This window comes from Dermacentor variabilis, chromosome 10 (genome assembly GCF_050947875.1).
Source record: "Dermacentor variabilis isolate Ectoservices chromosome 10, ASM5094787v1, whole genome shotgun sequence".
Classification (NCBI taxonomy): Eukaryota; Metazoa; Arthropoda; class Arachnida; order Ixodida; family Ixodidae; genus Dermacentor; species Dermacentor variabilis.
The window spans coordinates 88,073,866-88,208,970 of NC_134577.1; the positions used below are offsets into that span (position 1 = coordinate 88,073,866).

At 47.1% G+C, this 135,105-nt stretch overlaps 5 protein-coding genes and 1 pseudogene across 22 annotated transcripts; 5 read left to right on the forward strand and 1 right to left on the reverse strand.

Annotated features, from left to right (window-relative positions):
• The first annotated feature begins 4,568 nt into the window (after window positions 1–4,568).
• Window positions 4,569–7,547, forward strand: LOC142559645 (putative ATP-dependent RNA helicase DDX5 pseudogene; annotated as a pseudogene).
• A 6,810-nt stretch (window positions 7,548–14,357) lies between these two features.
• On the reverse strand, window positions 14,358–33,660 carry eIF2D (eukaryotic translation initiation factor 2D). Its single transcript, XM_075673102.1, has 10 exons — window positions 33,322–33,660; window positions 32,164–32,438; window positions 29,317–29,612; window positions 28,460–28,612; window positions 25,699–25,887; window positions 22,758–22,960; window positions 21,288–21,377; window positions 19,727–19,991; window positions 19,028–19,108; window positions 14,358–17,084 (listed from the first exon to the last, which is right to left on the reverse strand). The coding sequence occupies exons 1-10, from the start codon at window positions 33,375–33,377 to the stop codon at window positions 16,974–16,976; spliced, it is 1,719 nt and encodes a 572-aa protein (XP_075529217.1). The 5' UTR covers window positions 33,378–33,660; the 3' UTR covers window positions 14,358–16,973.
• A 144-nt stretch (window positions 33,661–33,804) lies between these two features.
• Window positions 33,805–58,118, forward strand: Bdp1 (transcription factor TFIIIB component B'' homolog Bdp1). The gene is made up of 6 exons (XM_075673103.1): window positions 33,805–34,664; window positions 36,052–36,154; window positions 38,010–38,116; window positions 43,185–43,584; window positions 49,500–49,554; window positions 54,645–58,118. The coding sequence occupies exons 1-6, from the start codon at window positions 34,225–34,227 to the stop codon at window positions 55,115–55,117; spliced, it is 1,578 nt and encodes a 525-aa protein (XP_075529218.1). The 5' UTR covers window positions 33,805–34,224; the 3' UTR covers window positions 55,118–58,118.
• A 1,640-nt stretch (window positions 58,119–59,758) lies between these two features.
• On the forward strand, window positions 59,759–67,915 carry jumu (Forkhead box protein N4 jumeau). 2 transcript variants are annotated; one of them, XM_075673109.1, is made up of 4 exons: window positions 59,759–62,096; window positions 63,524–63,829; window positions 64,844–65,096; window positions 65,782–67,915. In XM_075673109.1, the coding sequence occupies exons 2-4, from the start codon at window positions 63,532–63,534 to the stop codon at window positions 66,095–66,097; spliced, it is 867 nt and encodes a 288-aa protein (XP_075529224.1). In that variant the 5' UTR covers window positions 59,759–62,096; window positions 63,524–63,531; the 3' UTR covers window positions 66,098–67,915. The 2 variants fall into 2 exon arrangements, with proteins under 2 accessions (XP_075529224.1, XP_075529223.1); XM_075673108.1 differs by having other exon boundaries at window positions 59,760–60,592.
• A 4,985-nt stretch (window positions 67,916–72,900) lies between these two features.
• Window positions 72,901–82,688, forward strand: LOC142560780 (E3 ubiquitin-protein ligase MARCHF9-like). The gene is made up of 2 exons (XM_075673110.1): window positions 72,901–73,264; window positions 75,624–82,688. Exons 1-2 carry the CDS (start codon window positions 73,037–73,039, stop codon window positions 76,065–76,067), a joined length of 672 nt encoding a protein of 223 aa, XP_075529225.1. The 5' UTR covers window positions 72,901–73,036; the 3' UTR covers window positions 76,068–82,688.
• Window positions 82,689–98,684: 15,996 nt separating this feature from the next.
• Window positions 98,685–134,826, forward strand: LOC142560785 (uncharacterized). Of its 17 annotated transcripts, XM_075673121.1 has the most exons (18): window positions 98,687–98,992; window positions 99,399–99,586; window positions 100,183–100,251; window positions 102,411–102,479; window positions 102,938–103,006; window positions 105,849–105,917; window positions 108,925–108,993; window positions 116,594–116,662; window positions 117,110–117,178; window positions 119,286–119,354; window positions 121,093–121,161; window positions 121,604–121,672; window positions 122,124–122,201; window positions 128,433–128,502; window positions 130,661–130,729; window positions 131,191–131,260; window positions 131,686–131,706; window positions 134,573–134,826. In XM_075673121.1, the coding sequence occupies exons 1-15, from the start codon at window positions 98,883–98,885 to the stop codon at window positions 130,662–130,664; spliced, it is 1,140 nt and encodes a 379-aa protein (XP_075529236.1). In that variant the 5' UTR covers window positions 98,687–98,882; the 3' UTR covers window positions 130,665–130,729; window positions 131,191–131,260; window positions 131,686–131,706; window positions 134,573–134,826. The 17 variants fall into 17 exon arrangements, with proteins under 17 accessions (XP_075529242.1, XP_075529243.1, XP_075529234.1 ...); XM_075673120.1 differs by lacking the exon at window positions 131,686–131,706; XM_075673130.1 differs by lacking the exons at window positions 122,124–122,201; window positions 131,686–131,706.
• The last annotated feature ends 279 nt before the right edge of the window (window positions 134,827–135,105 follow it).

Here is a 135,105-nt window from a genome sequence, read left to right on the forward strand (position 1 = left end):
TCCGCATACAGGTATCTGTATCTGAACCACATGTGCCAGCTTAATACATGTGTAGTGAAATTATGATAACCACTGCGTCTTATCAAACGTATTGGTTTTGCAAATGCGCATTACAGCTGACGGAACGACATACTGTAAGTGAAGCACAAGGGAACAAGGACAAAAGGAGGATGCAACACTTGAAGAAGAAGTGAAGAATTAGTAGGCGTACAGCAAACAAGCGATGACGGAGAACACACAATGATGCATCGGGTGTTCTGTGACATCGGTTTGCGTACTTACGGTGTTATGGAGATCAACGGCATAAAAACGTACCTTCAAGCGTATTCCGTCAACCTCCGCCGCATTCATTATGATAATCAACGCCTAAACAAAATGAGGCACTATTTTTTGCCAAGAGTAGACCTCTTTACAGCAAGTCTGTGTAATGACTCGCAGACGAAACCAGCATGCTTTCGAAAATGTTTTACCGCCGTAGTATTCGAACGCCAACGGCCAGGAAACACATCGATACCAATAGGCTGTCGGCTGTCGGTGCTTAATCAAGTACAAAAACCTTGACGCTATGACTAAAAAGCAGCTTCAACAATCAAATGTTAAAAAAAATCAACTGTCTATTTGCCTGAGGTAAAAAAACATCCTTAGACACCTCGATTGTTCATGTCAATGGTTTGTGTAAATTAAAAAAATCAGCATGTTCAGCGCCCCTAGCAGCGAAAGCACCAAATAAAGTATTCGACCAAATTACAGTAGCTCCACTTGCGCGCTTACGCTGAAACGCGCCTCGATTGATTTTTCGCCCTCTGTGGCCATTTGTTGAACTTGAGAGTGTGCGGGGCCTGGTACGCCCATGAGTACGCCGCTCGCGGCAGCCGCCGCAACGGCCGCAACCAATGTTTTTAAATCTAATGGTATCTTCGACTGGTCGCCTGTATGCCCCGAAGCAGGGTCGGGTATATCGGTCGTTTCCCGAGCTCAAAGGTGCACTCTAAGAACAGTTTACACCCTTTGGCTTGCCCCTTCTGATAACGCGCGTGCCATTCGTTACTGGAAAGTTCTGGGCTCGCAGCGATAAAGAAAGGAAACGCATCAAGGCAGATGACGATTATTTTTGTGTGGCAGAAGGGGCAAGCCAAAGGGTGTAAACTGTTCTTAGAGTGTATACGGGACAAGCGCGCAAGCCGAACGTGCGACTCGCTCTCGGAGGAGGAAATTGCTGATGCGAAACCACGTGACTACTGCCAACGTCCGATGTTTCGCCGATCCAAAGCTCCCGGCGCTGCCGGAAAAACCGGCGGACGTGCCGGCGGGACGAACGTTCGTCGAGACGCCAGCATGCAGTGGCCTAGGTTGCCAAGGTTACGGTGGGCCGTCGCCAACCGCAGCGACGCGGCGCTGCGATGACGTTTCAATCTCGATGACTGCTCCGACGACAGGGCTCAGAGCGCCCCAGAGCGCTCCAAGATAGAAGAGAGTTTAGAGGAGAGTAGAGGAGAGCAATCGAGAAGAACCAGCCGAACGCAGGGGCGCACCCTCTTTCAACCAGCCGAAGACAACGCCGCTCGCGAGAGCGCTCCAGAGCATCTCCAGAGTGCTCAGAAGCGACCAGCCGAAGATAGCATAAGAACGTTGGCCGTAACCAGAGAGTACGTGCGCTGACGCCATGTTAAGGGGTACCGCCAGCTGCCGCTGCTGTCACCAGTATAGTAACTCTATGGCTCTCCCGGCTTACTGTGTCGACTATAAGCAAAGCTGGTTGGTTCTTTATTCTATGGCAAAGCGTCGCGTCGTTCACGGCTCTTAGTACATGTTTACTGATTGCGCTAGCAAGTCTGCGTTAACAATATTTATTAGGCAATGGTCGCCTTCTGCTGTGTTCCTGAATGTCACCAGCAGGGATACCGATGCAAAGGCGACGAGAAGGTACGTATTACGGGTGTTCGCGGGCATTGACCCCGCGTAAACGAGCTTGGAGCGAACTTTTCCCGCTGCCGCATTCAGCTTTTTAGCGAAACATAAAACGTACGTGCACTGTCTGCCTATAGCTGCCTAGTTTCCTCATAAGCATATGCCGAGTACTTTAGTCAAAACCCCGATTAGAAAAAAAAAAATATTTTTTTTTCGCCTGCGCCTTGTCATTTATTTCAAAAACCCAACGATAATTTTTTTATGAACCACAGATTAAAATCGTGCCACGAAGTTTTGCGAGTGAGCAACATGCAATGCTGAAAACACAATGTCTGGAGCCATCCTGAAATTCCTTTTAGTCAGCTGCATTGGCGCCCATGGCAACGCAAAAACATGAGAGCTAGTGACCCAGCTCTTTTAGTGAAATACCTGCATTTAGGACAAGATTATAGTGACTTACCTTTTGCAAGTCTCATTTCACAAGTTCCCGCGGGACAAGATGTTCAAAAAGTGGATAATCGCCACAATTAAGAAGGGACCCAGGGCCAAACCTCGTTATCGGCCAGTTTACGACGGTCTGCTCCTAAAAATTTCAAGCCCAATGACTATATCCCAAGCGAGGCTAGTGGGCGACGCTTTCTGAAGGAGAATGTTGTACCGACGCAGTTTATCTTTGTCAAGCCTGTGAAACGCGTTGGAAGCACTTGCCGACCACACCTACGCAGATGATAAAGGCCTATTGATTAATTCGACCTGCGACGTGCGACTTTATTCTTATTCCCCGTGACCCCCGTTGTTGCTCAAAGTATGGCTCATACTCTTTCCAACATAGACGATGCAATTTTAGAAGAACCTGTGGTATTGGCTGTCAGTAATTATAATTTCATTGTGGCCATAAACCTTCTTATTCAGTTTTTTTAAAGAATTATATCTGCTTTATACCGGCGGCTGTTGTTTGTACACAGACATTTCAGGAATTGGGTGAGGTAGAGTGCCATCGATGTCCTCCATACAAATGCAGGTTCAACGCCGTGGAAAATGCGCAAGAAGTCCGGTTGCCGAAATGCATTGCTCCGCGTCCTAGCAGCTGCATGAGTGCATGGTTTGTTTGTTTCTAAGGGTAAATTCTTTTTTTTTTTCATTCAGAACTGAGCTTACATAAAGGAAATTTTCACAGAAACACCGAACTAAGAAACACCGAACTAAGCGCGAACGCATTCACTGCAAATAGTATCTGTAGCCTCCACAGCGTTGCACCTAATCTATGAAACGGAGTATAGGCGAAAAATATCGAAAGCGGTGTGCAGTCTTCATGCAGTCTTGGGGGGGGGGGGGCACTTGCCCCCTCCCAACGCCGAAGAGCTGGGGCAAACTTAGCAATTTGCCTCGCCCCCCACCACTTTCGAAAGCGCCCCACTGTCGGCTGCACACTGGAAAATGCAACAAAGCAGCCGAGGCCAAGTTGTCCTTCAACACACCGGCCCCGTAAGTGTTCTTTTGAAGCGAAGCTTCCTTTGCCTCTTCTCCCGACTTTCCGCGCACTGCTGCTGCTGTTGTGGTCTTGCTCACACGCGCTGCTGGGTTTCTTGCAACACCCCGAGATGGCGCTCGCCTCCGCTCATCCAGGCCGGCGCCGCCGAGGCGGCATTGCACAGTTTTTTTTTTTCCGTACGGCACGTACCGTGCTTGCTTTCCTATGCGACAGAAATGCTTGCGCTGCAGGCTGCGGAGGTCCCGTGCTGGGTTGTGATAGCGCGAACATTACGATCGTCCGTAGCACGTTGGTCACGTGTGCAGAAGGAGCGCGTAATTACGCGCCGGCAAACTGGCTCCAGAGCGCAGTGGCGTAGCAACAGGGGGGGCTGGGGGGCCGTGGGCCAGTAGGGGGGGGGGGGTGTCATATACGTCTGAAAACACCCGAAAAGTGTCGATATCCTCGCCTTCCTCGACTACACCCGGGGGGGGGGGGGGGGGTGACAGAAGAGCTAAGGGCCCCGGGTGCCAGACGACCTAGCTACGCCACTGCCAGAGCGTCCACTCGGCGTGGAGAACACCTGCAGGCCCGAAAAGAAGCGTCGCGCGGAACGGGAGTGTCTTCGCTACGCGGCGAAACGCGGTGCGCAGGCCGCGAACGTATGCTGGCTCGAAGACGTGACGCAAAGCAACGACGCTTGGCGGCCATGAAAGACGAGGAGCGTTGGGAGCACTACTGCCATAAGCGAGGAGCGCAAGAGGTGGTTGTGGCCAAGTACTGCACCAGGGTGGCCAATCCTCGTCTGGTGAGGGAGTGCGTTACCGGTTCTGGTCACCGGGATCAGGCCACACTCCAGGCCTGTTTGTGCAATTTTATCAACACGCGGATTTTTTTTTTTTTTTTAATCCGGTGGAAAAGTGCCGGCACCGGGATTCGAACCACGGACCCCTTGCACGCGAGGCGGGTGTTCTACCTCTACGCCACCGCTGTGCGCGCAACGCAGCGCAGAAGCGGGAGGCAGAGGAAAATAAAAGAGGGCGGGGGGGCGATGAGGGAATCGTAGGAACAATGAGAACTTTCAAGGCAGAAATTTCGGATGTTTTTCTACATGGTATATTTAATACGGAATAAAGGGTATTGAAGAATAACGTGTTTTTAAGCAGTCAGTCTACTATAGGGGAAAAAAAAGTGTACGGAGCACCGTTGCTGCAGAAGACGATGAAATGCCTCCACTCGCTTCACAGTGCTGGAGTGAATATAACGATTCCTGATATTCTATTTTTGGGAGCCTCTTCTCTGGTGCGTTGTCACAGGCACGTTGGTGCAGTTGTTGTGCCGTGTATAATTGAATCAGGACGATTTCCTCGTTAAATTCTTAAAATTTATCTGACTTCATTCCTTTAGCCATTCAAATTTTCTCAATGGCGATACCTTTCAGATTCTTGCCCAATCCCCCATACTGGGTGCGAGCCACGCTCGTAGGTAAGCAGGCTAGAAGGGTCAGAGGCGACAACAACACAACAGCCATCACAGCCTTATTGCAATTTACAACTTCGTTAGAGACACAAGACGTCTGCCCTGTTGCATTTCCAAAATTATTTACAGCTCATTTTTGCTTACATTTTTTTCCTTTGAAATTGTTATATGTTAAAATTATTGTAGCTGTCTTCTGATTTTTGCATTTCTCTCTCTCACGTGAATTGTACTTTTCTTTTGAGAAGTACTATTATTATGAATGCAGATGCGAAACCGCTCGCTTCTTTGTGGTGGATAAAATAATACATTGTTGGAAAACAAAGCAAGAACAACTCGTGGCGGCGGACGAGAGAGATTGGAGAAGTTGAAGAAGAGATGAGCTCCGTGGGGAGGGGTTGCATCGCGCAAATGTAAATTGTTCCTGCTGGTCCGAACAGGCGGCCGAAAAGTTTGGGTAGTCGGACGCGTAGAGCGCAAGCGCGGATGCTCTGAACTCGCTGCGAAACGCTTCCCAACGGCGACTCGTAATGGCACAGAACGGGCTTCCAGCGTTCGGTGGGTTCGCCGTACCGGCGGCAATGCCGAACGAAGGAGTTCCGGCAGGGAACATCGGTTTCGTCCAACCCCAGTTCGGCTTCGGACTAGGCCCCTTCGGCATGGGGCACGGCATCTTGCAGGCGGACACTGGGGACAACATGTGGGCGATGTTCGCGTTGGGCAGAGGTCAATCGGTCCCAACCAGCGGCCGGAACAGCCAGGTGGGACACAACTTACGCCCGCCGGATTGGAGTAAGGCTGACCTGCCGACGTGCCACAAGGATCTATACACCGAACACTTCAGGACGGCCCTTCGATCGACCGGAGAAGTGGAGGCCTACCGGAAAGCAAACGAGATCACTGTCGCGGGACGCGGGGTGCCCAAGCCGATCCTCCACGTCGACGAAGCTGGCTTCCCCGACGTCATTAAGAAAGTCGTCGAGGCTCGCAACTCTGGCTCGTCGCCGACCGCGTTGCAAGCTCAGTGCTGGCCCGCAGCCCTCAGCGGCCGAGACCTCGAGGTCGTCGTTAGCGCCGCGGCGTCGGAAGGGACGCCGCTGGCCTACCTCGCCCCGGCCATCGTTCACGTACAGCACCAGCCCGCCCTGCTGCGCGGCGGTGCACCCGTAGTGCTGGTGCTGACAGCGACGCGGGGGCTGGCCCGTGAGGTTCTCACCACTGCCCAAGAGCTTGGCGGGAGTTCGGGAATTCGGACGGCCTGTCTGGTGTCCGGCAGTCCGAAGCAACCGCAGCTGAGGCAGCTGGAGGCAGGCGCCGAGATCTGCATCGCGACGCCGGGCCGCCTCGTATCCTTCATGGAAGAGGTCAAGGTGAACTTGCGCCACTGCACGTACCTGGTGCTGGACGACGCGGACCGCATGGTGACGATGGGCTTCGGCAAGCAGCTTCGGACCATCGCGAAGAACACCCGACCGGACCGCCAGACGATCGTGTGCCTCGGGTGCCGCACATTCGAGACGCGTCAACTCGTCGAGGAGTTGGCGAAGGACTACGTCACCGTCGGCGTCGGGACCCACGAGCACAATAACCGGCGAGTAAAGCACACGGTCCATATTTGCGAGGAGGCCGAGAAGGAGGAAGAGCTCGTCGCCCTCCTGAAGGACATGCTCGAGGAAGAGAGCGACAAGGCCGTAGTCTTCGTCGAAAGGAAGGACACGGTGGAAGACCTCAGTTTGAGCTTGCGCCTCCGAGGTTGGCCCGTCGTCGGCATCCACGGCAGCAAGACCGACCGAGAAAAGGCGGTGGCCCTGAACACCCTGCGGTTCGGGAAGGCGCTCGTCTTGGTGGCGACAGACGTGGCGACGAGGAACGTGCGAGTGGACAACGTGCGCCTCGTGGTCAGCTACGACTACCCGAGCAACCCGGGCGAGTATCCGCGCCGCTTCGAGCGTGCGGCTCGGCCCGACGGTGCGGGTGTGAAGTACACGTTCCTGGAACCCAACGACAGCGCACACGCCAGGGAGCTGATGTGGTTTCTCCGAGAGGCCAAGCAGCCGATACCGGCGCAGCTGCGTAAGGTGGCGAATCGACGCGAAAGTAGGCTGCGCACTGTGTAGCAGCCTTCGAAGTGCTCGTATACAGCTGCAGGAAATCTTGTGGAGATCGCCGCTGAAATCGCGCGGCTCGCCACCGGTAACGCCTGGCCGACCGTAATGACCGTGAAACAGTGGTCCGCACGTTGGCAACTGACGTGCACTGATTATATAGCTCGAGCCATGCGTAGGATCATGCAGGCAATAAAACCAAATTCCACTCGCAGCACAGAAGCTTTCTTCGTTTATTTAAAAAACAACCGCACGATAAATTTCAAGCATGCATATTTCATGTGCGACCTGTCGGCCACTTGGATAAAACAGTGCTCCTAAAGAAATCTGCTCTTATCTGCTTTCTGGGTATTCTTGAACCCTCATCACCTCCTGACGTGTCCAGCACCATTACGGAATCTCCTTGGGAGCATGTTTTCGCTATTTTCCGGCATATGATAACCATAAGGTTTCTCCAGCTGCGACATTTCATTAGAACTAAAATTCTGTGATATTGCCGGCCAAACATGTTGGTCTGAATATGAGGCACGCCATATAGTTGAGGGGGCTCCAGATTGTTTTCGACCAGCCGGGGCTTTTTAACTTGCACGTATAATGCACGGTGCGCGAGCTTTTTTGAATTCCGGCAGCATCGCAATGCAGCAGCCGTGGCGGCAGTCGAAACCGCGACCTATAGCTGGACAGCGCAGCGTCGTAGCCGCTGCGCTATATACAGCGGCGGGTTCGCTCTTTCATCGACGCGATGATTCGCTTGAGTAAAGTTTGGGATAAGTATAGCGTGATTGTTGTTCGCATTTTTTATGACATCAAGGCTTCCTATAGATCGGCTTGCTTTGAAAGGGAATCTAATAATGAGTGATGGGCGGCTATTGTCGCTGTAAACGTTGCTCTGCTGGTGCTTGTTCATTTTCGGTTGCGGTGCGTATACCTGTAAACGACAATGTCCAACATACGCATTCGGGAACGCATACAGAATCATTATGCTCGTGATTCGGCACTTCTTAATATTTCGGTGTTCTGCTTTGACTTACTGCCTGACGGACCTCCATGCCGCCGCTTGATCTAATGCAAGCTGCGAGTTTGCTGCGCTAGTGGCTGGTGCAGTCATGAATTGTCACTCGTAATAATCCGCTATGTGTGTTGCTCTGTACCAAGCGATGTTTGCACCTGCGCTACCGAAAGGCAAACACAAACCAATAAGTGCACGCAATATTGAATACGACAGTTTACCTACCGCGTTGTGTGGCTGTTGACCGCGCGCACACACACGCACACGTAACCTGAGCTAGAACCACGGAGCAAGAAACATTTAGGAGTGGAAACTCCGCTGTTTGCGGCGACCAGAAAAGGTCACAAGCCCGCGGAGCCGTTATCGTGCTGGCGGCGCATGGCGGCCTGGAAAAAAATTTCCGCCGTTGAGAGCACGCCGGAGCCGCCTGCCCGGGCGCTGCATTTTTTTTTTTCGCTGCGGCTTCTACGACGCGCCGCAGGGCGCCGCCACTGTATACGGCCCCGTCGGCGCGTACGACAATTGTGACCTAATCTGGTCGCCCGCGCTCGCTCGCGCTGACGGGAGTTTCACCTACTGCTAGAACCTCGTAGACAGCACAAAATAAGGCCTGTGCAGCTACAAATTCTTTTGCTTACCTTTACCGGAGACCAGCCACACTTCCCGGCTCCACTTTATGAGGTTAACTTTCGATTAACTTCGTTGCCGCCTGGATTAGATACTCACATGGTCAGAACAGTTCGACATTCGCTCAGGGAAAGCGTCATTTTGATAGCAGAATTATTTCTTAAAGGGACGCTAAAGTGAAACAATAAATCAGTTAGGCTAATGAAGCATTGTTTGAGAACCTTGCAGGTAGTCATTTCAAAATAATTGTTTGATTATTAGATGAGAAAATGAAGGTCCAAGTGTCAGTATTTGAATTTCGCGCCGAAACCCCACCGCCGCTACGTCAGCGTGACGTCAGGCATTCCAAAGTATGTTTTCGCATTTGGGCCACGCTGGCTGAGTAAAGGTTCCCGAAATTTGCAATGTTTAATATTTGGTTCCTTTAGAACAGAATGTGGTCAATCTGTACTGCTATATAATTAAGTAGGCCCAAAACGTTGGTAGGCCTTAGAAGACGCCATCAAAATCCATGACATCACAGCGACCAGACGCTGGAACTTCAAGGAGGCGTCGCCACCCGTATTTCGTTCTTCCGCTTTTTCTGACTTACCAAGCGTCTTATCGTTGTAAGAGTGGTGTTTTTGGCGTTGTAGGAAGGTAATTTACTGATGCAGACGAAATCGTTGTTCTGTTTAGTGTCCCTTTAAGTATATATACAGAGTGTTTCAGCGAACACTTTAAAAAATCTGTAAAAGTTGCCTGCGGCCGATGCCACAATTCTAGTTTAAGAGCCGGTCTACTCGAAGCAGCGGTCAATACTTGCACAAAAAATTGAGATCCAAAATCGACTAATTAACAAGAATTCACTAATTAACTTTCTTAGCTAACTATCTGATGACCCATATATTGCAATTTACAAATTCTAGCAGTGGACAAGGCGGATCCACTTGGAACGAATTCTCAGGACGACACCAGTTTCGAGATATAAATTCCCGAACTTTGCGGAGAAATGCATTGGCGTTCCAGTTAATTTGTTCACAAAACGTCGTTTCGCGCACTGAAGCACACGAGTGCTTCAGCTGCAAGCACACAAGTGCGAGCTAGAATTTGTAAATTGCAATATGGGTCATCAGGTAATTAGCTAAATGTTAATTAGTGAATTATTGCTAATTAGCCGACATTGCATTTCAATTTTATTGTGCAAATAGCGTCCGCCACTTCGAATAGACCGGCTCATAAGTTAGGATTGAGCTGTCTGCCACAGGCAACCTTTAAAAAATTTTGAAAGTGTTCGCTGCAACACCCTGCATGTACTTTTCTCGTGGCAGATCGCGCTTCGAGGTGCCTGTCTTACAACTTGTGCAATCAAGCTCTGTGGGGTCTCAAGAGCTCTACGGAACAATGCGCATAATGCACATTAGTGCAGACAAACAAAGGGCATATATATTACACCTTCTATACTGACACGTGTACTTGTTTATCTTTGTCTGGTGACCGCTTTTTCACCGGCTAACAAAGGTTAAACGTTATCGACCAGCGCAGGACGCGCCTGCATGTATCGGAAGTTTTTCGAATGTTATCGATGGTTCACCGAAGCTTCTGTAATCTGATTAAATGCACGACGCGAATTTTGTAGTATTTTCTGGAAGACACGCGGGCACCAGCGATTATTCTGGAACCTTCGATGACTCGCGTATAAAAGTCGACACGCTTGCCCCACAGATAAGATTTTCGAAGATCGCCGACTGTGTTCGCCGCTATCGTTGTGTTTTGAGCGTATAGCCTCTTTCTCTGGGCACAGCTATATAGGTTCGCCCAATAAAGAGTTTCGCCATTCACAGTTTTGCTACTGCGTTCCTCACCGTCACTACCGCGTGACAATACGAAAAAGCCGGCAGATCTCACGCCATGTGGTAATCGATGTTATGCGAAGCACTGTGCGGAGACCAAGTTAAAGTGTACCAAGTTAACGAAACGACCATCACAGCACCAAGACGTAGGCGGCTGTTTCATGACCTACATGGCGCGCATGCCATGAAATTTATGTCATAACCTATCATTTATATTCGTCATACACTCTTGTGACAGACAGACAGACAGACAGACAGACAGACAGACAGACAGACAGACAGACAGACAGACAGACAGACAGACAGACAGATAGATAGATAGATAGATAGATAGATAGATAGATAGATAGATAGATAGATAGATAGATAGATAGATAGATAGATAGATAGATAGATACTGTCAAAGTGGCAAATGGTCGGCGGCAAATGGTCGGCAAGAAATGCTTCGAATTTAAAAGCCAGCTAGCCGAATTACTCAACGAATGGAACCTGCCGATCGATCGAAGCTATAATGAACCTATTAAGTTCGAACGGCTAAACGCGGAACGACATCGGGCGAAGTCGTTCGCGCGGGTGCAGTCTCACGAACGGAGGCGCATCTGAGCGATCATATTCGTCCATGGATGTGCCCCAGTCCGAAGCCTTTCGCAGGATTCTCGCGCCAAAAGATAATATGCCGACCAGCAGTCGCCGATCGACCAAGTTGGAAGGGCGGCTAAGGCCAGTGGGACTCTCGACTAGGCTTCCCCCTTGAGAAAAAAAACTGGCAGTGGCATAGCTCGGCTATGCCAGGATATACGTAGCGAAAGCTAAGGCATAGCATGGTTAGCCTTGGTTAATCTTGATTGCAAGTCCAGGTTAGTCTGGTTGTCTAGCTATGTTGCGGCGTTTAGCCAGTCGTTCGGCACGCTGTTCGCCTGTTTCCTGGGCGATTCGTTTTCTCTTCATCTCGTTTCGATGTCGATTACAGGCATCCTCCTGCTTATCAGAATTGTCGCCGTCCATACTGCCGCCTCAACTGTGGTTGTGGAGCACGCGAGCTCTCCTTTTCAATCTTCCGACATGTTACCAGGCATGCGACGCAGCTGGCGAAGCGAGCGGAGGCGAGCGCAACGACGAGGAACGCGGTGTGACGTCATGTGCCTCTTCGGAGCACTGCCACGGCGAAATCGCAAGTTCCCGGCCAGTAAAGCTTTCGCTTTAATAATCTATCTATTTTGATAACTGAATAAAGTTTCTTCTCTATATATATATGTTCGTTTCTATTTCTTAACCCGCCGTGGTTGCTCAGTGGCTATGGTGTTGGGCTGCTGAGCACGAGGTCGCGGGATCGAATCCCGGCCACGGCGGCCGCATTTCGATGGGGGCGAAATGCGAAAACACCCGTGTGCTTAGATTTAGGTGCACGTTAAAGAACCCCAGGTGGTCAAAATTTCCGGAGTCCTCCACTACGGCGTGCCTCATAATCAGAAAGTGGTTTTGGCACGTAAAACCCCAAATATTATTATTATTATTATTTCTATTTCTTAGTGCCCCTTTAAATTTGTCTTCCCCACAAAAAGACATTTAGATGGGAGAAGACCGCTTCTGTCAAAGTAGCATAGGATGAGGAAAATACTTTCAAAAAATTAAATTCCTGGACAGTTTGAGGGCCAAAAATAAGACACGGTCTAAAAACAGACACAAACAAGCGCCACAAGCAAGCCATGTACCAACAAGTACGACCGCAAACGGATACCAAAGTGTGGTGTATTACGTGCCGAGACACGCCGTAGTGGGAGACTCCGGATTAATTTCGAGAACCTGGAGTTGTTTAACGTACACCTAAATCCGAGTGCACGAGCGTTTTCTGCATTTCGCCCGCATCGAAATGCGGCCGCCGCTGGCGGGCCGAACCCGCCACCTCAGCAGCGCAACGCCTTAATTAACCGCTGGGCTACCGCATCGGAAGAAGGAAAATGTTCGCTGCAAGCGCGTTGATAATAAACCTTGCGAGACTTCTCGGAAATCGCCCCGCTCCTGCCGCGCCTCCCCTTTCATCGGTATTGGAAAAGCTCCGGCGATTTATATAATTGTCAACGGATGTCAATGGAATTCTCTGGGACGTTCCTCTGCACACTTTCGTTGTCATGTTCTCAACAACAAAAAAAGTACGTTTGAGAGTTCTTTCTTTTTTTTTACAAATGAATTTAATTGCCTCCAACACCCTATCTTATCTTTTCCTCAGTTACACGTCGCATTGTGTATGAAGTGAGGAGGGGTAGACACAGAGTATGCTGGGATCATGCCGCTGAACGCCAACGATGAGAGCAAGTTGCCGTTTTTTTTTTTTAAGTTTATTCTATGACGAGTGCGTGGAGGAGTCGACAATCGTGAACTAGTGTTTGACGTGAGAGGTAGCAGTCGCTAGAAGTTGCGTTCCGTGTGGACGGGCAAATTATCGGTGGGGGGCTCAAACAAGACGCAGCATTATAAAAAAAAACATCGCTATCACAAGTTTCCTCGTGACAATGCTCTTCGCGAGCAATGGATTCGTGCTATTCGGTTAAGCTTATCACAGTCGCCGAGCTCGTGCATTCACTGCTGGCGGACCTGAGCGACTCTAACGAAGCCATTGGGACAGGCGCTGGATCTCGTGGTGGCGGGTCGAATGCGAACGGCGATTCGCGGCTACTGGATTCGTCACAATCAGAGCCGTCACTGTCTCACAGATCCGACGAGCTGTACGTTGCAGCTGGCATTGCCAGCCGAAGTTAGCGGACACCTCCTCGTCTAGTCTGGCCACCGCTGTGCATGTAACAGCTAGCGCGCCCCATCTTTGAAGTAAACTGCGGTGGCTATACGAAGCTTAGGGCTGATGGCTTCGCATGCGTTGTGTTCTCGCGCGCCCAGCTCGCGTTGAAGCGAGCGCGGAGGGGGATTCGCTCGCCGCTGCTGCCGCTCTTCGTGACGCCAACGTTGCGACAGCGAGTGTCCGCGCTCATCGAATGAGCTGTGTTCGGGTTTTCCCGCATGGCGCGTGGCACCATGCTTGTTATTTTAAGAGTGTTTACTCAATTTACGCGGCCCGACAAAACTGCGAACCTCGCTTCGCGTGTTGTCAAATACTTTGCTATCGTATCGTTACTTCGCCTTTCGGGCTAAACTGCAACTTTTTTGTTTTATATAGTTTTTATTAACAGGACATCACTGTTAGTAATTGCTGATGCTTCTCCCTCCCACCGCTTTTCAAATAACTAAAGAACTAAGAATAACTAAATCAGGTTAGACTGATATCCTTTCAAAACTCTATTTTCATTAATTTTAAACTAACAGATTGAACATTATGAGAGAAAGCGAAGGTCCAAGTCAAATTTTTTTTGTCTAGTGCCAAAACCCCAGAACCAGTATAAATGCACATTGTCATGGATTTCAAAGCACCATTTCATACTTTGGCACTTTAGGTTCACTCCTTGACTCCTTTAAAGTAAAATGCATCTCACAGATATTTTTTTTTATTTACAAGAATAACTTAGGAATATGTCTCAAAATATTTTTCTCTTCACTGTACCTTTAAATATATGAACTTTGAGGCTCTGAAGTACTCCATACTATATCGTGCTAAGCTGAGTGAACATGTTTTTCACAGTCTGTTATTACCATACTTAACTAAATGTATTGTTTTGTATACTATCAGATGATTTCTAGGCTGCAAATACGTCTCTTACATGAGAAAGCATGTGGTGCTGAGCAGGCCACCATAGCACGGTGCGTTGTAATGACAACAATATGTAACCGATAATGAGAAGAGGCTGCAGGCTCGACACAACTGAACTCCTCGCTGTTTTCGGTAGTGATCACTTGAAGAAACCCACGTACTGTGCAGTGAAGAGTCGTTTGGTGGAAGCACACTTGCTCCCTGTTCCACACAAATGATGACTAGGCAAAGGTAACAACCACACGACCTCATTTATTGTGATGTTAAAAACTGGCTTCTCTCAATTTCAACAGCACATGGTTGCCCATTGAACAACGTATTAGCATTCACACCTTCAGTGCTTCCATGGTCACAGGCACGATCGCTGTCACATCCATCACAATGTGGTCATTTACATTTGGCCGCTTCACCTTCACTGACTGTCTCGTAAAGCCTGTCCACATTAGTCAGCTCATGCATCAAATGTTACCGATACAAACAGCTTTCCTGAGGTCATTCCCTGGCCTCAAACATGTTTGACAAGCACCAGATCTCTGTTCTTTTTGGAGGCCACCAGACTCCTGGATTCATGGTACTCATCATAGTTTCCCATGCTCACCAATCTGTGAACATACAAACCTGCAAAAACACAATGCCAGAAGTGTGTGTGTGGGGAGAGGGGTCAGAAGGGGAGGCAATAATGAAATTGAGAGTCTGATAAAATCTCGTCTGGTCGAGAAGTAATGGCATAATAGGAAGACTACAGAACGCGGACCAAAATGGGGTTGTGAAAAAGCCCCATTTTAGTCGGCATTCTGTACTTTTCTATTAGAGAGGCAATAATATGCAACATCTTTAAAAAATTTGCCCTGAGCATGCGTCTTTCAAGGGATACAAACGCATTTTAGTAAAGGTGATTTATCCTTACACGCAAGCAGCAGCGAACTTAAAACAGCACAAACCGACAAGCAATACACTGTTTTTAGATCACAGCGACTTCTTCAGTGAATTTGCTTTTGTCTATTATTCCTGCTTCAGAAACTTGTCTGAATAAAACTTGCTCAAAGCAGGTACACACCCTTTTGTGTCATTCTACGATCGGAAGACTTTCATGGGTATGGGCAGAGACTGGCAAGTGAAACTTAACTGCGAAAAAAAAATATTTTTTCATAAAACCCGATAAAATGTGAATTGTAGAATGAGCCCAAATTCGTAAACATTACAGAAAATTCGGGGAGCTGAGGCTTTGCTGACGCTATGTTGCCGAAAATCGCCTACATTGGTTCAGATAGCCATTTGTGCTACTGAGAACAAAAAAAAGAAGTGAGAGTGGTAAGTCAGAGCTGCTGAGTATTACAAAGCCATCCGTTAAGGTAAGCCGAACCTCAATATGGCGAACCCAGATATAACGAAGCAAATCTTAAACAATTGTCACCCATATCAGCTGTAACACATATGCACTCATAACGAATATAGAGTGCAACAAAGGGTTTTTTCGTGTCCGATACAACCTCCTTACAACGAGGTTTATTTTTGCTAAAAGTAACAAGGCACTTGCACGAGCACTGCAGCACATATTGTTCCTGTTCTGCAGCACAGAACAGGAACAGCTTGCCACAGAAGGGCAGGTGCTTAGGGTGTGACGCACTGACTTGTGGAATTCCAATCGATAGTTCACTCTTCAATCTGAGAATTCTGAGAATACGTTTATGCGGTTTCCTTATTATCTAACATGTATGTTTCTTGCTACAAGCTTATCACATATGGCTAGCAGACCCTTTGGCATCATCATACTAATGTTTACTGTAGTATATATTTTAGTATAAGGTTGTAATTGTTGCTGTGCTACGCTGCTGTTCTTGCAAGTCTTTTCTTCATCCCTTTTTATAGCATTCGCTAAAGCTGGTGTGTTTGCTCTAGATGCTTTTCTATAAATTTATAGTTTTTCAGACAACTGTGACGTGGCTCATAACATCCATATTCTGCTACATATCTTTATGACCCTATTATTGTACAGCCCTGTAAAAACATCACAGTACTTTAATCAATAATTAAAGACCCGAACAAACTGCTTCACGTATTTGCTCAGTCATTGACTGCACAATATTTTTATCTTTAGCACCTTTTTATCTTTACAAGCAAAACACATTGTGTTTTGTGGCTTTGCTGAGCCAAGTGAGAAATTTGGCTGCACCTCTTTGCTCTACCATTCAGTACAGCCCAATGCTGTGTGTGGTCGAACACTCCTAGAGTGAATGTTGCATGACTGTCACTTCGAAATCTGTATTCTCAAAATCACTCTTGGTGGTATAGTTTCAGTCGTAGTATGATGCCTGACGTAATGCAAGGCATAATAGCTGTTCAGGGTGGTGGGCATTTGCTAATGCAGCCATCAATTCTGCAACACGAAAGTAATTTTGCCGAATAGAGGTGTCCGATTTCTTTTGTCACATTGACATTCATTGGCCAAGCCAACTAATACACACTGAAAGTAATATTTTTATAAGCTATTGATTGAGAATAAGGCTCCTGCATCTGGAGCGTCAGAGAAATCATTGATCCAACAATTTTCGTCATTTGGGTGTCATTTGTGGAGACCCCGGGTGCACTTGCTGGTCTTGATGAGGGCAAAGCAACTTGTCCAAGTTCAGCGTGAGTCAGGGCCATGCCACTTCGGAACAGGCCTTCATGGAAAGTGGACCTTTTAGCTCTTGTTCCCTCTCTTCTCATTTGGCAGGACATGTCACTCAAGTCCAGTGATTGCGGATGCCTGGCCAAAGACGGGAAAGCCATGATTGGTGAGGAGGCAGCCTGCCGAGAAAGAGACGGCACCACTGTCTCTGCTCATGAGTGAAATCAGCACTCGAGTTCATTTCCGGGAGCCTCCTTTCTTCTTTCCTGGCGCTTGTTCCAAGCCTTTGAGGTACTTGCGTGGCACACCGTACGATGGACCAGTCAGCAGCCTCTCCAAGAAGACAATCTGTAACAGCCACACCGAGGGAACCTCCTGTTAACTGATGGGTGCAGCATAGCTCCAGCCATGGTGCAAAGTGCCCTGTACAGTCACAATCAAAAGTTTGTGGGCCAATTTACCAGAACAGGTACATTTTGCTGCGACATATGTGCATGGTCTGTATTAAAAGCGAACTGCAACAAAATTTTGTACGACATAAAATGCCAAGTTTTAGATAGCACAGATACTGATTAGCCTCAGTGCAAAGGACTACACTTGAAATACAAGAGGACGTGTCATGAAAATTATGTTTTTGATGCCAAAACTGGAAAAAATGCTACCATCAGTGCTCGCTGGAAATGACGTAAAACCGAGAACACTGAGAGCAACTGAGAGGAGAGCACAGCTCTGAAATTGGGAGGCACATGGCGTGGAGCTCAAAATCTCTGAGGCCATGGTCTGGAACTTGTGTCATATCCGTTAACCACCAGGCGCATGCATCATCTGCTTAGGTGCCATTTAGAGGCTGTAAATAAGAATACTACGTAAGTACCAGCCCTCCAACTTTGCCAAGATTGCTTTACTGATGCTTTAACTTTGCTTAAATATTGCTTTAACTTCGCATTTAGCCAGGGTCCCTCACCAGGTTCGGGCATTAGCGAACGGGCACGCGTGGCATGTAGATCATGCAGTGTTGTGTCGGCCAAGTATCACATGGCTGCAGGGCACAAAAACAGTTTAAATTTCAAACAGAAGCCTGCACGCCCTCTCTCGAGAGAGAGCCCCGCTTCAAGCCAGCTTAAAGGTCACATGCGCAAATGCCTCCACACGTGATGCACTGCCTCCAATGTCACCAATTATGGTACATGACCTCGGTAGATCGTCCATTTCCAGCTACGGTGTGGGAAAAGGCAGGGAAGGAAGGTTGCTTGCGGATGCTAGTCAAGACAGGAGGAGGGAGTGCATATGCTGGCATTGAATCTCGCTCCATGGCAGCGCGGCAAAACAACATTTCAATTTCTTCTAGTACTTCGTTTAGTGACTAACGAACATTGAAAAATTAGTGCGGTGAGACAGTGCCCTTCAACTTCTGGTGCATAACCTAAATTTTCAGTGAGGCCTGGTGAAGGGTTCTTTAAGGACATGCAGTGTTCACATACACAAGTGTGGTGAGAAAAGGTTCAGTTTTTGCTACCACGTGACCTATGAAAGCTTGACCATAGCTGTGCCCGCTCAAGCAAAGTGAAGGGGAACACTGAGAATGCTTTCAAGAGATCATAGTGGCTAAACATACATGCCCCTTGTAAGGGTGTTTAAATGATATGTTCAACAGTAATGCTACTTGTAACATATTAACATGGCAGATTCGAATCTACACATCATGAGTGATCGCTGCTTAAAAACAAATTTGGTGTTCCCTCTGATATCACTCACAACTAGGAACGTGCGAATATTCGAAAAGTTCGAATTATTATCAAATATTACATGTTTAATATTTGTATTTGATTACAAAAGTAGGTATTCGGAAATTTTTACGAATATTCGAAACAAATCGAATATATTACGGGCTGTGCGGGAGGAAACACGGTTCGAAGCGTTCGCTTTTATCTAGTCCAAGAACATGTGTCTGATATAGCGCTTAATTTTGCGATAATTCCGTGCTGCTGACAAAGTTTTGCTTGTAAAGCCCGCTTAGCCACTGCACGTCTCAGCTATGCGGGAAAGCCAGCTTCTCGGTAGCAAGGGGCCCGGTTTTGTGGACAGCAATGGTGTCCTATTCTGCAGCGCGATCCCCAATCTTGAAGTTATTGCTTGACAGCAAATGCGAGTGGTGACAGCAGGCACAGGGTCAAATGCCTCTGAGCTTACGGACATTTTATGCTGCATAACATAGCAACACTACCTCTGTTTCTCAGCTCCACGCACAAAAGACATTGGGTATGGGCTTAAGCACGGGCACTTTGTATTACCTGGTTGCCCTGGACCAGAAGCTGCTGCTTGCCGTTGGCCAGAGGAGTCAGGGACACGCTGGCCGCCACGCCCACTTGAACCTGTGCGACACACAATCGAAGATGCTAGTAGACTCCCAAGCATGCCCAGCATCGTGTTTTGTTGCACAAGATTTGTAAGCATTAAACTCTGTGATAAGTTTTTGGATATTTGGTTCAATATTTGACTTCTTTACCTTTTGTTTGATTCGAAATCTACTATGTGGAATGAACACATTCCTACGAAAGCTTACTGAATATCAAATATGAACAGAAGGATATCAAATAAAGAAAGACCACAGGGGCCAGTCTGAAAAATTTCGCCAAGACAGCCTACTAAGTCCCGAATTCCACTTCCCATTATAAACTGGTTCTAGCAAGTAAGTGGCAGGGCCTTGGGCAAATCCAAATTATCAAGGAAATTCGAAAAATCAATCAGCAGCTGTATTTCCATAGCTGCAACCTTCGCAGAAGCAGCAGGCGTGCTGCTGGGGAAAGCTCGGTTCGGGGCATGGTCTGTTCGAACAAACCGGCGCTAACATGCGCGAGTTTGAATGACCGAGTGCTTTTCGCACATTGAGATGCATGCAGTGTCATTGAGACGGGACCACAGCGTCAGTTCAAATTACGCAAGGCTGAACTAATGAGATTCCGATGCAGTTGCACACCAGTGGGATTCACCTCGTGGGCCAGGTGCGCAACGTCGATGCCGTATGTCTCGAGACCCTCGACGAGGGTAACCTTCTTGTTGCCCGTCCGCTGGGCCACCGTGAACGAAATGAAGGGCAGGGCACCGCGGTGGACCACGGGCGCACCGCCACCTGCGGGCGTCACCTCGTGTGCAGGCTGCATCCGCGACAACACCCTGCTGAACAGCTCCTCCCAACTGAGCTTTTCCGATGAGCAGGCCGCTGCGTCACTCAGCCGAGGGTCCATCTGCACCAGGCTGCGACATGTCATAGCAAATGACTTGTTTATTTTCGTTCTGTGCACCGTACACCATAAGGTTTCCTACAAAAATTACTAGAGGTAAATGTGCCACTGCGATCTTGCATGGAATGCTAATCGCAGTGGAATGATGGGGGAGGGGTGGTAGATGGATTTGTCAAATACATGAGTTAACAGCTGCAGACGTTCTTGTGGCGTTATTCATTGAACCTTAAGAAGAACCCGTCGCTTGGCTAGTTGGTGCATGAAAGCAAACAAGCGGATTCTAGTACCATCAGACAACCATTGACGGATCACAGACGTACACACGACAGCATCTGTCCTGTCTATGTGCGTATTCTTTTGGTGGTCATCTGTTCTGTGCAAGAGTCCCCTTGTTTACTGTTTATTACACCTTATCTTTCTAAGTTTCCATGTATAATAATATTTTTCTAAATGCATCAAGGCAATAAGTCTCTGCTCACATCGGATAAGGAATTTTCATCTTAGATGGGACTTCGTTACAACAAGGTTAAAATAAAAAAAATTTTCATAAACTTATCATCATTAGTATTAACAATTTAAACCTCCCTGTACTGGGTCAATGCAAGTTCCGAACGGCGTGACGTTAGCAGCGCTTGTCTCAGTTCTTAACGAGGGACATGAATACATTAAACATGAACAGTGCACAACAAATTAACGAAACAGCGACACTCCAAATTTCATTTACATATGCCACACCTAAGGAGATAAGTCCATGTACCTTTTCTTGGAATACCAGCTACATACAGTTGAAGCCCATTACAGTATAACAAACTTGCATCCACTCAAAAATATCTCACTGTTTTGTTATATATAATATTCGTGATATTCATTACGTGCAGGTATCAGTGAGAAAAATTTTTTAATTTACCTCGTTACACTATTCCATAATATGTTATATCCATGCTGTTTACATTGAGGTTTGACTGCACTTTGTTATTTGCAACAGCAACGCAAAATATTTTTCACCGAATAATGCAGTAGAGGTGTATTGCTTTCGGAATGTCACGTCAATTAAATTCTGGCTTTTACTTGCCAAAACCACCACTATCTGATTATGAGGCACGCTGTAGTGCGACTCTCTGGATTAATTTTGACCACATGGGGACTAGTATTTAAGAGGCACCTAAATCCAAGTGCATAGCGTCTTTTTTTTGCATTTGGCCCCCGCCCCCCTCGAAATGCAGCCACCATGTCTGAGATTGAATCCATGACTGTGAGCTCAGCAGCGTCACGCCTTAGTCACTAAGCTGCTGCGGCAGGTTGTCCTAACCTTTTGTCGTCTGGATCTTGCAGTTCGTTTTCCTTTACGTAGCTCCGGATGGTGGCTTTCACTTCGTCCAGCCCGAGTGCGTGTCCTTTGCTGCCAAAAGAGAGAGAGCAGGACATTTCATTTGGGGGGCATGCACATTATGCGCTGAATACATCAAACAATGCACAAACACCAGCCAATAGGTTGGAATGATGGCCCGCTGTATAGGGGTGATTGACTATAAAATATGCAGGCACAGAATGGAGCAGGATGATGCAAGACAGAGATGACTGGGAGCAAAGGGAAGAGGCCTTGATCCTGCAGTGGTTCAAGGAGCAGTTGTGTCTTAGACGAAAAACGTTTAAAAATGTTCGAGTTATGGCATTGAAAACCTGCATAAATATGTAACTTCATGATCATATTTCGGATATGAGGCCCAGTTTTGTTTGTCTAATCTGGTTCCAATTTTATGCAAGGCCTAGCTTGGTATTCCAGCTTGGTACCCTAGCTTGGTATTCTGTTAAAATTAAAAAAAGCCACTTCCTTAGATTTTACAAAACACCTTGGGAAAGTGAAAACTGAGTATTTATGGCGACATCAATAAAGCACTTGTTATCCATCTCTGTTCCTTTGCCTGCCGCACCGCACATCGGGTTTGATGGTACTATATTAGCAGAGAAAAAAGTTGGAAAGCAAGAGCTTAGAAGCACAGAATTTTTCACAGAAAACCACAATATATCTTATTGTTCATCGCTCTATGTTCTGCTGGCACAGTATTTTGTAAATTAGCCTTTGGGCTTTTCATCATAGATGCCGCCCTCTCAGAAATTAATTTGCTCAAGAAGTACTGGATAACAAACACACATGCTCCAAGTGCACAGCCCGACGTCAGCATTGGGTGGACTGCGTCGGAGAACTGATTTTTCATCCGTGATCGCTGCGCACATGTGTTTGTAGACATTTAGCTATTTCAGGGCATCTGAACTGTGAATGAGGATTCCCATGTGCCTTTTACATTCTTTAAATAGAGCATGATGCAACAAGTCAGGAAGAAGCCACATGTGAGTGCACACGTGATGCCGCCTCATTGCTTTTCTCCTGGTACTTCGAAGTCGAGATTTTTCGATATCCGAAGTCCGGTGCAAAAAGTTTTCGAGATAAGGGGTGGAAAACAGACGGGTGGACACCTCAGCGAGAAAAAAATTTCAACTTTATCAATATTTTGAGCTGTCAGAGTTTCAGTTAATGAGGGTTTACTGTAAAGCAATTTGGAATTTTATTGTATTGCAAAGCAGTGGGCGATGATAGAAGCACTAGTGGAAGGTTGTAAATAAATATGGTGGCCTGGGTTTCTTAACGTGCACTTAAAGCATAGTGCATTAGCATTCCTGTATTACATTTTCATTGGCACACATCTGCAGCAGCTGGGATTTGCACCTGCAATCTTGTGTTCAGCAGCCAGAACGCTGGTAGACAAGTCACAATACTCACTTGCGGCGTGGGAACAGGGGTAGCACAGCCGCTGTGATGGAGCGCAGCTCCCTGATGGTGGGAAAACGGTAGCCATCCCCCTTGGGCGGCTCAGTTGGTGGCAGCTGCATCTGGGAGAAGCCCCGAAGCCGGGGATGTTCCCTGCAAACTGACACAATGCTCTGGACACCCGGACTGGTCTCCTTCAGCGCCAGCAGACCTTCCTGGGAGCAAACCCCGCAGAACCACCCACTTAGAACGACCGTCTTCCACCAGTGACCGGAAACTAGCCAGTTGACTATTAGTCCAAGATTTATGAACACACTTTTTGATAATGAAGAAAAAAATTAACCGATGATTATGGTACTCCCCAATGCGAAATCTGAGCGCAGCTGTATACCTGTTTTCATTTCGTGATATGTTGGCTGGCGCGCGAAATCTGTCTCGTGCAACACGTTGCAAACAGAGCAACATGTGACGCGACTGCCCTGCTAATCGGGAGATCGCGAGAGGTGGCACGTGGGTGACATGTGGGCATGATCTGACAGACCTCTCTGACACGATCTGACAGACCAAGACAGACCTCCACTCATGCAGTGCTTTGTTTCCATACAGACGATGCGCGCTATTCTGGCACTATCTCACAGCCACCTTCGCCGCAAATACTACTGTCTTGCGTGGCACTACGCTTTTCTTCTCACGCTTTCACCATACCCTCCTCATCGCGCTCTCTTTGCTATCGCCATCTTTCATCTGCTGCTGCGCTCTGCATTTGTTTTCATACTTTGCTGTGTTCGTTAGCTCGGTTACGAGGAACAACGCTGACGTTCGCCACAGGAACGGACAACTAAGAGCTGCGCTCTAAAAAAGCAGATTTGGTTGACTGACTTCATAATGGCATGTTTGTGAGAGCTCTAAGCTGGACTACTTGGTTCATGTTCAACATGGCGAACAATAATGAGTGATTTCATCTTTCAAGTTAGACACAAGAACTAAGTACAGGTGACCACGCCACCTTTAACTTTTTCCCACCAGCTCCCCTTAATTAACATCATGAATGTTGACGGTGTCTGCTCAGGGCTAGTTAACTTTATTTATTGCGTTCACATACTTAAGGTACTTCACGCACTTTTCGGGGACGCTCTCTCTCTCTGAGTGCATGTGTGTGTACGTCTAACTGTTTTCCTGCCAGGCTGGGTCGCTGTGTAGTCCATGGTCAAATGCGTAGCTCATCGGACTGCTGTGTTTAGGGAACAGGGTTCGAAATAAATTGTTGGACCAACTTGGATTACCGAGTATCTGCCAATGTGTACGTACGTGCTGCCTTTCAAGCTGTTTCACATCGACATGGGTGACTGTGGATGCGGATGCGACACTGGGTAGGTATTGCTGTTCAATGAAACTCTGTCACGCCAACGTGGAGCACTGGGGATGTGCCAGTAAGTGTGTGCCACTCTTCAACGATGAAAAATATCCCTTAAATTTTTCCGATGACGAGCGGAATCGAACCCACGTCACAAGGGTTCAGCAAGGATGGCAACCCAATGCTATAGCAGGCAGCACCACAAAGGCACTGGAGAGGTGCCGCTTTTCAATGAACGCCTTTCACGCCAAAGCTTTGGCAAGCTGTGCCATGAATGCACGAGGTTCGTGCCGCTCTTCAATGAATCTCTCGCCAACTTGGGTCACTGGGTATGCGCCACTGGGTGTGCGCCAAGCGAGAGAAGCCCGTTTACCACATGACGCCTTTCTAAGTGCTCGCATGCACTAGCGCCCCACAAATTTCGGAGGCCATGTGCGTGGCCTCCTAAAGTGGACTGAGAGCGTTCTTAGGGAAGCACGCAAGAGCAGTCCCACTGCAGTACACGCCTCCCACGTAACTCGTTTCAACAGTGGTATTATGTTGTTTCCGTGAATTGATTCAATGCCAAATGCATTACCATAAACAGTCATCGTGAGATGGGTTCTGCCAAATTTCCGTTTATGTAAGGTTTCACTACACTATATAATAAAAAATCTGAAGACTGCATTTACCCAAGTTTAAGAACTTCTCACAAAGCCACGACAACCCAAGTATGAAGAAATATGCTGAAATCTGTAACATGATACGGGCATACTGGCTGGGGTTCTGCCACAACATTTAAGAGATGAAACTTTCACCTTCATTTTCTCTTCCAATGACCAACCTGTTACTGCATAATGAACAAAAATAGAACTCTAAAACGATATTTCATCAACCTAAAATGATTTAGTATCCATCCTTAGTGTCCCTTTAATCCACCAAGCAGAGCTTTGTTTGCAGTGCATAGCAAGGTGAAGAACAGGAAATGCTTAACAATATATATTAACAAGTTTAACAGTACACTAATCAGAAATGTTTAGCAATAATATGTTTGTCCTAAAGAGCATAAGAACCACTGAATTGGTACTACACTTGCCGCCACTTTTACAGGGATATTGTCCAAAGGTGCGAAATACCACTCAAAGCCTGCTTACCAGAAAGTGCTGAACAAGCTTGAAAAATAAAAAGCGAAGAACGCATTAGGTATGCTGAACCATGCTGTGCCATTTGCACTGCTGCGTCTGGCATTAACAACAAACAAACAAACTAAGACGGAACAAAAATAGTGAGACATGATCCCAAAGACACAACAAAATGAAATGAATACTGTTTACATAAAACGAAAACTAGTTTTTTAGAATCCTAGGAAGTGGCAGGAACAAATGGTGCAAATGCCTTCGCCTTTGATGTAAATGTCTGCATTACAGCATACTTTCAAAGCCAATCGCATATCATTAACCTCCACCAAAGTTTTTTAGAAGAAATCTTATATTTGGATGCCCAGAATTTACCAAACCCACAGAGTTCTTGGTAAAAATTACTAGGGGTAACCTTGAATGAAACGTGAAAGGCATTGCGCTGTTGGCTGCCGAGTGGAGGTGACATGACGCAGGTGCTCACCGACTGCAGGTGTGCCAGGTAGGTGGACAGCTTCTTGTAGGAGGTGCGGCGGATGTCGATCTGCCGACCCGGCGGGCAGCGCGGTAGGACATGGCCGCTGTAGAGGCTGCTCGCAAGCAGAGGCAGCGGCAGCTTGGATCTCAAGGCTGACAGCACACAGCTCTCCAGCAGGGCATCCATCGTGTCCGCCTAGACACAAAGAAGGCCACAGCTTAGCCACATAAACTATCAAATGCAAGCAGTTTACCACGCCCTGGCGATGGGCTCGGCGACATCACGCATGTGTAGAAAGCAAGCCCCGACTGGGTTCCTTCGTACACAAGGCCGATAGCGATTGCCAAATTCGGGCACGCTGTTCCTAATCAGGATAGCAATTTCGGCAAGTTGGTCTAAACTATGTAACAACGAGTCTCGAATCTGGCAACACTGATGCCCTCAGTTAGCACGTGTGGGTTTATTGACCACTTGCCTTCACCCATAAGGATCACGTACTTGTGACGTCTGTGGCAGAAAGAATGTTCCACATCTGCCGCCAAGGTTTGTGAATGGTGGCGCTGGCTAACACTCCTAGGGTTAGTTCTAGTAGTAAAACATAAATACTCAAGAAAGTGGATGGGAAAACGGCGCTGCGGTAGCGCAATTAGAACATTGTACACGTAATGCAAAGATGTGGGATCATTCCCCACCTGCGGCAAGTTGTTTCTTCATCCACTTTCATTACCATTAATTTATAATTTCTTTAATTAAAGTAGTAACTACGAGTAATTTCCCCTATGTTGCCCTTGGTGGCTTTGTTTGTTGGCTTCTTATGATACGATTAATAAAAATCAGGCCCCACGGTTAACCCCTTCTCGTTAGACACTTCACACAAAACTTGCGAAATCATACAGTGAACTCAAATTCATAAACTTTAAACAAAAATTAGGGAGAGTTAGAAGTTATGATAATACTAAAAAGAAAACACAACAGACTTGAGATGACAAGAGCGGACAGAGGCTGTGTCAGGCTAGCTTCTTGCTAGCACAAGCTCATCTGGGTGATGGGACACAGCAATGGGGATTCTCTCAAGCTACATTCCAAAGTGGCAAGGCCTCCTTCCACCCTCAATCTCAGATAGAACCCACTTACAAAATTTATCTGGACTCCATTGAGCTCACTTAAAGAGAAGGTAAAAGGCCGGAGAGACTGCGATGTCACGTTCTGTTTTTTGTGAAGCCCAGAGCTTGCCAATCCCTGTCAGCATGTCCTACACCAGCCATGGCAGCCACTTTACCGCAGAGGTGTAAAGCCCAGACTACATGTACACTTACTAACAAGGACCAACTCTTTCAAATCATGAGAAGCGTCATGAGGAATGGCGGTTAGCACCTACAACGCATGCGCACTCCTTGCCAGATTCCTTGGCAGATGTCACTTCGTATTGAGCATAACTGATAGTGCTTTGAAATGCTTAGCAATCTCGTTAAACATATTCATTAACTTTTGTTAGTTGCAAAAGCTGAGTAAAAAAGAGAAAGAAGTGCTTCCTCATGTCACAATATTTCAGCCAACGATGGAGCAAGCCAGTTTTCACCTTGCCGTAGCTGCCACGACCGACGCTGCATCACCTCGCCACTGAATCAACTAAGCTTCACTAGTTTAGATTTAGTGCCAGTGGCAATGCCGTTGAGCATGCTGTCATTAGCATGCTGTCATGCAGGTGGAGTATGAATTACCAAACAGCGTGCTGGAGGCCATCTGAAATTTTGTTCACACCTGTACATTAAGTCTTTAGGGCCAGTGACGGTGCCGTGAAGCTGTCTTAATAACTGAGAATGCCCGAATTATTGGTCGCAACTGTAAGCGTGTGCTGCATCATGCACGCCCCCTTGCAACACTTCAGCTACTACAGTTGTGAGTACAATCTACCTGGAAACCTTACATTAGATAACAGCTGTACACGTTGCTTGCTTCATATATAAATGAAGAAAAAAAAAACATATTTAGCATACTGAGACTTTCATGTTTTCTAAATGCAGTCAATAGCACGATACAAGTGATAGCAGCGTCACTGCTATCAGGTTTCCTTATGGATCACTCTGACTAAAATAGTGATGCGGCCCCAATGAGCAAATATCATGCATATTTGTATAAGGGCCGCACCTTTTTTTCTGAACTTTGACGAGGTGCAGCCTTTACACAGGACCAGGTCATTTGGCCTAATTTTTTCGACCTACGAAACTTGCACGCTTCCCCACGGAATGCCTTCCTCGATCTATCCATTGCAGCAAGCTCCTCTTTCTGCTTCAGCCACCGCGACGCCAAAATTGTGGCTGGCCGCTCGCTTGCCATGTTCCTTGGCGTACGCGACAACCTTAAGCTAAAATACAGTGTCATACGCCACGAAACACTTCCTCTCCCTTTCGGACTCTCAGCAGCTGACAGATGAGCCAAAAGAGCTGGCTGAACTCGCTGCAAAAACTGACCGCACAAAGGAAAGATAGCACTGGTGGCTTTACCGCTGCCATGAAGTAATATAGAGTCGCCGGGCCTGGCCATGTCCCGGATGTCAGAGTTCAAAGCAGAGCTCCTAACATTTAGCAGCAGCACGTGAACGTATGCTGTGCACAAGCTACTAAACACGATCACTTCTTGATTGTATTTTATTCTTTTTTAATGGGATGTTCTATGAAAACCACACTACGAAGCAAGGAACTTTACCACATCCCAACACAAAGCTCGTGCAAAAGTTGTGAAACAGCGCAGGAGGAGTCGTACTGACCGTCTCCTCCACCTGCTGTTGTTCTTTAGCATCCTCCGACTCTGCCGGCTGTGCTTCCGTTGCTACTGGCTCCTCCGAAGGTGCGGAGTTCCCTTCACCTGCAGCTGAAGAGTTCTCCTCTGCTGCCGCTGCTTGGCTGTTGCTTTCTTGGGACTGCAAGAACCAGGATTCACCACGATCACACACTGCAACATAGTAAATTGAGTTCTTACTTACGTGCACTTTTTTCTATTTCATTGTGGAGCAGCTCAAAATAAACAAATGTTTACACCTTTGTGGACGTACCGTATTTATTCAATTATGAGGTGGTCACGATTATACAGCAGAGGGTGCCAGTTGGGAGACTAGAGAAAGAGGACTTATGGATGCACATTGATATAAGGCGATATAGAGTAGCCGATGAATTATTCAGACTGGGCGAGGACTGTCCGAAATCGTACTAAATAGTCTGAAGCCCATGAAATAATTGGCGAAAGATTAAAATTTTGACTTATAATGCGGCTTCACAGCAGCATCTTTTGCACTGCCATGAAGCTACAATATAAGGTGAAATTTGCACTGTTTTAAAGTCACACCTCGAGGGCAAATTTGCATATAAACCGCACCCTGCCTTCAGCGTTAATTTTTTAAATATTCTTGATGCGGAAGAATGTCATGTACATACGACGCAGCTCTAACTGCGGCGCTTATCAGGACCTCATTAAAGTTCTTTGCCTGTCTGTCTGTCTTGATGCGGGTTATAGGTGCAAAAATATGACACTGCCTCACCTGGCAAGGTTTATTGGTTGCTACAATTTGCACTGGCATCTCAAACCTGGATCACACACTCCTCAACCACTGGGGCGGGCAAACCTCACCTCGGGCTGCTGGTTCTCCTCGTCCTCCTCTTCGCCACCGCTGTCGCCATCGACCCGAGGCAACGGCCGCTTGCCGCCGTGCGCCCAGAGCTGGTCACCCAGGACGTGCTCGATGGCAACGGCCTTGCCGGCTCGCTGCTCGGCTGCCAGGGCCTTGGGGCTCTGCAGTAGCCGCCCCACAGCCACGGCTGCCCGGCCCTCTCCGGCCACTCGGACCGCCACGGCGTCGCCCAGACGAGCCTCGGAGAAGCGCTCGCTGCAGCCAGCCAGCCCCGGTGCCATCAGGTCTGCGCCACCTGCCGTAGTTCAAAGGGGTTCCATGACCTTTACATCGGCGTCGCCTGCACTAATCGTTTCACCGGATGAGCAATCTGCTCATCCGGTGAAAGCAGACTTAATTAAATTGTTGGGTTTGACGTCTTCAAACTGCACAGTAGGTTATGAGAGATGCCACGGCGGCAGGCAGTGGATTAATGTCGACCAGCTGGGGCTCTCTCTTGTGCACCCAAAGCACACTACACAAGCATTTTGCCCCCACTGAAATATGGTTGCTACTACTGGGAATCATATAGAATTCGTTATAGTATGCATACATATTTAATATTTTAATCACGTCTCTTACTATATATCAGTTTATGAACTAGCATATCCAACAACTTTGCAGCCAATTAAAGTACCTCAGAACATAGTACTACGAGTAATTAGTCTTTTTGCCCAATGAGCCGACTCCGTATCATTTGCTTATCCTCTGTTAAACATCTTAATGTGTAATTACATTAGTTTCTGTACTGTAGTTCTTACTTGCAAATTTCTAAGAAATATAAAGCCCTTCAGTTGCATTACATCAACGTGTACTACAATATTCAATGAGGTCCTGGTTATTTCTATTGTTAGCTGTTTTTTGTGCACGCACAAGTCATAGAGAATTTTCTTTCTTAAATACAGTAGCCAATCTTTGGACATATCCTCATCGTGATCCATCCAATAACTTTACAACTCATTACACCAGCATTCTGTGCTGATTTCCCAAGTTCCTAAATTTTCTATAGACACATGCTGAAAATACACTGTGAAATGTTTGTATTTTTCTATAATCTACTTCTTCCCGCTTTCTTCTGCACATCTTGTGTACAGACCATTTTCTTTTTCTGTCCTTCAATCAACACTTGCTTTTTGGATAATGTTTAACTTCCATAATGCATGCACACACTTACCAGGTTTTTTTCTTTTACACGGATTTACCCAATGTTATCTGTCATACGGACCCACTTTGAGTTCTGGGGTCCCACTTGTATTCTCTTTTGTTATGAATAATAAACTGTTATGTTCTACGTGACCACCTGTCACTAAGTACTGTTGTTACGATGTGCACAGGCTAGCATGTCATTGGGACAATGTGTGATCAAGGGTAAAGGTGGCAATGCCACAATGTCTCTCATTCTCACTTAGATTTAAATGTTTCCTCAGATGTTTACATTCCTTCGTATCAACATTCCAAGTGCAATAAGATCCTGTCATGCCCCACCATGCTGCAAGTGAAAGCATGTGAGACTGAAACAAGAAGGACAGTGGTTCGATGACTGCTGTCTACCTGCGCAAGCAAGTGGAAAGGGCTGGAGGAGCGGAGCGAGCTCGTGGGAGAGCGGAGGCAGGTTGGTGCGTGTCTCCTGTTCTAGCACAGGCGGCGCCCCCAGCTTTAGGGGTAATTTGCTGTGGTTGCAAAGAGTGGGCGTGCCGAGATGGCGTGGCATCATGTGTGCTGTGTTCTGATGCGTTCAGCACTGGAGGTCGCATAATATGGCATCTCGGAGACACACTGAAGCGACAGGCAGTTAAAAGTTTGCTTTTGGTGCTTTTCATGACAGCTGCATCCCACTGCGGGCAACACCATCAACCGCAAGGGCAGATTACATGTGAAAGCGTGGCTGGCTTCATTTCCTACCGCCAATGTGGAGATATCGTTGACGTGTCATGAAACCGTATCTTTAGTCGCTGACTCTCAATTTCAACGAAACAATCTTTTTTCTCGTACATTTTCTTGCCCGATAATCTGAAAAATTTTGCGGTCCCTTCCATGTAAGAAAAATCTATCGGCGACTGTACTTATTTGCATAAAACATCAAATTTCAATATACCAAAATTTCTATATAACGAAGCAAATTGCCAATTTTACCGACTTTGTTATATCGAGGTTTAACTGTATATATGTCTGCCAATTCAAAAAGACAGAAAATTATTTCATCTTCGCACTGCTGGCCTACGCACGACAGATTGTGCATAGCTGCGTCTTCTGCGTGTGGCCTCTAAGACAGCCGCAGGGTGATGCATAGCGTAGTCTACTGCGGCTGCCACGGGGCACCGCAACGAGCCCTTTTGCCATCGAGATATAAACTTTTGAGTGGGGCTTTGCCGCCTTGGCTCCTTTCCTGTGTGGCTTCCAATGTGCTAGCGGAGATGAAAAGGGTGAGAAAGTCGTTCAATGGTGCGATATTCCACAAATACTTGAAGAATTCGGAAACTTTTTTCGGCAAGAGATTCGTGAGAGAGGTCCTCTAATAGTGAGGCCATTCTATGATTAGCTAGAACAGCTAGTGCTTCGGGACCCGTTTAATACATTATATGTTAATTTATGTGCCACCATCTACATCATGCTCTCTCTCTGCTACTGCTGTTCAGATCTCGTGCTAGGCACACACGAGACATCAGACGTTGCAGATTGTTACTACATTGCGAGTTTTGCAGCTCCTCACTTGAAGGTCCTTCACTATCATGTGAGCGCAATGTAGGCAGCACATTCTGGAACCTGCTGCAATGGCAATGCGCTTTCGCACATGCCTCCACACTCACCCGCCAGCCGTTCAATCACAGGCTTCCACGTGCAGAGGTAAGGCAGCAGGGACGGCAGGCGCCACAGGGTGTACAGACTGGGCACCAGGTGGCCCCCCGCATGCTCGAAGAACAGGGGCTCAGAGTCCAGGCTGTATGCCACCACAGACTCGCCCCCGTGGCATAGCAGACGCAGCTGGAACAGCTCCCCACCTCGCCCAATGGGGCATAGCTCGTCCAGTTGACTCACACTTAGGTGAGGGTATTGGGACTCCAGTTGGGAGCGAAGGCGCTTGCTGCATCAATCAGGAGGAACACCGATATCAGACTGTGGTGTCCGCCCTTGACACTCCTCCATGCCTATGATATGGACCTTTCCATTGGGGAACAAGAACGCCCTTTTATGTTCGTGCGCTGTTGTATCGGTATTAAAGATCGATTTATTTAAAAAGGACACATGCTGCTACTGTCACTGTGCACACAGTATTTCAGAAGGCATTGCGGTAACGCCCACGGAGCTTTTGTTCAAAACCTTGCTCCCTGGATGTCTATGTCCCTCTTATGAATTCGAGGCCTTGTCATACAGCAGACCCCGAATTTGTCAGACGCGGCAGCATGCACAAATAGCATAACTACGAGGGATGGAGTGCCCTAGAGGGCTGACCTTGTTTTTAGTTCTTGGTGGTGCTGACGCTCATCTTGCGCTTTGGTTTCAATGCAATTATCTCCCGACGTCAGTCGCTCGTGTAAAATCAAGTCAACTGCCTAGCTTCGTCGGCTCAACTCTCACGAATTCAGTCACCAGAAACCATCCGTTGCGGCTTGGTCATTGTAAACGGCACCTTCAGTGGTTGAGGTGAGTGAATATGCTACCCCAGGACTCGATACGCTAGACATCGCCGTGAATTACGACAGCACAAATTTTGTTAGGTCCTAACTTGTACGATGAAGCAGCAACAACAACTGCTGCAATGTGTACTACTCGCTACCGCTTCAAGCAATCTCTCGCCCACATTTATCTTTACCGAGGCATTTGTACTTACAATACTATAATCTTCGCACGGTCATTGCCCGAGCCCTCAAGTTAGTCAAATTTACATGAAATGCAGCTCACTGCCATCATCTGTACCGGCGCTGCCAGCACACTACTATGACAAGCAGGGCAAAAAAAGGACCCACCGGTCGGTGTTTCTAAGCCGAACGTTGGACTTGATTTTGAAAGGTTTTATGAACATTGCACAGCCGTGGATGTTGAGTTCTTCGCACTACACTGCGCAGATTAATTTCGGGTATGCCAAGTGCCGGTCTCGACCAATGCGCACCCGCGGCGCACCAGGAAAGATTAGGTGTATGCAGCCACTGCAAATTCCGACTGGCGGCTAGTCAAAAGGACCGACGTGGATGACGCAGACTTCAATCTTACTGCAAAGGTTTCACGGGGTGCTGCCGGTCACAGTAACATTTGGGCCGCGACTCTGGCGACTCTACCAGACTCTACCGCACACGTCCCAGCACATTTGGATCGACGGCAACGTAGCCGGCTTCGGCCGGCTCGTAAATGCTCGCAAACGCTAGCAAACACTCCTCGAATTGGCCAGGCTTGACTTGTCTACTGCGCAGGGCAGCGGCTTGGCATTAGAGGCCAACGCAGAGCCAACGCGTGCCAACGCTAAGCTTGGCACCTTGCACCTTGCAGCGACCGCCTTGATCCCGTTGAGCTTCCGAGCTTCATCGGGTTTCGCCGTGCTCTTGTCGCGCCAAGCGGTCGTTTTGTGGCTCCGTCGTGTTGGGCGTCGTTATCAGTTGCCGTACTGCTTAGCGCTGCATGTTGCACAATACCCACACGACTCGTCTCGCATCGGTAAAGACGCGGCGGCGGTGAGCGTGCGCCACACCGGTGAAACTCGACTCATCCCAGCCGCGGCCTCTTGACCTGACATGCCGACGCCGTCACCACGCGTTCAAGCACCACCGTGCGTGGCCGACTCCTTTTAGAGGCATTCGTCGCGTATTTGGTGAGCGGCATTTTACGGCGTGTTGCGAGTACGCGAAGGAGCAGGCGATCCGCGAGACACTTCCGCAATGTCGACGAGGCGCTCCCGGATCCAGATCAAACCCAACTTGGGGCGCAAGAGCGACGGCCCTGCGGCGTCGGGACCGCGGAAGCCCGCACCGCCAGCCCCAGCGGCGGCTCCTCCACCGCCTTCGACGACGTTGGGTTCCGGTGACAGCGTCGCCGTCACCCAAACGATCGCTGCCTCGTCAGCACCGGCACCTGCACCGCATGAGCCTAGCGCTGCGGACCAACCCGACGTTGCGAGCGTGCCAGACCAGCCGGCCACGGTGCCGGCCGAAGAGCCCTCGACCCCAACCGCGGCTCCCGCAGAGCCGCCTTGCGCTGCGGTCGCCGTCGCGGAGTCTCCAGTGGACCCTCCAGACCCACCGCCGGCAGAGCCCGCCGTGACCAAATCGCCGCCCAAGCGGCCAGCGCCCGTCGTGACCGCTTCGGAGCCTCCCCAAAAGTAAGTATCGCTGTGGATGGAAAGCCACGAGGTACTACAGCACGACATTCAGTTATCCAGATGATAACCGAAGAAGTACTCGGGGTGATGCAAGAATTCGTGATTTAGGTACTTGCGCTCAGCCAGCACCTGCACAGGCATGTTCAATCGGTTTCCGTGTGCGCATTATTATATTGTATGCTTGTTATCTTTTTTTTTTGCTTCATAATTTTTATTTGTCGGAGTTGATCTATTCCTTTCCGTGTCTCTGCTGTCTTGTTGCCTCATTTGCTGGCCGGGAATGTAGGGTTTGAAAGCCCTACAGAAAGCTTTGCTGAGCCCCCCTCGTGTGAGTGCAAAATAAACTTCATTCATTCGTTCATTGTCCATCATGGTGGCTTAGCAGCTGTGGCATTCAGCTGCCTGCCACGAGGTCGTGGGTTCGATTTACCTGTCCCGACGGCCGCATTCTGGTGCGAGTGCAATGCAACAAATACCTGTGCTATGATTGAAAGACGTATTAAAGTACTTAGGCCGGTAAAAATTAACCATAGTTGCGGCAATGAGGTATAAGGATCAGTAAGGTAAAAAAAGGCAAAATGGTGCATATGACCAGCATTTCCTTAAACGTAACAAACATTTCACAACTGAAATTTCATGTGCTTATAACAAGATTTCAGTCATTGACACACTGCTATCAGGCTCCCAGTAAGTCAAGTGGACTAGGCATTTAGACAAGTTGGTGACTAATCATCCTGAAACAGAGCATAGTTTGGCACTTGTTTCTGCTTTTTATGAAGCTCTCAATGCTAATGATGCAGCAATAAGGCCTAGTTGGTTGAGTGTGTTACTTGCTCTGTTGTTCTGAAGAGACAGATTGGCAAGTAGAAAAGCAGACAAGCCCAGACTTGCAACTGTTTAGTGTTGGTGGCCACCGCTCCCGGTATTTCACATCAGGGGGCAGTGGCTGAACATTAATGTCAGTGTTGGTTGTTAAGTAACCTCACGAGCTTGACTTTAAGGTGAAGTTAGCAGCTGCTACAAATCCTCTGAGCAAATTCAGCGATTTCGATCTGAGCCTCCTGCATGCTGTTGAGCGAAATCGTGGCCTTGTTGTCTCTCTGTGTTGGGTCCTATGTTTCAAGGTGACCATCTGCAGTCAAAGGCTTCTGGGAAACATGAAACAGACTACCTCAAATCCACATTTCTACTCAAAAGTGTGTGTGTGTGTGTGATGCACCAGTGCACCCAGCTGCAGAATAAAACTTTGAGGAAGAGTGGGGAAACATGGTAAACTTATTGTGCATGGTCTTCCCCAGCATAGGGCAGGAAGTGTTGGACTAGCAAGACAACACTGACATTTGCTGGTGCTACACTCTGCTCATTTTTGTGAAATATATGCTTACAGGGTAGCCAGACCATCCGAAGTAACAGAGCCATCAACCCCTCAGCAGCCGGTGCCCACCCCTAGCACGCCATCGGAGCCACGGACTCGCAAGGCAGAAAAGCAGGTGAGTCACATTTTATAAATTGTTTATACGAGCTGTAATGGCGAAGGAATGTTTCTTTGTTAATATTTTGGTCGTACAAGCTTTCCCCCAGCGTGTGGAATGCAGACACAGGTTTTAAGGGACCTTGTACTGCTGTTAACAGGCATGTAGCTTATAATGGTTTTGTTCAAGCACAGCATTTGGCAAGCTTATGAACTTTTTGCCATGTTTACATCTCTTTTTGCTAGTGGTGTTACTATGGCAGGTGTTTTTGTGCAGGAGTACCTCTCAAATATTTGTAGAGGTGGGGTATTTTCAATGAGGTAATGTGCCAGTTTAATGTTGTGCAATGTTTTTGTGCACAGGAGTACAGCATGCCATTGCTTCTGTGTACGAACGTGTGTGGAACAAAATAACATTTTTCTCTGTGTATGCTGCCATCAAGGCCACTGAAGTCTCGGCTGCTGAAGTCTACAGCAAGTTTAATATGTGCTCACATTTATTGAGCATTATGTACTGTAGCGCTACACAAGACGGTGGTAACACACAAAGTGCCGCTGTGTTAGCTTTGTCTTGCATCTCATCTATCACATTACAACACATAATGCTTAGTCAATCCCAACTAGCCCAGTTTTCTGTTCTTATAAAGCTGGACATTTATACAATCTGTCAACATGACCTTTGGAGGCAAGGTCAAGACAAGGTCAAAGCAAGGTCAACTTTTGCTTATGGCAAGCCTATAAAACTGAGGATCAAGCCATCGGCTTCTAGAGCACAAAGAAGACAGGGTTTACAACCAGCAGAGGCAAGGTCCTTATACTAAATGCACCACCAACAGGATCAGATATTGGATTGTAATTGGTTCCATCATGATACCGGATAAATGAACTGCTCTGCAGGGTTGCTCAACCTTGAGTGACAGTCCTCAGATCACAAAATTTAGGAAAACACTCTAAAGTTAAGGTGCAATCTTCAGTGGTCCTGCATCTTGAGGGAACAAATGGAAATGATGATGCTGTGGCTTCTGAAAATAGATGTGACTTTGTTATATAATATAAATTGTGGCCCGTCTCCACTGACTCACACTGTGGTGCTTACTAGAGCTAAGATTGGTAAATTAATTTTTAAAAAATATTGCGACAAGGTTTCTTATGTGAATGTTTACATGTATAAAATTATAAGAGTCGTTTGAAGCCAGCTGGGGTTTTTTACATCAAAGACACAGTGCGCAAGACAGGCGCTGTGAAGGATTAACACCTGAACTGTGCAAGGTGTCCATCTCTTTCCGCTATGATTTTTACTTATTTTGTTGTGAGCCAACTTTCCCAAGAAAATGCTATGCCAGGACAAAAATCTTTAGGCGGCATGTCTTCATTTTGATTCTTGTATTAAACAGCAGCAGGTGTCAGTGCTAGCAGAGTGGCGCAGAGGTCTGCCATCTTGTTGCAAAGCCATATGGCGATGACACTCCCTCTGCGCGCTAAGTAGCCCAACTCAGTGTAGCGGCAATAGCGTACAGAGCCTGTTTAATTTGTGACGACTTGTCTCACTTGAGCATATTTTAGGTTCTTTTTCTAGAGAGCCATGTGTACAATTGCTTTTAAAAGTATGAGTTGTTCATACAAGCTGTGCTAAAAGAAACAAAAACGGAGTGAGACACACAGAGGTGCATACAGGTACACTATTATATGTGTCCTTTCCTGCCCCCTGCACATTTAAAAATATTATTTCCATGTAGGACAGTCTGCCACCGAGGAAAGCAGGTACTAGGTGTCGCACCTGCAAGGTTGGCTTCTCCACAGCAGAGTGGAGAAGCCAACAAGGTGGTGTTGCCGAGGCAACAGCTAAGTGCTGCTTGACCTTCTGCGCTGTGCAGGTGCGGCGTCGCAGCAGGCGTACGAGCGCTCGAAAGCCACCCACGGACCGCAGCGCCATGACCATGCAGGACCTCATCTACTACAATCCGCCCGGGAACCCCATGCCGTAAGTACCTTTGCACGTTGCTCTGTTTGTCACCACCGTCAGGCCAATCCTGTCCACTGCAGCATGAAGGTTTCCTTTTCAGAGACCTTCATTTGCACCTTCTCTGTGCTATCTGAGCCCGAACTGCGCCCACAAGTTTCCTAATCTCATCACTTCGTCTGATCCTTTGCTGCCCTCGACTATGTTCCTGTTCTGTCGGCATCTGTTCTGTCGCTCTAACAGGCCACTTGCTATCTGCTGTGCGCATTATGTGATGTGCCCACCTGCACTTCTCGTAATGTTAAATAGAATGTCACCTACTTGAATTTGATCCCTAATCCGGATCTCTTCTTCTGACATCGTGTCTGTCATTTTCTTTTGCATCACTCACTACAGGATTCCCATCCTCTCTTTGAATTCCTTTGTAAAGCTCCCAGCTCCAGTCTGCGCTCGTATCGTCCACTTGCTGTCCTTCATCCGGGTTGTGCTGCCCACCCCTAGGAACATGTCGAAGTTTCAGCCACATAGATTTGACATATATGGAATACTGTGACTGTGCAGTTTTATTTTCTTTGTTCCTCAACTTTAAATTGCCCTGCACATTCTTTTTCTATAGCAGCAGCTGGGAAAGGGCTCTTCAGCACTCTATCAACATGATTTAGTTAAAGGGACACTAAAGTGAAAAATGATTTCTTCTGCATCAGTAAATTACCGTTCTACAACACAAAAAACAACACTCTTACAACGATAAGGCGTTCGGTAAGCCAGAAAAAGCGCCAGAACGAAATACGGGTGGCGACGCCTACTTAAGTTCCCGCACTTGGGTGCTGTGACGTCTTGGATTTTGATGGGATCTTCTAGGGCCTACTGACTATATATAGCGGTACAGATTGACTACATTGTGTTCTAAAAGAACCAAATATTAAACATGGCAAGTTTCGGGAACCTTTATTCAGCGAACGCGACCCAAATGCGAAAACATACTTTGGAATCCTTGTCGTCACGCTGACATACTGGCGCTTGGTTTTCGGCGCGAAATTCAAATACTGATACTTGGACCTTCATTTTATCATCTAATAATCAAACTATTTTTTTGAAATGACTGCCTGCAGGGTTCTCAAAAAATGCTTCATTAGTCTAAACTGATTTATTGTTTCGCTTTAGTGTCCCTTTAAGTTATAGCCAGTGTCAGATTCAGAATGCTGCAATTGACGCACCTCTGAAACCACGTTAAGGGGTTCGTGTCCCTCTCTGGTGTCCATAGCAATTGCTATGCTTGAGAGCATCTTGTGAGTGTGCCAGCAAAGCACGGCAAGCTTCTGATTTCGTGCAATGCTTGTTGCTAGACGCTGGTGTAAAGATATGCTTTTTTTTGTTGTTTTAGAAACGTCCACTCCCGACCAGTGATGAACATTGTACGACATCGGAGGCGTGCACTGCCCACTACGGCACTCGCGATACACTGATGAGCCAAATGATTGCCAAGAATACAGGATCAGGATGCAAAGTCATGAAACCCTGAACTTGACTGCGTACTACATGCAACAGTTTCTCACGGCCATCGTCAGGTGGCGCAGCATGTGGATGCAAGCACTGGATGCAGCATGTCTGTAGCACCACTACTACTGTGCTCATGACAGCAGTGGGGATGGGTCAGCATAGACAGCTGCATTAGAGAAAGCAGTCATGTCACTGAAGAAGACACCAGAAAACAATCATGCATTTATATCTTTAAAACTAGGGATGTGCGAAAACCAAATAGTAGTAGACTTGGTATTGAATACCCAGTAGTAGATAATGAAGTTATGTTGCTTTCCAAGTTTTGCTTTGCAGTTTTCGTCCAGAAAAACAGGAGGGCTTTCCCATCTTTATGGCAGGTGGTTTCTGTAGGTTATTGTCAGATCATCAAGGCCAATCTGCGCAGCAGACAAAAAGTAGGTACTGCGCATCACGTGATTTGACACTGCTCCGCACGTTTGTTGGTGCGACATACGCGGTTGGTGCCGATGGTGAAGAGCGTTCGCCTTTTCACTGTCAAGTTAGGCGCATCGTTTGTTGCCTGTTCATAGGTTCTCAGATAGGGAGGCCCACGGCCTTCTGGTGGCTAATCGGCCTGATGCTCACACATGCTTCTGTGCTTTCCATGCACGCCGCTTTTGTTGTTCTCTCTGTTCGGGTTGCATGAATCGTTTCATGTGGTCCTGTCATCTGGGACAAACCTTGTACATGCAGAGATCATGCGCTGTGGAAACACTGCATGTATCAGGGCACCAGCTGTGGCCAGGTCTTTCGCTGAGAGAGAGAGAGTAAAACATCTTTATTAATAATATCTGAATGGCGAGAGCAGTGTGGGAGGAACCCTCAGTCCAGAGTCCCTAAGATGATTCCGGCGATGTTTCAAGCCCGTTGTATCACAGCTCGGAGGACCTCGGGAGATCCGTCGTGGAGGGCATCGTCCCACAGCTCTTTGTTGCGTAGGGGGCAAAGGAGAGTTGACAAGGGAGGAAAGAGGTTTGCAGTGCACTCAATCGTGACGTGGAAGATTGTGGGCGAGCTGCCACAGCCAGGACAACGATCTGCATAACAGTGTGGGTAGAATTTATTGAGGAAGACAAGATTTGGAAAAGTTGCAGTTTGTAACTGGCGTAATGCCTCTGCTTCCTCCCGCGAGAAGGACGGCGGTGGTGCGGTGTTGGTGCGACGAATGCATGTATAATGACAGAGTATGTCTTTGTAACGGAGCAAGGGATCCCCCCACTCTGAACTAGTCGCCTCACTACGCCGAGTCGCCCGGAGGGAAATTTCTTGGGCAACCGCATGTGCGTGTTTGTTACCAGGCAGCGAGGTGTGACCAGGGGTCCAGAGTAAGTGGATGCGGGAAGGTGTGGTTGGTGTATTTTGCGGGATCTGTTTGAGAATTTGGTGCGCCGCTCTCGGGATGCCATGTCCTGATAGGAACGCCCGGCATGCCTGTTGCGAGTCCGTCAATATATACACTTCCTCAGCAACACGGATGGCATATCGAATTGCAAGAGCAACACCGAGAATTTCTCCGTAAGCGGCCTTTGTTCTGCACATTGCAGCAGAGTCTCTCAGGGATTCGGTGCCATCCAAAACTACCGAGGTATAGCCCTCTTGAGTGCGTGATGTGTCCGTGTATAAAGTATGTGTTTCCGGGATGTTTGCAAGCATGCGGCCAATGTATCGTACACGGGCTTTGCGTGGCCCTTTGTCATGCTCGGGGTGCATATTACGTGGCAATGGATGAATACTTAGTGCTTGGCGTATTGCTGGCGACAAGATCGTTGGACGGGTTTCAGACTCAAGGGGTGGGACAGAGTATCCTAGCCGTGTGAGAAGATGGCGGCCAGTTCTTTCGCTGAATATACTGTATGTTCGAAAAGCCGAATAGTAGATATTTAGAAGGGTGACGGTTTGGGCTAGTTGGTTTTCAATTTTACACTCTGGTACAGCGTGAAGCGGGACAAGGGACACTTGTCTTCACGCTTGTCCTCATTTTTTGCTGTGTCCCCTTACCTGCTTCACGCTCTACCACACAGTCTAAAAAAAGAATAGATATTTGATTTGTGAATTGAATTATTCAGGGTTTGATTAGAAATCGAATACAGTCAACGCTCACTATAACGGACCAGCGTACAACAGACTTTCGGATATATCGGGCAATATTTCAACCTTAGTTTGCACTACCTATTTTATTAATGCAACGAAGTTCGCTTTTAACGGACTAGGCTACTATAGGCTACAATGGATGAAATTAGTGGCAATTTTTGTCAAAACCAGGCGCATAAAGCGGACTTTTGCCATGTCGACGCGGGCTGGCAACTGACTTGCTAGGGTCAGCCGACGATCGTGGCTCAATATCGCACGCGCTAGCTAGGAAAGCAGATGGGGCGGGAGCGTGCCGTCTTTCGTGCAAAAGGCACGGGAGGGGGGGGGAGAGGGTTTATACTAAGCAGCCGCCATATCTTGAAAGCGATCTGCAATGTGGATAAAGTTCACCCAGTGCCAGTAGCTTCACATGCGCTGTGCTTTCAGCATTTAGTTCGCGTTGAAGCGAGAGACAATGCGAAGGTCAATTCGCCCGCTGTTGCGGCCACACTTTCTCACTCCAATGTTATGACCGTGACTTTCTGCGCTCGTCAAGAGAGATGTGTTCATGTTCACCTACGCACGCGCATGACACCATGCTTAGTTAATTTAGTTAGTAAGCGAATGTTTACAACTCTATACGGCCAATGAAACTACTATCCAACTACTATGTTGTTGCACATTGTGACCAAAGTTTCGGAAGGGAGGCATTTCGGATATTGCAGACTTCGGATAAGACGGACATCTTTTGTCAAATTATCAGGGTTCACTGTAACGAGAGTCGACTGTATTCACACACTCCTAGACAAAACAGTAGAACACTCATTGAAATAATGTTTGGCCATGCAAATTTCAAATGTACTACACTGTATCCTACAATTTGTAATATCTGCACAAGGCCATGTTCACATTTAGTGTCCCTTTTTCACCATGTATTGAAATAGGCTTGTTATTACCTTTTCAGCATCACTTTCCTAGCTGTTGTGTTCAGTCAATTGATTCATGTGGTTAAATGTCCCAGAGCAACCAAAAGTTGTGAGATAGAGTTCACTGGAAGGCTTCAGATTAACTTTGACCTCTTGGAGTTCTTTAATGTGCACACATCTAAGCATACGAGCTTCTTTGCATTCCGCTCCCATCTGTATTCTGCTGCGGCGACCAAGAATCAAGCTCGTGACGTTGTGCTCAACAGCAGAGCGCAATAGCCGCTCAATCACCATGAGAGCTCCGGCTGCATTGTTCACGAGTGCAGAGTATCCTGGCAGCAGCAGCAGTTACTGAATGTTGAGAATAGTGCTTGCTTTTGGCTTGTTGGCTCGCATAGTTGAATCCAATTTCAAAACGGTTCAGCTGTACGAGGACAAGCGTGACATCAAGGTGCGAAGAATTGGAGGATGCGTGCATGCGTCATTTGCTTCTATCTGTGAATTTCCCTTGTCCTGTCGCATCGTTTAGAAATATTGCATGTTGCTTGCTGCAGTGAGAAGTCATCCAAAACGTTGAGCAGGGACAAGGCTGTTCCCGAGACCGGGTCAGTCGCCGATGCGGAGGAACAGGAGGCTGTAGACGATGTGGCCGAGCAGGAGGAGGACGAGTCCGCGGAGGTGGGACCCCGAGTCCGACTCGGTCCCAATGGTGAGATCACGCTAGACGAGGAGAGTCTGGTGATCCGCCGCCAGGTGGCACAGCCCTCGACACGCGCCATTGTATACGAGACTGGTGGCGAGACCAACTACGCGTCGTTCCGCAAGAATGCCAAGGGGCGGCGCACGTGGACGCCGGCACAGACGGCGCGCTTCTACCGGGCGCTCAGTGTCTGTGGCACTGACTTTACACTTATGGCCACTTTCTTCCCCAAGCGCACCCGCCAGGACCTCAAGGTGAGTGAACGCTGTCTGTTTCCCTGCTGCCCACAAAACCTTTAGCATTTGACAGCAGAAGAGTTCAGTTGCACATTTATTCACTGACTGTGATTTCACGTAGTTATACTGCACTAAACATTCAATAAATGTACGTTCTGACTTGGAGGGAGTAGTATTAATGGGTTTTAATTTTAGGTTCGACTTCACGGCAATGTGCTCCATTCTGCTTAGAAGCCGCCTTTAAAGGGCACCTTACCAGGCCACACAGCAAACTTTGGTTATACATGGGAAGTTGTTATATGTCCTCTAGGGAGCGTTCTGCCTCAAAAAAATTTTCAAATCGGCTCCTAAATAGCCGAGATAGAAATATTTCAGTGCCGCGAACTCATGATTTCAGGAGTTGCGCTTCACCGCAAACAGATGCTCTCTCCACTTGCCCCATGTAGCCTCCGCAAGCGAAATTCCTTCCCTGTGTTCTCCCATACCGGAGCTTGGGGATCGCGTGACGCATTCATCATGCCCCCCCCCCCCCCCTTTTTTTTTTTTGCTTTTTTGCGGCACGGCACACTTTCGCTGACAGCGTCGTGCATGAGCTGTTGTGACTGTCTCGTTTCGCACAGCGCATGATTTTGAAAGCTATGCACAAGAACACCTGACCAGCTGTATAAGTCAGTGCTACACGAATACTGAGGAACACGCAAGCTGATCAGAGCATGATCGTGTGCTGAAACATGGTAGAAAATGACGTAGTTTTGGTGATTGCACGACATGGGAACGAGCAGACGAAACGGAAGTACATCTCTTGCTACAATGAGAAGTAAAACAAAAACATGCAGACTTTTGGTTTATGTGTGTTATTATTTCTCTAAGCTTTAATTCGTCTATTCAAGCTACATATTACACAAATAACAGATGTTGCCTTGAATCATTGTCAGTCACGTGTCACCACAAGCAACGTCACAGTGCAAACACATGTACGTAGTAGGTGCACTAGCACATGTACGTCACCTTCTGGCTTGGAGCGCAACGGCTGAGAGGAAAAGGGCAAATTTGCAAAATTTGCTTATATAGTAAATAGAGTGTGCTGCATTTCCCTGGACAGCAACCAGGAAAGCTGCAGGTTTAGCCGTGATAATGTGGTAAAACAGGTTGTCTACCAAGTTGACATTTCCAAATTCCCTGAGTTTTCCAGGTTTTCCCTGAGTGCCTTTGCAATATTCCCTGAGTGATGCAGAACTATGTTTTATGTCAAGATGGGCTGAAACCAAATCGCCCGATGCTGTCACTGTCTAGTAAGCATATGAAAAAATTTTTTTTAAAACCGACTTAATCCAATTTTAATACTAAAGAGTAGTGTTTGTTATTCAAAAAGAGTATACAAGGGAGGAGTTAGTAAAATGCACAGCACATAAAATGTCTTCGAAAAAAAGTTGCAAATTGAGTCGGACATCCTCAAATACGAATGAAAAGGAGATGCACACAGAAGCAAATATTTTCGAATGTGAGCTATTTTTATCAACTGATGTAAGCTCAGTGGTATGAGGCCTGAACTTTGTCACAATTGTTGAATCTCTCTCAACAGCCTGTAAGTCAACGTCAACTCTCCCGACATACTCTCAGCCCGCGCACGACGGCTCAGTGTTGTGTTTCACTGCTTTAAAGAGGTTATTTTGGTTTGGATGAGGGACACCTGCATCTCGGCATCAGCCAACACTTTGTTTTTTGAGCTCAAGCTCCTTCAAAATGGCGGCAGCACACTTCCTTTCCTGTTCATTCCTCAATGCGCAGGCCCTTTCTCTTCTTGTCCTCCTTCCGCCACTTGTTCACCCCACGGACCATTTACAGCATTTTCATAGTCAGTTGCACAGTCCACATCCGATTTTTCGAACTCCCTAGGGGCCGCGAAAACGTCAGAAAAATAAATGGATAAAATAAATGCATGTCATTTACTGCCCTTAAGGGCTCAAACCGCCACAGGCGCATTCGAAATGCTCTGAAGGCCTGTCAGTACACATATTAGGCATATTGGTGCTCGTACTGTGACAGGAAAAACTTGGTGCACACGTGTATAATTAAGGAATACTACATAGTGTGTCCCGTGGCAATAGCCCCTTCCCATGCTTGTTATGCTTCACTGCAATACTTTTGTGTATGCTTCACCAAGTAACATTTCTGTACAGAGGTGAAGCCGACTTTGGGGAACCGGCATTATGCAACGCTACGTGCTTTCGAAGCTTCTAAGCCAATCGCGAAGGACCACAAAGGCGGAGTCCAGGCCATTGCTGACAGCAGCGAGTTCTTGCAATAAAAAATGCGGCACCCAACGGCAAGAAACTTCATAGCGAACGTCGAAGCAGCTAGGCCTAGCGTTGCCGCAGTGGTGGCTACGTGCCAGCGGATCTGCTTGCAAAGGCGCCAGTTCGAGGTAATCAAAATGGCAGCAGTGGTGGCTTTGATTAATGCCATTTCACACCTGCGGTCATGGCAAAACGTCTGGAAAATCGGACGGCGAAAAGTTTTTGCGTCCAAAATTTCAGACGTTCTGATACATTGACTCTATGGGGTACGTGGTGGTACCACGAAGCCGTCCAAATTATCGGGAATCTGGAAAGTCGGTCGTTGACTGTGCACTGGCAACTCCTCCAGCCGACGACAGGGCGTCAAAGACGATTTATTACGATTCGTGTCTGTTACTCGAGCCAGCATTACCACGTATTTCGACCCTTTCAATAAAATTACAGGTAATTTTCCCTGATAGAGGCACAAATTCTCTGAGTTTTTTTTTTTCAGACTACTCAAAATCCTTGAGAATTCCAGGTTTTCCCGGTTGGTAGACACCCTGGTAAAAGGGCTTCTCCAAGCCACTAATAAACTCCCAGCCATCCACGGCTCAAGTATGGGGGAAACTCATTCTGTTGAACAGTCAGGAACAGCACGCTTCCACAAATACAACACATTCCTCACTTGTGTTCAAACATTTGTTCATTTGCATTGTGAGTTTTAAATATGTTGTAACTTGAAGAGGATCAAAGCAATGCCGAAAAGCATTCAGGTTGTCAGCAGATCCAAGTGCGAGTGTGCCTAACCTTTCATCGTCATGCCATCCAGGGCCATATGTGCCGGAGTGTTTGTAGTGTTACGAAAACACTCTACTGAAAGCATAGGAGCATTCAACGGAGCAGGATGGGGCGCTCCAAGTTTTCATTCAGGTGTTGGATTCCTGTGAGAAGCATCGGGGCACAAGCGGAGAATGTTTTCCGAGTCAACTGCCACACAGCTTCACGTGCTTGAATTTCCAAAGGTTCTTTCTCATAAAAATGCACGTGGCTCTACTGTGACTGGAAAGTCGGTTCAAATCAGCTCACCTTATTGTCTGCCATGGTTAACCAGTAGCAGTGGCGTGCGAGGTCACAGGTTCAACTCCCAGTTGTCACTGCTGTACTTTGATGGAGTTATAATGCAGAACTCTCGTGTAGCAAGCTTTGGTTACTTGGCGGCCGAAATAACCCGAAGCCCTTCGCTGCATCATCTGTTTGTATCCTTGACTTTTCTTTGGGACATTAACATGAACATTCAATGAGGCTACACGTTGCATAGGGTGAAAACAGACACTTGTACGCATGAAATTTAGTTGCAAAGCATTTATTTAACCACTTCACGAAAGCTTCACTTCACAGAGATTCTAGCATGTGCGTTCGATCTGCATGAAATATATATATATATATGCCGTATTTACTCGCATAATGAACGTAGCCCCCCACTTTTCCAGTCAAGAAGTATGTTTTCTTCATTCCTTATATACCCTATTAACTCGCATAATGATCGCACTTTTTTGTAAAAAAAAATGGACTCAAATTCAAGGGTGCGATCATTACGCTTGTTAAATTTCCCGTAAAAAGAAAAAAAATTTTCATCTGGTATTTGCTACGGGATGACAACAGGTCAACAAATAAATGGCGGCCGGTGGAGCAAGCCGAACACGCTGAACGCGATTTTTTTTCTTCTCATGAGTACATTACATACATTCAAACTGTTTCTTCCGTATCAGTAATGAATAATATTGGCAAGTTTGTGGTAATAACATAGCTATGTCCACTTTGAGGGGACAGAAACAGATAGGTGCGCTTAGCTGCCAGTGACATAGGAACACATGGCGGGCGTGCTGCGGAAACTGCGGCATGTGTCTTCGCTACTCTCCTACTCAAGAACACAGGACTTCCCCACAGTTCCCTTCAGGACATTGTTTTCCCGTGTGGGAACCGGTTGTGTAGGAAGGAGGTCTCTCGCCTTCTGTTAAATTACCTACAAGACACGGATTTGGCTTCCACATGGTGAACTGAGGAGTGACCATTTGTAATTGGGAGGTCTGTGTCTGATTATGTGATTTATTTATTTTAAGTGTCGCGACGGTGGAGCAATTGCCGGCAGCAACTGCAAGGCTAATCCCACCAGTAGCCTACAACAACTCAACTCAACTCGCTACTCTCCTAATGTGGCACGTTTCCACTAAGGATGGGCGAATATCTCAGCTCTGTTACAAACGTCGGCGTACGAATTGGGTACACTTCTAACGTATCAGTGTAAACATGGCTGCTATCGTTGCTGCTCGCGATTTGTTGCGTGCCCACGAGTACAGACGAAAAGAATCGGAAGGCGCCTTTTTTGTTGTTTTTATTGACCAGAACCATTATAAAGCCTACACATAATAAAGGCAAGTTTGGTTGTAGCTTCATTTGTCATGGAACTGCGGAAAGTGATGAAAGGAATGAAATGGGGCATCTGCTTAAGAATGTTTGGTGCATGCAGACCGCTTGCTTTGTCTTGAAAAGTCGTTCGCATAGCATTCGACAGATGGTAAGCGCGATCATTATTAGCTAGACTTGGCACACAACATTTCGCTGCGGCAAGTTCGAGGTGCGATCATTACACGGGAAATAAAAAAATCAAATTTTGACGACAAAATTTAGGGGTGCGATCATTACACGAGTGCGATCATTATGCGAGTAAATACGATAATGATCGCACCCTGAACTTGCTGCTGTGAAGTAAGAGACACACGGTACGATTAGGCGTCTGATATGCCGTCCGGTGGGTACGATTGTGTCAGACACCGTATCGGATGGCAAATCGCACCATGTGTCTCCTACTTTTATTGTGCAATTATATGGACGCTCCAGGCACATTTCGGCGTCATCGTCGTTGCATGCTGTAGGTGCAAGTGAAAGTGCGCGAGGATAGCCAACAATTGCGGCTCAGTCTCGTGCACGCAAGAGTGGAAAGCGGTGAGGGAATGAGTCATCTTCTGTCACGCGCATGGTGCTGGGGGAAGGGAGGGCCGGCGGCGTTTTACTCTGGCAGCAAATGTGCATTGCGCGGCTGCGTGCATCCTACCTTGAAAGCGATCTATGTCGGCAGCTGAGTCTAGGTGCGGCGGCGGCTCATACCTTTGTCTGTGCTGTGTTCTCACTGCTCGGTTTGCGTTGAAGTGATACAAAGCACGAAGTTCACTTTGCTTGCTGCTGGTGCCACACTTCCTCACGCCAGCATTCTGACGGCAAGCGTCCGCAGTCATCCACTTTGATGTGTTCATGCTTGCAAGTTTATACAGCCGATAAATCTACTACCCTTACTTAGTATAGCTTTCTCAGCATTTGCTATGGTAATTGATGGTTCGCTTTTGAGATGAAACTGCGACTTTTTTAGAGGTGGCCGCGGAAAAAGAATTGCTCAAAATTTTATCCCGCATAATAAACACATCCCCAACTTTGCAGCACATATCTTTTGGGGAAAAAAAATTCGTTCATTATGCAAGTAAATACGGTATATTATATATATTTTTTTTTTTTGCTTTCCATCCATAGTTCTTGTTTTTGTCTGTGTAGTGTTGGTTGTTGTCATGTTTAAATAGATTTCACCCTCTGTCTTCTTTGCAGAACAAGTTCAAGCGTGAGGAACGCCGCAACCGGGAGCTCGTGGACCGCGCAATCAGTGAGTGAAGCTGCTGCAATCCGCACAAGGCTTTGGCTTGAAGCCTCTCCTCAAGGCAGTGTCATTGAGTAGAGCATCAGCTATAAGTACAGTTCAGCATTTTCTATTTTTTGCTTTGAACGCACATTTTTGTTTTTTTTATCAGTGAATCTATATATAGCTAAACACATATTTAGTTTTCTCTCGGCGAGTATGTGAGCTGGTTTTAGTGTTGTTGTTAAAATAAAAGGGTGTAAAATGGCGTCAAGGGCAACTTCAAGAACATAAGTCACAATGTAAGCAACGACAGGCCTCCTTCCCACCCCATCAGGAAGCCTGTATATGCCAGGCAGTGGTGAGGAGGTTACACAATGGAAATGGGAGACCCGCTCGCTTGCGTCTTCATGCATCTGCAAGAACAGTCGGGAACGTTCGAGTAACTCAGTTACTCGAGCACCTGGCAAGTTGAAGAAACTCCCTTTTTTCGGTTAAAACCGAACTCGGTAAAATAAATTTGGTGGACTTTTTTTTTCTGGTTCAAACTGAAAATGCTGAATCCTACTTACAGACGTCTGTGTACTAGATGCATTGGAGTGCTGCCATCTTGGACTTGTAGTAACACTGCCATTGTCTGATGATGGCAATGTTTGCACTGTACAGTAAAATCCCGGCAAGTAGAAATCTCTTAATTCAAAATGATGGATAATTAGAACTGCTCTGTTGGTCCTGGCAAAGTCCTATGTGTTGGAATAGAGAAAGTCTCCCGGGAATTTGAATTCCAGAAGCCACGCAACGGTTATTTCGAACAAAATGTCTCTCTCATGGATCGCTTTTCATACAAACCTGAGCCAAAGACACAGGTTTGATGCAGCACTAGATACCGTAAGGTCACGTGCCATAAGGATGACATGCGGGAAGCCGAGACCGACCCAGAGCAAGCAGACCAGTGTGAGCCCTCCTTTCCTATCCGGCTTAAAAGGAGCAGGAACGAGCCTCTAGAGCGTGCCTGATCACGTTTCATCATGCATGCTCACTTAGGCCTGCCTCCCCCCTCTCTTTCAGCACGTACAGTAATTCCTCATTATAACAAAGTCAGCGGAACGGTGAAAAAAAATTCATTGTATAAGCGATAAAGGCCGGAAGAGGGCAGCTTTGGAGGAGCAACGATGTCAAAACTGGCATCAAGGAGGCGAGGAGTTGACACGAAGGCGAGTGGGAGGAGTGGCTGGCATCCAAACCGCTTGCGGACTGGAAAGCGAATGAGGAGGAGAAGGCAATGGCTGCTCTTATAAGGGGGGGAGGGGGGGGAGGTCACAAAGGAATGTGAGAGTATCGCGCTGGAAGGTGCCACAAATGCCGTGGCTAGAGTCTAAAGTTGTGTTTATTGTGCTTAAAAAATGATTAGCCGCTCAGTGTGGGTACGCGGCGTGATTGTGAAAACTGAACGTTTTGCATGATCGCTGGGCAACTTTATCCTGAGGTATGCAGCCGTGAAGTTTGCAAAACTAGAGTTTTTCGGTGCACCGTTGTCGATGACACTGTGCTAATTCTACGGTTCGAGGGTCGGTGTTTGTGCACAGTCACGTCCTCACCATTGACAAATGTCAGAACAAAAGTCAATGACCCTACCACTTTTTTTGACCATTTGTCTAAAGTTGGATGACGCTAATTGAGCATGACCGCCTTGAGAAAATCACCAGGGAAACACCAGCTTGCGTTGACCTGCCATGTTGACAGCCTGAGTCGCCACAAGAAACGCTTGGATTTTTCATGTTTTCAGCAAGTTATCAATCGACTTGTACTGTAAAAAGTGCAACGAAGCTAGGGGCAGTGTTTTATTGCGATGCAGGCCGATTATGGCGAGCGACGAGCAAATTTCTAGACTGGCTTCCCCAAAGTCGTCTTCCCGATTTGTCAACGTAGCTCCTTGAGTCACACATGGCACTTATAGTTGGAGGAACACTTCTTGTGTGCTTTTCGGCACGTTTCAGCACTAGAAGTCCTCTTTAGAGCAATAAAACTTTGCTGATCGAGCTCGCCTCATGGAATGCTACGGCACGAGTCTGCCCACGGTCTCTTGGCCACTTTTTGGCATCCAAGAAACCACGGTTTTCTGGCATCGCAAAGCGTGAGGAAAACATTATTTTCTCGTGGATTCTATCACGGGGAACACCATCGGTGCGATTGTGACCGAGGCTAGGGTGTGCTGCACCATGGAATCTGACAGCTTGCATTTGCTCCTCAGTAAACAGCTGGGAGCACTCGGCACTCATTTGGTACTCGTTACTAGGCAGTCATCGTTAATGGGTTTGGTGCTTTTGGGGCCTGTTCTGTGCCTCCATGAGACTAATCAGCCGGCAGTAATAATTTGACACTGCATGCGCAAAAGGGTTGCGCCGCCGAGCCTTCGCTCGCCACTTCGCTCTGAGCGGGTCAGACTCTTCGTGCGCTTCGAATAATGCAGCTTAAAATGCTTGCGTTTGGGTCGGGACCGGAAGAAATTTCGAATAAAGCGATTTCTTTATAACGAGGGACTACCGTACTTGATCACATTACCTCGCGATCACTTACGCTCCCCTCCTGGCGTGCGCACATAATCTCCAACATTGGGCACACAGGAGGACGGCGCACATCAAGCCATCATCCTTCTTGGGTTCACCCTCGCTCATTCTAGAGCGCAGATTTTAGGCGGCCGTTCCTGCAGCGAGCGTTGGCGCCGTCCCTCGGCGTCCTCGTAACCGAGTGAACGAGCACAGTAAAGGATGAAAGAATGAACGTTGAGCACAGCGGGGCATAGCGAAGAGAGTGCAAGGAGGAAAGCAGAGGAGGAGGGTACGCGAAAGCGCGAGGAGAAAAGCGTAATGCCGCGCACGACAGGCTTTGCAGCGACGATCGCTACAAGATGTCGCTAGAGTAGCATGTGTCGTGTGTATGGAAACAAAGCACTCCATGAGCAGAGTCTGTCTGCGGTGGTTGCTGTGAATCGCGCCCACATGTCACAATTAGCGAGGCAGTCACGTCACACTTTGCTCCATTTGCAACGTGCCACACGAGACAGATTGTCCGCACCGGTCAATATATTGCGAAATGAAAACATGTATACAGCTGGGCTCAAGTTTTGCATTAGGGAGTATCATAATCGTCTGTGAATTTTTTTCCCTAGCACTCGCAGCAAATGGCATGCAAGGCGCAATCTTATCGTACTTGGACTTTATATGGAACCTGGGCGTCTTGTCGCACTTGTCGTCGTGTGCTAATGAAGAAAGATAACATTTTTTCAGTGTGAGCCCAGTGGCAGTTTTGGCTTTGCACGCTGTACCGCACAATTGATAGGGCGCCATATTTAAAAGGGCTCTTCATAGTTAAAACTCAGTTTTATTCAAATAAATTTTCAGTCCTCTTGGAGTTCACTTTATTCAGTGCTCAAGAATTGATGAGTGGTTCCTGCTATACTCCATGACATTGGCACTGCTGAAATGAAAGCAATATTGTCTATACTGCATGTACTGCTGCTAATACACAGAAGCAAGGTTTTTACAGAAGCTGAGCTATGCAAAAGCTATGGGCTTGGCTTTCACTATAGGAACAGTGACTGTCACATTTATTCTTAGAAACCACAGGCAGCTTTTCATAGCAGCTGTGGGAGTCCTAGTCAAAGAGTTAGGCTGATGAGAACAGTAGGTTTAGCTGGTAATGGTGACACAGTTGAAACTTGATTTAAAGGAGTCCTGAACCACTTTTATCAAAGTCAAGAAATGCATTTGACATTAAAACAGACTATTTCAGAAATACTTTGCCGCAAAAAGTAGTTTAATGCATTCAGCAGAAGTATTATTGGCAATCAAAGATCACCTATGATCCCTTCGCGGTTCTACCGCTCCTTCTACGGCGGAACACAGCTGAGCGAGGTGGTGCCCACAGTGCTCTGTCTACTGAACAGCACTGTGTCTTCATCTGCGCTACGGCAGACGCAGCTACATGCAAATGTAGTGGCTAACTATGTGCACGACAGGGCTGCGCTCCCATTCGTGTGCTCCAGTCTGGCCGTGCTATGTGGTGTGGACCAGCTTTGTCCTGCACCAGCTTGGCCAAAGGATAGTAGCCACATCTAAATTGTGCATGCCGTAGCTCAACATGAAGTGAAGTCTGCCAAGGCGTCTTGCCAGGAGTGAGCGCGCGCTGGCAAGCGCACGTCTGGTCTGGCCTGACGTTTCGTGTCGTTCGAGGCTAGTTGATGGTTCAAAACTAATAGAAGTTAGCAAGACACAATGGCTATGGCACTGGTAAGCAGTATGGCCAAACTTCCATTCCCACGCGGTTTGGCGCGGCCGAGCGTTTGCAGACTGTAACCAGCGACAGCATAATAATCATGCTTGAGGAAGTACATATTTCCTGCTGAAATTAAAAATGCAGATTTCCCAGCCCGTTTATTACACTGCATCAATAAATGTACACAGTAATAGTAGGAAAAAGTGGACTGATCCATTGTTCTTGATTGACGTCAGCTATTGGCCAATAGCAGCCACATATGGGAGTCTGCTATATGATGAAACATAGCAGCCCGAAAATAGCGAGGCGAAGGCTTCTGTTGAAAAGAGAGTGTTTGAGAACGATGTGACTTCGCACTCCACTTGCAAGATCCACGTCTGGCGCACAACTGAGATGTTTGCAGCAGCGTATGCTATCTGCGGACTGCGTTTCTTCACCGAGCCCAACGGTGGTTCAAGACTACTTTAATGAATGCAGATGTAACAAAGAGAATCTGAGTTTCCTTGTTGATATCGGCGTGCGGCAGATCTGTGCGTATAACAAATATTGTATATAAAGAAGGTATCATTGTGTTTTACGCAACTTTGTTATAACGAGGTTCGACTGTATGTGGTGAAACAAAGCAGCAGAACATTTTCATTAATTTGAGTGCACAGCTTTGTGGTGCTTAACCCCGTTAATTATACATTGTTTTTCTAGCATGTCTGTGCGTCATGTAATGTCGGCTGCACCTTTTTAAGGCTCTTTTCACAGCCCAAATTGTGTGCCAATGCTCCAGATGTAGCTTGTCTGAAACAAGAAATGTGGCAGGTTATTTATCTTCCACTGTTTGTCGTTTGCAGATGACCCCACCCAGTTTGACCCTGAGGGACTGGAGGAAGAGACCGACGAGCCCGACGAACCGGAGCCCGTGCCTAAGCGTGGAAGGGGCCGCAAGCGCAAGACCCCACCCACGGAAGACATCAGCGTTCAAGAGGAAGTGGTCGAAGAGGAGGTGGTGCACGAGGAAATCATCATCCAGGACGAGCCAGAACCAGACAAGACTGCAGAGGAGACGGGGCATGCCACAGGGACGGCCGAGTCTGCAGTGACAGTGGGACCACTTGTGCCGGGAAGCGCAGCAGTTGGGACGACGCCACCGCTCAGGCTGCAGGCTGGGCAGCTGGTGTTCTACGCCAGCCGGACACAGGAGCAGGTGGTGCATGTGTTTGTGGTGGCACCACCGCAGGGTGGTGCGAGCAGCGAACTGGCTGCACGCCTCAGCAGTCCACCCCTGCCGCGCGTTGCGACAGCCCCGCCCTCCGCGGCCTCCTAGTAGTGCTTTGCTTCTGTGGATGTGTGCATGTGTATGCTTGTGTGCATGTAGGCGCCCACGGGACCTGGTGTGTTTTGGTGCACTCTCGAACATGCTACGTGTTGTGGTGGACATTGTGTGTTTGTACGTGAACATGACCCCAGCACATTCGCGGTACGCACGTTCGGACGTGTACCTTTACTCACGCTTAGCGTGGAAGTGAGCTTTTGTGCGCGTGCACTTGGATGGTGGCACAGTAGTGTCGTCGGGGCTGTGGCCTGTTGGGCCAATGGAAAGCCGAGGCGCCTAGAGGTATGCTGACCCTCCACTCGCCTCGTGCTTTGCCTATTCCCTACGCTGTCCGAATGGTGTGCCGTAGCGAAAGTTAAGCGAGGTACGACTCGGCAATGCCAGTGCAATCTTTCCACACTGTTGCCTTTGCACATTTTGTGTGACAGTCCTAGCTGGCTAGAACCATCTCGTCAGACTTGCTAGTGTCGTTTCACTTGTATCTTGACGCATGTTCTCACATAACTGGCATTGCTTACAATCATGTGACCAAGCGAAGCGTCTTATCGAGTGTAGGAGTGCACATAAAAACGTCCTCTGCTTCACTGACGAGAGAGCCTGCAATGAATGGGACTCATTTTGTGCTTCCTAAAACAGAAGCTAACCAACCAAAGCCACTCTTACATCTTTGAAATAGCTGCCATCTTGCACGAAATCTGCATAGAGGTCACATGGCAATATTACTTCATATATGTGACAGTCAAGCATTGCTATTATTTATTGCTGAGCCTCTCAGCCTAACGTGTCGGCCGTGTGCTGAAGACACCATATTTTATTTTAAGCGCCCTTGCACTTGAGGCTGCACTTATGTTCCATGTGCTCTCAGGAAACTTAAGAGACTTCTTTTTGTATGTGTACATTTCTCCTAATCGCGCTGACGTGAATGAACAGGTGTAATTGTGCTTTATATAAGCGTACTGTTGGCATTGTTTGGTTTCCTGTCATAGTGGAAACTCTCGGATGAATTTAGTTCCTGTATAGATCATGTGCCGCGTGAAAGCATTTACACTTCCAGTATTAATACGATATTTATTCTGGAAGATCTAGCAGTGGCCATTCAGGACAAGTGCAACTAGGGCTCTCCTTTAAGGGCAAGTGCCTATTGGCTGCTGCACTGAGAGTGCACTCTGACAGATGATTTTGAAGCATTTCACGTGTTTACTGCACAGAATGTATGGTTTGAACGAGCACCATTTGATGGTAGTGGCTGAACTAGATGCTTGTACTGCAGAAATGGCAAGTTGATGGCAGAGGCACTGCAGTTCATGTTTCCGTAATGTGGCATATGTGTTTGTCGTTAGCCCCCTCACCTGCAAAGTCACTGATTGGCCAGAAACAGTCACATGTCAAGGTGTACGCATGGGTATCGAGAGTTTACTAGCCTCTGTTACATTAAAGACGCTTGTAACGCAGCTGTATGTTGGGTAACCGCCGCAACCTTTGCGCAACTGTTTTTGCACTCTTGACTTGTGCACCACCTGGATTTGATAGATTGAGGTGGTCACTGACCTGTGCTTTCCGGACTGTGGCCTCTCAAGCCACAAAACAAAGAATTGTCTTGTGGCCCAGTTGATGAAGAACCAAATACAGATGGCAGGCTGATTGTCGAGAATAAAAGCTAGCACAAGTGCAGCTGTATTGCTTTACGTGCCACTGAGCTTACTGATAGTGCAACTGCTGGGCCGTTCCCGCTCGTCAGTCTTGAGCTAGTTCAAGAGATCGTTGTCATTCCCCGGGAAGCTGGCCGTTTAGCAGAAGAAAGAATTGCTCGGGTATAAGAGCTAGCTGCTGAATCACCCCTGTGACTGAATAGTGGGAATGGCCCTGCACTCTGCCTATTCGTGTGTTCATGATCTGCAATGTCATGCGCTGTAATGTTATCACTCTGACCCTCAGTATCTTGCACTGATCTTCTCTTCGTATTGATAGTACATTGTCAGAAGTAAAAGGTCTGCTCCGCTTGCTACCAAGGCAGCCTGAACCATGTAGTGGGCCTTGCTGCTGCATCCTTTTGCAGTTTTAGATCTCCATTGAACTGCATCTTTATTGAGAGCTCTGAAATGTCAGAGGTATGATGAGAGATTCACTACATAGTTTGTAGTTAGCCTTGGTTGCACACTGAGCTATATGTCTTTGCTTTTGATAATCTAGGCCTGTACTCGTGAAACTTACTTTGCGTAACTTTGGCCTATGTTCAGGTGGCTGCCAGTCACGATAGCAATCGGTGTGGTGATATGAATGTCTTGAGGATGAACAATTGAGCAAAAAATCCAGTCAGTAGTGATTTGGGCAAGTTGGCTGTTTATGGTGAACTTGTTTTTAGCATTCACAGACACGGACCCACTGAATGCTTTGTGTGTCCTGTGCTTTCTTCTTGTGTCTGTCAGTGCTAAAACAAGTTCAAAAGTTTTGCCAATATGGGCGCTGCACACTTTACTTTCAAAGTAAGTTCCCAGCCCAAAGTGCTTGTAATTCAATAGGACATCAACCTGTTACAGTGCTTTCGCTGCCAGTACTGTACTAATCTGAGAGTATGGAGAAGCTTAGCTTACTCCAAGTCTGTACACTGAACGAGTAGGAGCAGAGTGGTAATACATGGCTTATGTCTAGTCCAACTGCTAGGGAAACTTTTGCAATAAACCGTACGTTCTGGGTGAAGGGTTCAGGAGATGGTAGGCCTGTTGTTTGTGCTGGCCACCATGCTTATCCGAGATATAAAGCCCTGTACAAACTGCCTGCTTCTGACCTGAATAATAAGTCCCTGGCGAGAAATTGTTTCCCCTTGCGCAAGGGGCTTTCCTGAATTTGAAGCTGTAACTGGTGACGTCTCTTTAAGAAATGTATGTTTGGTTACGGTGTCTTTCTCGATGCTGTGCACTTGCTAAAAGAAGTAGAAATGGATTTGCACAATTCCTGCTCAAATAAACCTTCTCCAAGTAGGTGACCTTCAGAACATTTTGTGTCGCATGCAGTACCCAAAAGCATGGCCTTGAGAACAGTTTCTGCTATTCTTGGGGGAGGGGGGGGGGCACTTGCTGAGGCGCTAAACAGTGATTCCACCCGTGTAATCAGGTTACTGAGAACCTGTAGGTGGAACACACAGTGCACTGTAAAGTCTGTGCCTGGCTTGGCAATTTCTGCAAATGCTTGCACCGATTAGATTGCAAGGTACACAGCACGTCGTTACAAAGCTGAATTTTTCACCAAAGGGCAAAATCGTGGCAAAGTTTAAAATGTGTAATTTCAATTTTTACGTGCTTTGATATTGGCTGGCACAATTTCTTGCAAGAGGTTCATTGGAAAAGTGCAAGCTGGCACGTGTGCTTGTACACTGACGGTCATGGTGGTAGACATGTGATAAGGCAGTAGGCTTGTTTCTTGCAAACTTTAAGTGGTCAGAAAACCTGCCAGTTAAAGTTATAAGCTGCTCACTGTCGGGAATCGCATACAACAGGATTGCAACACATTGTACTAGCACTTTGTTCCATTAATTTCCAATTGCTATTGCATGGCTTCAGTGTAAGCAGTCCATTTCTCCTTATTCTTGTAGGAAAGTATAGCAAATCCTCTTTGCCGTGCACAAGATGTTGCACACACAGGGCCTATGATTTTGTAGCGATGCCTTCCGCTTGATTTTGTGTCACTCTTAATCATCCACCAGTCTCAGCCGGCTGATGCTGTTGATAATGTGGGCGGAGTGTCGCTCGGATCACTGACAATGTGCACAAAAAGGAATAGAATCGGAAAAGGCATAGCTACAAAATCACGACCCAGGTTGCTGCTTGTAGCAGTGTAGCAAGCATTACTCAGTGGATGTTTATTTCAAAGGGAAACATTGTCTCGGTGACACGTCTGCACTGGTGCAACACCTTCCAGAGCGTACAGTCTGCCTACATTGTGAATGTGTGGCTCATCTATCACTGGCGACAGCACAACAGAAGGTGTTGCAAGGGGAAAGGGGGGGGGAGACTAACGGAGTCTCTGACACCTGTGCCAGCATGGTCTTTGTCATGTCGTCACCACTTGTCCAACAACTCTCTCACCTGACCACATTTCTCACCTTTTCCACAAGTGTTCGGAAAAAGCTAAGCCATCTGGCGTCGTTGCAAGCTTGGCATGGCTGGAATTGCCCGTGCTGCAATCTTGAGCACCTGAATTGTGGGAAAGGGCATAGTAGAAAGGGGGAGAGCTGTGACAGCTTCTAAAAATAACTCTATGGGACGGGGAACTGTCGGGGAATTTCCCGGTTCTGGGAGAGCCTGGAGATTCCTGTCCTAACCTCAGCTGACAAGCTCACCAGATGCAAATAATCTTTTTCCCTTGAAACCAGAAAATCGAAAACCTTATCTATCAGGGACCGTATCTGGAATTCTTATTCATTGTGCCCCTTTGCATTTCTGTTTCTTTTTCTTCACTGATTATTCTGTACATCCCTCCCCTTCACAGCAGAATATATAATGCTAGCCATACCACACAAGCTGAGTGACTTTTCTTAATGCTCTGAAACGAATTGTGTTAAACTTAGTAAGCATGTTTGGCGTTCTTTTTTTTTTTTTTTTTTGACATCCGCGGCGGTAGCTTAGCGACTATGGCGTTGCGCTGCTTAAAGCCGCAGAATTTTAGTTTTCAGTTCGCGTCCCTATGGTGAACGTTCACCTATCAATTGCTGTGCTTGTGTGAACTAAATGGCGCAGACCAGCGCTTGTGCTCGCGATGTTACGATGGAGACATAGTACGACAGTACTGTCCACTTCGTGATGCACAAGTAGCGGCGCGAGTATTATTGTGACTGCGTTGACGTAATGTTTTATGGTGCCCAAGGCGAAAGCTTGCCTAACTATGACGGACACCGCTTGCAAAATGGGGGAACGTTGACGCTGCATAAACGCATACGAGCGCTGTTACATTTCAACAGCTGCCGGTTCAAAAGCTACGAGACTGAGCCGGACGCACGGCGCGGGCGAGAGGGAGCCGCAGCTGAACGTTGTAGGCATATAACAAAACAAACGCCGCGCTCAGCTGACCGTTCTACGTTTTATGCTGTCTCTGCTCTTTTCCTTCTCTCTCTCTTTCCTTTTTCTACCTTGTGTTTTGGTGCGCCAACTTGCCTACAGTTCCTCCTCGCAACACAAATACAACTCCATGTGCTTTTCGCCACACCTTCTGCCGCGATGGATACTCTGGCCAATAAGCGCTAGGCCTCCGCGTACCACGTGACCTACGCAGACCAATCGTCGGTTGCCGTTTTCAAATTTGGTTCGTCTTTGTCCTGGGCCTGTGCAACGAAAATTCGCAGTGAGCTTGCGTGCGGCCGTAGATTTTGCCTTTGCATTGCGTTTCCCCGTAGAAAATCGATTGTTGGAACCAATGTGAGCGTTTGTCAACGTCTTGGGCACACCGTTTGCGTCGAAACACGCAACAAGTAAGGTGAGTCGTTCAACGGGAGCGCCACCGATCTCGCGCGCTGCCTCCTAAACAAAGCCCCTTCCGGGGCGTCACAGAGCTACGTGAACGTCCGCCGCGCCGACTAATCTCTCTTGCAGTGGTGTGACCGAATTTTCGGTGCTATTTCGAAAAGCAAAAATTATTTCGATAAAGGAAATTTCCTGTTGTGGGCGCTAGCTGGAGGCGTCGAGCGAATCGGTACCGTGCGCGGTCAGCAAGCAGACATTTCGAAGAAGCCCCTGCTGCGCGGTTGCCAAGACGAGGCGCCGGGTTTGAAATGATCACTTGTCGACCCCCTTTCAGATTTGCGATGCCGTCTTGTCTTTTAATTTGGCGCTTCGACACGTATCAGCGTCTGTCGCATCTTAACTCGGCATTTACAACAGTAACAGCACGATAGAAACCGACTCGCGAAATGCATTGCTGGCGGGAACAAGCTCCCGCGCAAGTTTGTCCCTCTGCAACGGTTCCTGTAGATTTGCAGAAGAGTCGGTTCTTGGCGCAAATGCTTGCGGAAACCGTGGTCGTGACGCTGTGCATATCTCATTTGCTTTCTGATGGCGCGTGCGCTTGGCGCACAATTTGAATTCGTTGCGCGAATTTCAAAAACTGCTCCGCGCGCGAGTGGCGAAGCGACGCGCGCGAGGAATATTCTGTCGGGCATAGCGCATTGCTGTCAGAAACGGAATAAACCTATTATCTTCGTGTGTGCTTTAAACCTGACGATGTAGATGCGGGTCTGGTGTGTCGAATGTGCTCGGCGACCTCTTATCGCTTGGTACAGGATCGAATGTCTGCTTACTTGGTACCGTGTCCGTCCGAACGAAGGGCAGAACTGGAGAAGGCGAACAGAAAACCAGACGTGACAAGGGCTATCTTGTCTTTAGCGCAAGATAACGCCGGTCTTGGTATCTATTTATCTGCTTTGTGCGCTTTGCGTTTCAGTTCTGCGAAACAGATCGTCACGCCGCTTTCTCAAAGCGCGCTTTCACTCGTCATCTGTGCAGCTCACACTTAACTACTGTCGCGACGGATGAACAGCGGATGAGACCGCCCTCAATCCGGCAGGCTGCTTAACCATACCTGCTTATTTTTCGAGTGTTGCGTCAAGCTCTACAAAAAAATTCTACGTTCGCTAAAAAGCTTAGCTCACTGGTCACTGGCCATAGCCTTGGGAGCCTTCAGATGGTGAAAGGACACCGTTCGACAAACTTCTGCATTCAGACACATTTCTGATGTTGGCGAAATAAGCAGTTTGCAAAGACCCAGAAAAAGTCGCTGTGATCTAGCAAATAATGTGTTACATGTCAGTTGCTGCAGTTCCCGCTTTGCCAACTTAGAATGTAACTAAATCATTGTTGTGGTGCGTATGTATCCCACGAACTCTGACAACCGGTTGTTACGCGAAGTATTTTGCAGGTAGCTGGTTATCAAGTATCACTTGGGCGTCTGCTCTTCACTACATGGACAAAGATGTTTGTGTAAGGTGCGAAGTTTTGTCTGTCGCAACAGCAGCTAGGCGACGGCGAAGATGATGGCATGATGACCCCCCCCCCCGATTTGTTGTGCCACACAGCACATAACTTTAGGTTTATTCGATTCAGCCAAGTTTCTCTGCACCTATTAACGGTGCGCTGTACCTAGGCCTTCGATTCCCCGAGGTGCAGCGGTGCACCCTGCATCTCCGTGCTTGATTGAATGAGGTGCAGGACAAGGTGCCGCCGCGGTGTAGCGCGCCCTTGAACCTTGCTGTGAGTGGGTGCAGCCCAGCACACTGTAACTGGCACCACCTGCACGTTTTCGTTTGTGGTGCCGTGCACCTTTTCTGAATCGTACAAACCTTTTGTAATGTCATGCGGGACTTGTGTTTTTGCAGTACACTGTTCGCAGACTAGGTGGACATGCAAACACCGAGTAGGTAGAATGAAATGTGCAAAACGAGGACGTAGAGATGTGAAGAAGACTAAGGCAATATGGGATGCTTCTAGGGGGAAGAATGGTCACAAAAGGTGAATGGCCACACATATAAATATATTTAAACTTTCTGTACCTTTAGGTTTATACCCTTATGTAGGATTAGCCAAAAGATATGCAGATGCCCAGGAACGGGTAGCCCAAATATAAGAAATTTTAAAAGCATCAAAGAAGCCATTCTTCTTGACGGCATGAAAAAGAGGCACCTCAAAGAGAACAAAAGTTAGGCCCACTGTGACAAATATAGTTCAAAAGGAGTTGTTCTTGGGCAAGTTGGTGTGCTTTGCTATACTTTCTCGTGTTCTCTGTGGTATCTGCTTTTTGCACCATCAAGAAGCAATATATAGTAAAATGCACTAACTTTCCTAGCAAAAAAGTTATTTTGATCAATGAAGCCATTGAATACTATACACTATTCTTCTTTGATGTCTGTCTGCTTTTGAGATATCTACAAGCCAACATCATATGTGTCAGTTTGATGTCGTGATTTAACATTTCATTGCACAGGACAAAGAGGCAGTCCCTGGCACTACTTCATCGATCAGAATTCCGTGCTATATATGCCGTAGAAGTGGCACACACCAGAACGGTGTAGCTTAAATACCAGAAGTCAAAGAAAGGGTTGTATATCATGCACTATTTCATGCAGAGGTATTTTTTGCCTCGGAAGGATACTTATGAGCTAACATTATATATGCAGATGCTACGCTGGGACTTGTTGTTTCATTACGCATAACAGATTTGCGGTGACTGGCATCTGTTTTATTCAATAGAAATTAGGTAATACTAACTGGCTTGCCATACAAGAACTCAAGGATTTAGCCTAATATTGCTTACACTAAAATGCATGCTGCCCGACCCACCCCCCTAATTGCTCTTAAGTTTAGTATTCACAGGATGGCATTTGCCGGCTAACAAAGGTTAATATTTCATTCACAGCTGCCGCCATGGAGCTATACGAGGAGGCATTCAAGTTACAGGAGATGATTGAGTCGGACATGCGCGCCGAGATGTCGCCGTCGGGAGGCGACCTGCGTTGCGGCATGGTCGACGACTCGCTCGATGCCTTCGATCCGCCCTCAGTCTGGACCACAGGCATCTCGCTTATCTCCGATCTGGACGGCCTTGAGGGCCTGCTGGTTGACCCGCAGACGGGCCTGCCATCACACCATCGTTCCTCCACCGGCTCCGGCACGCTGCAACTGAACGTCACGCTTGCGGCCGTCACCACCGCAGCCACAACAGGTGCGGGAGTGACATGTGGCACTGTGCTTGTTTAGCTGCGCGCTCTTGAGGGCAAAAGGTTTTAAGCTGGGCTAAGGAAGGTGTCACATCGATATGAAGCGTAAGCGGCGAGATTGCGTAAGCATCTTGCTTCACAAATGTCTGCTTTGCCTCCTATGTCGTAAAGTAGGCGATGTTCAATTTGCACTCCCGCCTCACCATACAGACATAAGTATGACACCAACGAATCACAAGCGTACAAACGAACGTTCGGAAAACAAGATGCGAGCGAAAGCTTAAATCTTAGCCCGCCCCTCTAGAAATTTCATAAATCTCTGTGAGAATGGCGAGAAACAGACCAGGGGGAAAACACCTCGAAGTCTTGGTTAACGTTGCACTGTTTGTCCAGCAAGGCCAGTAGTCCGTGTAGGCGGCAGTGTTTGCGTACTAATTTTTGTTTGGAAGGCCTTGCATATCAGCTCAATAGAGAGAGCCATCAGGTTAATATTCTGCTTACCACAGCACCAGTCATTATGCTTGAATACGAGTACTGCATGGGAGTCGCGCCTCTGACTCACCAGCATAATGTGTAGTTATGTGTCAGTGCTCGCTGTTAGTAGACGTTGGTGTACGCTTGGGGCACAGAAACTGTTCAAGTTTCAAGCTCTTTATTTAGTCAAGAATCTGGTGGAATCCTGTCCAGTCAGGCAAACGCACGCTTAAGCGGAAAATTGGGTTACTGACGAAGTTAGTTTTGACTTGGTCAGTGACCCAGTTCTCTGCTCAAAGTTCTTGTGTGGTTTACTGGCACTTGTTGGAGAGCGCTTCGCATTCACTAATGCCAGTATGTCACTAGCCGAATGCCTTGCATGGGGTTCCTTATGCTGTCGCAATTTCATTATTACACCTTCTATCGATGTACTTCTGAGAGACATAGTCATTTTACTGGCATGCGTTGAAGGCACTCATTAGAGTGTTATGCCTTAGGGTGACTTCTCTGTTTGAAGTCGTTCAATAAGTGCCCTGGCACCACAGCTCCCACCATGCAGACCACGTCGTCTACAACGTCCTTAGACCAGCTGAGTGTGCAACCCATGTCGTCCCCGTCGTCGCCGGACGACGACGCGGGCATGGTGGCATCGCTGCAAGAAATGGCAGCAGCCGATGATGCCCTGGCACCTGGTTCCTACCCTAAGCCGGCCTACTCGTACTCCTGTCTCATTGCCATGGCACTGCGGAATAGCAGCACAGGCAGCCTTCCTGTCAACGAGATCTACAGCTTCATGACGTAAGTGGCACTGGGCGACTGTCATGTCTCATCTTGCTATAGGGCAGGCTGTGGCATTTCCAGGTGCATCACTTCTATACTCTTTGCCTGCTTCAACTTTGCAAGCACCATGCTTCCAGGGGTGTACGGAGCCGAAGAAAAAATTGCAAAACATACTGCTGATAGACAGAACTTAAAAGAACAGTGTTGTGGCATCATTATTGATGCACAGTCAACTTGTTTACAAGAGTTTGTGTGGCATGGCTTCTGCAAACAAAAGCTTAATTTCTGCATGGTGCATTGTTTGGGCATAAAATGCAGGCCCTGAGCTTTCTGCCAGCCCTGTCTTATTGCACGTACTAAGCTCCATAAATTTTTGAAGCCAATAGCACAGCTTAGCACTGTTATACACTAGTGTTATAGATCTGGGCTCTTATTGCTAGCTGTATGTGTCGGCTGTATGAGCTCAGGCTATCTGCGTTCTAGCTTCATCAACATTTTGGAACTGCCCAATGAATGGGATCGTAGAAGTTGCCATTGTCACCCATTTGCTGCTGTCAGTATCTGTGTCGTCCGACTTCTGTTTTACAGTGCTCATCTCTTTATCAACCTTTCCTCTGTGCCGAGATTGTCAGCCTGTTGGCGAACACTTGCATGGGTGACAACTCTCATAATATTCCTTCTGGGTGGCGGGCACGTAATGCAGGGAGAACTTCCCATACTTTCGGACGGCACCGAGTGGGTGGAAGAACTCGGTGCGCCACAACCTGTCCCTGAACAAGTGCTTCGAGAAGATAGAGAAGCCCGGGGCGCAGCAGCGCAAGGGCTGCCTCTGGACTTTGAACCCGGCTCGAGCGGCCAAGATGCACGACGAGCTTCTCAAGTGGAGTCGCAAGGACCCTGCAGCCATTCGGAGAAGCATGGCCAACCCCGAGCGCCTCGAACTGCTCGAACGTGGCCAGTCCCTGTCCACAAATACTGCTCCTGGTGACTCCTCGCTCAACAACGATGAGGAGGGCTGACAACCCGGTCCCGTCCAGACCGAATCGCGCCCCTAGTCAGACGGACTGCACACACGCTCCAAGTGCTCGCTTGAAACTGGGGCCCAAGGCCCGGTCTTCCCTGCAGTAGCCGCAGTCGAGCGCAACTCTGAATGGAGTGTGGAAATCTTTTATTCTTGGCTGCGCGATCTGCTGCCAAAGGTGCTGCATCGGTATAGTGCATCTTTCTGGGGCACCGTTGTGATAAGTCTGAGCACCAAAGCACCGCTGTTGTTTCAGCTTCTCCGGTTTAGGCTCGCCCGGTCAAAGCACGTCTGTCCACCACTGCTGTCACATATCACTGACACTACTCTACGAGACTTGACTACTACGTCATTGGTGAATCAAGGTAGTGGGCCAGATTGTAAAACAAAAAAAGTGCTACCAGTGGATGTGGCATGGTCGGTAGTCGGTGCAAGAGAATTGAAAAGACTGCATTTTGCACTTCCTCACAGGTGGCCTCTAAAATGCTGCAACTCTGTGCGTGACAAGAGGTTCTGCAGGCGGTGCCTTCTGGTGCAGGGTAGTGTTGACGCACATGGACAAAGTTGTGTTGTGCGTTTCCTAAAAGCACTATGTATACATAGTCACTCTCCGGTGTTGCCATCTGCTAGGCAAGCACCCAAAGCAAACAAAATGAATTTGAAGGGGCGCAGCACCAGCAAAACGAGGGGCATAATTATACTCTGGCTACACTGACAAAAAAATGATACCAGTGGATGTGGCATGGTCGGTAGTCGGTGCAGGAGAATTGAAAAGACTGCATTTTGCACTTCCTCACAGGTGGCCTCTAAAATGCTGCAACTCTGTGCATGACAAGAGGTTCTGCAGGTGGTGCCTTCTGGTGCAGGGTAGTGTTGACGCACATGGAAAAAGTTGTGTTGTGCGTTTCCTAAGCACATATGTATACATAGTCACTCTCCGGTGTTGCCATTTGCTAGGCAAGCACCCAAAGCAAACAAAATGAATTTGAAGGGGCGCAGCACCAGCAAAACGGGGGGCATAATTATACTCTGGCTACACTGGCATTTTCAAAGGAAGTTCCTTTTGGTAGCTGCTATACACAGTTAGATTCAGTGGTCGACCGGCTTGCCAGATGAATGAAGAATGCTCTCAGGAAGGGTATGACTGGCGATTCACTCCCAAGCGTTATGTGCATGTGAACACGATTGCCCTGAAAAGCAAACTTTACTGCATATATTGAAAATTTCACTTTATAAGTAAAGTTTAAAAGCAATTACAGCAGAGTCAAGGTTTGAGCCAGCGAGCCTACTGTTGTGAGAACATTGCGCAAAGCACATAAGTGTGATTTGAGCATTTCTAAGAAAGCAACATTGGCCTTGCAAACAATTTAAAAAACTCGCTTTAGGTGCAAGGTTCCCTGTAACATATTTTCAGTGTTGTTAGTCTAATCAGTTGGTAGAGTAGTTTTACCCATGTGGACAGTTTTACCCATGTGAATAGTGCGGGATGTGTAAATGAAGCCTCATAATTATGAAGTTGTGTCCAACATGAAAGTATATTATTATTCATTTGTAATAATCATACATTCATTACACACGGCTATTGCCAAGAAACATATTTACATTATAGCTGGTGATTCGTTATATGAAGGTAGGTTCAATTGCACTGCACTTGGGAGTGTGCAAAGTTTAGCCACAGTTATACACACATTCCATACAGCAGTAAGACAGATTTTGAGTGGAACAACTGTGGAAAGAAGTTTGCAAGATGTCACCATTAGCAAAAAAAGACGCCTGTAGTGGTGCGGGCCAGTCACATTCAAACACGCAAAACTGACTAGTGCTTATGGAAAAATATGCAAACAAGGTGGCTATTTACTAAGCAAGAGCCCCAGCAAGAACTTCACCTAATTCATTGCTGTGCGAAGCTTCCATGACAAGCGTAAAAACAGCTACGATTCACATTTAAAAGGATAAGGAACACAACAGAGTTTATTCACGTTGCAAATAGTTTTACTGCTTATGAACATTTGAGCAGATAGCCCCGTGAACTGCGATTGTGTGGGAACAATTGAAAAGCGTGCATCTGTGAGAGGCCATCTTCAGTGACTTGCAGAACCTGGGTGCGATTCACTGCTAAAACGGTGCCACCTGGATGTGCAAGCAGCTCCTGATCTCAAGAGACTTCCAGCTTTTTTGGGGGGTCCTCGTGGCGAAGAGAAGACTATTTATTGACGACGTCCATCCGGGCGGACACTCCTCCACGTATACGGAGGCGGCGGTTCTGTCCCCTGAAATGTGGGGGCAGAGAAGACAGTTTACGGAAGGCGTCGACGAACTGCAAGGACGAAACGGTGTTGTGAAACTGGTTTCGCCTGCAATTTTGGTGCTGTACATTCTTTTTCTTGCGTGCAAAGAGGCAAGAATACGATGCTGCATTTCGCCGGTGGTTTATGTCCGTGGGGGAAAAAAAACAAGGGAAAAACGAACATGGCAGTCATTGACGATGCATTGAGTCATTTACGCACTGTGCCTCTTCGACAGTATGGTGTAATACGAGATGCGAAGGGGTAGCACTGTCGCTTCCCAAGTGATGATTTTTGTGCACTTCATTTTCACCGGGTCATCTTCCTGTCTGTTTTTTTTTTTTTTTTCTCACTGAAGTCATAAAGAGTATATTAACACAAAAGACTGGCGAGTCCCATCACTGAGCACGAGTACAAAAGAACACAGTATGCAAACGTTAAGTCAAGCTGAATTTTCAGATAAGCGCTACAAAATGTCACTTTTACTGCCAACAGATCTTTTACAAGCGAAGATGACAGGAAATGGCACAATGAAAATGCAAGAACCAGCTTCTAGTGGCATCCTATTTCTAATTGGTAAATAGTAAATTATTACCAGTAAGGTAACTATCTTGCATTCAAGCCCACGAAACATGACCTTTCTTTTTTTTTTAACTGCTGGACACTTGCTCGTGTGACCTCTTTACATAGCTTCCAGCCCTGTTTGCACGAGTTGTGCCTACTGAACTGTGCATCAGTAGCACCCGGAAAACCAGGACCTGAATTGCTGGTTTGGCTCAGCACTCCTGTGTGGTGCCTATGTGGATAATGCATTGCTGCCCGGTTTTCTACAGACTCGAACTGCAGTAACCAGGAGGCGTACTGTCCTTGAAGTTTTCTTGCGCAAGCACACTCCGTTTACATGCTTCGGTACGTGGCGAGCTTACTTTGTTTACAATACTCCGTTAGCACTTTGTTAGCATACTCCGTTTACGTCCTCTGTTACGGGGCAAGTATATTCCATATACATAGCAGGTAATGTTGCAAAAGCTACACAAGCAGTGCATCCGAAGTCTCACTCTGCATATTGTTTTTTTTTTACCTGCGATGCTCTTATGTAATAGCTGCTTCGTATGCAAGATGTTTCCTACTTTATTTTTTAGACCATGCAGAGTTTTTTTTTTTTTTTAAGATTACTTGTGGCAGTTGCTGCAATTGTAGTCCTTGAGTTAGATTACTCAAGGCACCGGACATCACTTCACCAGAAATTAAGATGCATAAGAGACTAATTAACTTTTATACTTTGTGGCACATATTGCAATTTATTTTTTGTAGCCGGTGATCTTGCAAAGCATATCCACTTGGAATGAACTATAAGGATTGCATGGGCTTCGAGATAGGTGCCCTGAAACTTGCAGTAAGAAGTACAAAAGTAACGAACGCCCATGTATTTCATTGCAACCTTTAGGAATTAATATCTCGAGACTGGCGCCATCCTAAAAATTCATTCCTAGTGAATACACCTTATGAACTCTCTAGCTGCAATTTGTAAATAGCAAAATGTGCTGTTGATATGTAAACAGTGAATTAGAGATTTTTTTTTATTTGTTCATTATGCATTTTGATTTTTCATGCAAATGAAAAATCAAGTAATCCAGCTCAATGACTAGAATTATGGTATGTGCCACATTCAATTTTAAAACATTCTGCACGGTCTAAAAAAATCACCCAGTATATTGCAACTAGAACTTGTGGGCACTAGGGATTGTCAGATTAAGTATTCTATTAAGTTGCTCAAACACGTCACTTGCTCATTCTGTTGTAAGTAGGCTCACATCTTAACCCATGTGACGTAATACATACGTCATATTTTGCACGACAAAAGTGCGAGAGCCAATTTTATGTTGAATTACATGATGCGTGCCTCTGTCTTTCATGTGTGAGCAACTATTTTTCAGTTGCGAAAGCAAGCAGTGAGAGAAGTCGCTCTAGCCTTCCTAGTGTTGCCAGCTATGTGTGAATAGGAGTATGTTGTGCGAGAGAACTGGTCCAACATAGATTGCCCATTCGACCAGTTGATTACTTTATCAGTAAACCTAAAGCCCTGTGCAAGTGTGAAACTTGCGCTATGGTGAGCATACAAAGCAGCAGCACAGTTGAGTTACAGGCATGAAATGAACACGGACTATCATCACTTACGTCAAGTACAATGACATAGTCGTCCTTGAGCCTCCTGCGAGAGTCCTTCTTGAGGACACGACACCTGGGAAAAAAGAACAAGAAGAGTCCAATGGTATGGATTTTCGCTTTCCTTCGGCAACTTGCATGTACATAGCAGGATATCGAACTGAAAACAGAGAAAAAGATTTTTCTCCTATTGCAGTATTAAGATTGTTTCGCTAAAGCGAAACCGAAAGGAGGCAAAAATTTTCAAGGCTGAGACAAATGGGAACATGTATGTAGTCGCATCCTACTACTGTCTGTCCGCCATCGTTCTCACTCTTCTATTTTTCTCCTTTTCCCTTTCCCTCTGAACAGAGTAGCAGCGTCCCTGCGTTTCCTCAATATATTCTTTCTCTCTCGCAATAAAGGGTTGCTTCAGATTCCAGCATTGGTGTTGGATCTGCATAATTATCTTGTAACTACATGCAGCTTGAACAAGTGGCGTAATCTTTCAGTGCAGTTTAGCAGAAGCAAAGAGTTTTTCCAAAATAAAGTTGTTCTGTATTCCTGTGATTGTTCTTAGGGTATGCAGACGAAGTTGAACCAGTTTGAACTGTCAATCTTGTTCCGGAGTTGAACTCTAGCTCAAACGTTCTAGGTGAACCAAAAAAAAAAAAAGAAATTTTGTTTGACACTGTTAAATAGCTGAAAGGGCAACCAAATGCCATGCACTATATGACTTACTGCTAGTCTACGTTAAACTACACCATGGCCCTGTGGCTTTAGGTATTGGAGCCATAGAAATCCTTTTTTTTTTTTTTTATTTATCCATGCTGGTGCAAGTCTTCAACTGGATTACTGCTGTGATATCTGCGCATAAACTGCATGTACTTGACAGCAGAAAGCGAAAAAAAATTGTGCCGGTTAAAAGGGGCCGGACTGTAATGCGTCGGCCTACGCTATACGGCACTACAGAGCGGTCGTACTATGGTTTTTTCCCGGAAGGTCCCATATCGTCTCTTCCAAGCACGTGCCTTCATGCAGTCGCCGATCTCGCAAGACGACGCGCATGCAACCGCCGCAACTTTGGCCGGCGTCCAGATGAAACCGGGAACGGGTTTCTAGGAAGCGCGGTTCTGATTTCTGTACATGGCTTTTGTTCTTTCTTCCTCCGCAAGAAGAAAGAAAAAGGTTGCCGATTTGCGTCCGTAAGGAGTAATAGCCACCGCACAGAAAGGCACGAGCTGCTCGTCATTAGCAATCGCGTATGTCGCCCGAATAAATCGCGTCGTTCAAAAATGGTCACTCACAGACAGCAAACTGCGCCCACGATGGCGGCAACGATGAACGCCGTGGAGAGCACGAGCAGTGCGACGAACACCTTGGGGTCGATCATGATGGGACGCCGATGACGCTTCGCGATGCATGGCCGGCAGAGGCTGCGCGCGGTCTAGCCGGAGAGTCCACCTGCGACCGCTGGAGCTGCCATACCGCAGCCAGCGCTGCTTCTGCTGTAGTGGACGAGTAGAGTTGGTTCACCGCGCGGGGTCCACGACCGTCACCTCGAGAGACAGTGGTTTTGAAACGCACGCTTCGCACTCCGGCGCGGTATCGCAGTCAAGAGGCTCCGAGGACGCTAGGCAGCAGAACGCAGGCAGAACTGCGGTCGCGTCGGCGACGCTTTCGCGAAGCACACATGGCACGGTGAAGCCGCGCTGGTAACAAGCCCTCGCCTCCCGCGGCGATGAGGGGTCCAGGTGCATCCCCGCCGCCGATGTGCGGGCGAGGAGGTCCCCCGTTGCAGCTGCCGATTGACGCGGTCCTGTTTGGGTGGTGCCGGGCGTGATTCGCTCCCCCCCTTCTCCTCGACGGGGCAGTCGAGCGCGAAAGCGGCGGGGCAGCTTGCCAGGAAGAAGAGCCGCGATCCCGACGATCGAGAGCGGCGTGGGGGCGCACTTACTACCGGGGAAACCGAAACACATTCGTGCGGGCCATCGATGCTGCCGCGTGTCGACGAGGAGGCGACGGACCGCGGAAAGCACGAATCTAGCGGCGCTCCATTCTGGTTTTCGAAAGCGGGCGCGCACATCTCTGAGGAAGCAACAAGACTTGAACAGGCTCAAGACGTCGATGCGCGAATCTCGCCGCCCTCATCGAAGCCCCGCTGGGCACAGAATACGGTGCTCTCAGCTGGCTAGCCAGCCTTGATCCATCCGCTCGATCCCCTTGCGGTGACGTACGCGACCCGTGAGCGCCCGTCCATGCCCGACTCCCATTGGCTGGCTGTGCGAGGAGCGCGGTTGTTGTCTGGCGCGCGCCGTATCATACGACTGCCCGTTCTGCCCGCCGCTGCCGTCTCCGCGTTGCGGTACGTGCGGTCGAGGTAAACAAAGGACCGGCGTTCCCCCGGTCGTGAACTCGCCCGCGCTGCTGGGGAAGCTCGCGCGCCCTGTGGCTCGAGCCCGAAGAAGCGAGGACGCCGCGACTCGCTATGGTTTGTCCCGCGGGCCATGGACCAAGCGGGCGAGCCCGAGGTGCACGTTTGGGCGAAGGCGGTTACCGCGGATGCGGCCTGCGAGCAGCAGCTCATCGAGCCCGCCGAGGTCGCGCCCTGCATTGCCGAGGACTGCGGGCCGTTCTGCAAAATCTGCCACATGCCGGCTCGAGACGATGACCCGCTCATCTCGCCCTGCCGCTGCTCCGGCACCGTGCAGTACATCCACTGCGGGTGCCTCACGGTGAGCAACCAGTGCGCGCGCGCACAGCTGATCGCCAGCTGACCGTCGTCCGTGCGGAGCTTGCGTGCGCGCGCGCCAAATTGATTGTGGTCACTGGAATGGTAGATGCTTATCTGCATGGTCCACACGAGTGCCTGCTCTGCGCCCGGCAGTTCGCCTTACGCGGATGAAATTTATAAGGGCCTCATACTATGGAGCAGTTATTCGTACTCTGCTATCGCGGCGCTGTCGTTAATTGCACTCGTGTATGCATAACGGGGTAACAAAAGAAAACGAAGAGAAAAAAAAAGGTCGTCTTCGTGAAAGCTGCGGCTTCGCGTTTGTGTCCCGCTTCGGTTGCGACAGATTATCGGCTGCCGCTTTTTGACGCTAAACAACAATTAACGAAAAAACAACGTGCGTTCTCTCTGTTCAGTCGTTTTAACTCAGATGTGCCCCTCCCACGCTGTAATTAACATCCTTGAATTCGTACAGTCCTGTTCGCTTAATTCGCTGGTGGCTAATTGTTGTGGGTCTCTGAGCAGCGCAAGCGAAACGACGCCCCGCGTCTCGAGCTGGTGCCCTGGCGAGGTTAATGCTCCCTCGAGCTCTGGTCGTCGTCATTCCCGAATGGTGCACCCCGAATCCGGTCCGGATGTGCATATGGAATTAGCGTCGTACGCATGTTGCAGCGAACGGGCGGAGTAGCTCGCGAATGAATTTGAATTGCGTGCCCCGGCAGTTAATCTCCATGTAACACAAGTATTTGCGCTGTGTGGCGTACAAATAAACCCAATTACTGAAAGCAAAAATTGCATGCACAATGGCACCGAGACCAGCACATCGGTGGAAAAAGATAATTGATCAAATAAATGTGGAAAGAAGTTATTGATCAAATAAATGTGGGGATTTAAACTGTTTGAAGAACAACAGCTGAATGCTTATTTGAGTGTCAAGTTACACCCATTTATAGCCGTTCTTAAAGTGCAACTTCTTCCTTGGGAATTAAATGAGCGGTCACAGGTTTATGTTCATATCTTTTGGTTCAGTCTGCTGCAGTTTTCAACTAATAATAATTAGGTTGCTTTTAAAAAAAAAATAAATTATGGGGTTTTACATGCCAAAACCACTTTCCAATTATGAGGCACGCTGTAGTGGAGGACTCCGGAAATTTCGACCACCTGGGGTTCTTTAACGTGCACCTAAATCTAAGTACACGGGTGTTTTCGCATTTCGACCCCATCGAAATACGGCCACCGTGGCTGGGATTCGATCCCGCGACCTAGTGCTCAGCAGCCTCACACCATAGCCACTGAGCAACCACTGCGGGTAGGTTGCTTTTGATTGTAGGCTTCGCGAGGTATGTTCTGGGGCATTGGCCTATTGGTGGAAGCTAGGTGAGTGCAGCTATCGGCACATCATTTCAGAAACTTATATTGGTATATATACAGTACAAGGATGGCCGACATTAGCTTGAGATTCCCACGCCATACATGCACATCGAACCTTTGCTTTTGCTAAATAGCCTAACCAGAATGTGCTGTCCTAGCATGTGTTTATTCAACTGGGTTACCCTAAATTACATTGGCTGTAGTCTGTAATTGCTTAATAGGAAGGCTGAACCGACAAAGCCACACAGTTTTGTATAGAGTATCGCTGACAGTGATTCCTCCTTTTTCATTCAGGCCACGGAGAAAACTAAATAAAAAGCAAGCATAACAGCATCACGTAACATTTGTACTATAAAAGCAAAGGCTGATAACCAGGCCAGCTATTATGAAACTATTGTGTTATGATGTGTCATACGTGTTTGCCAACATTCAATTTGATTGGCGTAACCATGCACAGAGGTATTCTGGGGAAGGACTGATTCTCGACATCAGCAAATATAGACTAGCTAGCACTGAACTGAACCACCAGACTACAGATTTATGCCTGAAAGTTTCCTCATTGTCTGTGCCTCTATGGGTTCCAAGTTCTTTCATTCATTTTTTAATGTGACATTATTCAAGAAACGAAAGCATGTGTATGAAACACTGTTTGAACTGATAACCTGAAAGGTAGTAGCTGGTTAAATACCAAGCAAGCACTCAGGTTAAGTGTAACAGAGGAAAAGCAAAGCAGCATTCGGGTTAACATTTCTCACAGGACAACATAATGTGCCAGCTTTACAATGACTACAACTTCATGTGAATTGAGTTTAATTTAAAACTTAATTCATCATGCAAGGTTTCGTGAAGAAAGATGCATCTGTCTTAAGATGCGTAGTAGAAAACTGTAAAAGAATATTTGAAATGCCAAGGTAGAGTAGGTAAATAAGTTAATATAAGTATTGCACGCTAAATGCAAGAACAACGCATTTGTTGTTTGGTGTGCACAGCGCTGGCTGGAGATACTGAGTAAGAAGTCCCGCAAACCGCCAAGCTGTGAGCTCTGCCAGTACCAGTACCAATGGCACAAGAAATTCCGGGCCGGTGGTTCCTGGCGCCTCCCACCGTGCTCGCCACGCGACAAGGTCCTGCACAGCGTCTTCCTGCTGGCAGTGATTGTCATGGTGGCCTGTGCCACCGTCACAATCGTCTGCTTCCGCCAGGAGGCGCCGTCGACGACAACGACGACGTCCGGCCGTCGGAGCGACCTCACCCACTCTGAGCTGGTGACGCTGGTGTGTGGGGTACTGTTCTTCCTGGCCTTTTTTGTGGCCATGTACGTGGAAGTCACCGCCCGCAGCACCCTCTATCGGTTGCTTCTGCGGTTCGTCTATCTCAACCAGCAGTGGTACATAGATGAGTACGACGCAAAGCGTGGACCCGTGGCTGTCTGATGTGCGCTTTTGACCTGCTTGCAGGAGCAGGTTTACAACTAAGCTTGGCTGGAGGTTTGTTTGATCTCTGTAAGTGCATTTGAAAACAAATAAGCTGTCTCACCTTCACTTGTGTAAGGCAGCATGTGCTTGTTTCTGTAAGGCGTTTGTTGTCTTTGTGCTGTTTGTTGCCTGTATTGAATTTTTTTTTATATATAAACAGTCTGTGGTTCTCTGTCTCCACCAGGAAACAGTCTACAACTAAGCAGTCTCAGCTTCGCCTTAAATGTGAGGAAACATGTGTTTGCCCCTGGAAGGTGTTTGTTGCATTTGTGTTCTTTGCTGGTCTTCAGTGTTGTCAATTGTCAGATTGCCAATTTCGTGAGATGCAGCCCTGTTGGCCAGGGCTGATGCACTCTTATTTGCTGTTGTCTGGTCACTAGGTTCACGGGACGTCGCAGAGGATCGCAGTGGTTTCTTAGAAAACTCCATGTGCTGCATCGTCTCGGCTGGTGTTAATCACCGCCTCATTTTGCCTACCAAGCTTGACAGGAGGTTGAGCATGTTGCCATGAAATCCCTGGAGCACCTAAATTCCTGGCATGTGCCCGGTGGGAGGAGACGCAGAAATCCAACATTATGTTGCATTGATGCAGCGTGGACGTGAATGGACCATGTTTCTTACGTCAAGTGCGAGACCCCTTTGCAGCCCAAAAACTTAACTTCTTTTACCCTGCCTCGCCGTAATGCTTGAATGTCCGTGAAACGGTCATTGGCAGCTCTTTTGCAGAATTATTATAAGGAAATGCAAACAAATGAGCAACCTTGCTTTCCTTTAGATTAATGTAAGTGAGACTATGTGAGAGCAGTGCGCTTGGCCAGGCCATTACATGCGGTGCCAATTCATAGCAGAGTGTGGGTGTAGGCCAGTCGGCGATTCATGATTTTGGGAAGTTGCCACAAGCAAAATACAAGACTTGAAGGAAGGGTCCACACGAAGCGGTGCTGACAACGGATGACTCATGCATCAGTTGTCAGTACTGCTTCGTGTTGTGCCTTTCTTCAAGTCTCGTGTGTTGCTTGCGGTAGCTTCCCAAAGTCATGCCAATTCATACTGGAACATGGGACATGCGAAAGGGCACTGGTTGTCTTGTCGCATGTGTAGCTGTACGTCTTCGGCATGCTTGGGCCGGGCGTCCAGGGGCAGTGGAAATAAATCAAATGTTTGTCTGAGGCAACGCTGGCACTACAGGATGATGCTACAATAACTAGGTCCATGTGTATGGTCCCCCAGCTGGATCAGCTGGCCATTGTAAGCCAAACAGAAAAGGTGGTGGTTTTTCGCATTTTGCTCCTTCACAAGCTCCACTATTAAACAGACTTTCAGACGGCATTGCATTTATTGAAGGAAGTGAGCTAATTTTACAGCATTTCATCATTTTCTTTCTTTTTATACTTTTGCGTGTGGACAGACATTCTGCATTCCATTTGATGCAAAAAATTCACAGTTCAGACGTCCCTATGCTTTAATGTTTCTTAAACATTAAATATATAGTAGCAGGTGGCGGGCAGGATCTGTGCCAACGTGCGAAACTTCAGAAGCACTAGCCCTTTAGGCAATAGAGAGGAATGAGTCTCACAGGGAGTTGATTAATTTATTTAATCAATCGATCAATCGTAGGGGTCAGAGAGTCTCGCGTCATAGCAGCGGAAGGTGTGCGGCACTTTCTTTTGAAGCTGTGTACACCTTGCAGCTGTCAACTAACAACAGTCGGACCATATGCTTTTTTGGGGTGTTCCAAAAAAGCATGCGGCACCATTTTAAGAGGGCTTTTCAGGCAGGCGTTTGCGCCTGCTCACAAGAGTCCGTCGCAGATTACGGTTGTGCCCAGGGAGTTCTTGTCGGAAAAGTCCATATGTGAGAGAGGGAGCAAATGACCAAATTACTGAGGGACCATCACGAATCCCTCTTCACGAAGGGGCAATTTTCCAAAGCACAGCAGCTTTGCAGCACCTACATGGCTTGTCAGGTGGTTTTAGCTGCCAGGCTTACGTGCAGAACCATTGCTCCGAGCACATTGTTTCGTTCTAGTTGGTCAGTGCCAAGCCCTGCATTAAAGTGTGATGTGGCTGTTTGTTTGTATGTGGCAGTCTTTCCTTTCTTTTCGCTCAACTGGCACTTCTGGGCAATTGTTTAGCCAAACCATCTAAGCTTGTGACCCTGCACACCAGTGAGCTTTGTACGCTAACGAGCTTCACTGGTAGTTAGTCATATGAGGCCATATGTGGGAAACAGACAATAAAGCCAAGGCCAGACTAGGAGAAATTAACTCGTGTTTGTTTAATTGGAATGCGTAAATAATATGAAAGGCAAAATGAAAGTGGACTTGAAAAGACAGCGTGCCGCTGGTGGGAAACAAAGCCGCACCTTTCGAAATACAAAATGGTGCTCTACCATTAAGCTACCACAGCAACCGTCTTTCCATCAACTCACGCTCGTATTTGTCCGACAGGCTGCCATGGGGTTGTATGCATGGGCATGCTGGGATGTGGCGGCTTCGGATTCTCATCTTTCTCAGGTAGCCAAGGGACCACAAGAATCATCTTGTTAGGAGCACTCATCTGTTACGATTGTTCACACCTTACTAAGCAGCGTATAAAAGGCCAATTTTTCTTTGTTATGTCAAACAAATTTTTTATTAAACCATGAGAACTCCTTCCAGGTTGTATATTAAATGTACTGGCAGGGATTGAAGGTAGAAGATAATTTACACTGTCCACATTTAGTGTGCATTGGTTTGAATCGTCCGTTTTTTTTTTTAAATTCAATAAATAAATAAATAAATAAATAAGGACTTTGTATGGCGATTCCGTTCTAGGAAAGCATAATTTGCATGGCAGTGAAATGAAACTATGTTTTAAACCAAGCCACGTTCCAAGACAAGGATCACACACCCACATCCCAGCCTTCCCACAGTGACACAGCACCCATTATCAAACTTGTAGACTGCGGCACCAAATTTTTCTAGTAAGCTCAATGTCCCATGCTGCCAGCCACTGTGTGTGCCATCGTGCGTGAGCATGTTTTTGAGCACATGCAATGCAGATGCCCTTCAAGGCAACTGCACTGAGAGATTTGACATTGGAATGCCTGTTCTGCTCGAACACTGGTGCATGTTGCCCTTTAGGGCCAAATGACTGCAGAATAATTTCTTCACTGTTTAACTGCTTTTCTTTCAGCTCTTGCTTGAATGAAGTGAGTCCAGCTTCATGAATATATGTACTATTTGAAAAGACATAAAAAGAAAAGAAAATTAAGGTGTCGATGCTTGTCCGTGCATCAAAGCGAGGAAATGTTTTGGGACTGACAGCTACCTTGTGACACAGTTGGCAGCCCGGCCAGTAATTTTGTTTGCAATGTTATGTGCTGTTTTTAATGCCTGAAGGCGAAATGCAGAGCTTGGCTTTTGTATTCACCTATGACCATTAGCAGAACTGGTTCTATGGATCTGATGTTTTTACATTACTGCAGAGGTCAGTAGTCGACACAGCTACATCCTGTGGACACTGTATTACATTTTTTCCTGCCAACTTCCATTATGGGCTTTTATCTAGCTGTAAATTAACTTTTACATTCTTACTTTACAGCCTCGAGGTAAAGCAACCAGGCAGTAAAAGGGCACATAGAGGTGCGACGGCCCAGAAAGGCTTATTAAGGCCTTGTTATGTTCCCAGCGTGGTGTGTTGTTTGTGTTCCAGCACCTTTTTGTATTTGTTCTTGGGAAATTACAAATCCCAATATGCAGCAAAGAGAATGGCTGTATTGCCTTAGCTCATAGCCACATTCACGCAGCTTCAACAAGGTGGAATGCTGTGGGCGTTTGCTCTGTCATGGGCTGCCTTACTCCCATCTGTCCAGATGTCTAAACAAGAACTGCTCTTGGTCTATCTAAACGGTTGGCCAGTAGCTGGCTGCCTGATGTTGGGCTGGAACTGGCTGGAAAAGGAGAAAAAAGAAGTGCTCCATTTCAAAAGCAAGAAAGCTAGCTTCATGCCAAGCGCAATTGCAAGAGCTGAAAACACATCATCGCCATGTTTTTAAAATTATCTATTGGGCTAATTAAACAAATGCTAACCAAGTAGGTTTAATCTTAACAAAGTAGGCCTAACCAAACAGGTATACCCGATTATATATAACCTAATGGGCTGCCAGCCCATCGTAAGAATAAGAAACTGCTGCAGCTTCCCAAAGTCAACCCTGATGAAGAAGTTGAAATGACTCGGAAACATTCGGTTAAATTTAATACACCTACTTGGTTGAAGTTTAATTAGTCTGTATAATTTCAAATGTTCACCTTCTAACTTTACATTATGCTTGTGAGCTCCACATGCAGCCTACAACTGGAATACTTTGTCGAAGTGTTTCCAGTTCTGTGCATGACTCGCGGAATGCGTTTGCTCAACAAGGGCTGGTTCAAGGCGCCTTATAAGGAAAGGCTCCGATGCTCCCGATGTTCTCGACTGACTGCTTTTGGGGATTCCTTCACTTTTGCATGATGTAAGGTGCAGTTAAGGCCTAACAGAGCCACAGGGCGTACTCTGTAGATGGCCTTGAGAACTGGTTGTTGTCCAGCTCCGATGGCAGGTGTCCACTTCAGCTGGCTTAACGTGTCGATGACCCCCCCCCCCCCCCCATTGACAGATGGCATCGGCAAAAAAAGTTTGGGAGGAAGGTACCAGAATACAAAACAATCTCTTGGTGTTTGCTGGTTGTGGCTTGCCCTGTGATGCTTCTCGTCATATTTCAATATGGTACTTAATTCTGACATTATGATGAGAAAATGTGTCCGACTTCTACGCTGAATAGAATGGGTGGAATGTGAGCCATGAGTGACCTTGCACTGTCTTCTTTTTTTTTCTCAATCTCGCCTACTTAAAAGTTTACTAAATGTAATTGTTCATGAAAACTTGGTGCTTGGAGCAGATAGCCAGCTGCCTTTTGGTGCGACAGGGAGTGGGGAGGGAGAAACAGTGGGGCCAGCAGGGGGTGAGGTAAGATAAGGCTATGAAATCAGTTAACTAGAGAACACTAGGAAGAAGGAAGACCTGTCGCCCTACCAGTGATGAGCCCAACCGCTGCGCTGACAAACATGAGCATTTGGTGTTCCAGCATCTTGTCACAACAATGTGAATTGAAACACCTTAACAGAGCCCCACATTTGTTCGCTGTGCATTCTCCGTTGCGCAGACTTTGCAAAGGGAATGCATTGTGCAGTGCACTGCACTCTTTTTTCTGCACTGATGACCAAAGGAATCTCTCAAACTGTGTTCCTGCTAAGGTGCCTTCAACATCCTTACGCTTGATACTGCTGTCATTGCTGTTCGACCTGGGTGAACTGCACTGGTTGTTTCGGAGAAGTCATTTGAATCCTTGGGCAAGTGCTGGCGTCAATCTTGGATTTTGCAAGTTCTAACCTCCTGTGTGAGAACATCATGTTGCTAGTATCGCAGCAACGTGATATGATGTCACTTCTGTCATGCAGCAAAGCCAACAGAAGTGACATGGTGCTCTCCGCCTTCTGGTCAAATCCATGCTTTGGTGACAGAGCAAGACTGCGTGATGCACCCCGCAATGGTTTGATGTGAAACAACTGCTGGAAAATGCAGCTACACTCTGAGTTGACCACTAAGGAAACAACAGAAAATCACCCTCTTTGATCGACCAGTGGAATTCACTTTCAATGGGTAACGCACAGGGTGTTTTCTCGTTACACTTGGACAGCCGAGGTGCCAATCCATAGTGCATTTTGTCGCTCACATAGTTCATTGTACTACTAGGGTGCTATGTCAGACTCTTGTCAAATTATGCAGTGTTGTCCAATTACGCCATGTTGGTGTTTTGAGCCAATCAGAGAGGGTCCTAGTGTAGCTGGCTCCGTTTGCCAATTAGAGATGACAAGGTGGTGAATTCGACAATGGAGTGGAACTTGGCAGTGTTCAGAATGGCATCCCTGGACAACTCGATACCATCAGTAACTAAGTGCTGATGTTGTGAAGACAAGTAGATGCTGGACTAGCTTAGAATGGTACTTGAGTCAATTGGTGCCTGAGCAAGGCAGCTTACATCCGCATGTACTGTAGCGGAAATCATATTAGTACATTTTTTAAAGGCCCTCTTCTATTGTGATGCCTTAATTGCATGCAGATTTGCTGCAAAAGGGTGCAAAAATGCTGTCATCCACTGAGCCCATTTTGGGACCAGCATTTTGTCTTTAATGTCTCTACATTTCCATGCCTACCAGGCAGCTTTAAGCTTCAGTTTCCTGTTTGTAGACGCAAAGCAGTCATATTTGGCATCGGCACTCTATGCTGGTGTGTGGAACAGAAGCAAAAATTTGTGTTCTGTGATTTTGTGCGGCACCTAAAGTGCTGTACTTTGGGAAGAAGACGGAAGGATCTCGACATGCACATGCCCTCGTGGCACGTGAAGCAAGTGTCAATGTGTGTGCAGTGTGAAAACGTGCTTGAATAATGTGCCCTCGGTGTTTGTGGCAGAGCTTTTGCCACAATTTAGTCATTGTTGTTTAGTCATGTTCGGAGTGGAATCTGTCTGGTCCATGAATAAAGAGCCTTTGGTGTACAAACTTGTACTTGTGTCCTGGTGGACAAGCGTGCCCATTTGTGGCAAACAGCTTGCCAGCACTCTATGTGCAGTTAAGTAGCTGGCATTGGGGCATTGCTTGTAAGATATTGCTCCGCAGACCTTGCTCTCTCACGCAGACTGCTCTGAAGTGCCATTGACGGAAGTAGCCTGCTAGAAAAGTAAGCGTGATTGTTGAGGCATTTATGGGGCAACCTATCTCTGTGAAACCATTTCTCCCCTTTTAACACAGACCATATAAAAATTTAAAAAAGAAGAAATAGCTGACACGAAACCTAATTTGGCCAACTTTTAAATGAAAGCACTGCCTAGATGTAGTGGTATCTAATCATTGCTACCTGTAATGCTCTCAGGCCCTAGAACAATATCTAATAACTAAATAAATAGACAGATTTGCACAGCAGCAAGGAAGGCTCATCTAGACCTGTAGGTGTAGCCATGCAGCCTCGCTGACCACGGCAGTCTGCTGTGTAGCATGATGTCATAGGTTTAACTCGGAGCTGTTGCAGCTACGTTTTGATACGGTGAAATGCAGAAATGCCTATGTACAGTTTTCCACAAAGCATTACGGGGTGCAGGTTCAATGGCAGATATAAACTTTAGCTGTGTTAAGGATGGCACCTCTGATCTAATGGCTCACTGTGCAGTTTGCAAAGGCTACTGCACTTTGAATGTGGGGCTATGTGCTCGTGCTTTGTGGGAATTCAGGTTTTGTCACATGTCCCGTAAACTTTTGTGGCCAACTGTACCTAGACGTGTTTAAAGAGCCTCATATGGTCAAAGTTAACTTGAAGCCCTTTGGCTATGGTGTCTCTCACAGCCAAGGCTTTGCTTCAGTATGTTAGTATTATTACTATTATTATTGATAGTTTTCATCAGAACCTGACATTAGCATCCTTTTTATCTGGAAGGTACAATGGCCTTTCCTGCTCATCATAGGTTGAGTGAATTCCCACAGTGACTTTCAGTAGACACACAGACAGTACTCCACCCCAGCCCTGCCTTCCTTCTAGCTTTCTTTCTTGCTGCTTTTCATGCTAGTTCTACAAAAGCCCAATCAAGATGTGAAATATACTGCAGAAGGGCATGTTGCTGGGCTAGTTTGCGCTTACTCAATGACATGATGTAGTGCAAAGGCACAACCACAAAGACATATCTGCTTGTCTCTTCTTTGTGGCTGTACCCTTGCACTAAACCATGTTGTCAAGATGTGACAGTATGTCAGTGTAACGCCCAACTCTCGTGCAGGAAATGCAGTTTCACTTCTGGTATTTTCAGCGGGCCGGCAACACCTTTGGAACAAATTCTACTCCAAGGTTGACATTAATGATAAATTGCAGTTGCATTGCCTTACGCTGTTGCAGCGAGTGTGAATGAAAGCGAGGCGTTATACATATGGGATAGAGGCACACACACACACGCACTCTTAAACACGAACGGAACTGTAGGGGGATCAAATGTGGGACCAGCATTGCCCGATGTTGGGCCAAGGTGGCCCAACATTGCTTTTACGTTGGCACTGATTTCTTTTCATGCTGCTAGGGAGGTACTGAACTGACTACTGTGACTCATTTGCACATTCCTTGTTACTGCGTAGCAGAGCAGGGCAGCTTGGTTACCCACTGCTATGCCCATGTAGAGCAGTAATCAAACTTAACTCAAACAATGAGGTCGTATGTATATTGGTTTAACTATAACAGAAATGGGCTGTAAGGTGCAAACATAGAATACATTCAAAGGAAGATGCATTTGGGATGGTTCGATTAAAGGCATCTCAACCAGAAATCTCCAGCACCCTCCACCAGAGAACTACATTCTGGTTATGAGACGTGCCATAGCGGGGGACTCCAGATTAATTTTGGGCCACCAGGGGTTCTTTAATGTGCACCCAGTGAATGGCACATGAGTGTTTTTGCATTCCATCCCATCAGAATGTGGCTGCTGCACCCGGGACCAAATGCACGACTTGACACTCACGATGGCAACTGTGTTGTAAAAATTCATGTGGAAACCCGAGAAGCCCCTCATAAGCAGACAATAGAGAATTTCACTTCTCCTATCTCTGGCACGATAGCATAAAAGCCTTCAGTGAACTAAGGCTCACCGTATTCCACATTGTTTTATAACTTTGTTGGATGCCACACTCGGCACAGTGCCACACAGAGGACATCCACTGATGTTATCACATTTTCATTGCCAACATCTTCAATGCACTGATCATAGATGCAGCAAGAAAACGATGCCTGTGATAAATTTGCGCACCCAGGAGTTTCTGCTGGCTCATTTAATTAGCACAAGTGATGCCCTAAATGTTTCGGGGAGTTGCCCAAACTGCAAGGAACGAGTTTCTGGTGGATGTTCGGCATCGACATCAGGTGACATCATCCAGTGTCATCAAGAACGACGCAACACTGGGGGAGATGCTTGCTCGACGCCAGCCTGCCCATGCCAGATCACATTGGTGATGCCTGAGGCAGCTGGCAAAGCATAAAAGCCAGATGATGCCACTTGCTGCCGCCACCAATGCTGAAAGTAGGTCTGAAACTTGCTCCGTGCGGTTGGGCTTTTAAGGAGCGCTCAACAAAAACAGCCAAATGTTGCAGAGTGTTACCATAGATCTGCACAGTGTGGGTACGTAATTAGTGCAAGTTCACATAAAAACTGGAAATTTGGTTTCGTGTGCCTCTGTTTAATCCGCACCTTTAGTCAGAAACACTACTAGTCAGTCACTTGCCAGGCAGCAGATACAGCATTGTGCATATGAAGAGGATTTGCCCGCCTTCATTAAACTCGCAAGAGCAAATAAAATCGAATTGTGGGGTTCAATGTTTCGAAGCAACACGTGCGCTATGGGAGACGGCACAGTGGCTCTGGATTCATTTTGACCACCTAGCGTTCTCTAATGAGCACCTAAATCTAAGCACACGGGTATTTTTTCATTCCGCTCCCATCAGAATGCAGGTACCATGGCTGGGAATCGAACATGACACCTGATGCTCAGTGGCAGAATGCCATAGCTATAGTGAACCACTGTGAGGTGTCGCTCGCAAACTCAAGAGGCGGATCATTACTAACGATGGAAATAACATGCCAGTTAATAAGACATCTCATAACAATATATGTGGCGAGTGTCGCCTATAGGGGCTTACATGAGCTTTGTTATGGTTACGGCTCGGACCCATAGGTGCTTGGTTTTGAGCTTCGCCAACGACCCCCACAGTTATCGTCTGCACAGCACACTTGGCATGACGAGTGAGAAAATAAGATAGCGAAATGAAAGCGGTTGTTACAAAATACAGCCACGGGCCAAAGAAAGGCACGAACAAGCTCTCATTACAATGCTTTGGCTCAATAAGCTAGGAACACCCAAGGGATAAGAGAATATGCAGCAAGATGCCGTACGACCACTTTCCTATGCTGAACGACATCCGGTATCGCAAGTGGGATTCGCAGCCTCAGTGCACATTCACATTGGGGAATCTAACATCAGGAGTGACGCAAAATCTAATTTGGCGATATCCGCCAATAAAGCCTTTTCTGTGGCGATCGGTTCCAGATAAGTTCTTGTCACCGCTTCCGCCGAAACCCTTTGCTGCGCACCAATCTGACTGTGAGTCGGAAGTCTTGTAGAGCAGGCTGGACCCACCACCGCCACTGGTACCGTCTCTTCTTCGGTGAATGCCTCTCCTGTTGATGAATAGCCAAAAATGTGCTCACCAGGAGGCCTGGAGGTATCGCTTCTTTTTCCTCGGGGCTTGTGTTTGTGATTGACGCAGAAAAAAAGCATGCAGTCTCGTTGTGAGCGGAGAAATTGTGGAGCATGTGGGGACACTGGGGATGCCCTGCACGCGTGTATTTTAGCGCACTCTGCAAGTTGCACTAGAAGTAAAATATTGCTCTCCGGTGACGGCTCCAGTTAGCAGTGGGTAAGCAATGTGGACAATGCAGGATTTGGGTGGAAGATTTCCGGTCATTGAAGGCACCAAAAGTCCCAGTGTGAACATGCCATTATATTTACTCATGAGAGCCACTCTTTTCCCCATGCTGCAAATAGCTGCCTCAACTTGCCGTGGTAGCTCGGTATTGAGCTGCCTAAGCTGGCCTCGAAATATCCGCCGCTTCCGTGGCAGTAAACTCCCTTGACAATTTGAAAGTACCACCACTTTTCGAACTCTGCCCTTTGCGCGTCCCCCCTCCCCCCTGGAAGCGATCTTGCGCCCGTTTTTCTGCACGATGATTGGTCTCCCTGCAATTGCCCTTGGAAACGCGCCGATCTTGTGTTTTGCTTGTGTTTTTTTTTTCATTCGCGCCATTTTTCTCCTCAGCTCGGCTGGCGCGGTGCTACAGCTCGGTGTAGCAAACGTTTTACACTGTGTTTCCTGCTCTCTGTGCTAGTGCTATACCGTGCTGTTGCACATGAAACTGTAGCAAGAAGTCTGAAGATGGTTATGCAGTTTTTATGCTACCACACGAAAAGCATGACGGCTTGCACAGGAAGCAGTTGCGGCATAGCATTGGCCAAAAGAACTTTGTTCCAACAAAGAACTGTGTTGTTTGCAAGGTGAGGCATCTTATTGTTCGTATCAAAGCATCCCTTAATGCCGCATTTTTTAAATTCTTCCAGCCTGCTCACCAGCATTTTTTCTGTGGCAGTTAGTATGTTCCATAAAAATGGGGTTGTCCTCAGTATGCTTAATATTCTGCTGGGACTCCATCACCTCGCATGTCGCAATGAATCCTAACAACCACGAAAGTGCTATCGAGAGGCTGCATCTTCGCACATAAATGTTTAATGTGCAAAGGTACAGCCTCTCAGTCGCACTTTTCGCGATTTTTGGGATCTGTTGCCTGTTTTACTGAAAATTGAAATATCGGTTTGTAGAGGAGCTATTGTTTTCATCTTACGTCAATTTGTGCATCAGTCATACAATGAATGCAGGCCCTGAAAAAATTAGCTAGTCCACACTGCGTTTTTTTTCTTTAGTTTTAAGGCAAAAGCCTTTAGATCTTTTTCAAGGTTGTGTTGTGAACAGAAAACATCATGTGGGCCAGAAGCGGACCAAAGCATGTCCAGCCATCTGTAAGAGATTAATAATTAGCCAAGTGAATCAATGATTCATTAGTGATTCATTTAAGGTAGATTAGGGTGTATTAAGGCACATGAATAAGGATTAGGGTGGATTAAGATGAATTAGGGTTAATGAAGGAGTATTAAGACTGATTAGGGTGAGTTAAGGGGATTAGCTAGCATAAAGGAGGATTAAGGCACATGAACAAGGATTAAGGAGGATTAGGGTGGATTAATGAGGATTAAGGTCAATTAAGGTGAATTTGGGTTGATGAAGGAGGATTAAGACCGATTAGGATGGACTAGGGTTGATGGAGGTGGACTAAGGTGAATTACAGGAGGATAGGATAGGAATAAGCTTTATTTGTCCAACGGTTATTGATGTTGGTGCCTGGGGCTAGGCTGCCAGGGGTCCATCGCCCGAGGAAAATCTTTCGAGATCTTCGGCATCGGCCCTGGCCCGCTGGACGGCCCACTCCTGGTCTTCGGGTGCCTCGCTGAGGAGGGCGGTTTGCCATCTCTCAGCGAGGCGCCCCGCTTCTGAGGGTTGTGGTGTTGTATTCCCCCTTCCTCTTTGTCCTTGTTCCACGTGGCGTTGGCATTCCCAAAGCACATGGGCTATATCGGCCCGTTCGTGCTCGCACCGCAGGCAGCCCGGCGACGGGTGCAGCGTGGGCCACAGGCGGTGCAGGTGGTAGGGGTTGGTGAAAGTGCCCGTCTGCAACCGTCTCAGGTCGACCCTCTGGCTTTACAAGGCTTTCGCATTCGCGCCTCTTAGGCGAGACCTATAAGGACACTTTGGATTTTTGGAATTTGCTTTGAACTGTGCTTCCATGCACGCATGAGTGGGCGACCATTATTGTTTGGTTTTCTCATGGATACAGGCAATGTGCAGTGGGTGTTCACATGGCTGCGCATGCTTGCTGTTGATATCAACATCTAGGCAGAGGCTGGGAATCTTCACTTCAATAGCGAATGTTTTAGAACTACCTTTCTGGGGTTTTGTTCTGTGGGGAAACTTTTTCCTTTGGTTTAACACGAGCTGAAATCATTGCATCAATGCACTTTGATTACGAAGATTGAGCAATCAATCATGATTGTGGTCATGTTGTAGTAATGCAGAGAATATTCTGCAGGCAGTAATTTTAGCACTGCAATGTATTTCACCCTCATCCATCTTTATCAACCTTATTCCTCCTTCATCCAACTTAATCCATCTTAATACAATCACTAATCAATCATTAACTTTGCTAATCAGTAATCATCTCTTATACACGGCTGGTCATGCTTTGATTCGCTTTCGGCCTTCCTTGGGTCATGTGATATTTTCTATACCTCACAATGCGGCCTTGAAACAGAGATCTAAGGCTTCGCTTAATAAGCCACATGCAGAGGGATGTGCCACAAGCAATACTAGATCATACACACATCATCATCAAGTGGCAGAAAAATTGTCAGGAGTATAAAACTCGCCTCAAAGCTCATTTTACATCAGTATAGCCCGTTCATAGACTTTAAGAAAAAAAAAAAACTCTTCATAAATGTTGCCTTCAGCATTATCGATGCTGTTATCAGCATTCCTCAAACCCGCCGTGGTGGCTCAGTGGCTATGGTGTTGGGCTGCTGAGCACGAGGTCGCGGGATCAAATCCTGGCCACGGCGGCCGCATTTCGATGGGGGTGAAATGCGAAAACACCCGTGTGCTTAGATTTAGGTGCACGTTAAAGAACCCCAGGAGGTCAAAATTTCCGGAGTCCTCCACTACGGCGTGCCTCATAATCAGAAAGTGGTTTTGGCACGTAAAACCCCAAATATTTAAAAAAGAAAAGCATTCCTCAATTTTCAACACCACTGGGGTGCGCAACTGGCCCAAAATAACGCACCTCCATGGATGCTGCGGCCTGTACACGGTAGCCCAATAGAAAGAGCGTGCCGTGCGAAGCGCGCACACCCGGAGGGCGAGGAGAATAGAGGAGGAAAGTGCCGCGGGGAGGAGCTAGAGTGTCGCTACTTTCAAATTATCAAGGGGCTTTAACTGGCAGTGGTAATTGGCGCCATCCATCAGGAGGGCGGGAAATTAGGAAATCAGCTTCCCTTCCATGCCCTTCCCCCCACAACTTCGCTCCCCTCGCACTCCCTCAGCATTCCCTCGTGACTCCCTCACCTTCGACTGCCTCCGCCGCCAGCTTGGCGGCATTGCATTGCGATGGACACTCCAGACGCATTTCGGCCGTCGGCGTCGCCGTGAGGTTCCGTATAAGTGAAAGCGTGTGAAGGTGAGCCGGCGATCGAATGCGGTTTAATTTCGCGTGCGCGAGCGAGGAACTCGACCCCGAATGCGTGCCTGTCCTGTCGCGCGCGAGGCAGTGGGGTCAGGCGAGGGAGGAAGGGCGTTCTTCACCGGCGGCTGCTAGGCTGCCTCGATGTTCTCCTTGCCGCCACTCCATACAGAGTGGACACAACTGCGGCGTCTACTACGGCGTTGGCCACGCGAATCGCGGACGCCGTAGTAGACCCCTTTGGCGGACGCCGTAGGGCCGCGTTGGCGCCGCTCGTGTGTCTTGAAAACGATCTGCGACGTGGCGCCATAGCGCGCGCCCGCGCAGGCCTCGTCTTCAAAGCGATCAGCGATTTTTGCCAAGTGCGCGTAGTGCCGGTAACTTCGTATGCGCTGTGCTTTCCACGTTTCGTTCGCGTTGAAGCGAGAGATGCATGAAGGTCAGTTCGCTTGCTGCCGCCGCGATTCCTTGCTCCAGGATTTTGACAGCGAGTTTCCGCGTTCATCGAGCGAGATGTGTAGCCTGTGCGTACGTGACACCGTGCTGGTTCGTTTAGTTATAACATGTCGGCGTGCTAGTTGGCTCCGACGATGGACGCTTCGACGATCGCTGCCCGCACGGTGAGGCAGTGGGCACGGACGCCCCATTTGGTGATCGCTGTGTCCGGCCGCCCCGTCGAAGCTACAACACGTTGAATAGACTTTCTCGTGCCTGCGGTGCTAGTGTTCAGTCAATCATGGCGGATTAAACCGTCCTTGCCCCTTACGGCACTCTACCTTCAAAAAAAGAAACATTGTTTTTTTTTCTGGGGAGCAGTAGGGGCTGTAGTAGAGGTCCAGCCTGCTCTCCTCGTACAGCACCTTCGCTCTTGGCAGGCTTTTCACATGCTGTCCGCAACTTTTCAGGTGCATGTTGAGTGAAATAAACGCACAGCGCCTTATTGACTATGGCTGAATGCCACTGCCTAATATGTCATGCCGTGAGGTTTTGAGTCTCACCCAAGTTAGGCTAGCTTAGCTTATGTTTAGATTACCTTAGGTTAAGTTACATTAGTGTGAAAGGTGTTATGGTGGCATGGCGTATTCTCACGGCGGTTACGCCGTGAGGATTATTGTCTTTTCGTCTCGGGCACTTTTGCTTAGGTTAGAGATATATAGATGTTATGAGAGTCGCCTTTGGAAGGGGGCGGTAGGTTGCGCCACCAAGCTCTTGCTATTATACTGCTTAATGCGCTACCTAGGCTAAAAAAGAAAAAAAAAAGAAAATTGCATGATGAATTTTCATATCCAAATTTTCCCACCCCCTATTGTGAGCTTTGTTTTTGTACATATCCGTATTTTGTTGTTTCCCTACTTCCACCAATCGCCACTTGCTAATCTCTATTGTGGAAATGTTTACTTCCCCCTGCTCTCGTTGAACCCAAACATTCTTAAAACAGTTACACCCTTTGGGGTGTATATCTGCCAAACAACAATAATAGTCGTCTGTCTTGCTTGGGTTTCCTTTCTTGAAAATGCTGTGCTCTATATACTTTCCTGCAGGGAATATGCTCTGTCATGCTGATAACGCGCATGCCGTTCGTGACTTGGAAGTACTGGGCTCGCCGCGTTAAAGAAAGGAAATGCAGGCAGGACAGATGGCAATTATTTCTGTGAGGCTGATATACACCCCACATGGTGCAACCGTTTTTAGAGTGAAGGAGTCCAGTGGTGCCTAAATCGACCACTGGGTGGTTATCTTCACATTGTGATAAAACATGCTCCATCGTTTCCCTAGTTATTGTTGTTGTCGCCTATCACGTGTGTGGCTCCTACCCACAATGGGGGATTGGCCAAGAAATGGGTCAATTATTCCAAATCAATATAGAGCAGAAATTTCCGAATATCTATCGAATTAGCATTGAATAGCGTAGAATTATCTGTTGAAATGAAACCAGGAAAGTCATATCAAATGAGTAATAATTAATAAAAAAATATAAAGAAGGAATTTAGCAGAGCAATCATTTGGACTCTGTAAGAAATGTTTGGACAGTGAAGCAAGCATCCCTGTGGCTGAATCCCGAAGCGGACGCCCTAAATGAAAGAATAGCAGGTTCTGGTAATCTTTACCGCAGCAGGCACATGCTTCTTTTTCCTTCCTATATCTCGCTTTATAGTTGCGTGTTAAGCATCCTGATCTCGCTTCAAAAAGTAATGAGCTTTCCTTTGAGTTATCATAAATTTGTCTTTCCTGATTTCATTTTTTCCTTTTAAGTAGTTACTCATGGCAGGTTTTTTTTCCACTGCCACCACCCACGAGATTATTTCAGCCTCTCTGACTTTCCACCTGACATTTTTTGTTGATGTGTTGCTCACCCTACAGGTTGCATAGTTGCTGGTAAGTTTCCTATAGTTTTTTTCCTCCACTGTTAATCAATGTTTTTCCTGTACAAATACTCCAACACTCTCCCAGCCCATTTACTTTCTTCCATATTGCTCAGTTGTTGTTCATAATCAATTTTAGTGTTACCTTCCCTCACTTCAAAACTAGTCCAGCCCATATCACCCTGCACAGCTTCATTTGTAGTCTTACCGTGAGCGCCCAATGCGAGGCGTCCCTCTGACCTTTGGTCGCCATTGAGTCCCGATTGTACTCCCGACTTCAAGCAAACAACCGCCTTTCCAAAAGTAAGTAATATCCCACGAGATGTTGCGGTCTACATTGTCATACACTCCTGTAATGTCTAAAAAGGCCACATATAACGGTCTGCTTTCTACTGTTGATATTTTAATATACTCAGTAAGAACAAATAAGTTGTGCATCCAAATGCCTAACCATTCTGAAGCCATTCTGAAGTTCTCCCAAAATGCCATTATTCTCTACCCATGCTTGCAGCTTTAATTTGATTGCCTGCATTGCTAGCCTGTATATTACCGATGCAATGGTCAACAGTCTACACAAGTGAATTCTATCTTTCTCCCTCTTACCCTTATAAATTAAATTCATTCTACTTTGTTGCCAACTGTCTGGTATTCTTCTATCTTCTAAAGTTTCTTCCACTGCTTTCACCAGCGCTTCCTTACTTTTTGGTCCTACTTCATTAATCGGCCTAACGGGAACCTCGTCTTGCCCTGTGGCTGTGCGCTTAGGAATTTTCTCTTCCGCTTTCTTCCAGTTGAAATTTGCCAGCACCAGCTCCTTTTCCATCTGGTTCTTTTTCATGCTCTTTTTTTTCTTCAAATACATCCTTGTCATTGCCTTGCACAGATTCGGCTGCTATATTTCGGATGTAATTTAATGCCGCTTCCCCTTCCAGTTTGTTTCCATCTTTGTCTAGAATATGCTGCTGTACTGTTGTTTTATTGTTGACTTCCTGCCTAATAACTTAATAAATATTCCAGGTGCGGCCTTCTTTTTCTCACGTATTTCTGACAACCAGAGTTCATGCACTTTCACTTTTTATTTTTGCTTGCACCAGTATTTGAAGCATAGACTTTTTCTCCCGGTATATTTCCCATTTACTGGTTACGTCATCCTGCGGTAACTGCACTTTCTTTGCCTGCCTGTGCTCTCGGGATGCTTTCTGTCGTTCGGCGATAGCTTCTCGTATCTCCCTGTTCCACCAACTTCTCAGTTTCTTTTTTCCTTTCCAACAAACATGTTGTTTCTCTTTCTGTATTTCTGTCGTTATTACACTTAGAAGCTCACTATAGTCCCACTCCTTACTTGGCCATTTGCAAAGTTCTTCCTCGACTCTTGTGACTATATTTGTTATTTGTTCAGCATTCAAATTTGGACTGGCAATTTCGCACTCCTTGCTCTCTTTCCCAACTACATATCCCATTTTCAAAACGATGTGTTTATGGTCACTCTCTATGCTGCTTAATTAACATGCTTATTATGGCGCCTCTAGCAGGAGATATTGAACTTATGCAGGCATCCTTCAAGTGGCTTTACTATGCTTGTTTTATTAGTAGCGGTACGCGGTCGATTTTTTCGCCCTCTGTGACAATTTGTTGAACTTGAGAGTGTACTACCCCTTTTAGTGCCTAGGATGAGACATTCATTTGCAGGATTGCCAGCCATTTGTGTGCAGGCGTGAGTAAGAGCGGGCGCAAGAGGAAATATGGGGGCTCTTGCTCCTTGAGGCTATAGCTTAGTAGGACTCTTTAAAGAACTATCAGACATTGTTTGGGATATCATCGGCCTTAGTGAGATTAGAAGAACTGGTGAGGCTTATATATTGCTGAATAACGGCCATGTCCTCTGCTATAGAGGTCTCCAAGATAAGAAGCAATACAGGGCAGGATTCCTAATCCATAAGAACATAGCAGACAACTTTGATGAATTTTACAGCATCAATGAGAGGGTAGCCGTAGTCCTAATCAAACTTAATAAGAAGTATTGATTAAAGGTAGTACAAGCCTATGCTCCAACATCCAGCCACGACGATGAGGAAGTAGATCAGTTTTATGAAGATGTTGAATTAGCGATGACAGACAGACAGACAAAGAACTTTAATTACAAGGTCCTGAGAAGCTTTGTCCTAGGGCAGAGCTGCGGGCCGCTCCCACGTGGGGACGGGTAGGCCGAGCCTAACCGCCGCATCGTGGGCTCTCTGGGTAGCCCAGGTTTGACGTGAAAGTTCTGAGCTCTGGATGGCAGAGCTCCATTCTTCTTCTGTGATGCGATTGGGTCCCTGTAACGAGGGGCATCGCCAGAGCATGTGTGCGAGATTGCTAACAGCCCCACAGTCGGAGCAAGTAGAGCTAAAAGCCTCTGGAGTGATCGTGTGGAAAAGGGCCACGTTTGGATAGCACTTAGTCTGAAGCATGTGTGAAAAGTGCAAACTCGGTGCCGGTAGAATTCACAGAAAGGAATAAGCTGAGAATAATCAATACCTTTTTCAAGAAACGTAGCAACAGAAAGTGGACCTGGAAAAGCCCCAATGGCAAAACAAGAAATGAGATTGACTTCATACTTTCTGCCAATCCCAGCATAGCGCAGGATGCAAAAGAGATAGGCAGGGTAAAGTGCAGTGATCATAGGTTAGTGAGGGCTAGGATTCACCTAAATTTGAAGAGAGAATGAGTAAAATTGGTCAAGAAGAAACAGGTCAACCTAGAGGCAGTAATGGTAAAAACATACATATTCAGGCTGGTACTTGCAAACAAATATGCAGCCTTAGAACAGAGAGACGAAGATGATATAGAGGTAATGAATGAAACCATAATGCTGGCTTCAGAGGCAGCAACTGAAGTGAGAGGCAAGGCACAAAGGCAACCAGTACGCAAGCTCACCCTAGTAACAAATGACCTAATAAAGAAACGACAAAGAATGAAAGTGTTCAACTCAAGAGATAAGATCGAACTCATGGAGCTGTCAAAAGTGATCAAAAAGGCAAAGATAAATGATATTCGAAATTATAACGTTATAAAGACTGAAGAAGCCATAAGAAATGGACACAGCCCAAAATCAGTGAGAAGAAAACTTGGCATAGGACATACCAAGCTGTATGCACTGAAAGATAAGCAGGGTACTATCGTCAGCAATCTCGAAGGTCTAGTACAAGCACTGGAAGAATTTTATACTGATCTGTACAGTACCCAGAGGACTCAGGATAACTCCATTCGAAACAGTCATGAACAGGATACAGAAACTCCTCCTATAGCTAGCGATAAGGTCAGAAGGACCTTGCAAGACACGAAACGGGGAAGAGCAGCAGGAGAAGATGGAATAACAGTCGATTTAATCAAAGATAGAGGAGACCTGATGCTTGGAAAACTGGTGGCTCTCTATACGAAGTTTTTATCAACTGCAAGGGTCCCAGATAATTGGAAGAATGCAAACGTTCTACTAATCCACAAAAAGGGAGATGTTAAAGAATTGAAAAATTATAGGTCCATTAGCTTACTCCCAGTATTATATAAAACATTCACCAAGATAATCTCCAATAGAATAAGGGCAACACTAGACTTTAGTCAACAAAGGGAACAGGCAGGTTTCAGGAAGGCATGCTGTACAATGGATCACATTCATGTCATCAATCAGGTAATCGAGAAATCAGTAGCGTACAATCAGCCTCTATGCATGGCTTTCATAGATTACAAAAAGGCATTTGATTCAGTAGAGATACCAGCAGTCATAGAGGCATTACATAATCAAGGAGTACAGACCGCCTACCTAAACATCCTGGAAAATACCTACAGAGACTGCACAGCTACCTTAATTCTCTACAAGAAAAGTAGGAATTAAGATACTATAAAGAAAGGAGTCAGACAAGGAGACGCAATCTCTCCAATGCTAGTCACTGCGTGCTTGGTAGAAATATTAAAGCTAATAAACTGGGAAGGCTTAGGAGTAAGGATTGATGGCGAATAGCTCAGCAACCTTCGGTTTGCTGATGACATTGCTCTATTCAGCAACACCGCAGACAAGTTACAAAAAATGATTGAAGACCTTAATAGAGAGAGTGTAAGAGTGGGATTTACGATTATTATGCAGAAGACAATGATGAATAACCCGGCAAGGGAACAAGAGTTAAAGATTGCCAGTCAGCCTCTAGAGAGGAGTATGTATACCTAGGCAAATTAGTAATCACAGGGAACCGTGATCTTGAGAAGGAAATTCATAGAAGAATAAAAATGGGTTGGATCGCATATGGCAGACATTGTCAGCTCCTGACTGGAAGCTTGCCATTATAATTGAAAAGGACAGTGTATAACCAGTGCATTTTAACACATTTAACATATTTTACCAAGCGCAGTAGAGGAAGGCAGAAGACTAGGTGGTGCGATGAAATTAGGAAATTTGCGGGTGCTAGTTGGAATCGGTTAGAGCAGGACAGGGGTAATCGGAGATCGCAGGGAGGGGCCTTCATCCTGCAGTGGACATAAAATAGGCTGCTGCTCCTTGAATATATGACTCTGCCTAGGCATTACAGAGGAGGTTTCTTAGCACGTGTTGTATGCGGCGTTGCAGAGTGCAGTTGAGTTTGTTTACGCCCAGCCGCTGGCTGCCCGCATGGTGAGGCAGTGGGCACGGATGCCTCATTTGGTGGTCGCTGTGTCTGAAGAGGCAAGGTTCCGACTGGTGTTGCATAAGTCGCGGGTCGCTTTTTTCGTCGCGACGATAGATTGAATTTTTTACAAGCACATGCTCCAGGACGGCATATGTAACTGGCAGACGGAAGCCTCAGGAGAGCACCTGAGGTTATTATAAAGCAGCCGGCGCAGGATCTCCAGGGCACCCAATTGAGGGGTAGCGGGAGGGGATCAAAGCTGGAAGCAGGGCGGCCCATGGTTTGGGGTCGCGCGGCCGAAGCGTGCCGAAGCATGGGTTCTAGCTTTCGTGTCCTTGAGGTGGCGCCAATAATGCAAAATAATGATATGTTGTCACAATTACTAACAAAAACAGGATTGAATAAATATAATTACGTCGAGCCGCCAACTTGTGACACTAAGTTCAGCAGTACTGTGCCCCGAGACTTCTGCATCACCAGTCAGAACTTTGCCTTAATTTTGAAGGTACATCGGACTGGCCGGACAGACTTTCTCGCGCCTGCGGCGCTGGTGCCGAGTCAGTCATCGTCACCAGCGGACTTTAAGCCACTTGCGTTCAACCGCGATTGCTAAGGTGCTCTGCCTTCCATATTTTCAATATATGCGGCCCGGGCTCTACTACGGTCGCTACTGCTCCCACAGAAACATCCGTGATGTTATTTACAAGGTACATCGCCGTAAGACGCAAGAAAGCTATGATCCGCCACGACTGGCTTAAGCCCGAGCGCCGCAGGTGTGAGACAGTCTGTCCGACACAGCGGACAGCAACAGCAGTCGCCAAATCGGGCGTCAATGCCTGCACTCTTAAAACGGTTGCACCCTTTGGGGTGTAAATTTGTCCCACAACAATATCGTCATCTGCCTTGCTTGCGTTTCCTTTCCTGAAAACTCGGCGCTCGCTACTTTCCTGTCGAGAATGCTGCGTCACACCGATAACGCGGCGCCGTTCGTGACTGGGAAGTACCGGGCTCGCCGCGTTAGAGAAAGGAAACACGGGCAAGACGGATGACGATTATTGTTGTGGGACAAGATAAACCCCAAAGGGTGTACATTTTTCTAAGAGTGTAGACAGAAGTACACCCTTTATAGTGTATATCTGCCACACAACGATAATCGTCATCTGCCTCGCTTGCGTTTTCTTTCTTGAAAACCCCGCGCCCGCTGCTTTCCTGTTGGGAATGATATGTCATGCTGATAACGCGTATGCCGTTCGTTACTGGGAGGTACCGGGCTCGCCGCGTTAAAGAAAGGAAATGCGGACAAGACAGATGACGATTATCGTTGTGTGGCAAAAGAGTGTAATTTTGCTTAAGAGTGTATACAAACTCGACCCCACTCGCCCACTCCGCAATGCCGGCAGGCCTAGAGACAAACGCCTATAACACGCGCAAGGAAACCGTCTCTGTAGTGCCCAGGCAAAGTCATATCTTTATTCTATATTAAAGGAGTAAAAGCCATGCAAAAGCCCCCAAATTTTTTCTCTCGCGCCTGCGCACAAACGACTGGCGATCCCTCAAATGAGCGTCTCGTGCTCGCAACCGGTGAAAACTCTTACTCGCGCATGCGCGCAAACGTCCGGCGACTCCGCAATTGCCACACCCCACTGTTGGGTTGTTTGTATATCGGCCCGGCGGCGCCACTTAGCTCGCTACGTTGAAATTTCGTCTTTCGTTATCCTTTATTCTATGGTTATCTGCCGTAGTGGGAAAGCGTGCGCTGCGTGCTTTGGCTGGCGTGGGCAGTTGCGTCGCTTTCGTGGCCTTCGGTAACCGTGTGCTAGCGCTCCGCGATGTTTTACCCGCTCCACGACTACTCGCATCGCTCGTGCATCGTGCAGTGGTGCAGGAATACTTCAAGAACGAGTCATGCAGTGTTCTTCCGGGTGCCTAAAGACAACAGGTGAGCGCGCAGTTGGCTTCCCTGTTTTCATTTGTCCTAATCAGTGTGCGTAGTCATGCATAGCCGTTCTTGAGTGAGGCAACAGTTAATAACCGTAAATATGGTTGATTTGAGAAGGGCAAAGATGTTGCTGTAAAATCGTTAAACCAACAAGCAGCGAACATAAACCACTTGAGAAGTACTGTATGGCTTCACCTTTGCGTCTCTCACATAACGAAGTGCTTGGTTGTGTGCTTTGCATTCGCCTCCTGATGAGAACTAGCTACCATTTAAAAACGAGTTTCTGAGCCTCAAAGTAGATGTATCACAACTTCTACTGTGCCGACACAACGAAGCGAGTTTACTTATGCATGATCCGACTGCACACTTTATCTCGTTGGAATTTATGGGTTTCACTTTTCTTCAGGATGGAAGCGTTTCTAGAGTACGCTGGGAGGACAGACCTCATGGGTTTGCCCAGAAAAAAGGTCTACAATTACAGAATCTGTTCGGCGCACTTCACGGATGGAGACTTCATGGACCCGGCAGAAACCAGGCTCGTTTGGTCAGCCGTTCCATCCGTGAAGGCACCACATGAGCTGTCAGAGTCGAAAGGTAGGTGATAGTACCAGGTGTAAACCTTTTCAGCTAGACTACGTGAGCCTTATCTGACACTGCACATTAATAGCAAAGCTTTCTCGTACCATTGTCATTTCGTCAAGTGGAAAAAAAAAAGTGTCGGCCTGCTTTGAAGGTGCACTTTGTTTGTAATCCACTTTGTGATGAATATGTACTCTTCGCTTTGGAAGCACCACATAAAGAATAATTCTATTGGAAAAGCAACAATTTATTTCAAACATTAGCAATAGATATTCAAAAAAAATAACTCAACATGTATCCTAAATTCAGAGCCCATCACTTGTCCAAGTATTTAAACACAAATGAAGCTGGTGACGCGTGCTGTTATTTATCGCACTGCATATCCTTCCTTTTCAAGCACCTTTTACCTGTTGCCATGCCTCACCAACAAGACTGAACGTCCGCACAGTGCAGATGCACCTAATACAGCCAACCTGTGATCCTATTGTGGCAATTTTAGAAGCATATTTTGCACTTGCCAGTGCTAATCACCAGTGTTTGCTGTTGCTTATGCAATAACTAATGTGTCAAAATGTGGCTCAATAGCTGAGCTTCTGTATAACTTTTTCCAGATGATGCTGCCAGCCCTGCTCCCCTGCTGGAGCTGAAGCCTGAGCCAGGAATGTCCGAGCTATACAGAGGTGGGCACATTGTTGCAGCACATTACATAGCATAAGCATACATTTAGCACTTAAACAGTCGTAATCTACAAAACAACTCAGCATGAGTCCTAAATTCAGAGCTCATCGTACATGCAACTGCTGTGATTCAAGAAAAAATAAAGGTGTTCACTCTTTCGCTACCATGGGAAAAAGGGCAGATTTTACTAGGTGGAAGGAAATATTTTTTGGCGGGTAGGCACTAATGCCTTATTTACATTGTTTGGTTTCAAAATGTAGCTAAAAGAATTTTTGATTCAATAAGATATATGTTGCATATATATTTATTGCACAAGGTAATGAAAAAATGTTTATAATGTAAAAATTTATACAGTGAGGATATCATTCTGCTTGAAAAAGGTGCACAACTTTAAAAATATCGATAGTGAAAAAATTTGAAGATATACATATTGTAGCCTATTATGTCCTAAAAAGATGACAAGTTTCGGAAAGTTTTGCAGAAAACTGTTCTTTCCGAAAAAAAAAAAGGAAAAAAGTTAGCCTGGTTGGGTGGCATGCCAATTTCCAAAGCAGTCCCTCGTCGGGATGAAACACAGATACACACCGCATGGCTCACAGAAAACTGCCGTCTTCATCTCTGCTTTGTTTTTCTCATAGCAGAGCTAGCAGTTACGGTGCTTTTTTTGCACCTGGGGCTTGTGCTCCGACTTCTTTGGAGGAGGCAGAGGGTGACTGTCTGTCGTCCATCCCAAAAATGTGGTTTACCAGCTCAATTCGAAATGCAAGCTAGCCAAAGCCAGTCTTTCTAGAGAGCTCTTCTATCTCGGCGTGATTCGTTCGTCCGCACACAAATTTCGCTATAGCTGAAAAAGCTGACTTGACACATCATTCATATGCTGCAGTAGATGTGCGATCCTGTGCAGCTTGCGATCGCGGACAAGGTCAGTCTTCTCCGGGTCCATGACACTGAGAAATGCAAGAAATGAAAAAAATCTGCTCCTGGGCATAATCTTTAGAGGAATGAGGCCCAAAAATAGCGCCGAGGTATTCCAGTATAGACGGAAGCGAAGCAGTTCCACAATTCCCATGTAGATCAAGATTCCGATGCATTGCATTACTTCACCGGGACTGAAATTTTTCCGTGAGCCATCCTTTTCTGCCTAGGTCTGTGTTTCTAAAATATGCGTCCACGCATATTTGTTTGTGTTTTTTCAGATAACGTTGGTTAGCTTCGCAGTGAAAAATAATTGTAAGACATCAACGGCCTGTATGAAATGCCGTGTGTTACTCCAGAGTGCGCCGCCAACTTCGACCCCCGGGTTTCTTCTAGGAAAAAACTCTATGCGCTTTACAGCTGCTGGCAAGGAATCATGTCCGTATGATGTTGAGACCCTGAAAATACATAATATAGCTGTGAGTACATGCTCCACCACCCATAACTATTTATTAGTAATCGAAATGTGCGCCGCACATATAGCCAACACTCACCCGCTGGATGTTCCGCCTTGATTTGATGCATCCTCGTCCTCGGTGCTAAACTCTGATATGTCCACATCTTCTTCAGAATCACTACTTCTGATTTGATCCGCAAAATCAGCTACAGAAGCGCTTGATTGGCGAGAAACACGTCTTTTAGGAGTGTCTCCGCGCTGTGACGACGCCATGATAGATGTGCTCGCCTGACAATCCGAAACTTCTTGCGACGCGGGGAGACGCACCGGAAAGCAAAAAAACCAACAAAACATAGCGGATCACGTGCGTTTGCCACTCTCCAACCTAGATGGCGCTAGGCGTCTGCAAGCTACGCAAGAATTTGAACTTGAAATGACGTCGATCAAATTGATTGATTTGAATAGGCGCAGTAGCGAAAGAGTTAAGCACTTGAAAAAAATTGAAACAAAAATTATGGTCCGAAAACAAGCATAGTCCTCGCATTGCATCCTCCCTTTTCGTTTCTGTCTTTTCAAACACTTTTTACCTGCTTCCACGCTTCAGCAACAAGACTGCATGTCAGTACAGTGCTGGTGCATCTAAAGCAGCCAACCTGTGCTCCTATTCTTGGCAATATTATAAGCATATTTTGCACTTGCCACTGCTAATCGCGTGTTTGCTGTTGCTTATGCGATGACTAATGTGTCAAAATTGACTGAATAGCTGAGCTTCTGTATAACTTTTTCCAGATGACGCTGTCAGCCCTGCTCCCCTGCTGGAACCAAAGCCTGAACCAGAACAGCTCGAGCTATATGAAGGTGGGCACATTGTTGCAGCACATTACATGGCATAAGCATGCCTTTAGTACCTTAACAGTCGTAATCCACGTAACAACCCAACATGAGTCCTAAATTCAGAGCTCATCGTACATGCAAACGGTGTGACTCAAGACAGTGAAATAACACGTGTAAAGCGTTTGAAAAGACAAACAGAAATGGTGATCCCAACGCAAACACTAGCCCTCACATTGCGCCCTCCCTTTTTGTTTCGGTCTTTTCAAGCACTTCTTACCTGCTGTCACGCCTCAGCAACAAGACTGAACGTCAGCACAGTTCAAATGCTTCCAATGCAGCCAACCTGTGCTCCTATTCTTGGCAATTTTAGAAGCATAATTTGCACTTGCCACTGCTAATCGCCGGTGATTGCTGTTGCCTGTGCAATAACTAATGTGTCAAAATGTGACTGGATAACTGAGCTTCTGTATAATTTTTTCCAGATGACGCTGTCAGCCCTGCTCCCCTGCTGGTGCTAAAGACTGAGCCAGAACAGCTTGAGCTATATGAAGGTGGGCACATTGTTGCAGCATATTACATGGCATAAGCATACCTTTAGTACCTTAACAGTCATAATGGAAGTCTGGGGTAATGCCTACAGATTGGAAAACTGCAGTAGTAGTGCCTTTTCTAAAATCTGGTACACCCGCAACATTCCCTAGCAGCTTAGACCCATTGCACTAACAAGTTGTCTAGCCAAATCCTGTGAGAGCATTATAAACATAACTCACATTCATCCTTGAAACAAGAAGCCTAAGAAACAAGCACCAGTGTGGATACAAAAAGGGCTGCTCCACCACTGACCATGTCGTGTGATTAGAACATGAAATACATGACCTGTTTCTATACAAACAACACTCTCTCGTGGTTTTCTTTGATTTAGAAGAGGCATATGATACCACGTGGCGATATGGAATTTTGAGAGAGCTGGCTGACCTGGGAATTCATGGCAGAATGCTAAATTGTCTGTGATTTCATGTCAAATAGAGAACATGTCAAAAGAACATTTCAAATACGTCTCGGCACAATACTTTCACGCACATTTACACATGAAAATGGCGTTCACAAGGTTGCACTCTGAGGTTGACAATCTTCATAGTCAAAATGAACTCTGTTAATAAGATCATCCCATCATATGTTATGCACTCAATATGTGTTGACGGCTCACAAGTGGCTTGCCGCGCCTCAAGCTTACCCGCCTGTGAAAGACAACTGGAAATGACGATAAATAATCTTGCACAATAGGCTGACAAACATGGTTTCTGGTTTTCAACACACAAAACTGTTACAGTTCTCTTTTCCCAGAAGCAAGCATTACACTGCAGTCCAGTTCTCACATTGGATGGTACAAAACTGCCGGTCTAAGAAGGCTACAAATTGTTAGGCATAAATTTTGAAACAAAACTGAACTCCCTGGCCCACAGTATCACAACTAAAATTAAAGCAAATAAAGCACTAAATAACCTCAAGGTTCTATCTCACAAGCACTGGGGATCTGACCCAACATGTCTACTACGTATATACCAGTCCCTTGTATGTAGCATGCTCGACTATGGTGGTATAGTTTATGGTGCAGTTAGGCAGTCCTACATTAAACAACTCGATGCAGTTCATAATCTCGGCCTACAACTGGTGAGCGGTGCCTACAGAACATCGCCTGTACAAAGTTTATACGTTGACCGCAATGAACCTTCCTTACAGCACCGCAGAGCACTACTTACACTTAGCTATGTACTGAGAATTCGGTCATCACCACAACACATATGCTACAACATCGTAACACAGTGCAAATCACGGGTACACTACACAAATAAACCAAACATGATTCAGCCACTTACGTCATGAAGAATACTGTCAGATTTATGATGTTCCTCATGAAGTCATACAGGTTGCCGAAAGGCCACCAAGATTGCCTCCGTGGGGCAATTTTACAGAGCTATGTGACTCGACACTAACACATCTAAAGAAAGAAGACATTCCGCAAGAACACATAATACAAGAGTTCCGAGCTATTCAAGAAAAATATAAAAGCTACAAGGAATTCCATACTGACAGTTCTAAAACACAAGAATACGTAGGTGTTGGGATCGTAACGAAAAATTGGGAAAATAGCATTCGGATAAATAATTTTTCTTCACTCTTTACCGCCGAAGTTTATACATTGTGGATGGCAGTTAAGAAAATTACTACCGACAAGCAGAAGAATGCTATTATTTATACCGATTTGTTAAGTGCCCTGGGAGCTCTAAACTTAAACTCTGCATCTGAACCCCTGCTTGGCGATATCTTAAACATGGTCCTTAATAAGAAATACTGAGGAACCATACAATTCTGCTGGCTCCCAAGCCATGTTGGGATGCCAGGGAATGAAGCAGCAGATAGAAGCACACCTATGGCAGTGCACAAAAGCATAACTCGCATAACATACATACAAAAACAGTATCCGAGTGATTCGTAAGGCCCTAGCATCAAAATGGCAGCGAGAATGGAACTCGTACATAAATAACAAGTTACATATGACTGAACACCTGCTTGGCGAGTGTAAATCATGCAGACACCAAGAACGGTTATATTAGGTGATGTTATGTCGACTTTGAATTGGACACACGCATCTAACACACAATTTTCTATTTCAAAAAGACAACCCACCAACTTGCGAGAAATGCCATGAATCGCTTATAGTAAACCACATCATTACGTCATGTCCACGTACTGAAACACAGAGGTGGAAACATTGATATACCTTTACACCCTGCCTTAATATTGGGTGATGAGCCGCTAGTGCTATTCACTAACTTGTTCGAGTTTTTAGATGAAACTAGGTATTTACATACTTTAAGATAATGCAGCTATTGCTGCCTTAACATTGGATCTTGTACTGTCCTGTGACTGGCGCAGCATGGCCTTAGTCGCTTTTGCACCATTTAACTTCAATTAACTAACTTAACAGTTGTAATCCACGAAACAACCCAACATGAGTGCTAAATTCAGAGCTCGTCGTACATGCAAATGGTGTGACTCAAGACATAGTGAAATAACACGTGTAAAGTGTTTGAAAAAACAGAAACAGAAATGGTGATCCCAACGCAAACACTAGCCCTCACATTGCACCCTCCCTTTTCGTTTCTGTCTTTTCAAACACTTTTTACCTGCTGCCACGCCTCAGCAACAAGACTGAACGTCAGCACAGTGCAGATGCTTCTAATGCAGCCAACCTGTGCTCCTATTCTTGGCAATTTTAGAAGCATATTTTGCACTTGCCACTGCTAATCGCCGGTGTTTGCTGTTGCCTGTACAATAATTAATGAGTCAAAATGTGACTCAATAGCTGAGTTTCTGTATAACTTTTTTCAGATGACGCTGTCAGCCCTGCTCCCCTGCTGGTGCTAAAGACTGAGCCAGAACAGCTCGAGCTGTACGAAGGTGGGCACATTGTTGCAGCACATTACATGGCATAAGCATACCTTTCGTACCTTAAAGGGACACTAAAGGTTACCAGAAAGTCAAGTTAAATTGATAAAGCAATGCTCTAGAACATCTAAGGCGTCAATATAATCGTGAACAGGGCTTTAGTAACCGAGAAATTGAGGTAAATGCATGACACAATTTGAGACCCCCCAGCGACATTCCGATACTAGCCCGATGACGAAAGCACTCCTCATCATAATTCACGTCACTAGTACTCAACTACTCGTATTAAAATGATCATCTCATTAGATTATAAGACGGAAGAAAATACTACTTGTCTACTTCTATTCGATTCTAAGAAAAAATAACATTTTGTCGTTACCCTTGAGTAGTATGAGTGATCGAAAGGTTTCATTTTCGCTCGACTCTGTGCGCTCGACTTTGCGCCACGCGCGCTTTGGAGTTTCAGTTGTTTCTTTATCGCGTCTTGCTGCGGTTGTCCTGCTGGCTTGCGAAACTTGCATTTGGAACAAGCAACGAGAATGGCACGTCCATGTGATGTCGTGGGATGCGCGAACGGTCTGCGGAACTTGGCCAAGGGCAGTTGCAGCGGCGAATCCAACGTTACTTATCACTGTGTGCCAACGAGTGAATCTCTCCATTCGAAGTGGTTAAGTGCCGTACCTCTGCCACAGCGCGCTGGCAAAGAGCCGAAAAATCACGTAGTGTGCTCGCTGCACTTTCGTCCAGAGGATTACGAGTTCAACGCCGACTTACTGAAGTCGTGTTATCACCATAGTCGCGTGGAGTGCCTTTCAAAGCAGGTCGCCGTCGTAGTAGTACGCAACGACGCTGGCAGCGCGAGCCCTCAACAGCAGTCCACGTTCATCAGTGCTTAAATCGCTGAACTCGAGCCCAGCATCGTGAGCTAATGTATCGTTGTAGGTCATCCATTGCAACGAGCGTCGAAGTTGGCGTCATAAAATAAAGAACCAGCGTATCGACGTGTGCTTTCCCTTCCGCTAGCCACCATAGTTGCACTTTCGCGCTGCTGTCGGCTCTATCTTGGCTCTTTCTGGCCGCGCGTTTGCGTTTTGTGCAGAAAAGCCGTAGCGCCATCTGCGGGAGCCGTTTTTCTCACCGACGGTGCAACGTCACTTGACACCATGACGTCAATACTTCTCGATAGGAGGGCGGGTGATTTGAACTGCGCTAGACGTACGCGGATGCTTCAGAACGCGTTTTCTCTTAAAAGAAGTCTCTTCTTCACACGAAACTAGTGTTTCGAGGTTTGTGGGATGGTATTTCAACAGTCCACGTTGACTTAATACTAACCTTTAGTGTCCCTTTAACAGTCGTAATACACGAAACAACCCAATGTGAGTCCTAAATTAAAACTCGTAATACGCAAATGTTGCGACTCAAGACATAGTAAAATAAAGGGAATAAAGCACTTGAAGAGACGGAAACAAAAATGACGATCCCAACACGAGCACTAGTCCTCGCATTGTGTCCTCCCTTTTCGTTTGTCTCTTCAAGCACTTTTTACCTGCTGCCACGCCTGAGCAACAAGACTGAACGTCAGCACAGTGCAAATTCCTCCAAATGCAGCCTACCTGTGCTCCTATTCTTGGCAATTTTAAAAGCATAATGTGTAATTTGGGACCCTTTTACTAAATCTGGCACTAACAAGGTAGAAATGGTGCAAAGAAGAGCAGCTCGTTTCATTTATAACAGCTTTGGATGCACTTCAGTGACAGACCTCTTAACAAAAGCAAACCTGCCATCATTAATGCAAAGAAATCGTGCACCACGACTAAAATTCCTTTTTCAACTTATTAATGGTCCTTGTAAGACAGATCTCACGGGAATAATTACTTTTTCATCTGGTTATGCTACTATGCAGCGACATAGCCGAACAATAGCCCCATTTAGTACACGTAATAATTGTTTTAAGTATTCCTTCTTTCCCCAAACAGTGGTTGAATGGAATCATCTAACCAATGACCAAGTTTCAAAATCATCACTTTCGGCGTTTGTTTCAAGTATTGAGTAAGAATTTGTTATCTTGCTGTGCCACTGCTATGCTCAAGCTCTGTTAACCTGATTTGTATTGTTTTCAATGCCTATGCTATAGTGTTCTTTATATATGTATTTTTTCCCACCCTGCGGAATAATAATAATAATAATAATAATAATAATAATAATAATAATAATAATAATAATAATAATAATAATAATACCTTTATTGCCAATAATCAAATCAGTACATTCATACAGGCCTGCCAAAGCCTTTGAAGGCTTGAGCGGCAGCGCCTGGCAGGCAGCAAAACCATGCACAGTACATTAATAGACCAGTTATAAGCAGCGAACTCAAGTATAGAACACCAAAAAAGGTTATTAGAATTTATACAGTGTCTATGAAAAGAATTTTCATTGAGCATAATGAAACACAGAAGTACAGCATTGTGTGTGAACAAAATAACCATATCCCAGACTGACCGTCATGCTGCAAAGGAATTGCGCAATCACATGCACAAACACAAGCAATAACGGTAAAAAAAACGGAACAGGTACGCCTTTACGAACAGATACGCCTTAGCAGTCTCCTTAACTTATATTTCGTTTTTGCACAGAAGGTGCTGTGCGGTAATTTATTGAAGTAGGTGGGCACATAATGGGCCCGAGCTCTTGTGCCGTACCTTGTGGAACAACGTGGCCTCCGAAAGGGGTCCCTGGGCCTTAAGCATAGGGAAGATGTGTACGAAACTAGGAATGGACTGGACCAGAAGTGTCTTCCAAAGGGTCAGAAGGGCCAGAAGTGTCTTCCGAGGACCAGAAGTGTCTTCCAAATCCCCAAAGGGGATTGCAGTATTGATAAATAAATATATATATATTTATAAATAATAAATATATAATTTGCACTTGCCACTGCTAATCGCCCGTGTTTGCTGTTGCTTATGGAATAACTAATGTGTCGAAATGTGACTCTATAGCTGAGCTTCTGTATAACTTTTTCCAGATTGCACTGTCAGCCCTGCTCCCCTGCTGGAGCCAAAGACTGAGCCAGAACAACTCGAGCTATACGAAGGTGGGCACTTTGTTACAGCGCATTACATGGCATAAGCATACCTTTAGTACCTTTACAGTCGTAATCCACGAAGTAACCCAACGTGAGTCTTAAATTCAGAACTCGTAATACATGCAAACGTTGCGACTCAAGACATAGTAAAATAAAGGGAATAAAGCACTTGAAGAGACGGAAACGAGAATTGCGATCCCAACACGAGCACTAGCCCTCGCATTGTGTCTTCCCTTTTCATTTCTGTCTTTTAAAACACTTTTTACCTGCTGCCACGCCTCATGAACGTCAGGACAGTGCAAATTCCTTCTAATGCAGCCAACCTGGCATCCTATTGGCAATTTTAGAAGCATATTGTTACGTAGGTACGTAGGAAAACGCTGACGAAAAGCGATATACAAGTATATTTACAAGGTAATACGCTGCACTTGGCCAACAGGCAACGGCCCGCGCTAGCCTCTAATCGTCGTCGTCATCTTCACCCTGCTCGCCTCTTTGTCATCGTAAATACTGTTCCGTAGAACTACCCCCGGCGGCAAAAGCGCCGTCCCGGAGCGACTAAATGCCGGACTCAGAAGCAGTGTAATAGGCCTTGAGCCTACTGGGCTTCTTCGATTTTCCACTTCTGGCTACTTGCGGGCTGCCAGAGCCAGCCAGAGCGTCTTCGTTTTTCTCGGGTGGCTCCGCCCATTGCGCGACGCACTTCCGCCGGGTGTTCGTTTTGCTCGGGCTGGACGGTTCTGGCTACCCGCGGGCTGCCAGAACCTATATATATTCTTTGATTTTCGGAGTTCTGGCAGCCTGCTGGCAGCCAGCTAGTTCCGGTTCTGATAGGAAGTCACATGGGCTGGGATCCCAAGACAACCTGAACCTGCCCGAAGTTTGCAAAATCGAACGCCGGTACAGCTGGTCTAATGTAAACAAGCTACCAGCATGGCAGCGCCCGGCGAGGCGTGCTTGGTGTAGTCAGCCCATTTATGCGTTGCCAGCTTGAAAGTATATAGTTGCATTCAGGGATACGATCACTTTCGCGCAACTCGGCGCAGGATGCACACTGGGCCAACCTCACTTTGCGCAGCGCAACAGATGGCCTCCGACGCGGCCGATGCCAAGACGCGAAATCGCGTGTAAGTGATTGTCCACTCGAAAGCGATTGCTCGAGAATCCCTGCTCACAGCGATCACGTCGCCCACCGGCGACATTGATGAGTTGGTGTTGTGACATCACAAGACATGAAAAGGCAGGTTATCGAGTACGTCTCATACGCATAACATTTCGTGCCGACCTGCTTGGGCTTCGATTTCAGAAAGTTTGTTGTAGCTGATGGTGCTTCTCATTTTGACCCTAAGGAGCATGGGATGCGGCTGGTGCATGAAAATGCACGCCGCCTGTGACCAGAGAAACGTCTCACACGAAAAACAACATTGGTCGCGATCATGAGAGCAATAAGCCAATGTATGTGTGTCTAATGTAAGAAATAAGAAGAATCTAATGTACCGAGTGCAATCAGTATATTCTTAGATCAACGGCCTGCAGTTCGAACGCGTATCGGTTTCGAGCTGCCACCTAAGCATATGACGGAGAGACGGAGCGAACACGGGCTAGCTGTAAAGCCTTTGCTAACTGCAGAAAAAGGAGCTAGATATATACATATGCGAGATTTGTGAAAAGGAATGCCACCAGAGAAAGAAGAATCCAAAATGTACTGCAATGTGTGAATGAGCGTCTACAATTTGCGTGGAACACAATGCAGGTAACATGCACGCGTGAGAGCGTGGCGCGCTGATCATCGCTGCGAAGAAACATCAGGGGACACACGCACAGAAGCTTTAAACGGTTCACCACGGCTCGTATCGCACCGCTTCGCATTGCGGAACGGAGCGTTAGCACCTAAAAAGATAACGCTAGAAGAAGACAGTTGACTGAGTGAGGTAAATTTTAAGTCCTCAAGCGCCCGCGTTGCAATCCGTGAAGTCCCTGCGAAGATGGTGGCGAGCGCCCATCGCCTCTTTAAGTCGTCTGCTAGCCAGAGAACTTCCAGAGAGCAGCCAGACCAAAATCGCCCTGGCAGGTTCTGGCAACCCGCGGGTAGCCAGATCCGTCCAGCCTGAGCAAAACGGACGCCCGGCAGAAGTGCGTCGCGCGATGGACGGAGCAAGCCGAGAAAAACGAAGATGCTCTGGCAGCCCGCGGGTAGCCAGAAGTGGAAAATCGAAGGAGCCCACTGACGTACACAACATCACTAGATGCCAGAGTAGAGGACGAGGTTGAACGCACAGGAGCAATTTCGTACTACGTCACCTGGCGCAGCATGCGGTAGGGCCCTATATATCGTGAAAGGAGCTTCTCTGAAAGTCCGACGTGATGAGAGGGTGACCACGGGAGCACGAGCACACCAGGCGAAAACTGTACGTCACGGTGGCGGGCGTTGTACTGACGTTGCTGAGTGGTTTGCGAGGCCATCAGTCGAGTACGGGCAAGCTGGCGTGCATGGTCCGCGAGGGCGATGGCATTGCGCGCATACTCACTTGTTGAGATCGCAGCAGGAGGAAGTGCCGTGTCTAGGGGCAAGGTCGGTTCAAGACCGTACAACAGATAAAATGGAGAAAATCCGCCGGTGTCGTGCCCGGAAGAATTGTACGCAAATGCAACGTAAGGAAGGGCAATGTCCCAGTCGTGGTGGTCCTTGGAAACGTACTTGGACAGCATATTGGTAAGAGTACGGTTTAACCGCTCTGTCAGGCCATTGGTTTGAGGATGGTATGAGCTAGTCAGCTTGTGTTGAATGGAGCAGGAACGCACAATGTCGGCGATAACTTTTGAGAGGAAGTTACGACCACGGAGTAAGCAGCTCTCGTGGGGCGCCGTGAAGTAAGATAATGTCACGCAAGAGAAAGTCCGCAACATCAGTGGCGCAACTGGTAAGGACAGCCAGCGTGATAGCGTATCGGGTGGCGTAATCAGTTGCGACAGCTACCCATTTGTTCCCAGAGGATGACGTGGGAAAGGGACCGAGGAGGTCTAATCTAACACGAAAGTACGGTTCCACAGGGACGGTGATCAGCTGGAGATGACCAGCAGGTAGTTCCTGAGGTGTTTTCTGACGCTGGCAGGGATCACAGGCAGCAACATAGCGTCGGACGGAGCGAGCGAGACCAGGCCAATAGAAGCGGTGGCAGACGCGGTCGTACGTGCGGGTTACCCCAAGGTGTCCTGCAGTGGGTGCGCCATGCATCTCAAAGAGCATAGTCTGTCGTAGATGTATTGGCATGACAAGAAGAAGATCAGAGCCGTCAGGGAGGAAGTTCCTTCGGTACAGGATGCCGCCCTGGAGGACATATCGGCGAACGGATGCATTGATAGGTGTAGAGTGCAGACGCTTGATGAGTACCCGCAGCGATAGGTCTCGGTACTGCTCATTGACGATGTTAGCGAAGGCAGACACAGAGAAAATGCCGTCGGCGGTACTACTGTCGGCGTCGGCAGGCTCGGGTACCGGGTAGGGAGACAGGCAGTCAGCGTGTTTGTGTAGTCGGCCAGATTTGTAGGTGACAGAGTACGAATATTCTTGGAGGCGTAAGGCCCAGCGACCAAGTCTTCCTGTAGGATCTTTCAGTGAGCATAACCAGCAAAGCGCGTGATGGTCTGTGACAACGGAAAAGGGTCGGCCATATAAGTATGGGCAGAACTTCGCAACCGCCCAAACTAGGGCCAGACACTCACACTCAGTGATGGAATAGTTGCGCTGCGCGGGCGAGGGGAGCCTGCTGGTGTAAGCGATAACACGGTCGTGGCCACGCTGGCGTTGTGCCAGTACTGCACCAATTCCGTGACCGCTGGCATCAGTACGGACTTCGGTAGGCGCAGAAGGATCGAAATGAGCCAGAACGGGAGGCGTTGTGAGAAGGTCGATTAGAAGCGAGAATGCAGAGGCCTCGTTATCGCCCCACTGGAAAGGGGCGTCTTTTTTCAAAAGCTCGGTTAGTGGTCGTGCTATGGCCGCGAAATTTTTCACGAAACGGCGGAAGTACGAGCAAAGGCCGATGAAGCTGCACAGATCCTTGACGCACTTCGGAACAGGGAAGTGCGTAACAGCATGGATCTTGCATGGGTCCGGTTGCACTCCGTTCGCGTCAACGAGATGTCCAAGGACGGTAATCTGGCGACAGCCAAATTGGCACTTCAATGCGTTGAGTTGCAGACTGGCTCGCCGAAAAACGTGCAGGACTGCTGAGAGGCACTCGAGGTGCGTAGCGAACGTTGGGGAGAATACTATAACGTCGTCCAGGTAGCACAGGCACGTGGACCATTTGAAACCGTGAAGAAGGGAGTCCATCATACGTTCAAAAGTGGCAGGAGTGTTACATAGACCAAACGGCATCACTTTGAATTGATAAAGACCGTTGGGTGTTACGAAGGCAGTCTTCTCGCGGTTGAAATCGTCCACGGCAATCTGCCAGTAGCCGGAGCGAAGGTCAATAGAGGAGAAATAGCGAGCACCGTGGAGGCAGTCAAGGGCGTCATCAATCCGAGGTAGGGGATACATGTCCTTTTGGGCAACCCTGTTAAGGTGCCGATAATTCACGCAAAAGCGCCATGATCCATCCTTTTTTTTTACCAGTACAACAGGTGACTCCCATGGACTACGTGACGGTTCAATAATGTTCTTGGCAAGCATTTTGCGAACTTTGGGGTGAATAACTTGACGCTCAGCCGGTGATACTCTATAAGGGCGGCGATGAATAGGAGGGGCATTGCCGGTATTAATTCGATGTTTAACAGCTGTTGTTTGGGCTAAAAGACGATCTAAAAAATATCGTGGTAGGAAAACAGAACGCGGTACAGCTCACAAGCGTGCTCGGACGGCATGTCGGGCGCGATCATTTTCTATAAGTCGGTGATAGTACAAGTTGCCGACTGCGATGGTAGAGGAGGATCGGCTGAATTGTCGTCTACTGCAATAGATGCTACTGAGTGATCCTCGAATGAGCAAAGCTGGGCCAGAGACATCCCGCGTGGCAGCACTTGTGTCGTCAAGCCAAAATTGACCACTGGCAGGCAGACGCAATTCGCCGTAATAGTATTAATAAAACTGTATGAGGTACTATGATCCCCTGTGTAAGGAGCCGTGATGTAGTGACCGTCGGGGACTGGTGGGGGGTGACACGAAGTCAACGTAAGTCAGTGCCAAAGGTGGCAAGCGAACGAAGTCGACGGAACTGAGGCGACTGGGGTGTGGTTCAGCGGGATCCAGAACAGGCAAGTCAAGACGGAGAGTACTGGCGGAACAATCGATGAGAGCAGAATGTGTGGAGAGGAAGTCTAAGCTGAGGATGATGTCGTGGGGACAGTGGGCGATGACTGTGAATAGCACGATAGTGGAGCGATCGGCGAAAGAGACGCGGGCGGCACACATACAAATTACAGGGGCTGTTCCGCCATCGGTGACACGGACAGCTGGCAGGCAGACGCAATTCGCCGTAATAGTATTAATAAAACTGTATGAGGTACTATGATCCCCTGTGTAAGGAGCCGTGATGTAGTGACCGTCGGGGACTGGTGGGGGGTGACACGAAGTCAACGTAAGTCAGTGCCAAAGGTGGCAAGCGAACGAAGTCGACGGAACTGAGGCGACTGGGGTGTGGTTAAGCGGGATCCAGAACAGGCAAGTCAAGGCGGAGAGTACTGGCGGAACAATCGATGAGAGCAGAATGTGTGGAGAGGAAGTCTAAGCTGAGGATGATGTCGTGGGGACAGTGGGCGATGACTGTGAATAGCACGATAGTGGAGCGATCGGCGAAAGAGACGCGGGCGGCACACATACAAATTACAGGGGCTGTTCCGCCATCGGTGACACGGACAGCAGGTGTTGTGGCGGGCATGATTATTTTTCTCAGCCGGTTACGAAGGTCAGCGCTCATTACCGACAAATGCGCCCCAGTGTCTATGAGAGCAGATACAGAAACACCGTCGACTTGCACGTCAAGAAGGTTCAGATGAGTGCGCAATGTCAGTGGAGGATTTGGCGGCGTAGGGAGCAATGGCAGCGTCACCTCGAGGCGCTGCATCATCTAGTTTTCCGGCTGTGAGCGGCGTTCGAAGAGAGTCGATGAATAGGAGCGACGGGGCTGCGGGGAGCGAGATTGTCGTCGTTGGGGCGAAGGCGAACGAGAATAGGGGCGGTTCGGTGCAGGAGAATCTGTGGCGGCATTATCAGAGCGGGCAGCATAGGGACGAGAAGGCCCACCTGGGGGGCGAGAGTAGGCAGTCTAAGTAGACCGGTTCAGGGAACTCCAGCGACTGCGACAATGCCGAGAAATGTGCCCGATTCGATGGCAGTGAAAACAAATGGGCTTGTCGTCTGCAGTGCGCTATTCAGACGGGTTGCAGAAACGTGGTGGGTAAGAAGATACGAGACGGGGCGGAATCAAAGAAGCCGGGTGGGTATCAGGGCGTTGTGCCGAGCAGATGGTGTGAAGACCCATGTTTTCAAACTCCTGGCGGACAACCGCCTGGATCAGGGAAACCATGACTGCAGGTGCATTGGGGGGGCTGGAGTCGAAGGCAGCCGGATAGGCGGTCTCGATCTCACGCCGGACGATTCTGGTAACATCGCCAGTGTTGTTGGGACGAGAAGCGTCGGCACAGGAAGATGTCGCTGGGATGTTGGGCAGGCGGGCGAACTGCTGGTCAATACATCGGCTTTTAGCGAGTTCCAGGCGGCGGCACTCTTCTATAGCTGCATCCACTGTGGCCATGTTGTTAAAAATGAGCAAGTTGAAGGCGTCATCGGCAATGCCTTAAAGGATGTGGGAGACCTTGTCAGACTCATTCATGTGTGCGTCAACTTTGCGGCACAGTGCCAAGACGTCCAGAATGTATGTGACGTAGGGCTCCGTTGACGTCTGCACACGGCCGGAAAGCGCCTTCTGCGTGGCAAGTTGGTGACCGTAGGGGTTGCCGAACAAGTCTTGGAGCTTTTGCTTAAAAAAATCCCAACTGGTGAGCTCATCTTCGTGCGTCCGAAACCAAACTCGAGGTGTGCCACCGAGGTAAAAGACTATGTTGGCGAGCATGATAGTAGGGTCCTACCGGTTATTGTGGCTGACGTGTTTGTATAGGCTGATCCAGTCCTCGACGTCTTCCTCATATTTGCCCGAGAATACGCCAGGATCACGGGGAGCGGGGAGAATGATGTAGGTCGTCGAAGTGGCAGCAGGTGTCGGAGCCGGCAGAGTCGAGTTGTCATCGCCGGGAGCCATGAAGGAACGCTTGACGTACTGTCCACTGCGAAGCTCCGTGACGAGGTACAGGGAACGTCCACCTCCACCAGATATGTTATGTAGCAAGACGCCAACGAAAAGCTATATACAAGTATATATACAAGGCAATACACTGCACTTGGCCAAGAAGCAGCAGCCCGTGCTAGTCTCTAATCATCGTCATCGTCTCCACCCTGCTCGCCTCTTTGTCATCGTAAATACTGTTCCATAGCAATATTTTGCACTTGCCACTGCTAATCGCTGGTGTTTGCTGTTGCTTATGCAATAACTAATGTGTCGAAATGTGACTCAATAGCTGAGCTTCTGTATAATATAACTTTTTCCAGATAGCACTGTCAGCCCTGCTCCCCTGCTAGAGCCAAAGCCTGAACCAGAACCATTCGAGCCATACGAAGGTGGGCACATTGTTGCAGCGCATTACATGGCATAAGCATACCTTTAGTACCTTAACAGTCGTAATCCACGAAACAACCCAATCTGAGTCCTAAATTCAGAACTCTTAATACATGCAAACGTTGCGACTCAAGACAGTGGAATAAAGCACTTGAAGAGACGGAAACAAAAATGGAGATCCCAACATGAGCACTACCCCTCGCGTTGTGTCCTTCCTTTTTGTTTCTGTCTCTTCAAACACTTTTTACCTGCTGCCACGCCTCAGCAACAAGACATCAGCACAGTGCAAATTCCTTCTAATGCAGCCAACCTGTGCTCCTATTCTTGGCAATTTTAGATGCATAATTTGCACTTTCCACTGCTAATTGCTAGTGTTTGCTGTTGGTTATGCAATAGCTAATGTTTGAAAATGTGACTGAAGAGCTGAGCTTCTGTATAACTTTTTCCAGATTGCACTGTCAGCCCTGCTCCCCTTCTGGAGCCAAAGCCTGAACCAGGATCATTCGAGCTATATGAAGGTGGGCACATTGTTGCTGTACATTACATGGCATGAGCATACCTCAGGCACATACCTAAGGGGGGGCGTGGGGGGGGGGGAGCCTGGGCTCCCCCCGAAGTTAGGATGCATACCCCCTCCCTTCCCGGCCCATGCCACCACTTCTCCCACACATTCCTAAAGCGCCGCCAAATAAATGTTGAAACTTGACAGCTATTCGGCAGTCAACATTTTGCTGCCTTTTTCACTCCTTTTGGATGGCGGTAGTTATCGGCATCTTTTGGGCTGTGAGGGTCAGTTTTCTCATCGATTCGGTGCCCACGCGATTACGTCGAGATGCATTCAGTTGTCACCATCTTTTCGACAGCCAAACAGGAAGAAAAAGCGAAAGTTAACAAATTTAACCGTTGTTTATGAAAATATTTATAGAGGAACATCTTTTTATTTAAAGAGGAAGTAGAGAAAACACCGCCGGAAGTGGAGGTCAACCCCGTGTGTTTTGAACGACGCTTCTACAGTTATCATTCGAGCCGCCTAATGTAGCCACTTCTCTGGTGTGCTTGTGTAGGTGTCTTTCCAACCTTCCGCTGTGGGCGCACTACGTCTATAGAATCGCAGCGTCCTGCGCCCTATGAGGTTGTACTGAACTCGCAGCCATGCATCGTTATGTAACTTCCCAAATAACAATACGAGTCGTTTGCGGCACTTAACTTGGTAGAGCATAAGCGAGGGATCCAAAAGAACTGGGACGGTTCCGCAAATATATATTTCTCTATAGTTCTTGCAGAGCTAATTAAAAAAACGCTGCTATAGTCGGATACAAATTAAGTCTGCAGTGAAGCCCCGCCCACGCCCTCATAATCGCCAGCCACTGTTCTTCCGGGAGGCTGCAAATATTTGGTTCTTCAAACTTTTTTCTGTTACCCAAATAAGGCCGTAACCACAAAAATAAAATTATTAGCGCGTAATTTTACACCTTTTGCATCGTCTATTGTAGTGGAATGGCCAAACCCTAATTCTTTATTGAACTGAAATAACATGCTTGCTTTGCTGCAACTATTTATTGTCAAGTCGCACTTTAGTTGGCAGTGAAGTTTCATGAGTAAAACGAGTTCAGCAGTGAAATGAACGGCACCGCAGACTTTTGAAGAGTGAAATGCTCAGACTCCATACACTTTGTCTGTGTCTGTTGCACACCTCATTGCTTCCGCCGATGAAAAGACTCTTCAAAAACAGCAGATGCTCCAGAGGCATCAAGTGCGACGCCATTTAGAAAAAGGCCACATGACGACGTTTTTGTTTGCTTCTGCGATTGGCTGGCAAAGTAACACAACCCCGCACAGTTTGTGTGCCTTGGTTACCAACTGCTCTTTTTTTTTTAAGTTGTATTGTACTAAAGTAATCATTATTTTACAATTTGGCTTCTTTACTTTTTCTTGGCAGTGTTTTTCCTGCGCTTCCTTGCTGCGCAAGTCGATTTGACGTAGGTCCTTGTTTGCCAAGTAAAGGAGAGGCGTATCGCACAGAGCGTACCTGTAAAATACACCTTATTTCATTTTTCTTTTGTGCGTTTATGCATTTTTATGGCGAACGGTGGACGTTATTCACATTTGTACTTGTAAAGTACCCTCCCCCCCCCATTTGCATACAAGTTACCTTGGCTTGCCCCCCCCCCCCCTCCCCCCCGAGAAAATATCCTGCGTACGTGCCTGGCATACCTTTAGTACCTTAACTGTTGTAATCCATGAAATAACCCAATGTGAGTCCTAAATTAAAACTCGTAATACATGCAAACGTTGCGACTCAAGACATAGTAAAATAAAGGGAATAAAGCACTTGAAGAGACGGAAACAAAAATGGCGATCCCAACACGAGCACTAGCCCTCGCGTTGTGTCCTCCCTTTTCGTTTCTGTCTTTTCAAACACTTTTTACCTGCTGCCACGCCTCATGAACGTCAGCACAGTGCAAATTACTTTTAATGCAGCCAACCTGTGCTCCTATTCATGGCAATTTTAGACGCATAATTTGCACTTGCCACTGCTAATCGTCGGTGTTTGCTGTTGCTTATGCAATAACTAATGTGTCGAAATGTGACTCAGTAGGTGAGTTTCTGTATAACTTTTTCCAGATTGCACTGTCAGCCCTGCTCCCCTGCTGGTGCCAAGGCCTGAACCAGAATCATTCGAGCTATACGAAGGTGGGCACATTGTTGCAGTACATTACATGGCATAAGCATACCTTTAGTACCTTAACAGTCGTAATCCACGTAACAACCCAACATGAGTCCTAAATTCAGAGCTCATCGTACATGCAAACGGTGTGACTCAAGACAGTGAAATAACACGTGTAAAGCGTTTGAAAAACAACCAGAAATGGTGATCCCAACGCAAACACTAGCCCTCACGTTGCGCCCTCCCTTTTTGTTTCGGTCTAGTATAGTATAGTATAGAACACCAAAGTATAGAAGACCAAGTATAGAACACCAAAAAAGGTTATTAGAATTTATACAGTGTCTATGAAAAGAATTTTTATTGAGCATAATGAAACACAGAAGTACAGCATTGTGTGTGAACAAAATAATCATATACCAGACTGACCGTCATGATGCAAAGGAATTGCGCAATCACATGCACAAACACAAGCAATAACGGTAAAAAAACGGAACAGGTACGCCTTTACGAACAGATACGCCTTAGCAGTCTCCTTAACTTATACAGTAAAAGCTCGTTAATTCGAACCGCAAGGGGAAGCCGCTTCAGTTCGAGTTAACGAAAGTTCGAACTAACGAAAGTGAAGGAGAGCAACAGTACACTGCGATTTGGAAGCAGTAGGGCATGTCAGAAAGTGATGGTGTTTGCCGCGGGCACACGCCATCTTCAAGTCGAAGCTCTGGGTCCGACTGTGCCCCACCACCGATGTCCACCGAAACGAACGTTAGCCGAGGCTTAACACCATCACAATGAATCGCGACGGCCGATACCTCCTAATCTGAAAACAGAGGTGCACAAACGATGAAGACTGCCGAGACAAAGACGCTGAACATGTGAAGGTGGAGAAGGCCCTGATTCGTTGGTTCTTGATTGCAAGCACTGCTGCGACGTACTTAATTCGCTGTGTTTTGGCGCTTGCCGTGCCATCTCCGCGCGACATTAGTAGCTGTATAAGATTTGTAAAGCCTCCGAGATTCGCAACGGGCAAGAAGTCTCGGAGGTTACGTAGAACGGAGAGGCGGCAGCCGCCGCTGCCTTCTGGCTGACTGCGCGCAGGTTAGATTTTTTTCCGATTTTGCCTTCTCTCGCCGTTCTCTCCGTTTCGGAGGCAATACAGCCTTGTGTGTAGGCAGTAGGCGTGTTTCTCTGGCCGTGTGCCAGGCAAGCGTAGTTCGAATTATCCGTGAGGGAACCTTCTCGCGTTCAAATTAACGGACTTTTTTATACATAGACTTCTGTGGAGCTTGGCCGGACCAAATCGTACAGTTCGAATTATCCACAAATTCGAATTATTAAAGTTCGAATTAACGAGCTTTCACTGTATTTCGTTTTTGCACAGAAGGTGCTGTGCGGTAATTTATTGAAGTAGCTGGGCACATAATGGGCCCGAGCTCTAGTGCCGTACTTTGTGGAACAACGTGGCCTCCGAAAGGGGTCCCTGGGCCTTAAGAATCGGGAAGATGTGTACGGAACTAGGAATGGACTGGACCAGAAGTGTCTTCCAAAGTGTCAGAAGGGCCAGAAGTGTCTTCCGAGGACCAGAAGTGTCTTCCAAATCCCCAAAGGGGATTGCAGTATTGATAAATAAATAAATACATATTTATAAATAATAAATATATAATTTGCACTTGCCACTGCTAATCGCCTGTGTTTTCTGTTGCTTATGGAATAACTAATGTGTCGAAATGTGACTCTATAGCTGAGCTTCTGTATAACATTTTCCAGATTGCACTGTCAGCCCTGCTCCCCTGCTGGAGCCAAAGACTGAGCCAGAACAACTCGAGCTATACGAAGGTGGGCACTTTGTTACAGCGCATTACATGGCATAAGTATACCTTTAGTACCTTTACAGTCGTAATCCACGAAGTAACCCATTATGAGTCCTAAATTCAGGACTTGTAATACATGCAAATGTTGTGACTCAAGACAGTAGAATAAAGCACTTGAAGAGACGGAAACAAAAATGGCGATCCAAACACGAGCACTAGCCCTCCCGTTGCGTCCTCCCTTTTCGTTTTTGTCTTTTCAAACACTTTTTACCTGCTGCCACGCCTCATGAACGTCAGCACAGTGCAAATTCCTTCTATTGCAGCCAACCTGTGCTCCTATTCTTGGCAATTTTAAACGCATAATTTGCACTTGCCACTGCTAATCGCCGGTGTTTGCTGTTGCTTAAGCAATAACTAATGTGTCGAAATGTGACTCAGTAGGTGAGCTTCTGTATAACTTTTTCCAGATTGCACTGTCAGCCCTGCTCCCCTGCTGGAGCCAAAGCCTGAACCAGAATCATTCGAGCTATACGAAGGTGGGCACATTGTTGCAGCGCATTACATGGCATAAGCATACCTTTAGTACCTTAACAGTCGTAATCCACGAAACAACCCAATGTGAGTCCTAAATTCAGAACTCGTAATACATGCAAACGTTGTGACTCAAGACAGTAAAATAAAGCACTTGAAGAGACGGAAACAAAAATAGCGATCCCAACACGAGCACTAGCCCTCATGTTGCGTCCTCACTTTTCGTTTCTGTCTTTTGAAACTCTTTTTATCTGCTGCCACATCTCAGCAACAAGACTGAACGTTGGCACAGTGCAAATGCTTCTAATGCAGCCAACCTGTGCTCCTATTCTTGGCAATTTTAGAAGCATAATTTGCACTTGCCACTGCTAATCGCCGGTGTTTGCTCTTGGTTATGCAATAGCTAATGTGTGAAAATGTGACTGAAGAGCTGAGCTTCTATATATCCTTTTCCAGAATATGCTGTCAGCCCTGCTCCGCTGCTGGAGCTGAAGCCTGAACCAGTACTGTCTGCGCTATATGAAGGTGACGAAGGTGGGCATATTGTTACAGCACATTACATAGCTTAAGTATGCCTTTAGTACTTTAAGAGGAAGACGAAGTGCTTCTCTTGTGGATTACATCTCGCCCGTCTCTGTGCCTTTCTGGGCTTCTCACTGCACTTGTGGGGTCTACCGCCCCATACATCGTGGTGATGTATGTACAACAGCCCGAGGACCATCCTGGTTCCCATTCACCCGCAGATGTAGCTTCGAGGAAACAAGGAAATACAGCGAGCAGTAGCGAGGACATAGTGCTGTATTGTGCATCAGGTGACAAGTCCTCGGAAGACAGCTTTTGACTTGTCCAGTAACCGCAAGGCCAAATGAAGAATTGTCAACGCATCTTTGGCACCAAGTTCAACCACTGTGAGAAGTGCGCCTCAACGATGGCCTCATTGCATCCTGTTTGTGCCAGAGGATGCTACTGACAACCTACATGTCCTCAACAGGCAAGCACTCTGTGTGTATCTAGAAAATACCGTGCCAAGCGAGATCAAGGATGTCAGGATAAACACTAGGAGAAACATCCTGGCAATCAGTGTTATAAACCTGAGCGCGCTGAACACATTGTAACGTGGCTGGGTAACAGCAAGGTCCTATCTATTGTGCCAGCGAATGGTGCCACAATAACAGGAGTCATCTATGACATTGACATCTAAATACCTGACGCAGTCCTCCCAGTTCTCATGAAACCAGCAAGTCAACATAACGTCATTGTGAACATTGGTTGCCTCGGTAACACATGTTGCGCAAGGATAACGTTCAAAGGTGACTGTCTTCCATGCTGCATGAAGGTTGGCCAGTTTCACCACCAGGTTTGACCATTTATTCCAAGACCAGTGCAATGCTTCAACTGTCGGAAGATTGGCCATGTGAAGGGTGTTTGCAGAAATTCCGCAGTGTGCCCGTGATGCGCCGAACCTCAGTCAGAAGACAACTGCAGTGCAACGATGTTGAAGTGTCGTAACTGTCAAGGTGATTACTGTGCCTCTTCCAAAGACAATCCCCAGATAAACAAAGAGGTTGCCATTCTTAAACAAATGGTGATAGACAGCTCTACCCACAGAGGCCGCTGTGAAAGGCCAGCGAACACAATCGAAGGTCCTCACGATTGCAGATATAAACTTTTCAAGAAAAGTTGACTAGTCAAGCAGCACCATCAGCGGAAGTTTTCAGCACCCCAAACACTGATGTTGGAAGGGAGAAAACTGCCAGATCTCTCTCTGCAAAGGAATGGCCGCCTCTTACGCGTACACGACCGGCAGAAGAACCACAGCAGAAGCCGCCCCCAGTACAGCAAGGTGCTGTATTCGAGGAGTCACGGAAAACAAATGAGCAAGTGACAGCTCTTCTTAGGCCTTTAATGAATGTTATTCGCGTCTTGCTAAACAACATTCACACACCATCTGCCAGAAGTGCGCTTCAAGTACCAGACACTTCAAGTTAGGCGCTGGCAACGCTCAAGACGATCATGGCTCCCCAGCCACTGCCTTTCAGGGACGAGGTTCGACAAGCAGCTATTTTTCAGTGGAATGTCTGCGGACTAGGAACACGCATTTCGGATTTCCATCGCTTCATGTATGCTGATGTGTTTCCTAATATCGTAATTCGCGAGCCGAACTTATAGAACATGATCGTGCTTTCTGGATGTGAATCGTTTGTCATCAACTGTTATTGAAAACAGTAATGGTTTGGTGTTTATTTGCCGTGACCTCACTTACATTCATCACCCTAGACCACCTAATGATGATAATGAATATATATGCCTAACAGTGCAGAAAAATAATTTTACCTTTACTGTTGTGGGCGCCTACCTGTCTGATTTGGTCACGTTGATTTGGTCACGAAAGACTACGAGACATCCTTTCCTCAACTCCAGATTTGTGGATCATTATTGGAGACATCAACGCCCATCATACACTCTGGGGAAGTTAGAAGATCAATTTGAGAGGCAGAGCTCTGGTATCTTTCGCCTCCAGTAATGACCTTTGGCTGTTGAATCATGGAAGTCCGTTTCTATGTGGCTCCACATACAGCAGCTGTCTTGACTTGGCTTTTGTCCACGAAGCCTTGTCAGACGTGCTGGATGGTTTGCAGACATAAAGATGCATGGAAGCGACCATATTCCCACGTATGTCGAGATCAGAAGATTGTCTCCCTCCAAAATACAAGATACGATCCAAAGTGTGGGCTGGACCAAATTTCAGTCTGTCATGGAAGAACACTGCAAAGCCAATCCATCTTTCGACTTAGAAGAGGCAATCAAGAGCGTGGTTCAAGACATTATGCATGCTCTCGCATGCTCTTCGAAACTGATGTAATTTGATGTGGAACTAGAACGACTTCGAGCAAGCCGACGACTTGCTGAACGAAGGTACTGATGCACGAAGGCATTGGACGATTTACGGACTGCCAGATGCACCCAAAAGAAGATCCAGCGTTGGTTAGGCAAGCTCGAATCGCAATGTTGGACTGCCTTCTGCGAGTCGCTAGATCCACGCAAGCCTTTACCGCAACGATGAAGAATGGTGCGCGGTCTCTGGGCACCCCCTGTACAGCAGTTCCCATTCAAGGCTCTAGCCCTCTCTCAAAGGAGACCGGAGATTGGCGTGGCAGAGGAGTTCTGTGCCAGATTATTCGGCCAACTCGCAGCTCCCAACATTCCACCGCCTTCGAGTAGTTGTCCGCCACCATGTGATCACCGCATGGATCTACCATTCTCAATCCATGAACTTAAGGCAGTATTACCTTTGTGTGGCCGTACATCAGCGCCAGGACCTGATAGAGTTTCCTACTGCGCTCTGTGTCACCTGGGTGAGTGAGCGAGAGGTGCTCTCCTTGAGCTGTACAATGAATCTTGGAGAGATTCAATAAGCTGGAAGACAAGTCAGCTTGTTCCACTGCTGAAGCCTGGAAGGTTGCAGTTGGAACTCTCATCATATCGCCCGATTGCTTTGGCAAGCTGTGTGGGCAAAGTAATGGAGAGAATGGTTCAGCCTGGAGTGGTACTTGGAGCGCCACGACGCCTACCCTGATGCCATGGCAGGCTTTTGACGTGGACTATCATTGATCGATCACGTTGTCGACCTGGTCACCTACGTTCAGCATGAGAAATGCCGTAAGCACCTCTGCACTTTGTTCCTTGACATCAAAGGGGCGCATGACAATGTTATGCATGAAGCCATCCTCTCTGCTCTCGAAGAGGTAGGAGTGGGTGGTCAGACGTTTAGCTATCTCTCCATACGATTCTTTTTTTTGTAAACACCGAGGACTGCCATACTTCTCTACATTATAGCTTCCGCAGCGTCCCCCAGGGCGGTGTACTTAGGCCTGTGTTATTTAAGCTAACCCCAATTACACGTGCCAAGCACAGTCAGGCTATCAGTGTACGCGAATGACATCTGCATATGTACGTCTGCAGTAACACACCTACAGTTGCGAACGAGAATTCAGAGCTGCCACCCAAACTGCTGTCTACCTCCATAATCGAGGCCTGGAAATTTCCTCAGAGAAATGCGCACTAGTGCCATTTACACGTAAACCCATGACAAACTAGAGCATAATAATAAATGGCCAAATAATACCATGTCTTCGATCTTGCAAGTTCCTAGGTGTCATAATTGACGGGGACTTGTCACGGAGCCGTCGCGTGTCATACATGAAAAAACGGTTGACAGGCATCTGCCAGCTGTTCCAAGTTTTTCACTGGCAAGACTTGGGGAATGTCGACAAATGCTATGCTACAACTATATAGGGTACTTTTTCTTGGACTTCTGTGGTACAGCTTGCCAGCAATAACCAGCACAGGCAAAACGAATCTACGCACAATACAAGATGTTCAGGCTGAAGTGCTCCGGATCTGCCTAGGCCTGCCTCAGAGTGCATCCACAGTGGCTACTATAGAAATCGCTAGAGACAACCTTGTCAAGACCCACATTGAAATTGAAGCACTGAGGACCCATATAAGGCATCTTGCCAGTACTCCTTGCCACCACCTAGTCTCTCTACCAGTGGACAAATCACACAAATCTTTCAGCCCAATGATAACCACACATGATGAATCATTGCCAGCTTGTTTCTCTCCGGCTGCGAGACTTTCAATTCCTCCATGGTGCCTTGCTCAGCCAAAAATCAAGCTTACAATACCTGGCATAATGAAAAAATCTGATCTATCGTCAGCTCGCACTACTATTTTTGTACAAGAACTACCGTGACTCTACGCATATCTACACTGAAAGATCTGTCCTGCCAAACAGCTCTGCTGCGGCAATCGTGATACCAGCGAAAGTTACAGCCATCAAATTTAAGACGACTCTCACAACATTATTGACGGCAGCAGAGCCTGCAGCGCTGTTTACCGTCCCTCATTACATTGGTGATGAATTGCCACACAAGTGGACGATCTTCTGCGATTCAAAAGTGGCACTGCAGTCTCTGCTGTCACCTTTACGACGCGAACCACACAAACAGCCAGTATTTCAGATTACAGAGACGATGCACCATATAAGTGATGCAGGCCATGAAATAACTTTCAAATGGCTTCAAAGTCGCTGTGGGATTATCGGCGATGGACGTGTCAGTCAAGCTGCCCGTTCAGCTCGTACTAAGGACCAGCACATGCCAGTACCACTTTCTAGAACTGATGCAGCACGGAAGCTCAGCCTACTTGCTCACCAGTGCATCACATCGCAATGGAATGAGCAGCATTTCAGGAATTCCCGAATATACTTCCTTGATCTCACATTAAGCCTTTGAGGCCCATCAAAGCTTCGCCGTGGAGACGCCTTGCTTTTGTATCGACTGTGGTTGGGCATTGCTTTTACCAAAGCCTATGTGTTTTGCATAGTGATGGCCGACACTGCAACCTGTGACCACTGCGGCAACGAAGAATCGATTGGCCATATTTTGTGCAACTACCTGCAATACAGTCCACAGAAGGAATCCCTTCGCCACGAACTCGATCAGCTGAATGACCAACCACTATCGGAAGAAGGAATTCTACACCATTGACAGGAGCTAACGTCACAGAAGGCCGTGCAAGTGCTACTGCGCTTCTTGCGATATACCGGCCTTTGCGAACGTCTCTAGCTGGAACACCCTTTATGTGTGTGTCTGTGTGTGCAATGTTTTTTCTTTTGTTTTTAACCCTTACCTCTCTGTCCTCTTTCTAACCCCTATCTCCCACCCCAGTGTAGGGTAGCCAACCCGAGACTACTATCTGGTTAACCTCCCTGCCTTTTCGCTTCATCTCTCTCTCTCTCTCTCTTAGTACTTTAACAGTCGTAATCCACGAAGCAACTCAGCGTGGGTCCTAAATTCAGAGCTCGTCGTACATACAAACGTTTCGACTCAAGACGGGAGTAAAATAAAAGGTGTAAAGCATTTGAAAAGACGGAAACAAAAATGGCGATCCTAACACGAGCACTAGCCCTCGCATTGCATCCTCTCTTTTCGTTTCTGTCTATTCAAACACTTTTTACCTGTTGCCATGCCTCAACGATAAGACAATGTCAGCATAGTGCAGTCCGGGGGTTCCACTCTACGTGCGGCTAGGGCTGAAGGCGAGCTCCAGATCTAGCCCCAAGCAGTCACTTTGTGTTACTCCCCAACCCGTAGCACGGGAATCGCGGCTACGTCGGGTTCGAACGAATAAGGCAACCAGCGACGTCAACTGTAAGAACGTTTATTGCTATCGGCAATAAAGAACACTGGCAGAGGGACGTCCTCTCTGTAATAGTAATAAATAGGCTGGCCTCGTTGCCCGGGATAGTCAGGCGAATGTGGTCACTCACAGGTTGAGGCAGGTACTCCAGTCCGGCAGGTTACGGGTCCGGCGTCAGAGAGAGAGCGGGTCCTTCCCGGTCGCGCTGTTTTGTACCTTTTTAAATGGGCGAGGGGAATGTCCTCCTCGCCTGTCAGCTACCTGCCCGCAAGTCGGAGAGAAAGGGTGCGCGCGCGTCGCAGGAGTGAGGGAGAATCGGGAGAGGGCATAGTGCCCCTCTCCCCTGTCTATGCCGGCTCTCGACGCGACGGTGTGGGGGAAGATGGGCGCATGTGCTCTCCACAGCAGATACATGCAGCCAACCTGCGATCCTATTGTGGCAGTTTTAGAAACATATCTTGCACTTGCCACTGCTAATCGCCCGTGCTTGCTGTTGCTTATGCAATAACTAGTGTGTCAAAATGTAACTTAGTAGCTGAGCTTCTGTATCGCTTTTTTCAGAAGCCGCTGTCAGCCCTGCTGCCCCTGCAGGAGTGGATGCCTTAGCCAGGACAGTCCGGGCTGTGCGGAGGTGGGCACATTGTTGCAGCACATTACATTGCATAAGCATACGTTTAGTACTTTAACAGTCGTAATCCACAAAACAACCCAGCGTGGGTCCTAATTCAGAGCGATTCGTACATGCAAAGGTTGCGACTGAAGACATAGTAAAATAAAGGGAATAAAGCACTTGAAAAGACTGAAACAAAAATGGCAATCCCAACACGAGCACTAGCCTTCACAGTGTGTCCTCCCTTTTTCTTTGCTTTTTCAAACAATTTTTACCTGTTGCCACGCCTCAGCAACAAGACTGAATGTCAGCACAGTGCAGATGCATCTAATGCAGCCAATCTGTGCACCTATTTTTGGCAACCTTAGAAGCATATTTTGCACTTGCAGGGTGTCTACCAACCGGGAAAACCGGGAATTCTCAGGGATTTTGAGTAGTCCGGAAAAACTCCGGGAAAACTCTGGGAATTTGTGCCTCTATCAGGAAAAATTAGCTGTAACATTATCAAAAGGGTCGAAAGTCGAGGTAATGCTGGCTCGAGTAACAGGCAGGAATCGTAATGAATCATCTTTGACGCCTGTTGTCAGCGGGGGAGTTGCCAGTGTACAGTCAATGACCGACTTTCCGGATTCCCAATAATTTGGACAGCTTTGCGGCACCACCACGTACCCCATAGAGTCAATGTATTAGAATGTCTGAAATTTCGGATGCAAGAACTCTTCGCCGTCCAACTTTCCGGACATTTTGCGGTGACCGCTGGTCCGAAACGGCATTAATCAAGGGCACCACCGCTGACATTTTGATTACCTCGCCACCTCGAACCGGCGCTCACGCACGCAGATTCGCTGACAGCCGTAGCCACCACTGCGGCAATGCTAGGCCTAGCTGCTTCGACGTTCGCTATGAAGTTTCTTGCCGTTGGGTGCCGTGTTTTTTGTTGAAAGAATTTGCTGCTGTCAGCAATGGCACAGACCCCGCCTTTGTGCTCCTTGCGATTGGCTTAGAAGCTTGGAAAGCATGGTGCGCTGCATAATGCCGGTTCTCGAAAGTCAGCTTCGCCTCTGTACAGAAATTTTACTTGGTGAAGCAAACGCAAAAGTATTGCAGTGAAGCATAACAAGCGTGGGAAGCGGCTATTTCCATGGGACACAGTATGTATTCGTTAATCATACACGCGTGCACCCTGTATTTCCTGTCACAGCACGAGCACCAATATGCCTAATACGTGTACCGACAGGCCTTCAGGGCATTTTCGAATGTGCCTGTGGCAGTTTGAGGCCTTAAGGGCAGTAAATGAGATGCATTTATTTTTTCCAACTGGCTGATTTTTCGGACGTTTTCGCAGCCCCTAGGGAGTTCGAAAAATTCGACGTGGACTGTGCAACTGGCTAAGAAGATGCTTAAAATAGTCTGTGGGGCGAACGAGTGGCAGAAGGAGGACAAGAACAGAAAGAACCTATGCATAGGAATGAATGGGAAAGGAAGCGTGCTGCCGCTGTTTTGAAGGAGCTTGAGCTCAAAAAACAAAGTGTTGGCTGATGCCGAGATGCAGGTGTCCCTTATCCAAACCAATATAAACTCTTTAAAGCAGTGAAACACAACACTGAGCCATCGTGCACAGGCTGAGAGTATGTCAGGACAGTTGAGCTTGACTTACGAGCTCTTGAGAGAGAATCTCAATTGTGACAAAGTTCGGGCCTCATACCACTGAGCTTGCTATAGCTCATATTCGAAAATATTTGCTTCTGTATGCATCTCCATTTAATACATATTTGAGAATGTCCGACTCGATTTGCAATTTTTTTTTAAGACATTTTATTTTTTGTGCATTTTACTAACCCCTCCCTTCTATTCTCTCTTTGAATAACATAAAATCTGCTCCTTAGTATTTAAATTGGATTAAGTCATTTTTTGAAATTTTTTCGTATGCTTACTAGAGAGTGACAGCTTCGGGTGATGTGATTTCAGCCCATCTTGACATAAAACATAGTGCTGCATCACTCAGGGAATTTTGCAAAGGCACTCAAGGAAAACCTGGAAAATTCAGGGAAATTGGAAATGTCAACTTGGTAGACACCCTGACTTGCTACTGCTAATCGCCTGTGTTTGCTATTGCTTATGCAATAAACAATGCATCAAAATGTGACTCAATAGCTGAGCTTCTGATAACTTTTTCCAGATGATGCCGTCAGCCCTGCTACCCTTCTGAAGCTGAAGCCTGAGACAGGACCACTTGGGCTATATGGAGGTGGGCACATTGTTGCAGCACATTACATAGCATAAGCATACATTTACTTCTTTAACAGTCCTAATCCACGAAACAACCCAGCATGGATCCTAAATTCAGAGCTCATCATACATGCAAACGTTGTGACTCAAGACATACTAAAACGAAAGGTGTAAAGGACTCGAAAAGACGGAAACAGGAATGGCGATCCCAACATGAGCACTATTTATCGCACTGCATCATTCCTTTTCATTTCTATATTTTCAAGAACCTTTTACCCGTTGCCACGCCTCACCAACAAGACTGGATGTCCGCACAATGCAGATGCATCTAATGCAGCCAACCTGTGATCCCAGTGTGGCAAATTTAGAAGCATATCTTGCACTTGCCGCTGCTAATCGCCCGTGTTTGCTGTTGCTTATGCATTAACTAGTGTGTCAAAATGTGACTTAGTAGCCGAGCTTCTGTATCACTTTTTTCAGATGACGCTGTCAGCCCTGCTGCCCCTGAAGGAGCGGACGCCTTAGCCAGGACAGTCCGGGCTGTGCAGAGGTGGGCACATTGTTGCAGCACATTGCATAGCATAAGCATATGTTTAGTATTATAACAGTCGTAATCTACGGAACAACCTATTGTGGGTCCTAAATTCAGAGCTTGTCATACATGCAAAGGTTGTGACTCAAGACAGCATAACAAAAAGTATAAAGCACCTGAATAGGTAGATGGAAGCAAAAATCGTGATCCCAACACCAGCAATAGCCCTTGCATTGCGTCCTCCCTTTTCGCTTCTCTTTGAAACACTTTTTACTGGCGGCCATGCCTTAGCAACAAGACTGAATGTCAGCACAGTGCAGATGCTTCTAACGCAGCCAACCTGTGCTCCTATTGCGGCAGTTTTATAAACACGTAGAGTAAGCTTAGGTTTAAGATCTGTTTTTGGGAAACCTTCTCATCGCGAGTTCTAATTACTCCAACAGGACATCGCCGAGGCACTGAACGTAAGTTTATATATCCTCCATATACAGTGAAACCTCGTTAAACCTTAGTTGGCCAGAGCTCGGAAAAAGCACGTACTAAACGGTAGTGCTGCTTAACCGAAATAGCATGAGATCACCCACTTACCTGTCAAAAACGGAACTCGGCGGGAGTGCAATGAAAGGAGAAAAAACATGCAGTATTTATTTACTTCGCGTGACAAACATGTTTTCTTTTGATGCCGCGGTGGCCTAGCAGCGACGACAGCGGCCTCAAACTTGTTGAAGCTGTGCGCCAGCTTCTCAGCTGGCCCCTTCTTCTCGGCAAACACTTGTATGGCAGATTCCTCGTTGGCGTTGCATATTCTTCGTGCACAGGCGCGGTAGCATTGCAGAAGTCGCGGGGCACCTTTTCATTACGGGGTGCTGTTCTTGTCGCGATTTCATTCATGAGGCTGACGTAACGCACAGCTGCTGTCACTGTCGGGCCTGAATCGCCTGTGCTGTCGCTTTCCGTGTCATCCATGTGACTGTCGCTACGCGACACTTCGGCAACAACAGAGAGGTAACAATGGCGAAAAGTCGGCCCTTGTAGCCAAGATCTCTTTGCGGTCACAGCAGCGCTGCCGAGCAACTTCTTCATGTTCCAAATGCTACACACCGTAGTCAACAGTAGACCCATGTCGTGTGCTAGCGCCGCCTTTTCGCGTCGCGTTCGATAGCTCGAACTATGTCTAATTTTTCTTCTGTGCTAAGCACCCGGCGTCTTTTTTATCAGAGTTTCGGCATGACGCGAGTTCTCGCTTGCACGACACCACAACACTCTCTACGAGACATTCATTTCAGTGATCGCCAGCCGTTTGCACGCAGGCACGAGTAAGAGCAGGCATGAGAGAGAAACTTTGTGGGCTTTTGCTCCTTGAATATATGACTCTGTCTAGGCACTACAGAGGAGGTTTCTTAGCGCGTGTTGTATGCGTTTGTCCCCTAGCCATGCCGGCATTGGGGAGTGCGGTCAAGTTTGTTATGCTGAGCTGCTGGCTGCCGGCGTGGTGAGGCAGTGGGCACAGGCTCCCCATTTGGTGATTGGTGTGTCTGAAGGGGGCAAGGTGCTGACTGGTGTTGTAAATAATTCGCGGGTCGCTTTTTTCATTGCGGCGATAGATTGAATTTTTTACAAGCACTGCTCCAGAATGGCACATGTAACCGGCAGACAGAGGCCTCAGGAGAGCACCTCAGGTTACAATAAAGCAGGCAGTGCAGGATCTCCAGGGCACCCAAAGGGTAGTGGGGGATCAAAGCTGGAAACAGGGAGGCCCGTGGGTTGGGGCAGCAGAGGACGAAGCGTGCCAGGAAGCCTTCGCATAAAATTGGCAGACAGCCGATCTTGTACACCCCTGGCACGCGCAGGCCTCGGCGAGCCCCAACCCATGAAGCAGTCCGGGTTCTAGCTTTGGTGTCCTGGAGGCGCCACCAATAATGCGAAATAACGACACGTCGTTACAAATAGTAAAAAACACGATTGAGTATATTGTTACGTGTGAGGAAAACGAAGACCAGTGAACGTGCTTGCGGTCCCGAGGGGGAAAAGAGGAAGAGGACGACGCTGAATTGATCAACCAGCTGGCCACTCTATCGCTCACCTTCGTGATGTAAATGGTCCCCTTCATCCGTAAGGGTGATAAATAAACGGTCTCCTTCATGCGTAACAATATTTACGTCCAGCCGCCAACTTGTGACGCTAAGTTCAGTGCTACCATGCCCCATGACTTCTGCTGCTGAGTCGGTCATCGTGCACCGGCAGCCTTTCAGCCACTTGCGTTCAGCCACGGTTGCTAAGGCACTCTGCCTTCTAGATTTTCAATATATGCACTCCGGGCTCTACTACAGTTGCTGCTGCTCCCACAGAAACATCTGTGATGTTATTTACCAGGTACATCGCCGTCAGGCGCGAGAAAGCTATGATCCACCATGACTGACTTAGCACGGAGTGCTGCAGGTCCGTTACAGTCTGTCCAACGAGCGCCTCATTTGGTCCGACACAGCGGTCGCCAAATCGGGCGCCAGTGCCTACTGTTTCATCTATTTTACTGTGCCGGCAGCAGGCCTAGGGACAACTGTCTAAAAGAAACCTCCCCTGTAGTGCCTAGGCAGAGTCAGCAGAAGCCCCCAGATTTTTTCTCTCGCACCCGCTCTTACTTGCGCCTGCGCACAAACGGCTGGCAATCCCTCAAATGAACGTCTCGTACACTCTCTGGCATGGGGCCGAAATGATGTTGATGTTGATGTGGCTTCACGTGCAAATGCACAGGGCGCTTGGAGGCCATTGTGCTGTTTGTTCTGCGAGGCTTGTTGTTCTGCGGGGCCGCTCGATGGAGACGACACACTGCCGTGTTTGCACAACAAAAAGTGGGAACACTACGTGTTAACCGATACGTACGCAATAAGCTGGTACGGTTTATGCGGATACGAAACACATTATGTTCAATGGCTGCTGAGTCGGGGATTTGACTTTAGTACTTTTAAAACGAAACTACTGTTTAAGCGGGTACGGTTTAACGAAATTTTACTGTAGCAGTGCACATGTAAGTCGTACAGTCTCGTGGACAAACATCACCAGTAATTTAGTACGAGCTCCCCGTTATTGTATTCAAGGCAGTGGAGTAATGCTTAAATTGATGTTGCACCCGTAAAATACCCCTGTACTCCCAAATCATCAATTAAGAATGTAATTTTTCCTTAAATATTTTCCATATTGTCCTTTACAAATTGCTGTATAGTGACCTAAGTTGAGCAAGACCCCCTAAAATAGGAGCTCTTTAACACAAATAAAGTGTGTTTTGACTTCGCTAAATCTGCACATTATAACAACAATGCACTGCTCTTGCAGGTACACCTTCACTGCATGGGCGGAAATAAAAGCTGTTTAGCCTTCCAACGGGGAGAATTCTAAAGTGGAAAGCAGACTCTTGCAGGTACCGGAGAGGTACACAGTCGCCAAAGCACGAGAGTCCTCATAGGGTTACCAAAAGGGATGCCATGGAAACCCTAAGGTTTTGCCTGACTCCAGTTCTACAAGCTCGTGAACAGTCACGTCCTGCTGCATGGCCGCAAAATGAATTGTGGCCAGGTGGCCACAGGAGATTAGCTTGTCCTGAGCACATTCTTTCATAGCCCGGTGGCATACAGGCGCCTTTCTAAAGTGCTTGCTTTGCCAACCTCAAGGTCTACTTGGAAGTGGCTTTCTGAAGTGCCACTGACAACTGGAATTATCACCGAAGTAATTGATGTACTTAAAGAAGCAACCACTGATTGGCCGTTACTGGATCGGGTCTGTGCCATCACGTTTGATGAAATGTCTCTGCAACAAAACTTGCTGTATGACACCAAAAACAACATTGTCGTGGGCTTTTCAGACAATGG

Coding starts and splice junctions, on each gene's coding strand:
- eIF2D (XM_075673102.1), bottom strand. CDS start 33,377: ATGTTCATAAAACCTTTCAAAATCAAGTCCAACGTTCGGCTTAGAAAC. Junction 29,613..32,163: donor TGTGATTGAACGGCTGGCGG/GTGAGTGTGGAG, acceptor GAACTACGGCAG/GTGGCGCAGACCTGATGGCA. Junction 19,992..21,287: donor CAAGATCCAGACGACAAAAG/GTTAGGACAACC, acceptor GACATGTCGCAG/CCTGGTGCAGATGGACCCTC.
- Bdp1 (XM_075673103.1), top strand. CDS start 34,225: ATGTCGACGAGGCGCTCCCGGATCCAGATCAAACCCAACTTGGGGCGC. Junction 34,665..36,051: donor GCTTCGGAGCCTCCCCAAAA/GTAAGTATCGCT, acceptor ATATGCTTACAG/GGTAGCCAGACCATCCGAAG. Junction 49,555..54,644: donor GCTCGTGGACCGCGCAATCA/GTGAGTGAAGCT, acceptor TGTCGTTTGCAG/ATGACCCCACCCAGTTTGAC.
- jumu (XM_075673109.1), top strand. CDS start 63,532: ATGGAGCTATACGAGGAGGCATTCAAGTTACAGGAGATGATTGAGTCG. Junction 63,830..64,843: donor CACCACCGCAGCCACAACAG/GTGCGGGAGTGA, acceptor CTGGCACCACAG/CTCCCACCATGCAGACCACG. Junction 65,097..65,781: donor GAGATCTACAGCTTCATGAC/GTAAGTGGCACT, acceptor CACGTAATGCAG/GGAGAACTTCCCATACTTTC.
- LOC142560780 (XM_075673110.1), top strand. CDS start 73,037: ATGGACCAAGCGGGCGAGCCCGAGGTGCACGTTTGGGCGAAGGCGGTT. Junction 73,265..75,623: donor TCCACTGCGGGTGCCTCACG/GTGAGCAACCAG, acceptor TGGTGTGCACAG/CGCTGGCTGGAGATACTGAG.
- LOC142560785 (XM_075673119.1), top strand. CDS start 98,883: ATGTTTTACCCGCTCCACGACTACTCGCATCGCTCGTGCATCGTGCAG. Junction 103,007..105,848: donor ACAGCTTGAGCTATATGAAG/GTGGGCACATTG, acceptor AACTTTTTTCAG/ATGACGCTGTCAGCCCTGCT. Junction 105,918..108,924: donor ACAGCTCGAGCTGTACGAAG/GTGGGCACATTG, acceptor AACTTTTTCCAG/ATTGCACTGTCAGCCCTGCT.